Source organism: Plectropomus leopardus, chromosome 19 (assembly GCF_008729295.1).
Source record: "Plectropomus leopardus isolate mb chromosome 19, YSFRI_Pleo_2.0, whole genome shotgun sequence".
Classification (NCBI taxonomy): Eukaryota; Metazoa; Chordata; class Actinopteri; order Perciformes; family Serranidae; genus Plectropomus; species Plectropomus leopardus.
This window is the reverse complement of record NC_056481.1, coordinates 27,621,510-27,739,060: the sequence shown is the minus strand read 5'-3', so window position 1 is coordinate 27,739,060 and position 117,551 is coordinate 27,621,510. Positions and strand designations below refer to the sequence as shown.

Here is a 117,551-nt window from a genome sequence, read left to right as displayed (position 1 = left end):
GTCACAGTGGCTCTTTTCTATTCAAGTGTCCCAGTAACTCATGGCAGTGTGACTATGAGCCGGCATGAACAACGTCAGGACTCTGACTCACACAGTAACAAAACATGTAGTTCAAACCTAATTATTTTCAACATTTACACCTGTTTGTTGTCTTATTTTAAGGTGGCATAGGAAGCCATTAAGTCATGTCCAGTTTAGGACACTCAGAATTGCCCCGCTTTTTGCAGATGATGAGGTTCACTTGGCTTCATCTCACTGTGACCGTCAGCATGCTCTGGGGCAGTTTGCAGTCAAGCTCAAAGTGGTTTAGGCATCTGATAAGGGTGCTTCCTGGGCACATTACTTTGGGCATTCCCTGTAAATGTCTGGAAGGAGACTCCATAACATGCTGGAGATGGTAAATATCTCATCTGACTTGGGAATGCCTCAGGATCCCCCATTAATATATAGTCCTTATTGGCTGTTTGCTCATGTGGCTTTTGTTTCCCTTACAGTGGCATGGTGAGTGTGGTTGTTGTAAACTCCCCCTACTCCACTGTCTGTCTCTCCTCTTGTGGTAAAACCAACACATTCTCATTCCGAGGTGCAACATATTGCCACTTTGCAGTGGACTTCCATGTCTACATATTACACTCCGGGTATCCTTCTGCGTCTGTTGTTGCAACAGCAGCACATGGCAATCAACACCAGGACGTCAACAAATGCTCATGCTGGTGCTGATGGTTAGTTTTAGGGGAAGAGGGCACATGGTAAAGTTAAAAAAATCCCAACCAAAACAACACATTTAGACAGGAAAAGAACACTGGACTTCGACCTGAAAGTCAGGGTTTGTTAGATCCATCCACCGCCCCTCTCACCCACCCTTTGGGCGCCTACACGCTCCTTCAGTTACATTGTTGCTGACAGTGTTTCAACTTGAAGCCTCACTTGTCTGCATTTCAGGCTGACGTGGCAGCCTAATATCACAGCAACTGGTTCAGTCCGGCAACTGTCCTCAACTGATGCCATCCAGGAGCATATTATACAGACGCAAAAGGTGCCTTTTGACGTTGGGATCATATGCTGAAAGAACTGTCAAAGCAGCGGTTGGAGATGAAAGTTGCCTCCATGTACATTACTTGCCACCAGATCAGCCAATATTAAATTGTAGATCAATTTAACCAAATGAATTATCATGGCACTCACTTCAGTTGCCTGTTCCAACTAGGGAATATCACAGAGACAGTCAGGATAATCTATAATAAAAGTTGAATGCGTGTTGTTTATAGAGGGGGTGGCATGGAAACCCCATCAAATGCCTGTAACAATTTAATATTCCTCATCATACTTTGATTAAAATGTAACACTGAATAATACTGTACGCACAGCAGACTTATAGTTTAGTTGTGACAGATCAGTCTGGGCAATATTTACATGGATGCTTTGGTGGTGAAGTAGTTAAGTAAAAAACATTTAAATAAATTAAAAATAAACTCAACAAATTGAGAAAGAATTTAAATTACCCCTATCAACAGTAAAGCAATGACTCACAAGATACACATTACATTTTACATTATTCAAGTTGTGCCACTAGTTTTTCAGAGCATGTAACTTTTCCTTTGGCTTAGTTTTGTTTGTTTGTTTAATGTTCAATTGTTTTACAAGGCATTTTATAACTGTTTACAACTAAAATTCATCAGGTTTTTTTTTAAACTTATTCTTACTGGCACAGCAGACGAGTCAATTGTGTATGTGAGGTGTTTTTTGCAACATATTACAGTAAGTCTAGTGATTTCATTTACAAAAAAACCCCAAAACAAACTCTCCATGGACCCTGCTGCATTCTTGTTATCCATGAAAAGCGTTATCTGAGACAATGAGGGTCACAGGATGTGCTGTTTTATCACTTCCTCCCAGTCCCACTTTGTTTAGGACTGTATCACAGTGAGGGAAAAGAGAAGGAGGTGGAAAGAAACTGAAGAATTGAAGGGGTAAAGAGGAACTTACATTTGATGTGGTCTAAGTAGAGATGGAGATTTTACAAAGTCTAGAGAAATATATAAATATATATATTTTTAGTTTTTCAAGCAGTGTGAGAACTTGTTCTTTCCATATTTCTAGCAAAAAAAAATAAATGCAATGTTAACAGCCAGAGTAACCTTATTTAAAATCCTTTCATTTCTTTTAATTAGTACTTTATGACTGAATGTTGTATTTACATGTTTACTTCAAAGAGCAATATTAGCTATCACTACTAAGAAAACATTAACAGTAGACAACAAATTCGTTTAAAAAAGTAATCATTGCTTTTTTCAACCCTTAGCAGTGCCTGCAGGTGTTCATTACAGTTATAATATAGCTGACTGTCTTCATGCTAAACTCATAAAATAGCAGCGCTCTTGGCAGTGCTTTTGGTGCCAGATCACAACGCCAAAAGCCACCTTAGCATACGCATGAAATACTGCTGGGTGGCGTCAGGTGGGAACCTAACTGGAGAGAAACAGTTGCATTGTTATTATACACCGGTGGTTGGCCAGATGGCGGCAGGTTGAAACGCTGCTGGTAACAACGTAATATAAGGAATGCGAGGGCATCTTCTGGGCAGGTGAAAGGGACAGTGGATTGGTCCAACAAACCCAAGACTTTCATGTTGGAGTCTAGTATTCGCTACTGTCTGAATGTGATGGGTTTTGTTTTTTTACACCTTATCATGTACTTCTTTCCCTAATCCTAATTATCTGTGTCCGCATGTGCATTTGTTGACATCATTGTATCGTTTGCCATGTGCTGTTGTTGTCATAGTCAACATAGTATGTGCCATGTCATGCCACCATGTGCATTTATTGGCATCATTCTAGCGCCATCCTGGAGCATAAACAGCAGATGCAAAAGGATAGCTAAAGTAATATGTAGACACACAGGTCCACTGCAAAGCGGCAAACTGTGGGGACTTGGGATGAGAACGTGTTGAATATAGCCTTGATAATAAAATAAGCTGCTTGTGTATAGCTAGAGAGGTGAAACCCAGGTGATAACTAAAAATGAGTGAAAAATACTATTATCAACTCAGATCTTCTCTCAACTGGACTTTATTTTGAAAATCGCCCCAAAACTATAAAAGTGATAGGGGAAAACCATACGAAATTCCTTTTCTTTAGACTGGGCATCCATGTTTTGTGGGTGTGGGCGTAACTTACTATGACTACACCATTCATGGTGCAATCCTAAGGGTTACCCGATTGCCAGGGGCAAATAAAATGCCATGTCGGGCTAGTAAATCTACCAGCCTCATCTCTCTTCCTGCAGGTCTTTGTTATGAGTTGCACACGTGCAGCAACAATTGGGAACTTGAGAGAAAAAAGGGGCAGGTAAAGGCAAAGTTTAAGTACTGAAGTGCAAGTGAGAATTTCAATGATCCTCTAAGCAGGAGTTTAGTTGGGGTCGTGATGTGAGCAAAACTCCAACTATGTAATGCGCAGTTTGCCACAAGTTTGTTTTTCATGACAATTAACCTAACCCTTAGGGACTGTTCAGCATATTTTATGTGCTTTCCAGCACAGCTCAGTCTAAAATACACTGTGGAAACAAAACTGTTCCATTCAAGTGCAAAAAATAACACTTTTTAATTTTTAATCCTACAGCCATCAAAGCATAGAAACATGGATTGTATTATTTCTGGGTGCTAGTCTGGGCTTTTGGCTTTGAATTTGTCATTTTTACTACTTCCCACTTGATGATGTGATTTTCAAAAACATGTTAATGTATAATATTTTTGTAGCCTGATTTCAAAAAGGGCATTTTGTGTGCAGAGGTGTATGGTACGGAGGTTGTATGGAGGTTATGAGTATTGTGTATTGAACCACCCAGATCATATTTTTTAAAAAAATATGATCTGGGTGGTTCAATACAAAAAAATTTTTTTTGTATCCATGTGGTCTCTTGGGCTTTCTGTTGTTTTCCCCTCGCAGTCTCCTTTGACCACTGTCTGTGAGTGTGTCTCTGTGTGTCTTTGTGTTGGTTGAGTGGTGTGGGGGCTCCTTCTCCGCGCGCTGCAGTCAATGATGGTACCCAAAGGATTTGCCTATCAGTTAAAGCACATGTTCTCCTGTTCAAAAACAAGCTATCTGAGACCACACATTGTGTCTGCGAGGGCGTATGACTGCATTGCTTTACTGAACATTGTGTGTAAGAGTGTGTGTGTGTGTGTTTGTTTGTACATATCTCTGCCTCTCTTTCACTTCCCCATTCTAAATGATTGAGAAGCCAGTTTCACAAGTCTTTCACACAGACTTGATTAGCGTGCATATATTGTGTCTGTGCGTGTGCATGTGTGTAAGTATTTGTGTGTGTGTGTGTGTTGTAACTGTTGCCTATTGAGTTTGTGGTAAGTGTTCATATTTATTTTATGACTTTGATGACAACATAAATTGATGGCTGATAAACTGGTAGCTGGTGCATCAAAAATGCATTTCCAGTAACAGCCTCTTCTCATTCCACATGACGCGTCCCTGGACGGCATCAGTTGAGAATGTGGAGAACTGGTCAAGTTGCTATTACATGCTACCAGATGGCTGGACAGCACCTTCTGCATCAGCCTGATAGGCTGACGGGCGGCGTCACTTGAAAACACCGCTGGATGGAATGTGTTGTGTGTGCATGATATGCCACAGAGCAGCCTCAGGTTGAAACACTATCGCTAACAACATAACAGAGGGGGCACAGGAGCACCTGTAGGGTGGGTGGGAGGGGTAAATGGTAAATGGACTGTACTTGCGTGGCACTTTTCTAGTCTTCTTGACCACTCAAAGCACTTTCACACTACATGTCACATTCACCTATTCACACACACATTCATACACTGGTACAAGGTGCCACCTGCTACTCATTAACCATTCATATGCACTCACACTCCGATGACACAGCATCGGGAGCAATTTGGGTTTCAGTATCTTGCCCAAGGATCCTTCAGCATGTTGCTTGGAGGAGCTGGGGATTGAACCGAGGTTCTGATTAGAGGACGACCTGCTCTACCTCTGAGCCACAGCCTCTCCAGTGGATGGGTCCAATAAACTCTGGACACCTCCTGTCTAAATAGGATGTTTTTTACACCTCCTTCCCCTAATGCTCACTATCTGCACCAGCATGTGTGTTTGTTGATGTTCCAGCGTTGGTTGCCATGTGCTTTTCTTGTGTAAACATCGGCGTGCAGCGTAATCCCATCATGTGCTTATGTTGACATCACAGCAGCAGCATCCCAGAAGATAACAAGCAGACATAGAAGGACATCTAAAATGTAAAATGTAGACACATTTGTCCATTTCAAAGTGGCAACATGTCACGACTTAGGATGAGAATGTGTTGCCAGTTATCACATCACATACAAACCAACACCATTTAAGCTCATTTTTGGGACTAATGGGAACTTCAGAGAATGGGAATTTTTGACTGTCAGAACAATGGCATGGTACCTGAAAAGCTTCACTATGTTTGCCTTTTAACAGACCAACAACAGTCACTGACAGTGATTTCCACACGCACAGTTTGAATCTGTGCTCAAATATTCACAAAAGTGAGCTTCAAAGTTCAATCTTGACCTTTGAAACAACAGATTCATTTCATAGCTGGTCTGGGACTTTCAGTTATATCACATAATCTTTATCAGTATGATGGCAAACTCCAGCCACTGATAGAAATCCTGTGTATGATCAAAATTGACCTTATGGTGAGGAAAATTATTCAACTATTCAGTTTGTTTTTCAGATTCTTTGTCGAACCTCACAGGTGAAACAACTTTATCTGCAACTATAAATATATTTCCCACATCTGCAGATGTTTGTTTGGATAAATCTTCGTTTTATACTTTCACCAAGGGTGAAATACAGCTGGCTGTAAAATGAAGTCTGAACATGAACAAGTTGAGAATCTTTTAGTGTCAGTCTTGAGGCTACAGAAGGCAGAGGGAGACCATTATCTTTGTTTGACTTCCTCCTCTTAGTGTTTGATAAATCTCCATGGCAGGATGATCTTGACCTCTTCATTCAGAGAAAAAGAGGGGTGAAGAGTCCACAGCTCCGCAGACAGAATGACTACACTGCAAATAATCCAGAGTCTACTGGGATTCAGCCTGCAGTCTGCTGCTGCACTGAGAACATTTGGTTTGTATTTATAACCTTTATTTTCTAAACCTTAGGAAAGAAATAAGAATCTAAAAGAAGTTGTGTCACTTTGATGTCTATTCACTTTCATTTGTTTAATAGTATAACCACATTTTCTTCACTGATGGTCTCTGAGCACTTCAAGCATGAGGAAAGTTCACAAATTATACTTTGAGACATCATCCCCTAAATCTAGTACATGAATAAACAAAATGCAAACACTCTCAGTACACAGGTTTCCATTATCGATTTGTGCAAAACTTAAGTTTCATTTTTTAATTTGAAACACAATTATGAAATCAGCGTTTCAACTGAGTGATGAACTGAAGTTCTGCGACTTCTCCTCTGGTGATAACATTCCAAGAAGCATGTTGATGGATGTTCAAAACATTAGCAGCTTTATTTCTATTGCAGCCACCACACTAGCCGTAGTTATTTCCAATCCAAGGCCATGCAGGCCTGTTATAGAGCCATAATGGAAAGGCAAATCCCTTATACTGTACATGGGAGCGGCATCGTATGAGGGATTTCTGGGAGGTGATAGTCCACGATTTCACAGAGGAATTGTGGATTTAAAACTTCCGGATAATCCACTCAGCTTTTGAAGAGTTGTGCGATGCATTAACACCTCTTGTAGTTCCACCTGCATCATGAGGGAGCCAGTTCCTACCGACAAGCATATAGCTATAGCATCATGTGACCTATGAAAGCCAAAAAGTGCAGTTTTGCAAAATATGGCTTCTTATAATTGCCTGAAATATCACCTCATGCAAGTGTAAAAACTATGTTGCGATAAATGGGAGTTTTTCCAAAATTGTTGTGTTTACATTAGGCGTATTTTATATTTGCAATTTCAATATGCACAATTTGAGGGTTATTGAAAATCCGGCTAGTCTTGTGTTGTGTTGTGTTTTTGCAGTTTGTGAAGGAGAAAAAGATAAAAGAGAAAGAGAGAGAGGTGGATAAAAAAAAATGTGTGTACACATGTTAACATTCCTCCTGGTTCCTGTCCACTTAAAGGAGACAGCTGACAGCCTCTGAGAGGTTTATGTCTGCTGAGCAATTATCATGCATGTCAGTGTTATATGTGTGTGAGTGTTATGTGTGAGTGTGTCAGTGAATTTGGCTGAGTAAACTAGACACTAAGAGAGACCCTCAAAGAGCCATCGGGCTTTTTGTCCCGCTCACAAGAGCTCTTCATAGAGACAGACATCCATCCAGAACAGCTTTTTCAGAGCCAAGCCCCCTGTTCATGACTATTACCTCCACAAGCAGAAATCTAGCAGCTCCTTTCAAAGCCAGCTGTATTCAACACTGAAGCCGTTGTGTGCTATCTTTTTTTCTTTTTTCTTTTTTTAAGAAATCAGATCACTCCTAATCATATGCCTCCTAACAGGCTCCAAAAACGACAAATGTGTTTTCACATGGATGGATTTCTTAAGAGCTTATCACGAACAGGCACAGGGGCTCCAAAATGTCCATGGGTGTCTGGTCTTCACCTGCATCAAAGTCAGTTAACTTTGATAAGTGTGCGTACATATCAAGCTATGCATGAAGTCTTGTTGCAGCGTGTCATTACTCACCAGAACATTTTCCTGGTAAATCAGATAAAACTCTACAAGTTGTTTTAAATCTGTTTTGAAATCAAGTTTTATTGAAAAGGGGAATTGTGCAAATAGTATCTAACTTGGATAGAAATAACAAATTACATGATCAGTGAAACCTTTTACCTATAGTACTAATTAATGTCAGTGTACTGAAAGTAAGTGAGGAGAAAGTGCCACAGGGTTATTACAGCACAGAACTCCTGAGTGATGTTGCATAAATCACAGGGCTGCAGCTGACGATTATTTTTATTGTATATTAATCTGCTGCCCAGTTTCACCATTAACTGATTAATATTTGTATATACAATGCCAAACAGTTATGAAAAATGTTGATAATAAAATATCACATTTAAAAAGCTGGAACAAGCAAATGTTTGACATTATTTCTTGAAAAGTGACTGATTAATTAATCACTATTGATTTCAGCTCTAATAAACAGGGCTGTGTTTGACCCTGTAGTGTATACGTGTAAATTAATGTGTATCAGATGTATAATTGTGTGCAATAGGGCAAGATAATAAGATAGAGGAAAAAATAACAAGAAACATGCAGTGAGAGAAAATCATGTTAATGAAAATGTAGGAGAGACACATGAGATAATGTACATAAGGAGCACGGAGGTTATGGATTATAGATATTTCATTCATGTGTGCCTTAAAATGTGTTTTTTAATATGCTATATTTCAAAGAAAACAAAAACATGTAATTTGATTGGACAAATCCACAAAACACATGACATCACATGAGGACAGATGGAGAAAGTCAGGCCGGTGGCATCTGCATGTTCTCTGTGGGTCCCTCTGCAGGCCAGCTTCAGTTAGTGCTGCTTCACAATCAGCTGCTTCAACTGTTGTACATAAAAACATGGAAGAAAGCGACAAGCAACTAAACTTTTGCATGACCTTCCAAAATAGCAACACAGTAATAAATAATTACATGAAAATTACCTAAAAAAGAAGTTAAAAATGGGAAATAAATAAATAAAACAAAACAAAAACTAAAAAATATATTATAATAATTATAAAGGTTATGTATATAGTTTTATTAGTACTACTTATTTACGTTTCCTTAAAGTTGCTTTTGATGTTTTCCTCCCATATTTCTGAAAGAAATCAAACCTATTTCTCAGGTATAAGAGGTTCAAATGCTTGTAAAAGGTGAACTCAGCACTACAAATTGATGTCAATCCAGGTGTAAATTAATAAATAGTGTATTTTAGTTAAGGCCAGATCCCTTTAAGAGTCGGTCATCGTTGTTTGCTCCAATGGACCGTTTTTTCACAGCAATGACAGAACGTGGAGCATCTCAACAGTTCCCGGAAGTAACATTGATTGCTAGTGGTGCAGTGGAGTTACAGCAGAGAAGACCATTTGTGATGGGCTATGAAGACGTCTAAATTATCGTTTGTCATATTATCAGCATATCTTAGCTAAATTAACATGTGCATTAAAGCATGATATTGTATTATCTTCCTCTAAATTAGTAAGTTTACGAAGCAATAACAGACATGCTAACAGAGTAAGCTGACGTTACAGTACACTATCCTGTATATACTGAACACATATCATTGGCAGCTAACAGGCTGTTAATTTAAAATGTCCTACTCTTAGATAATTTCATCTAAGATCGGGGAGTTTAAGGGGAGAAAAGGCTTGTGTGATATATTTTACAGCTCAGAGTGAGTTACATGTCAGTCTGATAACAAGATAACATGGTGCTTGATAGCTCTTTTATGCATAATATGCTCTTTAATATCAATACTTATGGTACATAAGTATTGATATTACTGTAAACAGAAATGTAATTTAAGGGTGAGTGTTTTCAGCTTCGTGATTCTGTTGACTCCATTTGTCTTTATTATGTTTCAGCTCAGCTGATTTTCCATTGATGGCAAAGGGAGGGAAGCTGAAAGACCTGAATGAGATCACAGGGTAAATCATTTTTAAAAAAAATGAAAGGTACTTGGCCTATGTAATCTTGTTATTTTATTTTGGTAACTTACGATAGGAGCACTGGGTGCAGGAGGAACTATTTCGAAGCTGGTTATAAAAACACAGAGGGCTCTAGTTTAAAGCAGTTCATTAATGTATAAATCCAGTAGAAGACAATATTATGCAGCCTAATGAAGGCTCTCCTCTGGAGCGCAGATCAGACTAATTCATGCTTTCACATACAGTGGTTTACACTTTGTATTAAAATCACTCTCTTATATTAACAGTAGTGTGACGACATAGAACAATGAAATACCCTAGACCTTCTTTTTAAACAAAGGAAAAAGCTTGGACAGAGGGACAGACAAGCTGACAAAGGATCAAAGTCTGATAAATGATTAAAAAAGGATCAATATTTGTAGGCCTTTCATATGAAACACTATAGACAAATGCTGAGGTTGACACAGCAAAAGCTAATTTCCAAGCAAGTAATTTACTACGATAAGAACAAACTTAACACAGCTAACAAAGTTTCAGAACTGAAGTTGGGGAACAAACACACCTCATTTCCCAAAGTGGTTTCCCACCCAGGCCTATAAAGGTATGTCTAACCCTCTCTCCTGTCCTTTGCTCCTTCCCTCTTTCAGCAGAGGAGCTACACGGGATTAAATGAAGCCTGGAGATTCCCTGCACGAAAACAGCCCCCTCATCCTGAGTGTCAGCTCCCTGTCTTCTGCAAGCCTTTCTCTGTTTCTTATTTTTGTTAAACCATATACAAGGCTTCCCAATGGTGTGCTCTTTGTTTGGGTAAAATGTGCTGATGCAGTTTTTTAAAATGATAACCTCACATATTCTTTGTAGTTGTAATCTGTGGTGAGTGTAAGACTACTTCTGCTGGCATTACTCAACAACATTTTCCTCATCTGCGTGTCAGTCAAGAAAATGTGCATGCGTACCCCTTTTCTCTTCACACCTGGATCATCCCCATGCAGCACAGAAAAGTATGGTGGAGACTATCTGAGAGGACACCACAAAAGGACATATACCAACAGCTTGATGTGCTATTTCTGTTTCTGAGTTTATTAGATATAAGATGGATATTAATTTCATTCATTGCAGTTAGTAAGTCAGTAGAAAGACAAAGAATAAAAAAATACACATTTTTATATATATAAGCAATAAACAGCAACCTGCTCCTTTATCATGGTAAGGTAAGTCTAAAATATGTCAGCATAACCATGTATGTCATATCCACATCACTCATATTTATATTATGTAATTATACATTTTACATATGAAAGTACCATACATATACAATATGTGTGTGTGTGTATATAGATTTGATATATTTTGTATTTTAAAATATATTTTATTTTTTTGTATTTTAATCATATTTAACCCTTATTTAGCACCCAGTTGCTTCTTTTCTGTTACCTCTGACTCTTGAGCTGCTGAAATGTGAAATGTGTGAATCTCCCGAGTGTGAGATTAATCAGTCTGATCTAACCTTGGCTGTTAACATTAATTATCTTAATTATCATTAATCTTCAAATATAAGCACGTTTTACTTTAAAAAACAATATAATAATGGAACTACACACAATTGTAAATCAATGCAGTTATTGACTGCTATTTAGTGAAAATCAGAGTTTCGTCTCTTTGCCTAATATAGTCAAATGGCCCGTCAGACACTTCATGAGTCACGTGACGCCCGAGCATTTTGAACTTCCGTTGTCATTACTCTGTTTATTCTAGTGTACTAGTTCAGGCTAACAAATGTGTTTTTTAAGTTTGATTAAGATTTTTTTGTTGTTTGTGTTTGAATTGTGTTTCCATTCCTTTAGCCAACAGTTCTCTGTAAAAGTAACCCTGAAACTTGAATAAAGTGTTACGTGTTGACGCGTGATATTTTGACACAAGGTAGTACATAATTGTGCTGATATCATATGGGGGTCAAAAATGGCTGTGAACTTTTCATTGTGGCATTTTCTATCCCACAATATGATGTGTGCCAGTTTCTGTCTATGCATGGAGACTGACCCAGCCAGGCCTCAGAGACTGCAGATCATGACTAACTGTTAGAAAGGCAGCTATATTTTGAAGTCATGCAGCCCACAGTAAAGAAATATAACAGATGAACTTCAGTCGTGGTGATACTAAGAAAGGGACAGTTCTATTCATACACTATGAAACAATGCATGAAAACTACAGGCAAAAATATAAAAGAGCTTTACAGTCTTTACAGTACAGTTTACAGAACACATAATTGACTTCTGCATTACTTTGTAAAAATAATAATGTAGAAAAATATTTAGAACATATAATACCTGTGTTTACAGTGTAATTCAAAATGAAAATGCCAGCCTCTAGTACAGATGCGGGAGCAGACCACCATTCCAAACAATCTTTACATTGCTGCTTAGATCAACTCCTGAGGGAGGTATCCATCTCTTAATCTGCTGAATCCTCCACTGTGTTTACTAGCGAGCCTCCAACTGTGTCTATCTGCTGTTTGCTGCAGGGCAGGTGGTGAACACTGAATTTTTAGAGATTTTTTCTCTGAAAAAACCTTACTGCCAACAAAAACAATGCTATGAGCCTGGTAGTTGTGAACCAAAACAATAAAGTGACAGAGAGACCCTGAAACGATGAACTGAAACTCACTATAATGCTCTGTAAAGTTGAGGGGAGTGAAAGATTTATGTGATTCTCTGTAGACTTATCACTTTTACATAGAAACAATGTTTTCACTTTGTGTCATTTGATACACGGTTATCGTAAAAAATCTTTTTATTGCTTTAAATTTTTGAAACCTGGTGCAATATTGATTTTTTTCATTTTCTACTTTCAGATGCGTTTCTCAAGTATTTAAATTGTATTGTCTTTCAAAAATATAAGGAATAAAGGTAAGGAATAAATATAAGGAACAAAAAATTGCAAGAAATTAGTAGATTTAGAAAAAAATTTAAAGCCTAGGGCAAAATGTATAGGAAAAAATGTATAGAGAAAAAGAACAAGCTAGGGAGGGCAAAAATAATTTTACAATTACATATTTAAAAGAGCTAATTTTTTCATATTTTTTATTAATATCTTGCTAATTTTTGGGTTATTTCTTCTTTTGTTACTAATTACCCACTTGCCATATTTTGAAAGACATCAAGAAATCAAGGTTTTATAGGGTTAAGCCAAAGCTAACAGGGCAACATGGCTATTCTCAGATCTACTGGTGACTAACTAGTTTGCTAAGAGCACAACATTTAGCCTAAATAGGACAATTTCTATTTGTTTTTTTTAAACCATACTAAGTCTTTTATGACTGCTTCCAGCCTTTGTTTCAAAGCTACTGTAAACACAGTTTTCAATTTGGTGTGTTGACCAACTTTTGTATTTACCAAAATGTCAAACTGAGATTTAAAACATTGTTTAGTTGGCCCCTGGCCTTGTCTGAAACATCTGGACACCCTGCCTGACTTTAGCAGAGGACCGTCTCCATTCCAGGATGTCCTTCACTGGTATTTGTAAAGAGTGTAACTTACAATGGAGGTCAGCAGTTGTATAGCAGCCTGTGCTCCGGACAGACACAGGAAGCTGGCAGGAAGCTGGCAGAGCATGGACAGGAAGAGCACTTGGAGAGAAGAATAGGCTGAGGGACAGTTCATAGCAGAGCCTCACTGCTGTGATCCATATATCCTCTTTCAAATGGGACACATGCACACATAGTTATCACTTGGTCTGAATTATACATCATTGTTCTCTCCAAAATTTACTTAAAGCATTCTAATGTAGGCAATTTGTAGGCTTTTATTGGTGCTTAATTATACTCACACAGGTCTGATCCAACATGGCTGAAGAACATTATTGTAAAAGTTTGTCACATTGACACAACCACTCACAAAAATCACTATTCTACATCCCAACATGAAGGTCTAAATGTTGTATCAAAGTCCTCCAGTCCTCCAGACTGAATTCCCATCACATTCTCATCCCAAATCGTCACATGTTGCCACTTTGCAGTGGACACCCGTGTCTATTCATTACATTTAGGTATCCTTGTGCATCTCGTCTTTAGGCTCTGGGATGCCGCTACCATGATATCAACACAAGCACATAGTGGGATTATGCTACATGTGATTATGTTTAGGCAATAAGAGCACATGGCAACCAACACTGGGATGTAAATGCGCATAAATAAATATACATGCTATAAATGCACATGCTGGCATGAGTGGTTAGGATTAGGCAAAAACATTTAGGAATGGTTAGGATTAGAGGAAGAGGCACATACCATCACATTTAGATGGGAAGCAAACACTACACTCCAACATGAAAGTCCAGGGTTTGTTGAACCTATCCACCGCTCTATAGGCATCCTCGCACACTTTATATTACAATGTTACTGGCAGCATTTCATCCTGATGCTGTCCTGGCACATATCATGTAGACACAACAAGTTCTATCTGGCTGTGTTCTTTTTTTTATAACTTATTTTTTATTAACATTTTCTTTGAACAATTACAGTTAGAAGGTGTATCCTGAATAGTTCATTAGTCATTTATAGTTTTCTCAAAGTCCTTATTGTCCAGTGGTAATGGTGGTGTCCTCTTCCTGGCTTCTGTATTCAGTCCATTTTTCCCATTTTTCATTGAATTGCGTCTCCTGCAATCTCAATTTATGTGTCAATTTTTCCATAACAAATAACTCCTCCACAATGCACAGCCACTGCTCCTCGGGCGGTGGGTCCACTTTATACCATAGTCTTGTAATTGCCTTTTTGCTTGCCGATAACAATATTTTAAGTAGATACTCGTCCTCTTTTTGTACTATATCCTGTGTCAAATTTCCTAGATAAAATATCTTACATGATTTGGGTATCTCATACCCAATTATTTTTTTAAGGCCTCGCCATATTATTTCCCAATATCCTTTTATCTTTTGGCAAGACCAAAATATATGTGTGACCTACATCCATATGTGTCCACATGCTCTCCAACATGGCTGCTGGTTAGATAACAATTCCTTCCTAATTTTTGGAGTAATAAAAAATCTAGTCATATTTTTCCAGTTGAACTCTCTCCAGATCTTGGAGCTGGTGGCCGTGCACTGCGTTTTACAAATAGCAAACCATTCTTCTTCAGTTATTTGTTCCTTCAACTCTTTTTCCCATTTTTCTTTGATATACAAAGAGGAAACCTTTCTACATGTCATCAAACCTTTGTATAGAGCTGAAATCACTCTGCATTTTTTGCCCTCATAGGCTTTCTGAAAAACCTCAATAACTTCATTTGTTGTATCTGTTTTTATCTCCTTTTCATAATAATCCCTTATTTGTAAATATCGAAATCGCTCGTGTTCATCTAATCCAAATTTTTCCTTTAATCTTTCAAAACTCTGCAACTTGCCCCGTTCAGTCATTATATATATTGCCGTGATGCCTTTATTCCTCCATTTCTTAAACCCTTTATCATGAATACCGGGTATAAACCTTGAATCATCTGCGAACCAACTCAAAATCTTCGTCTCCTTTTCCAGCTTATATCTTTCAACCACTGTGTTCCATATTCCAATTGTAGTTTTAGTTATTAGATCTAAATGATTACTTAATTTGCCCAATAATCCTTTATGTGTTATTAAATTTCGTACTTCTATGTCCTTTATCCCTACTTCTAAATTTTTCCATCTTGCATTATACCCGTCCTTGCACCAGTATATTAAAGGTCTGATCTGTGCAGCGTAAAAGTATTCCTTAAGGCTTGGTAAAGCCAGACCTCCTTTATCTTTAGGGAGCTGCAGAGTTTTGTATCTAATCCTGGGTTTCTTTCCTCCCCATATAAACCTTGATATCCACTTATCCCATTCTATAAATTGTTTTTGTGGGATCATCACTGGAAGCGACTGAAACAAATACAACAGCCTTGGTAAAATATTTATCTTAATTATCTCTATCCTTGAGCTAAAATCCAAACTAGTAAGTGACCATCTCTCCAAATCTTTCCTTATTTCTTGATTTATTTTCATATAGTTTGCATCATATAGCTTATCTATTCTTTTTGTGATATTTACACCTAAATATTTTATAGAATTTTCATTCCACTTGAGCTTATATGTCTCCCTCATCTCCTGTAATGGAGAGTAATTTATTGTCAAAATCTGTGTTTTTGTGACATTAATTTTGTACCCTGAATAGCTTCTGTAATTCTCTAATAATCTCATTAATTTTGGAAAACTTTCATTAGGTTGTTTTAAGAGTACAGAAATATCCAGTTTACGCTATCGAAAGCCTTGTCTGCATCTATACTTACCAAAATTGCACTTTCTCCTTTCCTTTGTACATGTTCTATGATGTGTAAACACCTTCTTATGTTGTCTTGCATTTGCCTTTCTTTAATAAAACCAGTCTGATCCTCATCGATCAAATCCTGCATGAATTCCTCTAATGTCTTTGCTATGATGGAGGTATAAAGTTTGTAGTCTACATTTAAGACCGATATAGGTCTATAATTACAACAATATTCTTTGTTTTTCCCTTCTTTTGGGATAACGGAGATGATAGCCTCTTTCCATGAGGGAGGGATCTTGCCTGTCCTGAGAGTATAATTAAATGAGTCATACAATAATGGAATTAACTCCTGTTTAAAGGTTTTATAGAAGGAGGCCCCCAATCCATCAGCTCCCAGTGATTTCCCTGATTTGGCCCGACTAATTGCCTTTTCTATCTCTTCTACTGTTATTATTGAAGTAAACATTGCATTTTGTTTTGAGCCTATTGCTGGCAGATCTAATTTGTCTAAAAACTCCCTCAAATCCTCTTCCCCCGCAGAGGTAGGTTGTGTGTATAACTTACTGTAATATTCCTCAAATACCTTTTCTATTTCCTCTGGTTCGTATAAGATTTTATTAGTTATTGGATCTCTTATTTTATGTATATTCCTTAATCCTTGCTGTTTTTTTATTCGTCTAGCCAAGATTTTAGTGGCTTTAGATCCTCCCTCATAGTAAGTTTGTTTTATGAACCTTGCTTTCCTTTCCACCTCTTCCATCAGAATATCATCAATTTTTTTCCTCTGGCTGTGTTCTTAAGTGAAATATAATAACCCTGACTGGTTCATGCGGATGCGAAAAGTGGCTTTTGGCATTGCACTCTTACACCAAAACCAACATCAAAGTGGTTGTATTTTACACGTTCAGAATGAAAACAGGCTGGAAAAACTGAATCCTTTTGTTATTGATTGATTTTGTTGGCCTACACATAACTGCACCACGCAATCTTTTTTATTTAAAAATATACTTTTTTATTCATCTATAGCATGAGGTGTGACTTAAATAAAGTAGAGCTGGTCTTGCAAAGTCAGTTTTAACTTTGAGACTCGGTTGGTGATGAAAGTAGCTAAGCCAATAGCAAAATTAAATTGCAATAGCAGGTTTCAACCTTTAGATGGCAGTCACTATGCATATTCATACACAATATGTAGAATTTTAATACTTTGCATTGAAATGTCAATAGCTGGACCTGATTCAATCAACAACACTACTAAATACACATATATATTGGTTTTCAACTGAAAATAAGAAAACGTTTTGGGTTTTCTTTACTCTTAAACTGTAGAAAAACTTATTCTCCTACCATCTATCTGTCAACTTATATCTTAACATACATTCCTGCCTCTTGTTCCCCCACTGTATAGCATCAAACCATCTGTGTGTCTGTTCCTGAAACTCTGATACATTTCCTCTACTGCTGGTGCTGTGTGTGTGTGTGTGTGTGTGTGTGTGTGTGTGTGTGTGTGTGCGCGCGCGTGCGTGCGTGTGTTACCACTTCTTGTTTTTGGTGGAGTAATAAGGAAACTCATAGTCAGGGCTTTTGTAAGAGAGTTTATTGTCAACTACTACCTCCACACTCCTAATGGGCCAATCCATTTCAAGAAGAATAGCAGGAAACAGAAAGTGGTTGTGTAAGTTGGTCAAGGCCTGCCGCCTTACTCAAAATGTAGTTTCAGAAAATGTTGCAACCTTTCTGTGGTTCCATTTATTAATATCCACACCCCTCAAGCGGCTCACTTACACATTGACACAGTTATTCATTACACCTTAGTAATGTAGTGAATATTGGAAGAGTATGAGGAAATACAAGCCTTTGGCTAATAATAACATGCACATACACACATGCACACTGAATATATTTAAAAAATCTTCTATAAACTTAAGTGATTAAAAAAATATGTACTTTAATGTACCATATTATAGCACTTAGTACATATAGTAGTGTACTTAAATACAGGTCTGATGTACTTCACTTCTGTAGCCATTTTAATTAACTTCCACTTTGCTAGATTTCAGAGATAATATTGCAGCAATTTGCAACTTCATGGCACAGTGCACAATGGACAGTGGTGGAGAAAGTATTCAGTTCCTTTACTTAAGTTAAAGTACTAACACCACACTATAAAAAGAACCTGTAACAAGTAAAAGTCCCTCATTAAAATGTTACTTAAGTCAAAGTAAGTAAATATCATCAAGAGCATGTACTTAAAGTATTAAAAGTAAAAGTACCTAATGTAAAAACAAAAAAACTTAAATAAAAGAGAAAACAACACACCCCAAAACCACAAATGTATAATGATTTTTCAAATAAAATAAAAAAACACACACCCAAAACTCAAAATTATTTTTAAAAAGTGAAAGAAATACCCCTGAAAACTCTAAATTGTTAAAAAAGAAGAAAAAAACACACACTGAAACCCCCCAAAATAATATGATAATAATAATAATAATAAATAATAATAATAAAGAGTTATTTAAAAAAATAAACAAAGAACACTGTCCAAAACTGAAAATTTGTATCCATCGAGAAATCGAGGAAAAAGAAAACACCCAAATAAATGTTTATCAAAAAAGACAACAAATAATTTTCTGCAAAAGCTGTTTGATAAGTTATCCTTAACAAAACATCATACTTTAGAAACTCTTAAGTTTTTAATGCAGGAATCTTAATTTGTAAAGTAACTAAAGATGTCATAGAAACATAGTGAAGTAAAATAAAAAGTAAAATATTTCCCTTTTTTTGTTTTTTGTTCTTTCTCAGGTTTCACTTTTTTCTGTTAAATAAAGTTCAGCATAATTTCAGTCAGGAAAACTTTCTTTATACCCCATTCACTCCCAGTTCTCTCTCCAGCTCACTCCCACTGCTTCCTCCAATCAGCTTACTGTAGGTGTTTGCTCTCTTTGTAAACCAATCAAACTCGGCCACCATCTCTATCAGCCAAACATATTGCTACTATCAAACTTTAAATCTGTTCTCCTCTCTGCTGCTGTCAGCTGTCATTTTAGGCAGAATTGTTGCACCTTTCTCCACCCGATTCACCTCCAGTCACCTTATCCAGACCTCAGCACGAGCTCATCAAGGCCTATTCCACTACACCAGTGTTGCCAGATTGGAAATGTTAAACTAGTGTACCAGATGCTCAAAATTATCATACTTTGAGGAAAATTATTGTACGGCAGTTACAATAACGAGAACATATTGGTTAAATTCAAAACTTAAGTAAACAAGTATTTAAACAACTTTTTGACACATCTACAAATCTACCCATACCCAGTGCCTCAGAGAGAAGCTGTTTCTCAGTCCACACAGCTCAGTTGTTTTTTTTTTTCTTCCCAGCATGCTGACATAGTATATGAATGGAAAGGTTCGGGTCACAATCATGTCATCATGGCCTACACTAAATATGACTGGCTGTAAGGAGATCCTGTGAGACATGATTCGTAAACACAGATGTAGGAGCCAAGAAATTAGTTAAAATGCGACATATAAACTAAACTTGGTGCTTATTGTAAGTGTCACAATGGTCAAATTATCGTACATTACAGCAGTTTTGGAATTATTGATTGTACATCATACAGAAGGCAAAATTATCACACAAATACAATAATTTTCGTACATCTGCCAACACTGCTCTACACATTCAGATCATCAGCTCCCTCTTCCGTCTCGTCTCGTCTCGTCTCGTCACCACCAGCATCGGGACCTGGTGGTTTTAATGTTGTACTGAACTAGGGATGGTTCCCTATTCCACCCTCCAAAAAGTACTATATGTCATCAAGCTGGATGATGGATGATAGAGCTAATTATGGATGAATAGACTCCACTCCATATATATGACAACCATATTTTGCAGTTACATTGCAGATTTAGATTTTCATACAAAGCACATGATTGACCTTCTCAGGTTCTCACAAGAAAAAAGCAAGTGTGTATTATGCAAAACTATTGCTAAAAGACCAAAGACAGCAGTTGCATATGAGGAGGTTTCTAAAAACCCTGAGCATTAATCACTACCAAAGGCCACAGTTACCACGATACAACTTTATAATCCATTTATGGCCTCAAACTAAAACTTTGGCATCTGCATTTAGTTGTAGCTGCAGTCTGTCTGCAGATTTTTAGATTTTTTTTGGTCCCCCATTTAAAGTCAAGAGGAGAGCAAACCAAAGCAAGAGGATGATTATTGCTGTGTGTTTCAGGAGAGAAAAGACAAAGTTGGTGAAGTTTTTACCATGATACCAGAGGTATAAATATTGTTTATTTTTTATAAGGATTAGATTGTCATACCACCTCCTCACTCTCGAGCATTTTTATTAATTCATTTTTCTACTTGTTGCCTAAAACCAAAAATCAATATATAATATCCAGTCTGACTGCTGCCTGGGTTTTGATGTTTCAGTTGTGAAAACAGCCAACAAAGAAAGTCCTCTTGATGGTGTTTCTTCAGGTTTTATTAAACTACAACACAAGAGACTTGTGCTCCAGAAAAGGATAAGCACTCAATGAGGATCCTAGGGTCACTGATCAGCAATTGTGACTTAAAATGAATGCCAGAGAGAGGTCGGAGAGAGTCAGAGAGCAGTGAAGACTAACACATCTTTGGGGTCATCAGGTGGGAACCTCCTTTCATCAGTGTTTCACCTCGTTGGTCCCACAACACCTCCAGGAGGCTAGGCAGTGAGGAGGCTAGGCGTCCCAAAGCCACTCCCCTAGTGCCAGCCCTCACTGCTCCTGTGCAGCCCAAACAGCCCTGCCACCTTCAATAGACCCAGGCTCTGTTATGTGAGCTCCAGGTAGTGGCAGTACCACCTGGCTATCACAGATAGAAGGCTAAGTTAAACTACTACAAAGTTCTCACAGATACAAGCTAAACTACTACAAAGCTATCACAGTTACAAGGCTAAGCTACACTAAAATGTGGCAATCACAGATACAAGGCTAAGGCTGAAGGCTAAGCTACGCTAGCCATGCTAGCTAGGCTAGTTCTTGCATGGCTATCACAGCCTACAGACACATACCACAGGCTACCACAGATACAAAGCTAAGCTAAGCTAACACATGGCTATCCCCCAGGAGGCTAAACTGAGCTAACTAAGCTAGCTAGGCTGGCTATCACAGCTCAAACAGCAATACCACCTTCAATAGACCCAGGCTCTATTTATGCAGACTCCAGGTAGTGACTGTACTGATGCTACCTTCCCTAGCACATGCATCACAATTGCCAATATACTAAAACTCACATACAAGACTCAAACTAAGAGAAATAAGGGTGAATGGTAGTGATGTGTCCTTCTGTGTCGAGGCTTCGAAGCGTGTGTCGAGTAATTCATGAAGATTTCTGTGAAGCGCGTATCGAGGCTTGTATCGATGATGTATGTGGTGATGTTCGAAGCCTCGGGAGCCGACTATACCACGTGACTAATTCAGGAAATGGTTTGCGGGTTTGGCGTGCGATGCGATTCGAAATATAAGGGGCAACGAAACACAATGGACCTCCACTGTCCCCTCACATTTTGTTGACTTTAGACTTTATTGTGCGTTCGTTTGCAATCTATTCGAGCTTATTAATGAGTATATTATTGGTTTATTGGCATTATCATTTAAGCACAATTCAATTGATAGCTTCACGCACCAAAGCCATAGTGTCATTATAATCACTCTGCCTGTTTTACATTTATTGTCCACTTGATGGCACAGTAGAGCAAATGAAGCACCGTGAAGCTTCGGCCCATGAGTGAACTAACTGGATGGAAAGCTTCGGTGCTTCATGACACTTCATCTCACCATCACTAGTGAATGGATCAACAAACACACTTACTTGGATGACAGCATGGTCTCACACAGAGAGACTCAAACAGACCACTCCCACTCCTAAATACCCTCACACTTCCTGGATTTTCTCCTGAGAGGACTGATTGGTGGATCTCTCCATCTGATCTCAAGGAGTTGTCCATTCAGTGGGTCCCCCTGCTGGTCCCCAACTACCATTGTTTCTCCTAATCCAAATCCACTGACTGGATTTAACTGCCTCATCTGACACTTCCCTCACTGTCTTCCTCAAACTTTGTCCCCTTACTACCAGTTCCCCCAGGAGAGAGATAGCTGATCCAGCTACAAGTCAACTACATCCCACTTCAACTGGGCGAACTCTAGCTTTCCATCCTTTCTGCTCAGCTTCTGTCTGTAAGTCTGTGTACCTCATTTTATTCCTTTCATAGGCTTCTCCCACTGAAGCCTCCCAAGGGACTGTAAGCTCAATGAAATAAATGATCCATTGACTCAACGACCACAGCACTATGTCAGGCCTCAAATTAGTACAGACTATTTCCTGGGGGATAACAAGCTTTCCTCCTAAATCTACCTGCATTTCCCAGTCACAAGCTCCCTCCAGGTGACCACACCCCTGCCTCCTCCCTAACTTACTGCCTCTATGTTTCTCCCCCTCACGTACAAACTGGATATCTAGACTCTCCTTTTTAAAACCTCCTTAATTCACGTGTCGTCTTCCCCCCTAAATACCTGCAGCTAAGCTTCTCAACACCTGATTATGTCGCCACGTATACCGGCCCTGTGATAAACTAATTTTGCAGCTTGACAAAATATGTCTTAAAGTTGCTGTACCTGAACGCAATGGGCATGATGGGTCGCCATTTACCCAGAGCTTCAGGTTCTGGAGGGCTGGCAACACATCATATGTAGCCCCTATCAGAAATCTAATGCAGCTCTCCTCCATACTCCACAGGTCCCTCCAGCTAAGCTTCCTCCTCTCTACACTTTCCCAATTCAACCAGTGTCCCTGCTTAGCCTGAGCCACTGCCTTAGCCCCCCTTACAGTCTCCTCCTGCCTACTGCTGCACTTGGGTTCCATTTTCTCCCCTCGGAAGGATTTGGAACCACATTCATAACTATTACATCCTTACTCCCGTCTAACAACAAATCTGCCCTAACCTTGGTGCACTTAAACTCCTCTGTTGAGCTAGATACTGGCAGCTGAAGTATCCTTCTCCCCTACATTGCCACACTACTTAGACACCTGGGAGTGCCTAACCCCTTTCTAATATATGAGCTAACCACCCTTTCCATTCTCTCCACAACAGATACTGGGACTTCATCAACTGACAGTGGCCATTAACCTAGGAAATAACCCAAACTGCAAACACCACAACTTCAACTTTCCTGGGAGTCCTGACTCATCTATTTTATCCAGTCCTTCAGCGACATCTTTTCTAAATTGCACAACCTGCTCAACATCATTCAAATCCACATTGTACCACCTACTTAGGCTCTTCACTGACTTTTCCCTAATTGTTGGAATTTCCTCATCATCTATGATAAATTTCCTATCATTTAATTTCCTCTCTAGACTTACTTGGCTTGATTTTCATGCTGGCCCACTTGAGGTTCTTATTTACCTTCTCTAATAGTCTTGTTGTACAAGGCACTGCTCTAGTAACTATTGTCATGTCATCCATGTATATATGAGACAAATGTACACAAAGGGAGCAGCTGAAGTTAGTTTTGTTGGCTTCAAAGTCCGGCGAATCACAAGGTCTCTTTTTCCTGTTGCTCCCTCTTTTTCTGCTGACCATAGCAGGTGCCCTAGAATGAAACAGACACATTCTCTCGCTCTCTCTCTCTCTCTCTCTCTCTCTCACACACACACACACACTGTTCTTGAGTTTCCTTCTCTTTCAAACATGTAAAAATTTAGTCCTCATACTTTGAATCAGAGGATAGAGATGGCCAGTGACAGGGTGCATGCTGCTTTACCCGTCCCTCCCAATCAAAGTGAGGAAGAGAACAAAGAAGAAGAGAAAACTTTTGGAAATATTTTTGCTGAGTTAGAGTCTGTGGACCTGCCTCTTGGAACCACTATAAGGTAAACTCATGCAATATTTAGGAAACATTTTTTATAACTTCATCTGCTGACTACCACTGAAGATAGACTCATTACTCTGACTTTGAAATTGAGTGATTTAAAATGCTTATTGATCCTGATAAAGACATCAAGGGATACCAACAACCAAAGAAACTTCTTACATATTTATTTCATATTTGCTTAACATGTCAAAAGTATAATGTGCATTTCTAGCTATATATATATAAAATTATTAACATGGTGTGTGTGTTTCATATATATGACACAGCTGAAAGTGCTTTATATAGTGTATCATGCACAACTTGTGTAGTTGGAAAAAAAAGTTGTCTCTGTTTATTGTTTCAAATCATTCAGCAGTTTAACCCTTTAAACCCCGGATTAACATCTGACACTTTTCACAAGCATTTCAATCCCGGAAAAATGAGAAAATTTGGTTTAATTTCTTTCACGAAAACAAATTACAAAAAAACTGCAAAATGTGACAAGAAAATGACCTGGAAATTAGCTTTAAAAAATGAGAGGAGAACCATTAGAAAGTTATCAAATAACAAGGGAAAATCTAACAAAAACTATATTCATATTTATTATAACTGTATATTTAATTTTAATTTTGCACTTTTTAAGATCATTTCCTGTTTTTTTCTTCTTTTACTTTACTTTTATTTATTGTGCTTATTTCAGGCACTTGTTTTGTAACTTTTAAAAATATATATTATTATTCATTTATGTATTTTTACTTATTTAGTTTTGGGCAGTCATTTTTTGTTAAGATGCTCATTGACTTTTTTCCTTGTTTTTGAAAGAAAAACCAAGCCACTTTGCTCAAATTGCAAAGGATTAATACTTTTGAAAGGCCACAGTTACCAATATACAAGTTTTATTTATTCCATAGCCTATGTGGGCTTAAACTGAAGCAATTTAAATAGCCTAATTATTTTGTTCTTATGGAAACATTATGACCTATTTAATTATATTAAGTTACTTCCTTGGTTATTAGAAATTCTACAATTCAACAATGACAACAACAGCCATTATGGTCTGGCTACAGTGTTTTGAAGTAAACACTTTGTGTCCATGTGAACAATGTGACAGTAGTGTACAGGATATGTGGCAACACAGCTGCTGACGTTGAGTTAAGCGCAGCTGTAGAGCGCCCACCACAGGCCAGAGCGCGCACTGCCCTGCAGGCTGTCCTCCGCTGGAGCTGCAGTCACAGCTTCAACAGACACACACAACAATCATGGCGGAGAATGAAACCCTGGAGTGTATAACGGAGCACGAGCGGATTTTACAGGAAATAGAGAGTACCGACACGGCTTGTGTTGGTCCCACTCTTCGGTAAGAATATAACGCTTGTCAGACAGTCATCGCCGATCACAATGTTCATGTGTGTCGTTGCATCTCCTGCGTTATCAGACCTTTTGTTCATGAGCTAGCTTAGCAACCTTAGCCACCGGTAGGCTAACATTAGCTATTTTAGCCAACAGGCTACATGGTGTTGAAATGAAGAGTGAGCCTAGATGGCTTGTGAGCTAACAGGCCAACTCTGACCACTGTTTGACTCAGTTGACAGCAGCGCTAGTAAAAACGCGTTTGTGTGTGATTTTGGTGGTTGTGTGTGTTGATGGAGGGCTGGTGACCTGTCAGAATGTAAACATGAACTGTGGGTGTGGCTGTGAACTCCACATCTTGTTATCATTATGCAGCTGATGAGAGCTAACGGTGCTAACAATTTCCGCTAGCAGAAATTAGAACATGAACCGAACTGACACTGACAAACATGGCTGGATGAGTCATCCTGGAAACCCGGTGTTGTGGTGATTAAAGAGCTGGGTGGTGGTGAAATGGGATGTGGGGTTCTTTGGTTCACTGCGTTGGTTCTGTTCGGTAGCTACCATGCTAGCTTCCAAGGCCATAATGAATGACTTTAGTTTTACAAGCTAGTGTTTATAGAGTGATTGCTGAATGTCTCCACCTCTCACACACACCTGTCCCAGATACATGCCTGCAGGCCGTGCTTGTTTGTCTGCATACCACCTGCGAAAATATGCCCAGAAGGTAACATTATATCAATACATCAGCTTGTTTCAGTTTCACAGATTTTTTATTTTATTTTATTAAAACTGTCATTGTTTTAGCAGATAGACACAATGACAGTACCCTTTGGTTTGACATACCATACATCTCTTGGATTGTTCATTCAAAATTTGAGTTTAGAAAGACACCATCTTTTGTCTATTTGTGCTTCATTTTCAAGCCTTTTTTTCTAGTATGCGACTTGTTTTTTTCTAGGTGTTTACCTGCCTGAAGGGAAAATCCTGGTTTTATTAATAATTGTGTGCTTCCTGTATTGATGCTGTGTTCATGTGATGTCAGAAGGTTGTGGTTTCTGAGTTGGGAAGTCATTCTTCCAACTTGGTTGTGTTCATGTGCTTTGAGGTGGTAAAGTGGGAACAACATGGAAGCTACATAGGAGACTGGTGGCATTTTAATGGCCAGAGCATTTAGACAAGAGTTTAATAGCTGTTTTCACTTTATTTATATTTTTCTATCTTATTTTATGTATAATAATATATTTTATGTATTGCATGTTTTATTTTTATATGTCATCTAGGTCACTCTACTGGGACAGCAGTTAACATTAATACCATATTACACTTAACATGTGATCAAAAATAGATATTTAATATATGTGCATTGACCAAACATTGACTTTTGCCCACCATGTTTATGCATTTGTGACATCAAGCCGGCAACTGGTGTTATAAAATAACCTTATCAGTGTTAGTATACTCATTGGCATGCATCATCAAAAGTTTGCTTGCTTGCCACAGCTAAGAGATGCACATTCTAAAATGTGCAACTACTAAAGTACATGATAGCTACAAGAAACGAAATAATGTTTTTTTTTTGAAAGGCAATTGTTGACCCTGTTTTCATGCTTTCCACCGTCTCTGCTGCCCTGAATGATTATGCAAATGTCACAACTTAACAACTTGGGGATCATTGAAATTTTCCTATGTCCCACTCATGATTACGACTTTGGAGGGCCGTTCATGTGCTCGCAACTTGTATATAAGATATTTGAAAGGAGCACATGAATGCAGTATAAGTTCACTATTGAATGGACTCATTATTGGTTATACTGCATGATGTCTGCTGACAGATATCTAAGCTGATATACAGAAATCATGCTGCCTTTATGATTGATGAGTTTAACTCTCACTATACACTGACTAGAACTAATGTTGAAGTTAGAAACAGTATCTGCTCTGTTTATAGCAGTTAGGGAACTGGCAGGTTCTCTCTTCCTCTGCAGTCTGGGATGGAGACATTATGTATTTATTTGTAAATACATTTAAATGATTTTTTCCTTGTGCTTAAAGGTGAAGTATGTAAAATTTGGGGGGATTTGGTGGCATCTGGCAGTAAACTGCAGATTGCAACCAGCTTCTCCCAGCTAGAATTCCTTCAGTTTTCATTATTTTGAGTTTTTTATTGGGAGCTGAATTATCCGTAGAGGTCTCTTTCTTTCTAAAACAAACAGACCTGCTGATTTAAACTGATCAAAAACCATACAAAGCAGTTTCACTTTAAGAATCCATGTCTCTCTGTTGCACTTTGGCATGTCGCTGGTGGCTGCTAGTCCAACACATGCTTATGTGATGTCACCTTCTTTCTCCAATAACTGAAGACTCAGATGTGCAGCAGGTTTTCACCAGAAGCCAAATTATCCACAAAGGTATCTTTCTCAACAAAACAAATGCATCCGATGATTTAAACTGTTACAAACACTGAATAAAGCACTCCAGTGCTGCTCATTGCAGTTGGGCTTCTTACTACAAGGGCCTACATGAAAACGTGTGGCCGTATCTAGACCCAGTGTTTGGTTTTTCCGTTCTGGGCTACTGTAGAAACATGGTTGTGCAACATGTTTATCTCCATAAAAGAGGACCTGTTCCCCATATACATATAAATTACTTATTCTAAGCTAAGAAAACACAACAATTCTTATTTTCAGGTGATTAAACACTAAAGAAAACAGACTTGTTATATCATATTCCATTTCCATATTCCCCTAAATCCTACACACTGGTTCTTTACAATATGTATTTAGTGGCACGATGAAACTCTAGGTAGGTCTCTAAACCATCTGGCCACGCTAACACCATATTTTCAACTAATGGTGTATGATGCCTGCATACATTTACTAACTTAGTATCATTTTTCTATAAACACTAAACATCATCCTAATGTTTTTTCTTCAGCACACCTGTGATTATGAGAAATGTATTATCCATGACCTTTGTACAGTGACAGTGCAATACAGCACCCCTGCAGGGCAGCAGTCCTACGCTCACCAACAGCCCACATGTGTCAGTCTCATGTTTTGCTTAAAAGAGTCACATTGTAGTGTATTTGTTGTTTGTAGTGGAAAAAAGCCCTACATATATTGTACAGGGTCAGAGAAATTGAAAGTATGCATTCTGGTCATTGTCAAGAAATCTTAGCTCACCATGGAGCACTTTGTCCTGATTGGCTGTTGAGAGTATTTGCAGCTGAATAATCACTCGCTCTCGCAGGCAGTAAAAGATGTTGTTCCAGCATCTGTTTCAAAAGCAGTTTAGCCATCTTTGTTAACATTCACTACCAGAGCTGAGAAGTGAACTGTGCTCCCCTTCTCTCTGTTTTCATCTCCCTTCTCCAGTTCTATTAGAAAGTGTTTATTACTTACATTTTAAGCAATACAAATTGTGTAGAGCACAATATTTGGGTTATTCCAGGGCCACAGATCTCGTGAAGGGAACTGCAGCCATACCACACTAGTGGAGTTTAAACTGTGAGAATGTCACATGCCTTTTATTTATCAGTTTAAGTTACTGCCACCTCACTTATGGCAGTACTGTAGACCAGAGATACAGGAGGTCAGGGGCCAGTTGCAGCAGCCCCATACATGTTTCTAGGATTTTAAGATATTTCCAGAATTGTAGGACATATATAGGATTTTAGAATGTTTATACGACTTTAGGATGTTTCCAGGATTTTAGGACATTAGGACATAACTTACCCTGTCAGGGGATGCAGGGGATCCTCTGGAACCCGCACACTCTGGAACCTAGCATAAAAATAGAAAACAATTCCCAGAGTGAATCATTTTTTTTATTGTGAATTAGGAGAATGGTTGGGGAGCCACCCAGCACCCTATGGTGGGCCAGATTTGGCCTGCAGGCTGTAAGTTGAGTATCGCTGCTGCTGTAAACACTGAAAATTCCCCTGAAAATCAACTGGTAAACACACTGGAAGGTAGAAAAAGCATCCTGTTACCCAGAGACCACACTAGGCTGGCTGAAGCTGGCTTCCTATCCTGGCAGGAAGTAGGAAAGCAGTGACCTATTTGTCTTAACAACCACCTGCTTTCAATTATTAATAACAGGAAAGAGGAACCTCATGGCAGCATGGAGGCTGATGATAACCGCGCTGTATGAGCGTGCATGCATCCAGCGTGCAAGTGCTGTGGTGTGCTGTCAGGCCTAGTTCCTAGCTTCAGTTCCTTTAATGGTAATCACTCAGTCATTTATAAAAAACACCAAACGTTAGCCAGTGCCAGCTTTCCAATGCAAGGATTCGCTGCATTTCTCTGTCATCGTGGTATACATAGAATATCTTGGGATTTTTCGCACCGTAAATTAAAGCTATTTATTCAGTTTGTTTTTGCGTGCTATAGATTAGCCCTTAAAAACTGGAAGTGACATCACTTTGCTTGTGCTGCTTCCAGGGGCCTTCCACAAGGGTTTAAACCTTCGAACCCCTTTAACTATTTCAAAAACAGGGGGAAAAAGGGAATGAGCAACTTGGTAGGAAATGCTCCACCAATTGCAAGAAACTAGATATTGAAAATATGTTTTAAAAGCTAGGGGAAAAAGTTCAAGAGAAAAAAAAGAAAAAGGCTACAGAAACACAGTGCTTATAATTATCATAATTACATATTTAAAATTATGTTCTCATTTTTAAGTCCTTTCTTTCTTTGTGTTTTGTTTTAAGTTTTATTTTTTAAACTTATTTTCAGGTACCTTTCTCATACTTTTTAGTAAAATCTTACTAACCTTTGAGTCATTTCCTCTTTTGTTGTTAATTGCCTCCTTCTTATGTTTGAAAGAAAGCAAGCTATTTGCTCAGGCTTCAAAGGGTTGAAGAAATCTGAAAAAAATGAGCCCCCTCAAAGTCGAGGATTTGAATCATCAGTTTAACTGCGATTACCTCAAATCAACTCATCTTCAGTTGTTGCTGTTTTGTCAGTCAGTGTGCTTTGTCGACTGTTCAGCGCTCCTCATTTTCACGCTGCTCTTCAGTACAGTCAGCTGTGGATCCAGTCCCAGGGTGGGTCTGAGAGCCTGTGTAGACCTGCTATTAGCATGCATTTCAGATTCAAATTCAGAAAACTTTATTGTCTGCTGTGACAGAAAATAGTCTTAAACATGGCTCAAAATACAATATATAGTGCAAAATAAACTTGAACAATAAACATACAGCATGTGTCTCTAAAAACAGAATAAATACTAAATGAAAATAAGTTGGACAGAATAAAAATTACAATATACTACAATGTGCAAAGTGGCATAGAGCTTATGTAGATGTGTGGATCATAGTTATTTGTTTGAGATGTTTATGGAAGTGGGAATGAAGGAGTTTGTATAAGTGTTTTTCTTGGCCAAGGAGGCTTATAGCGGCAGCCTGATGGCTGGACCTATGCAGACGGTGAGTGGGATCTTTTGTTGTGTTTTGCTTTCCTTTCAGCTGCTTGGGTATACAGTACTGACAGTAGAGTCTGAGTTTTGCCAGTTATTTTCCTTGATTTCTCTTTTGATGATTCAAAACACAAGTGGAACGCTGAGACATATCGCTGTTCATATCCGTGTCTATCATGCGTCTCCAGCTGACCAGTTAGATTTTGCAACTACCCTGTGCACAGTTATAACTTTCACACTTCCTAGCTGCTCTGTAGCTGCTTGCTACTCACGTTTGCAAGTCCAAGGACAAGATATAGGAGCATTAGCACACTGTCACCAAAACAACTACACGTCCTGCAATGAAGATGTGGTCCTTGTGGGAGATGCAGTAGAATGGCGTTAGTGCTTATATTACAAAAGATGTGTGGTCAAGTGCACAGACCACCTCCGCAAGTGGTTTGAGTTATGAGATTGAAAATGTGTCTTGGTGGGCTTTTACACCTGTATTCAGCGCTATCCAGCTGTGATCAGATCACCTGGGATGCATGTTGATGCCAGGTCTAAACAGGCTGTGAGTGAGACGGAGGCAGCTGAGGGAGGACAACAGGCCGGTCAGACTCTGAGATAACATTATTATCTGCCTTCTGCTTAGAAGTAGTAAAATAAAGGTCAAAGAAACTTTTGTTTGATTTTTTTTTAGTGTTGGCAATAAATGTTGTTGTACAATTCCAATCTGCCATCAGCATAGTTAGTTAGCATTTAGCTTTAATTTCTAAGTGTTTGTGATTCGCAGCTTCTGCCAGCAGCTGGATCTGACCAAAAGAAATCCAACATCTAGCAAGGCAACATTTTCTTTTTTATGACGGTTCCGATATGAGGATATCATCAATATGTTTAATTTGTGTGACTTTAAAAGAATCCATGTGTGAAAATATAATTTCAGCTGACTTTCCTTGTATAGTAATGTGCAGAGAAAGTACTTCAAATGTTATTACAGTCAGAGGAACATTTTGATTAAGCTTTTCAGCAAACCTATTATGAAAACTTTTTGTCTTTTAAATACCGGGAATTCTTAAGTGACGTCAATACAAGACTTAAAGTAAATTATTACTGTAATGCATGTCTCTATATCATTTTGAGGGCTTCTAATAACATAACCATAGCAGCATGAATAGACACACATCAAAATCTAGATTCTGCTGGGTTGACCGGGTTTTACACACTGCAGCTATTGCTCTGTGGTGCTCTGTCTGTGCACTGTCAGTGTCCTCTTTTAGCTCTGTGACGTTATGGGTTATAAATTAGTTTTCACTGCATGACACAATAGACGTGTGGCGTGGAGTCTCACAGTCACTGGATGACACTTTGCAGCCCTACACATTTTCTGTACTAAGATACACCATTGCATTTAGAGCTGTCAATAACGTGCACAGCTTTACATTTTATTTGCACTACCATGCAGATGCAAGTGGGATTTTGAGCCCTGACTTGTCCTGGAGCTGCAGCTGAGCTGACTTCAAACTCCTCTGCAAATTATGTGAAAGTAAGGATGAACATTTGTTTAGGTGAAGCATCATCTGATTTGTTTAACAAAATATCTCCAACTTCTGGCCACTGCATAGCTCCACAGAGGCCATGTCTAATGCGCAGGGCTTGTTTGCTGTATGAGTATCAATTCGGAGTACAAAAATAAACTGGGCATCCCAAATGTGAAGATAATTAGTAAAACATTTGCAAAATAAAAAAAAGAGGGCAAGTAGGCTATTTGTGCTTATACGTAGTAAAATGATCACAATCTTTTAATTGCGTTCTTGCTGCCATAGGGCTGCACTTAACAATTATTTTTAAATGATTAATCTATTGGTTTTTTTTGATTAATAGATTTTTTATTTATCTAATTATTATTTTTTATTACTCGATTAATATTTTTTTTTACTGAAAATTAAATTTAAAACTTGTCATACACTGCTGGGGATATTTCCCAACAAAAAATAGCCCAGTCCTAACTGGTAATCTGTGACTTACAGTCAATGCAAGAGCTTGGTCCACTCAAGTAAAAGGAATGTAGTGCAATCTACATTTAACAATCCAACAGCAAAATAAATAAAACAATGTCAAATTCAAGTCAACAAAACATCTTACAGTAAAATTAGTGCAATTTGAATATTAATTATAACTAGTCCATTCTTTCTGCATCATAATAGTCCAGCCTTAACGCACGTTACGTGAATCGACGTATTCACATAATGGATTACGTCGACGCGTCGCCCCAGCCCTATACTGCAGCAGCCACAGGTTCGACTCCGGCCTGCAGCCCTTCGTTGCATGTCATCAACTTTCGCGGTATGCGGCCCACTGAATATGTGCCGCAGTGTTTCTCCCACTGGCCTCAAGGCAAGTTCCCACCCGGCCCATAGACCTTGCATTGTGATGATGTCAGAGGTTTTGAAATAAACCTTCTCTTCGGGAATGTTTTACAAATATAAATATACCATGGCTCAAAAATTCAGAATTCAGTTCAATTTCATTTATAAAGCCCATTATCACAAAACACAGTCTACCTCACAGGGCTTTACAGCATATGGCATCCCTCTGCCCTTAGACCCCACATCTTCTAAGGAAAAATCCCAAAATAAACCCTGTAGTGAGGGGAAAAAATGGTAGAAGCCTCAGGAAGAGCAACTGAGGAAGGGATCCCTTTTCCAGGTCAGACAATCTTGTTTGCAGTTGGAGGTATCCTGTCAACAGTTTAACAGACATCTCTTTTATAATGGTGGTCTATGGAGAAAATGTTCTGTGGGCCGCAAGGGATTTTTTCACTACAATACCACGAGTAGTCACTGGGAAAATTTGCTGCGAGGCTGAGCAGCTTTCCTGGAGGTTTCCTGGTTGGTCCTCAAAGAATTTGTAAACTATAAAGCAGGCCCACAGGAAAGCCACTTTCCATTTTTCCAATAGACACTCATTGTAAAAGAGTTTCTAAAGTGTCTAAAACTGTTGACAGGACACCTCCAACTGCTAATAAGGTCAATTATGAATCTCTCAACTCTGAATTTTTGAGCCATGACAGTTTTTATATTTATAAACTTTCCTAGAGAAAATGATTTAAAAATCCTTGACATTATTACATTGTGAAGTCTATAAGCCAAGTGGGAACTTGCAGGCGCATTACTGTGCATATTGAGTGGGTCAGATACCCTGAAAGTAAGTTTTGTTGGTGTATGTGCATTTTTTGGGCCAGTTGAGAGCTCTATTCTGTAGCTGAGGAATGCTTTTGATATATAGTGCGGTTATGCATTGCACCACACTTTCAGGGCGCAGATCGTACTCTGGAGCAGATGAAGCAGTAGAACAGCAGGCCAGCAGCTGCTCCTCTCATCCATCGATTTGATCTGATGAGCTCTGACTGGGTAGACTGATCAATTATCCTCCCGTGACTCAAACTTCACAAACTGCTACTGAGGAAAATAGAACCCACAAAGAGGTCAGCCTGTGTTGGACTGCTCTGCGGTCAATCCAAAAATCCTCTGCTCATGCTCCATGCTCGCTAGCACTCCACTGCTCTACTTATCAACAATGTCTATATTTTCAATAAACCTATTGTTAAATATTAACAAAAACTATGGGGGTGATCAGTTGACACAAAAGTAATTATGGTTTTAATTTGAAGGCCACATTTACCATATTCTGTGTTTGGATGGTTGTGTTAAGGGTATGTAAATAATCAGCCCAGGTGCTCCATGTACCTGTGTTTTTCGTAGATTTCCTTGTAGGTTTATCAGTAATGACCTTCAGCAATGAGTTTCAGATAAAATGTCTTTTGGCAAATGATTTCTATTTCTCTTAACTGGATTAAGTGCTTAAATCAGCACAGCTCTTGTCTGTCAACCTCCAACCACCTACACAGGAAGCTTTGGCAGTCAGATAAAGAGAAGGGGGAAGATGTTGAAAGGGAAATTATGTAGGCTGACAGAAATATCTGAACATTGATCAGGCTTTTTTTATTAGTTTAGGTTATTCAGCCAGCACGGCCGATACTTCAGCACGGCAGTTTGAGGAAACTGAGCTTTTGTCCTGTTTGCCTCAATCAACAAAGACTTTGTGAAGAAAAATGGCGTTAAATAAGATGGCTTTCAGGAAAAAAAAAGTGTTTCGTAATAAAAGCAGCTGGAATTCAATAGAAATGAACTGCAATAACCAGTGCTATTGTGAAAGTCAGTTCCTTGCAGCCGTTTGGCAGTTTTTGGCATGAGATGCAGCTTTGGAACAGTGATAATTTGGGTCTGTCACATCTAGGGCTGAGATTGTTCAAGCAAAAAAACTGCATTATTTATTCTAGTATGTTGTGACACATTTTCCCTTCAGCAAAACATTTGCAGTGCCTGCGATTTTGGATATTGCACTTGGCTATATTGCGATTTCAACAGTATTGTAGTAATCTTGCAACTCTGGGCTCTGATAACGTAATCTTCTGCCTTCTGCTTAGAAGTGGAGAATTTACAGCTAACAGCAACTTCATGCAATGCAGTTTAGTATCAGCAAAAAACACAACACAAACTGTATGTTTTCCTATAAAAAGTGATGCTCCCAAATTCATACACAAAAGTCCAGACTTTCCTCTGCAGACACATGTTTGGAAATGTGTGCAGTCTGAGTGAACTAGAGTCATTTTAAGGTACATCCTTGCCATGTTTCTTTTTCGAAACATAACCATGGTAACTTTTTTTTGCCTAAATCTTACCTCCGTACCTGTACATTAATTACATAACTGTTCATTGAGGACCTAATGTCATTCGTCGGATGCTAATTTGTATGATATCATTATAAGTGTTGCGTGCATTTACATAGAATTTAGTATGACTTATTGTACAAGAGCACGTTGAACGTGGCTTGTTAACTATAATTCACCAATGTCACTGTTACCCAGAATGTCCTACCAAGCCCTCTTCAGAAATCTAGCAGTTCAGTTAAGTGTATCTTGATAGTCAAAATGAATAAAAAGGAACCTATTGTTAAATATTTGTAACAGCTAAATCTCATTGAAGTGACAAAATTCTTGAGTTGGGTGCAGATGTAGCCACAACCAGCTATTTCAGTACTGTTAGCTCTTCTGTTCTGTCTTTATGATAGATGTGAATTCACATGATGTTTTCAAAGAGTGGACAGAGGTACTACAACTCCATACTGACTGGACTGGGTAGTGGTGTACCAGTTCACAAAATTCACAGTTCAGTTCATGGTGAGTTTCTTAGGCACTTTGGAAATGATTGCAAATGGCCTGCCTTGTCCCCGGCACCCCTGGAGTTGTGCTCCTGAAAACCGTTACAAGCACCTGTGAACGCATGTCTGATATTATCATAAAGGTGGTTAACAGGTGGGTTTAACATTTCCCATGAACAGTCCGGCAGTTAAAGACTCTGTGGGAGCAATTATGCTGATAATTTGGATAATTCAGTCTAATTTGCATTTGGATGTAAGTATCCAAAACTATAAAACTCTTATGTTATCAAAGTTCCCTCTCCACTTTATTGCTCCTCGACTTGGGTGCTTTTGGCTCACTGTGCAGAAAGATAAGAGTAGAGTTTGTTGTCACATTTATCTCCCAAATTCTGAGTTAATCACATAGTCAGCCTACCTACAAGCAGGGCTGGAGGGGATCTTTAAATTTTACATGAAATAGAATAACTAAAAATAGATTCACATTAAATATGGCTGGTTAATATAAATGCTAAGATTGGCCATTGTACCATCAGATTTTCATTTAAAAAGAAATGCTGTTATTTTTAGACAGTGTTTTTTCAACAGTGATGGGTCAGTTATCCTGAGAAACAAAGGGGGACAATACATATTTTTTGATGTTGTTGTGTTTGAAATTTTAACCACAAAAAAATAGTGTGGGCAAAACAAAGGCCTCTTATTTCATGGTGGTTAACTACTACATTTAGCCGTTAATGCTCCAGCAAATGTTTTCACTTCAGTTTTTATCATCTCATCTCACCTCTATCAAGCCATATCTGTATGCTGGGTTTGCCCAACTACATGCAGGTGTGTTTAAATAAACCACCCGCAGTGTTCAGGAGGTGTGCAATGGTCCACATAAGTCAGAGAAGTTACCCTGCGATTCCCTCCCCTATTCAACAGCTCATCATGTCAGTGCCAGTTTGAAACAGACAGCAGTGCAACTGTCACAGACATTAAAATCCTCTGTGTGGTGACTGAGGTATCATTTTACCCATCTCTGGGTCACATTTTTTTTAAATTAAGGAACATTTAAAACATTTATGTATTACAGTGTATGAACACTGAACAAAAACTATCCCAAAAGGCCACAACTACTGGTTAGAACTACAGGTACTGACAGGCTACAGAGCTGAACAGCATATACTATGAAACTGAGATTACTAAAATACAGCAAACAGTTCAAATTACATTTTTTTGGAGGAGTGGTTTAATTCATTCTACCTTGGCTATACTGAAACATACAAAGCAACCAGATTTAGAACCGAGGATGTTGTTAGATGGAAAGTCAGAGGAACCACAAAGTCTTCATGATTTCTCCTTTGGGCACCATGGTATCTGCATCAAATGTCACGGTAATCCATCAAATTATTCTCTTGAGACAGGCTTCTCCAGTCTGAACCAAAGCATTGGATCAACTTTGTCATCCCGCGAGCATGACTAAAAGTTATTGTTTTATTCAACAAAATACAGACCTTCCTTACTTTCATGGGATTAGTTTGAATGTTGCTGTGAAGTATGGTAAAATAACAAGACTTAATGAGTGGATTAAATGAGCTATGTATGACAGGTCCTTCTGCTGTTTACTCACCAGCATGTCACCAAGGCAAACACAGAATTTTAATGTGTCAAATGGAATAGCATTGTTTAGTCTTTCCTGAACTCTGATTTGTCACTCCTGATGCGGCACGAGTGTTGCAACTGTAAGGGAAGGCTGATATTGTAAAATCAGTTGTAATAGCTGAACTAAGTGTTACACAACACGTGTAGTAAAAGCCCTGTAGGTAAGCATAGTCACTCACACGTCCATAATAAATATAAAACCATTGCCAGAGTAAAGAGTAAGTGAGAAACTGCTAATTTTTCCGTACAACTATTATTATTTTTATCTGTTTATTTACAGTTTTATGAAAAAATTTGAGCTTGAAATTGTTTGGCAGTAAATGCTCCTGTTTTCTATCATATAAAATGCAGTGTTTAGGATCTCTGAATTTTGCTTGACAGGAAATGTTATAGAGTTCTAGGGGTAAATCTAACATAATTTTAAATAGAAAATTGTTATAATTCTAAATATAGTTTTGTGGATATTTCCCCAACTTTTGGGGCTACTTTGCTAATAATCCCCCCTCTTTTTTAAAACTATTTTATAGGTAATTTTCTTATCACGTTACTACTTTCTCGCAATTTGTGGCACATTTCTTACCAAGTTGCTCATTGACTTTTCTCCCCACATCTTCCAAAGAAAAAGTAGCTCAAATTTCTATTAGAAACAGTCTAATAGCTTGTGAAAGGAATCTGAATGCAGCACAAGAAATATATATGTTATACATTATATATTTTTTCCCCTTTGATGGGATAATATCTGGGATAATAAGTCATTTTAAAGTCATCACCTTTTACCTTTTTTTTAAAATTTTATTTTTTATATTTATTCTCTGGACATTTTTTGCCATGTTGTCCAAACATTAATGCCAGACATGTTGACAGAAAATAACCCTGCCCATATAAATTAAATTGTGTACTCTGAGATCATGAGTGTAGCATTGCCATCACATTGGCACTAGATGGAACTGTTACTCCAGTCACAATAAATGGCCACTGTTGGTAGTGTAGTTTGGGATCCTCATTGATCATTTCCTAACCCTTGCTATATCAGAAGCATCTCAAACTTAAAGGCTAATCTATTTGATGTTTTTGATTTCTAGTTGTGCTAATAAATCAATGTTATGGCTTTACAATCAACTGTAGTATTCTTTTTGCCCAGGATGAGTTTGCTCTATGATCTATCTACACTGAGTCATTCAAAAAACAGTCGGTTTTTGACCGAGTTCAGGTCATTGCAGCTTGTGACAAGTTACAATATATAATGACTGGGTATCATTAACAAAGTGAAATTCTCATTTTATTTTATGCATGTTGAATTAAAAAAATATATATTTAAATAGCATACTTTCAGAAGGAATGAAAATATTGACATGCATTGGGGCCATCTATTACACACTTGGGACACTTTTTTCAGTGTTACTCAATGGGGCAACATATGAAGGTAGAAGGTAGATTTATTAGTTTTTTTTTTTAAACAAATTTTAAAAAACGAAATTACATTTTTCCTTGATCTTGCTACATCTTTGCAGTTGAACCATGTTGAACGAAGTTGCAATAGGTCATTGAGATTGAGACTTGCAATGTAATATGAGATGCAGCCCTGTAGGTTGTAAATGTTTTCCTTTCTTAGGATTTTTTTAATAGCTATGTTTCAATGTTTCAAAGAAAAATGTGAAAGCAGTGTTTCAATGTGAAAAGTGTCCCTCATAGGGATCCACCCAGAATCAGCTGATTCTGCAGCTCCCCTCAGCTTTACAAAGCTTTATTGGCAGTCTGTTCGTTGTTTAGCTTTATGCTTTGTAAATTACATGCTTTGGTTCATTGTCATTGCTCTCTGTGTTTTTCACGTTTTTTTCCATTTCTCCATCTGCTGGTCAAACAGTCAATTACACCTAAAGACGTGTCAGCATATTGTGGCCCACTGACACCATTAAAAACTCATTCAGTTGATTCATTGTTGCGTTTTATGAGTGGAAACAAGCAGGTGATAACTTAATTGGCATTAGCTGTATTCAAAATCATCCCCTATCACAGATATAGAGCACTACATAGTGTGTTCACCATTTTGTAGTGGTGTTCGAAGTCTCTGCTGTTAATCTAATCCACAATATAGTGCGCTCTTAAATGCCCACAATGCACAGCAAATTTAAGGGTACATACGATGTACCCTACATATAACTCCCGTCTACCACAATGCAATGCGGTCTTGTATTTCTACGTAGTGTCCAAAATCTCTTTTGGTTATTTACTATATAGTGCACTATTTAATACACACATAGTGAATAGTGAGTGAGTGAATGAGGGGACGGTTTCAAACACAGCTATAGTCTTTTGGTGTAACAGGCATTTCTTCCTTGCTTTCAAATTGAACATAAGACATTAATAGTTCATTTTCATTTTTAAATTGTTTAACTGTGGTAATATTGTTTCAAAGCCATCTCTGAATGATCAGGATTTTGTGTTTGAAGTAAATATCTCAGCATTTCTGTAATATTTCTATGGAGAGTAGTTGTGGTTATAAGCCAGGTTGGGCTAGGTTAATGCTAACCTGCTTATACACAAATACACACATTTCACTTACTTTTACACACCAACACACAGTGACCCACAATTATTACACAGCCACAGTAGAGCTCTCTCCTTCCCTCTCACACACACTCATATGTACACACAACCATCTGTGCCTGCTGAAGCCAGGCCAAAATATGACAGATAGGTGTGTGTGTTTGTGTGTGTGTGTGTGTGTGTGTGGGGTTTGTGAGATGCTCAGTAGTGATTCATAGCCAGATTCTTTACAATAATGTGTGTGTGTGTGTGTGTGTGTGTGTGTGTGTGTGTGTGTGTGTGTGTGTTTGGTTTGTGAGATGCTCAGTAGTGATTCATAGCCAGATTCTTTACAATAATGTGCAAACAAACAACTAGCCACCGAGGCCTCCCCACTAGCACAGGAATTCTGGTTCTCAGTGTTTTTGTAGCGCTGTTGTTCAGTGTGCAGACACTGGTGGTGAATTTCAGTATGACAAGTTACACACAGCACTGCTTATCAAAAACTGGCTTTGAAAAGGTGCCTTGTAGAGTTCTTCATCATGTGTAGGCTCGTTGAAGGGCACCATCTCTGGTGCAGTATGCGAGTACTGTGTGACCTCAACCATCATAGATACTGAACAAGAAAGAATTTTTGTTCTGCTTGAGCTAATGACTACTTTACAGCTCAGGTTTGGTTTACTGCATCACTTCACAGATAGAGGAGGTGTCTGATACACCCAAAGTTATTTGGTCCACCTCTACAGCCTCGATTTAGTCTGCCAGAAAAAATGGTTTTGGATCAGGCCCAGTTGAACCAGCAGATGGCGGGAAAATTTTGTGAATGCGATTGTGGTCTGTGGGAGTGGAAGGAAAAGTTAAGCATGTCCAGAGCATCACTCATATCTCTGAGTGAGCTCCTTCATCTTTACATTAAGGAAGAATCCATAGCTAACGCCAGTGAGTATTTGCAGTCGTTTCACATTCTAGTGTGGTCATAAATATATATTCTAAAACTAAACTGTACTGTCAGATTTTTTTTTTAACGGGGAAAGTACTAGGTTTACCACTTGAAAGTCGGAGATCTAAATCATTTGTCAGAGACTCTCAGTCGACTGAGCAGGTGTTTTTTTTTCTCTGGTCAGTGTACTTCTGGGGACGTCTTGGTCGACATATAGCGACAGTGGTGCGAGGTAGCAGTGTGTTAAAATCAGCGCCGACAACATTAAAAGCCGATATTTGGATACACAAAGTTGATAGTAGTTACGTGGTGTGTGAGCCTTGTGAGTCAGTGTTTAAACACTGCAACAATACGACAAACCTACCTAACCATTTGAGCCGACACCACGCAGATGTTTTGGAACCTGTTGCTAATGCTAAAGCTGTGGATCACACACAAATGCAGGTTGACAAATCCTGCTTAAATGTTTATAACTTTTGTTAAGTTCAGCTCAGGCAAAAATGTGCACTTTTCTGTACTTAATATTTATTTTAGTTTTAATTTTTATTTAATAAAGAATAATGTAATGGTAAAATAAGTTTTGGTGTCAGTTTGTTCTAAATCAATAAAGATAATGCACGCTTTATTGAACACATATCAGAAGGTATACGAATGAATTATCTGGGTATTTCTGACATCAACACACATAACTGAATCAATATTGAAGCAACTGGATGAATATCGAATCAAATTGAAATCAAATCGAATTGTGACCCATAGAATAGAAATTGAATTGAATTGCGAGGTTCTATTGCTTGTTATACATAATAAAAAATTCTGCCACTTTGTAAATATCGTACATGTACACACACACTGCCATAAACTGACGAGCAAACATGCAAATACTAATAATAATGTGTCAGCTTTACCATTCTGTTAAGTGCATCTGTCTTGAGGAACCTCCATCAGGCTGCAGACAGACATATGCAAATCCTTTTTCATTTTAACAGTACTGACACTTTTCTCTTTTTGCTCATCTGTGCCCTTCTGTCTTACCCCTCTTCTTTTTCTTTTAACTCTGCTGTTTGTCTCTCCCAGATCTATTTATGATGACCAGCCCAACGCACACAAGCGCTTCATGGAAAAGCTGGATGCCAGGATAAGGAACCATGACCGTGAGATTGAGAAAATGTGCAATTTCCACCACCAAGGCTTCGTGGATGCCATCACAGAGCTCCTTAAAGTCCGAGCTGATGCAGAGAAGCTGATGGTAAGTGGGATCACTGTACTGGTTTCCAGGCCAGAGGAGGTCATAGCAGGACAGTTTGCAACACACGTTGGTTGCTAAATGCCAATACATAGCATTCACATGCACCCCAACCACATACCAACTAGATTGTTAAGAGAATTTAAGAGATATGCTTCACCATCATTGGGTTTGTCAGAGTGGACATCTTATAGAGACATCTGAGCTCATTTTGAAATAATCCTCTACATATAGGGCTAATCTTTGTGAAAGAATCCCTCTGTGATAATCTAAATAAATATATATAAATCTGAAAGTGTTAATCAGTTGATTACCTTCAATAAAATCACATTTTAGACACATTAAGAGAGCTTTTTACATTCTGATGCATTATTGCATTATACAGGTGTTATCATTAGTTGGAACCATGCTTTAGTGAAATTGTCATCATTACAGGCCTGTAGCCTGTGTGTGTCCTTGTGCATTCTCCCCTCACACTGTGAAGATTAAAAAGTCTGTTTATCATTGTGACTTACTTCAGTGTATTGTGCTGCAGTCCTCCAAAACATGTATAAAAGTAATATGGTGGGAAAGGACACAAGAATGATAAAATCACAAATGTACGTGTAGGCCATGTGTAGCTATAATATTTTAACTTGACACGTCGTGATAGATGAAGACCCAATCAAGAGGCAAACATGGTGTCTGCGCCATCCTTATCGCAAAGATGGTGCTGAAGGGCCGCAGCAAAGTCCCCCCTTTTATACCGCCCCATCATTTTTATACAGAACCAAACGATGGCGGCATCTTTCCGCTCCAGTGTGTATTTATAAACTACATTGCAACGTCCCCCGAGGAGGCATGACAAGCATGACATTTAACACGTGACATAGAATGTATGTGTCAGCAGCACTATCTGAACAATAACAAAGGCATAACATGTCAACCACAATCATTTACCTTATCTGTTATAGTGACAGCTGATCTCATCCTCTGCTCAGAGTAAGGAGCTCCCAAATCTCATTGTTTTCCAAGTTTTACCTCCTGTAATTAGCCACTATGCTAACAGCTGCTATTTAAGTTTCCTGTGGTAGGTTGCACACATAAATATCTTGTCAAAATGTCAAACCCACGCCGCCCATGGTCACGTCTTTTTGGTTTTACATTTTACACAGACCTTGTTTTCGGACTGTTACTACCTTTGGTCCCAGCTCAGAGGCGAGACCACTCTGTCCCCCCTTTCTGCGATTGGACGTTATATACAGAACAGCGAGGTGGTATAATGTGTGATATTTCCACCTTGAATTGGCAGTTTAAATGCAGCTATTGTTCTGTTTCCAACCGTCCAGACTACAACGCAACCCCAGAATTTTCAAACTTAAGTAAATCAGTGTCAGTGTTTCCTAAGGTCTCCTTTTTAGGGGGTCCAAAACAGCAGAGTAGTGTGGATGCTTGGCATAAATGTAGCAATAGTCACTCATTTGAGAATGAAAATGTATTAGCATGGATGTGGCCTTAGCCATTCAGGTCATTCATAGGAAACCAAAAGATCTGAATCAAAAGCAACTGGCCCTGCTGTAAATTTTTCAAAACATTTCACCTCTAATCCAAACTCAACAAAGGAAGCCTTTCTAATGAGAAGTGAAACATTTTCAAGAATGGGTTAGCTCTTCTAAATAAAGCTACTCAGGGCTTTTCTCTGTAATGGGACAAGGTAGCTAATGAGAACAGACACTGTCCCATAATGGAAAGGTCATAGGTTCTACTTCCTGGCCTGACCTATGCAACATGTTTTTTTTTTTTTTAGATAACAGTCTAGGTTAAGTTTCTAGAAATATCACTTATCTCTTTGCTCTGAAGCACTTCGGCTTTGTTGCTGTGCCCTATCTGAATGAAAAAAAGAAGCAGTGATTATGTAGTCGGTCCCCCCTTGTTTGGAAGCTTCCCTGTTGAAAGGATTGTCATCAAAAAGCCGACTGGTCAATTGGGTCATGGCTCTCAGCCGTGTGACAAGAGCCGAGAGTTCAAAAATCCCCATCCAGAATCGAGAAGTTTGTCACTGAATCTGTGAGAAAGAGCCTGTCACAAGCCATTAAACCCCATGAAAGGCCCAGTACACTGATGATGGGTTCAGGTCCTCGCTGCCTGGTTAATCTGAATTTGCCCGCCTTTGTCCTTGCCCCTTCATGGACAATGAGCTGATTACAAGGCTGAGCAGCTGCGGCGAGGGAGGTAGAGAGGGAAAAGAGAGGGCATGAAGAGGGGGAGCAGACAGAGGACGGACAGATAGACATGTGACAGGGGGTACGGCTGAGCCCAGACCAACTCATTCATACATTCTAAAAAAGTATCCAACTATGTAAGAAAACACAACAAATTCACATTTTCCCCATGAGAATGCCATGGGATAAAATGAAAATTTGGGTCTGTTGGGTGTTTTAAAAAAAAAACAAAACCTTTACATGGCAACAATGGCGGAACATTTTCGTCACCTTTAAATTAATCACACTAAGAGAAAGACTTTATACTTTCAAGATACAATATTGTTTGTGTTTTCATCATGCAGAAGTTGCCTGCAGTTTTAAATGATAAGGCTGGTTTTATTGCATGTTTCTTTTTTTTTGTTTTTTTTTTCTTTTCAATTCTACTGAGAAGACCAAGTCCAACAATGTCTGTCTCTGTCTGATTCCTACCATTGGCCTAAATCTTCACAAATAGTTCACAAATGTCATATATTATTATTAAATGTCATATTTCTCAGAAATTTCCTAAAACAGCTGGTCACTGTAGCTTTTATCAAACATTACTTACACAGGAAAAATAGTGCATTTGTTGGGGACTATTTTCAGCGGAGGATTAATCTACAATTGGAGTTCAAGCTGGTATTTACAGCTGCAGGATGTTGTATTACAGTGTATGTGTGTTCATGGTAATGAGGGAATGTTTCACCCAGTGCATCAGTGTGACTCACTTATGTGTTTTTTATAGTTTGTTTCTAGGATTTTAGAACATTTTTAGGATTTTAGGATATTTCTCAGATTTTAGGACATTTCGGATTGAAGGACATCTCTTGGATTTGTAGGATCCTTCTAGGATTTTAAAACATTTTTATGATTTTAGGACATTTCTGTGGGTTTAGAACATTTCGAGGACATTAGGATCTTTCTAGGATTTTAGAACATTTCTAGGATTTTTGGACATTTCAAGGGACTTTAGGATGTTACCAGGATTAAGGACCTTCACTGCCACTTTTTTGATAAAAAAGCTATATTTTAATGCTGTTTTATGCAGTCTGGCACCTTATGTATACTAAAAGTACAAAACAATTCTCAGTGTGAGTCACTTTATTTTTATTGTGAATAAGAAAATGGTTGGGGGGCCACCCCGCACCCCATCAGGGGCCAGATTTAGCCTGTGGCCTGTAAGTTGAGAATCACTGCTCGATGGAATAGAGCAGAGGAATAAGACATGTGCTATTTGTTACCAGTTATCAAAAAATTGTTGGAACCATGGGTAGAAGAAAGACAGAATAAAAGGAGAGATTGTAAGGCTGTACCGTTAAACTGCTGTCTGTTTGTTTTGAAAGGGTCAAGTGACAGACACTAATCGAAGACTACAAGAAGCTGGGAGGGAGGTAAGTCCACGTATGCATGAATGTGCAGACGTCAAAATGGTGCTGTGCTGGTGCTGTCAAACATTTGCCTGCTCGTTAACTGCGAAGACAGTTCTGCATTAGACATGACTGTTTTTGAACCCAGTAGTTAGCAGAGGTGACCTCTCTCATTGTTTTCTTCCATTGTGCACTCTTTCCCTCAGGTGACAGCTCAGACAGAGGAGGTCATTCGCTGTCGGATCCAGCAGAGGAACATGGCCACCACTGTGGAGAAGCTCCAGCTCTGTATACCAGGTACTGCTGCTGCTTGTGCATCAATATCATGGTCACCTCACTTCAAGTGTTACTGAGGTGTGAGTGCTGCTCACCTCAGTGAACTCAGGGTGCCTCTGGAGTACATGTATGTGTAGAATATGATGAGTTCACACCTTCTTCAAATCATGGGTGTGTTATGTGAGAAGACATAGACTAGATGAATAGACAAGTATTTAGATGGCAGTGATGCCAGTTTATCTTATTCTCAAAATCTCCTTCCTGTCTTTTCTCCTATGGCCTATATAATTCAGAGCCATTTTTTACAAAAGGAGAGGAGATACTGCAGTCCCACAGCTTCTTACTCATTTGTCTGACAGCTTACTGTTAAAGGCCACACTAGAGACAGTTTCAATAGTCCAGTCTTGCTGAGTGCTTTTTAAGTAGCTGTGATAAGCAATGTTTTTTGCCATGCAGGATTTTGTTTTTGGAACAGATGGGTGATACAGAAAGTAAAATAGTTTAGAAGTTAACAACTTCACTCCTGACTTGTTGAGGCTGTCTTGCCTAAATTCCAGACATACTCAACTGGTATCGGAGAACTCGCAGCAACAAAAGTCGCCTGCTATGTTGCCTCATGTTGCTGTGTCTTGGACAAAAAGTTGTACATGAACTCACCAAAACGATGACCAACAAGCATGTATGTTCTGTCCGTAAGAAGAGATAGAGAAGAGAAGGGCTCTCTCTGCTCTGTGATTGGCTGTGGTTAACTCTCTCTGCTTTGTGATTGGCTGTAGTTAACCCTCTCTGCTCTGTGTTTTTCTGTAGTTGCCTGTTTGATCTCTCCAGTGGCACCTACTTCCTGTTAACAAACTAATAATGAAGCGAACTTAGTGAAGCGAACTTAGTGAAGCAAACTTAGTGAAGAGAACTTAGTGTAGCAAACTTAGTGAAGCGAACTTAGTGAAGCGAACTGAGTGAAGCAAACTTAGTGAAGCAAACTTAGTGAAGCAAACTTAGTGAATCGCTCTGTTCGGAGGGTAAATAAAGTTGAATGCGAGGTGCTCAGTGCCAACAATCTGCAAACCCCCTCAACTCTTTCTTTTTACTATCTCTGATTGCTTCACAATGCCATTGCTCTCCCTATTTCCAGTCCTATGACATTTCTCACAGTTAGGTGTGCAGCCAGAATATGTGGGATTATTTCTGTCATATCTTTAGGAAAGCACTTTTTCTTTTCTTTTTTTAATGCTGATGCCTTTTACAGTCACCAACAATCAGAGTGTGAGGCCAAGTCGTTAGCTTTCCCTGCAGCCTTTAGCAGTCTCTCGTCCACTGTTTAGAGTCCATGGTAAAGTAGTATCATTCCCACACAGTCTGTTCACCTCAACATGCACTCTTAAAAGGTGTATCTAAGTTTCAACCACTGCAATATTCTGAAAGTCACCTGTAAAGAAGAGATGACATTTAGACTGCTAACTAACTTCAGACATTCCCAGGTTTCCACTCACAGACACATGGTGTTTATATTTTTGCACACTACTCAAGAAATAATACAAATGCAGAAGTAATACAAGTAATCACAGACGGCAGTTTTTAAAACTCAAGATTGGTTGATATAACCTTTCGAAGCTGAGTATGAGGCTGTTTTGTTTATTTGAACTGGTAGAGCACTTAACACCTTGGACACACTGCTTTCATGAGCAGCACGTGAGCGTCTCAGAACCTATTGCCTTCAGTGCCCATGTTAACAAGCTAGAACAGCCACACTGTCTATGAGCAGTGCTGGTCAGGCCTGACTCAGCTGCCTCTCAGCTGCGGCACATCTAGAGAAATGGAGTCTTGTCGAGTTTTCCCGCATATGATGCATGCTGTTTACAGCAAAAATAGGATTTGAAAATGGTGTTTAGATAATTATATTGATATTATACCACATTTTACTGCAGTTTCAATTTCTTTCACACACGAGGGAATACAAAAATATCTGTTCCACCTGTGTAAGTTTCAAAATAAAAGCCATCTGACAATGTTTCTGTCTATAGAATCCCTTCAGTTGTTGACACAAGGCATTTTATTTTGAAATATTTGCAGGACAGTGTTGTTGACAAGGTTGGAGCTTGCAGGATTTCATAAATGAGTGAAATATGTGCTTATAAATGTGGAAATACAGAACTCACAGCAGCAGCGTCACAGCAACACCGCTGCCACTGTGAGCACCACAAGCTTGCAAGACACAGCAGTTCAGCAGGGCTACTGTCACGTGCTGCTCATGCATGCAGTGTGTCCAAGGTGCATTATGTTTTATTTTATATACCTATGTATCTTTTTATGCCCAATGAATTTCTGACACCACAGACCCTGCTTCTGATCCTGTTTCCTTTCTTGTCTTCCTTTGCAGTGCTTGAAATGTACAGCAAACTGAAGGAGCAGCTGGAGTCCAAAAGGTATCCATCTTATAAAGCATTTTATCACTGATGTTCAACTGTGATCTTAAAAAAAACTTGGATTCCAGATTCTTAAAGAGTAAATTCACCCAGTCAAATAACCAGCTAGTGGAGACAGCATCCATGTTTTGTCCTTCATAAAACTTGATTGTAAAAAACACTTTATGTTAAAATTGGCAGGAGGAGGGGTGGTTAACATTAGCTGTTAGCTATCAGCTGTTAGCAGCTGTTACACCTGACCACAGTCAATGACGTACAATGTTCAATGTCTACTCAGTAAAAATAATTATTGAGCAAAGATAGATTATGTTGGCATGATACCTTAAAATTTAACTTGGTAGAAATGTAGTTTTTGGTGAGAAACTTAAGAAAAAAAAATGAAGATGGCCACACAGGAGTGAGTAATGTAGACACGGGATGCACCAGATTATGCTTTTTTTAAGCTTATTTCTTTTTTATGCTCTACCCAGAGAAAACTACTGAATTAAGACTTAATTGCCATCCTCTTTATCTTTCTTTTTTAATATTAAAACTAGAGCACTATTTTTTTAAAGCTCTTTTTTTCCGCCGCATATCAGCCTAATTGGCCCTGTCTACAAACAATTGCAAAGGCAAGCAGGTGCTTGCAATTTCAGACATCACTCGGGCTGCAGAAACCCACTGTCATGGGTGCAGGCAAAATTACCCTACAGACTGAGGCTGCTCAAGATAGTAAAACAGTTGAGAGCTGTTTCAGCAATTTGACAAGAAAACGAGTGTCGTTCAAAACGATCTGGACTCGATCAGAGGCTCCCTGACTACGCTTGGTGAACAGGTAGAGGAGATGCAGTAATGAATCAGTGCCAATCAGGATAACATTGAGGCGGCTGCTGAATCAGTCAGTAAACTGGACAAAGATATGGAGTCAGTGAAACAAAGAAGACACAAAAAAACAGAAGTTTGTCCGCAAACTTGAGAAATATTAGCGGCCCAAAATCTGCAGAAGGTCTCTGCGCAACAACTTTGAGATAAGTAATAAAATCAAGGTGATATGTGAATGTAGGCTTTTGTTGTAAAGCCACGGCGAAATTGCTCCTAGTATTCATTGGAGGGTGAGGGGTGGTGGGGAGGCTTTTTTTTCTTTTCAGACAGTAATGAAAGTGCTAATTGAGACCAGTCTTACTCTCCGTTGGTGGGTATTGGGAGGTGGGATTGGAGGGATGGGGCATAGTGCAAAAAGACATGGTCTATATAAGTTCAATGGAGTTGATCTCACAAATTATAATAGTTAGAAGTTATGTGTAAAGTTGCTAACCATCCCCACCTTCTTTTTTTTCTGATCCTTTTGTTTTATGTTCTTCTTCATGTTTATACCAGCTGCACTAGCATAAATTAGTTGGCTCTATGATGTCTAATACTTTGACATTTATGTCATTTAATGTAATAGGCATTAATAACCATATAAAAAGAAAAAAAAATAAATTACTTAAAGACCCAAGACTGCAGTGTTGCTTTCTTACAGGAATCTCATTTGACAGACGCAGAGCATTTAAAACTAAAAAGAGACTGGGTAGGGGAAATGTTTTTCTCTTCATATAACTCACGGTCAAGGGGGATGGCTATATCATGTCATAAACATATAACATTGAAGGTTTTCAGCCAAGAAAAGGACCCTGCTGGGAGATTCAGATTATTCTTACATGTCATATAAATGGTAAATGGTAAATGGACTGTACTTGTATAGCGCTTTTCCGATCTTTTCGACCACTTCACCCATTCACACACACACCATTAGCCGCTGCACAGACTTATGGAACATGTATCATGGGTGGGGATTATAATTTGATACTCAACCCTTAACTAGATAGAACAAATAAGAATCCCCTCCCATGAAGCACTGCAGCTAAAGTTGTCAGGGAGGGCATGCATGATATGGGATTGGTGGACGTCTGGAGAGCACTCAGTCCACTAGAAAAGGAATTTTCATTCTTTTCATCAGTACACAATAGTTATTTGAGAATAGATTTGTTTTTAATATCTAAAACAAAGCTTCACATTGTAATGTTATGTAAATACCAAAACATTGATACCCTTAAACCCAGTTGGTGGAGATTGAAACCCTATCTCCTTAACGACCCTGAATTTGTCATCTTTATTGAAAAACAAATTGATGATTTTTTGGACATCAATGCCAACTCTGTCTCTACAAGTATGATATGGGAAGCCTTGAAAGCTTTTTTGAGAGGACAGATAACATCTTCTTGCTCTCATAAACAACAAGAAAATAGATTAGTTAGAATAGTTTAAAAGCATTAGAAAAAGAACTCCACGAATTGGAAATAGAATATGCAAGAGCCAATAAAGCTGAAACTGCCCATTTGTTATGAAAAAAGAGACTTGAATATTGTAACCTATCTACTAGACTAGCAGAATCAGATATGGCAAGAACTAAATATCACTATTATGGAAAAGGGGGGGAAAGTTGTTGCTAAGCTGGCATGTAAGAGAAGAGGAACGTTTAAAAATAATAAGGTCAATTAAAACTGAGGAAGGTGACAAGCCTGAGGAATTAAATCAATGCTTTTAAAGGTTTTTATCACAAGTTATACAGAAAGTTAATTCATATAATTGAATCCCCTAAACTGGCAAAAGATCCAACATTTGTCATATCTATGGATGCACAAAAAGCATTCGATAGTATTGAATGGGAATATCTTTTTTACATGTTGAAACATATGAACTTTGGTGAGATATTTATATTAAAATCATGTATCGCTCCTCCAAAGCTCAGGTTCTGACAAATGGAGTCTTGTCAAAACCCTTCCAGCTAGGAAGAGGGATAAGGCAGGACTGTCCCCTTTCTCCTCTTTTATTTGCCTTAGTTATTGAGCCCTTGGCTGTGGCAATTCAATCTAATACAGAGATATGTGGTGTAAAGACAGGAATAAAAGAAAATAAACTCTCCTTTAATGCTGATGACTTATTAATTTATGTTACCCAACCTGGAAAATCCGTGCCTCATTTGCTTACAGTATTAGAGAAATATAGCATAATATCAGGCTACAAACTAAATTACTAGAAGATTGAAGTAATGCCCTTGAACCATAGTGCCACTTGCAACATGAACCCACTGGCATCTCACTTTAAATGGACAGTAGTACGCAATGACTTGAATAAAATATATTAAAACAATTATTGCCCATTCGAGAAAAAATTAAAGCAGATTTTTACAATTGGAAAGATTTACATGTCTCTCTAATTGACAGAGTTAATATTGTAAAGATGTGTGTTCTACCTAAAGTTATTTATTTATTCCAGTCTATCCCACTTAACTGTTCACCAAGTTTTTTTTATCTCACTTAATAAAATTATTACAAGCTTTCTATGGTCTCTACCTGATTAACCTACCTGATTTTAAGCTATATTATTTGGCTTGCCAATCTTGTAATATCTGGTGTTGGCTTAACAGCGAGGAAGTGTCTTGCACCCCACCCCATTATATGTAATTCCTTTCACTGAAACTACAAAAACCCTTAAAGCTGTGACCACAAACCAGGTCATATGTCACACATTCAGGTGCCGGAAAGAATCCATCAAACTTATAGGTGCCCAGGATATTTTGCTGAAGAGCACCCCTCTTTGGAACAACCCCCTTATACCTAAAAACATCAGAGACAGAATCATTGATAACTGGAAGATTAAGGGAATTAAAGTGATTAAAGATCTGTGTAACCACAATTTGTTTGCATTTGACATTCTGCCCTCTAATTTTTTATAAATATTTACAAATTAGAAATTGGTTTAAAAAGAAAAGCCCTATCTTCCCCTACATTGTAGAGACACTGATAGAAAAAATGTTAAATACAGCCAAATCACCAACAGGTCTTGTATCTAAGATGTATGCACTCCTAAACAATGATCTGAAAGACAACAGGATGGGACAGAGCTGTTATTTTATTGCACCCCTGAAAAAATTATGTATCATGTAAGAGGGCAACAATGACATTTTCAGAAAGTCTGGGGTCGTGTTGTAGATTATATCCCCAGAATGGGGGGTGAACTAGAGCAGCTTATGTAATATAATTGTAGCCGGTATTTGCTGTATGTTTCTTTTCTCTCCCCCCTTTTTTTTGTTTGTTTGTTGTTGTTCTTGATGTTGTTTTGAGACTCTTGAGTGAGTTCTTAGAAAAATCGTATGTGCTGTTTTCACATGTCTGCTCTTTAAAAATGAATTGTTGTTTGTGGAAATGAATCAAAATAAAATAGTTTAAAAAATGTGAATAATTAAAATGAAAATAACCAATGTTGCAACTGTATATTTTTGTCACCATTGCATAAAAAAATATTAAACTAAGAAAATAAAGTGATGTTGTTACAGCAATATAAAAAGCATTTTACAGAAAGAATTATGATATAAATAGTAGGGAGGCACGATAATATTGGCATATCATTGGTATTGGACGATATTGGCTAATACTAAAAGTGCTTCTGAATATATTTTTTATCATTATTTGAAAATAAGTTATATTAAATTTTGTTTCATAGATGTGTACAACTGAATTTGTGCTCATTCAGAGGAAGTGTAATGAACGACTGAATGGCTTTGAAACAATTCAGTTATGTTTTTATAATTAAATATCTCTGTTTCCCTGGAATGGGGAAGGGGGAAAGAATATTAACAAAAAAAACAACAACAAGAAAACACTGGTATCACCAAAATTGTTATTTTAAACATCGGTACCTGCATTGGCCCAGAAGTTTACAATTAGTGCATCCCTACTTCATACAAATATGTGTTGCCAGCATGCAAGAGGTAGATCCCAGGAGATCCAACAATGAAAACTGACAATGAAAAACCACAGCCTCACAAACAGAATATACAAATTTAAATGAACATGACCCAACAAAACAAAATCTTCCAGTATATAAGCATCGATGTGTACATCTATTGACAGAATTATGTCCGACTCCTCCGTGGCAGGTGAAGATATGCCCCTTTTCAGCTGGTTGCCACTGGACCTTCTTCTGGTTGACCTATTATATCACATATAAAACTAGTTAGCAAGTGGCAAACGGGTTGCATGTGGAACGGTGACAACATGGCTACATTTCTGGCAGAATACATTTCATCCCTACTCCACACTTTACTTGGTATCTTCATTTTGTGTTTTCTTCCCTTCTTCTCCTTTTGTTTTTCCTGACTCACTTCTGCAAATTTATACTATTTGACCTTTGGGTCAAAGCCCAGCGCGGGAACCATGGAGCATGAGCAGAATGCCTAGTCCAGTTCAGGTCCGGTTGAGGCATATACATGAACCACATTATCAAGGTGCATTAGTCTGAACAAGAAAAAATTGACAATTTAAGTCTGACTAACATGTTTTACATTGTATTTTAAAAGTCCAGTTTTAGTTGGACTAACGCAATAATTCAGCTTTTTCAAACATCATGTAAATGTGTTGAGTTAGGCTGGCTATAGTCAGAGGTTAAACTTTGAACCACAGTAGGCAGTAAAAGAGTGCTTTTGAAGCCTGGTATTGAGTTATTTTTATGGAAATGGAAATGCTACTAAATCAGTGTGCAAACCTACATACTTCTGTTGTCCATTCTAAAGGTTTTTTTTTTTAACTAGACAGAGAAATTTGGTAATTAATCATCCTGCTAAACCAATCTGCAGAATTACCCAGTATTCATGCTACAGGTTTCCAAGGCTGTGTGAGTTTGATTGAACTTCATTTTACCCCATGGACTTCATGTTTGGTCATATTTACATGCCTGTCTGTAGAAAGAGGGGAGGGGGGTTCACTTTGGACAGGAAAATAATGACCCTTTCTTGTTCATTACTGTGTACCAAAGGAAGAGGCCATTCACTGGCAGGACAATTGACCCTCAGTGTGCCCTTGTTCACAACAAGGCCCCCTCACTGCTGCTCTGTCACGGCCCACAGCCAATCCAAGGCAATTAGACCATGCCGGCCACCTTGTGGGATTTGTGTGTGTGGAGTGGATGTGAATCACTAATGACATAGCCTATACATTTTCAATACATTGAAATGCGTTTGTATGCCGCAAATGCACATCCTCCTCTGTACTGTACGTGCCGATGCCCAGGTCACATTCTGTTCAGTGTCCTGCCACTTGCAGTCTTTGTGTCCTCCGTCCTGGTGCTCTGCACTCTGACAAACCTTTTCACTGTACAGTTTATGAGGCTGTCTTCTGTTCATGTGTATACAACACATTTTACACTCACTGACCGACCAATTAGATCCCTTCACAGCCTGCCTATCAGCCTAATGATGGGAGCTCAGCACACTGACCCAAGGCTGAACCCTGGTGATGTGTGCACACTGTGAAAGACCATAATATCTTTAGAACACAGGTAATAGGCATTGAGAATAACATTGCACTTCATTGCATGCAGTGTACTACACATGCAGCTCTATGATTACCTGGTTGGCCTTTACAGTGTAAGCAGCTTGTACCATCAGAAGGGGATGTTAAGGAGACCACAAGGCTTGGGCAGTATGTAATATTTCATAACGCCATGAAATCTCACCAGGGTATATAGCATATGATATTATAGGTGTGCAGCATTAACCCCTGATGTCGAGTGCCCTACTTACTTTCACCTTTTCAGACTAAACAAAGAATTACAACTGTATTCCTTTGTCTTGGTCACACATGACTGAGGAGGCTTAATTGCCTTGTTAACTCATCAAAGAACACACAATAAAACTCACCCAAACTGTCTCGGTCACTCTTGCTAGTAATCCAGTTTAGTAAGTCCACTGTTCAAACAATCACTGGCCCCGGTTTGGTCCACATACATCCTTAATTCACTAAGTAAGATGTTAAAAGCATGTTGTTATTCCCCTCAGTCTCTCTAACTGCTGGCTGCCAGTTGTTTACAGTCCTATAACTTCTCACTCCACTGCTAGTTGTCACTGTGTCTTCAGCTCGGCTGCCTGTTCCACCAGTAGAGACCACAGACTGAGCTCTGGTGGCGTGTGCTGTGCACTACATACAGTGAGTTTGATAGAAAGAGGAGCAGCTGTATTTATGATGGTATTGAAGAAAAAAACTTCTGGATTTCTAAATACCCTGGTATACTGTAATACCATGATACAGCCAAAGCCTAGAAACCACACTGTCCCACCATATTTGAGTACACTGCACACAATTTAAATGCGGTAGTGTTTAATCCACAAGGTGGATTAAAGACTAATACATTTAAAGAATTAAAGGACAAAAAAAAATTGTTGGGAGGTCATTTATATTTTTATACTTAAACTTTTTATCTCAAAAATGCTGTGGTCAGCTTTATTAAGGATTAGGCACAAACCCTCCTTGGTTATGGTTATTAAGAAAAAAACTCATATTTTAAAAAACACACTCTACCAGGTGAACATCCAGCAGCTCACCTGGTAGAGCGGACTCTCTGTGTACACAGGCTTAGTCCTTGCTGCAGGTTCGACTTCAGCCCGAGTCCTCTGTCTCTCCTCCTTTCACGCCATAGCTGTCCTGCCCAGTAAAGACATGAAAGCCAAAAAATAGTAATAATGATAATGAAAAAAACAGAACTGAAGCTGTACTTTTTGTCTTTGCAGATACTATGCTGCGTTGAAAACCATGGAGCAGCTGGAGAAGGTCTTCATTCCCAGGTAGGATTATGCCATCAAAGTGCTTGAAAAACATTGCACAAAAAATCAAGTCATTCTCATTTTATTTATAAAGCTTGATATCACAAATAATAATTTGTCTCAGAGGGCTTTATAGCATATGACATCGCCCTGTCTTATGACTGTCACAGGGGATAAGGAAAAACTACCCCCCAAAAAAACCTTTAACAGGGGAAAAATGGTAAAAACCTCGGGAAGAGCCACTTAGGGGGGATCCCTTTTCCAAGATGGACAGATATACCGAAAAGACAGAGAGAGAGAGAGAGAGAGAGAGAGAGAGAGAGAGAGAGAGAGAGACACAGAGAGAGCACAGCAAAGACAATAATAACAATAATGACACTAACAACAGCTAATAAATGTAGTTAATAATAGTATGTATGTTCACATGCCTGCATTAAAATATTTGTATGTGACTGTGAGTAAAGATAATATTTATCCTCTGTAGGTTGAAAATGCAAACCTGCAAACAACAGTATTAATATATAAAAATATCCCATTGACTATTTACAGTTAAGGCAATAACCCATGTTCCAATGTTCATGTCAATCTCTCAAACCACATCTACAGCATAATCCACTTCATTGTTTTTTGCACAACCCCTCCCCTCTAATAAATAACAAACTGTCCCTAAGTTAAATTTAAATATTCAGTTCAAATCCTGTTCTGAATTCATTATTTTTACTATAATTTATATTTTAAAAAGCTGCTATATAGTTACAAAAAAGAACTGATAAGGATTATTGATGGTTGTTTCAGAGAGTGTATGATCTCAAAGTCGTGGAAAACCATGGAAATTTATCTGTAAAAATGTGTATCAATCCTGTAGGCATACTTCCAATAAAGATGTTTTGAAGTTTCAATTATAGTGATAAAACATTTGTTTAACAAAAACTAATCATTTTGTTTTCATTTATTTAAGGGTCATTCAGACTGATAATAATAATAATTCTGTAATACTGTGAAATCGTGATATTTTCTGAGACAGTTAACGTACCATGAAAATCTCCGTTGCAACCCTAGATAAGATTTGTAGACTTTTTCAAGTGGACAGAAGTGGACAGGTTGTGCTGTGTCTCCTGCAGGGTAAGCCAGTACAGGTTCTGTCAGATCATGGCTGAAAACCTGCCCAGACTAAGAGAGGAGATCAAAGATATTTCCATGTCGGACCTCAAAGACTTCCTGGAAAGCATCAGAAAGCACTCTGACAAAGTTGGAGAGACCGCCATGAGACAGGTATGAGAATTTGTGTTATTAACAATTCTCACAAGGCATGAATCAGCTGATTGATCCGTGTGTTTTGTATGTCCCTCCAGGCACAGCAACACAGAACCTTTAACAGTGCAGTAGCCAAGCAGGCCAGTATGGGTCACTACACCAAGCCTGTGTACTCCCTTAATGGACGGACTCACACCCACAGTCACAACGGCCTGATGATGGACGACGACACAGGAGATGAGGAGGAAGCAGATGAAGAGGTGAGGATATTTTGTGTAATGGGGAGTGACAGAAAGTGATCATACAGATATAAATTGCATTTATCTTTTAATTATCTGTTTCCAATGTGATGGCTGCTTAGTGTTGATAGAAAATGTAGGTGGAGTGAGTTTCTCTGTCATATAAATGTCATAGCTTTCTCAGAATTTAGTCTATTTATTGTATATGAGTATTTGAGTCCTGATGAACTGGAGAGTCATATGCAGTGAGTTGTGAAATTATGCAGTTAGTTGCATAAATAATGTTGCATCAAGAGCTTCCTTTTCATTATAAAGCAGCTCCGTAAGACCATTTTAAAAGCACTGCATTCACTTTCCGTGAAGTATATTTTCATAGTTTTCTACTCTTTTGTTAGTGTTTGCTGTATTCAGCACTGCAGTATGAATATAGAGAAATATTCCCCAGTTTCCCCATCTGTGTCTGACAGGTTCTTACAGCTCAGGACCTGGTGGACTTCTCACCTGTCTACAGATGTTTACACATTTACACTGTGCTGGTAGGTGTCCCTCTGTCTCGCACATGTGCACACTCATCCTCAAATAGGATCACAGCAATGATGTTGAGTCAAGTCAATTTTATTTTAAAGCCCATTATCACAAATCACACGTTGTCTCAGAGGGCTTTACAGTATGCGACATCCCTCTGTCCTTAGACTCTCACATTGACTAAGGAACCCCCCCCCCCAAGAAACCCTATAACGGGAAAAAAATTGTAGAAACCTCAGGAAGAGCAACTGAGGAGGGATTCCGCTTCCAGGACAGACAGATGTGCAATGGATGTCGTAAAAAAACAATTAAATACAGTAGAAGACGAAATTACATATAAGACAGAGAGAGAGGGAGAGAGGGGGGAAGATGCACAGCAATAATGGTAACAATAACATATCATATAACAATAGTGATAGACATAAAATTAATAAATGCTATTTATGAGAGCATGATGCTACATGCAAATATTGTAAGTGGCTTTAACAGTCCCATGTGTATATTAATAGTGGAGGCATGACCTATAATAATGGCAGTAGAGGTTGGCGTTGAGCAGGATCACGGCATCAGTGCAACCAAGGCCCACGACACCGGCGCAGCATCAGACATGACCACAGCAACAGCACAGCCATGACCACGATTCAAGCTGAGCTGGAGGTAAAGCATCAGTGCAGCTGCACCACGAGCACGGCCAAAGGCAGGATCACAGCATCAGCACAGCTATCACAGGCGCAGCACTAGAACTCCAGAATTCAACATGATGAATAAATTACCTCCTCACACCTATTATCGGTCTTAACCAAGTGATGTCACACTCGCATTAGCCACAGTGCATTATGGATTGATCTCCATTAAGGAGGGTCACAAGCTGTAAACAACTCAACATGGAGCATTGACTAAATCTAAATTAACTTCCAAAGTTAACACTGGCTCTAACATACAACGAGTCTATTAAGAGAGGACACTCAGTTAATAAATAAAAGATTGGAGCTGTGAGAAAATATAACTGCATCGCACTTTGTTTAGCAAACTTTAGGCAATCATGTTTATATGATTATATGAAAATAGTACAGCAAGTCTACAGTGTAGTATCACATTCTCAGGTATTCTTACTCACTGCAGTATTCATGACATTAAAAATCTTGTAGATTATCTCTGAATAACAAAATGAAGTTTGTTAACCAAATGAGAAGCTTGAGAGTTTACTTCTAAGATTAGATGTACTTTAATTGATCCCTCGAAGGAGAAAATCAAATTCATGACAAAAAGCAGCAGCACAATGGTAAACATTATACTCATAGAAAAACAAGAATAATACAAAATAAAGATAAAATAACAAGAGAACAAAGTACAAAACGTGCATGACAAATGATATAAAAAAGGCAGCCCGAATGCTTGTTGTGTGAAAAATGATTAGATCATTTTCACATCTTTCTAACTCCTATGATGTGAACATGAGGGGATTTCTTTTTCATAATAGCGTAATACACATAAATCTTTTAGAGGGTAGAAGGTAGATTTATCTGTCATTTTTTAAACCCAGTTTAAAAAACGAAATTACTTTTGTCCTTGATGCTGCTACATCTTTGGAGTTAAAGGGTGAGTTGATTCAAATCAGCTGCTACTTTGGCAATTCCATCCGGTTCTTTGGGCACGTTGCTGCTGATGGCATCATTCAGTGCCATCAGCAGTGCATTTTTTGAATTTGCATCAGAGTCTTGTGTCCAAATGGCTTTCACAAGGTCAGTCCATCCAGTGCAACAGCTTGATCTGGGATGTTAGGGGTTAACCATGTCTCTGTGAAGATGTGCGCAGAGCAGTCTCTGATCTCCTGTTGCTGAGTGAGCCTTTTATGCATATATTTGTTATAAGTAAATCAAATCAGACAAAACAAACAAACAAACCATAATCATGGTTTTAAGGTTGATATGCTGAGCACAACTTCACTTGATTACAGTCAAGTGAGCGTATCTTTGCTGTGACACCTTGCTGCCACAGTCCTGCAGTCAAAATGTAAACAGATCCTGCAACCAGCCAATAGTGAAATGTCCATGGGCTTTGAGAGATTTATAGTTTTTGAACTGTTCAGACGTATAAGCAGTGATAACATAAACAAGGTAGCTGATTGATTTGGAGGCAGCAATGTGGCGCCGCAGCTCAGTCTTTTGCTGTTAGGTCTTATGGATCTGTGTTATTGATTGTCAACAATTTAGCCAAATAACGATCCCTGGCATCCTTGTTAAGTTTGTCTCAATACGGTATCTTCTCATTCCTATTGTGCTTCTCCAGTCTGGTAATTAAGTTAAAATTATTGAACTTTCCAAACGTACTACAACTTCACCAAACTGCTTCTCCCGATCCTTCTGTCGTTTACATTCACGTTACAGCCAAAAATGGCGCCTGGGGGCGTGTTAGCCAGTACACACAAGCAGGACTATGCTCTGTGGTGCCAGTACACTCTGTGATGACGACTTCATCAATCTATACTGTATTTTCCTTTTTCTACAAAAAAACATGAGTGACCTTTTCAGATTGGGCATTACGGACATTTGCATTTTCAAATGTAGATTGTTTAGTGAGTGTTTCTCTTTCACTGTCTCCTCCATAATGTACCTATTTGGCTCAAAATCCATAGTTCTCTAAATTCCTCTAAAACAAGATTCCATTCCATATTATTATTTATACTATAAATAAAAGATAATATGGCTTGTATGAACAAAACACATTCTGATCTTTTTGTCATTGTGAGTAACTTGTGGAGAGGTTATTGAAGTCATATTTCTCTGTGTCTGCAGGGTGACCGAGAAACATTTGAGAGCTACTACAGGAAACAAAGGAAAAAACAGGCCCGGCTAGTGCTGCAGCCACAGGCCAACATGGTGAGCAACACACAGACAGCCTCAGATAGCTTTAGAGCCTATGGTTAATATAGTAGCACTATCATGAAACACAAATGTATTGCATTTTTACGAAATTCAAAAAACCTTTGTTAAATTTGTATTCCATACCAGGAATTCACATTCCTGACTTAAACTCTGTTCAGTTGGGCAAAATGTTTTAGATGAAGCAGATCCAAAGACGTGGCAAAGTTGAAAGCCAGTTAAGTGAATAAACATATAAGGCAGCAATACAGAGACCCTTCCAGTTACTGACTGGTGTAATGTTTGCAATTCACTAAAGGAAAAATACAGAATAAAAAGTTAAAGCTCTTAATTCCATATTTGACTTAAAGCAAATTTGTGCAAGAATTTCTGTTTTTGACATATGATGCCCCTACAGTTTCAAAGTGGTATGCCATCAATAGCTGCATTTACACTGCTTGTTCAAGGCAGAAATATCAAGCCATTATACCGCCTGGCCGTTCTTGCAGAAAGGGGGCACAGAGCGGTCTCACCTTTGAGTAGAAAATAGAGGTAGTAACAGCCTGGAAACGAGGTCTGTGTGAAACGTAAGCCAGAAAGATGTGACCATGGGCCGCATGAGTGTGTCATTTTGACTACGTGTTTATGCATGCAACCCACCACAGGAGATTTAAAAAGCAGCCACTAGCACAGTAGCTGTTCTGTGTGAAAATGCAGGGGTGGTTTAAAAAGTGGGCTTTGTTGCAGCCCTGCAGTGCCATCTCTGTGTAAAAGTGGCTAGTGTAAATATGGACCTTCAGTTAGCGGCTGTAGCAACTTGAATTCATCCAGCATAAACACCAGTGCTGCAGTCATATCCTGAACAGGCCCAACTCCCTGACCCGTAGGTTAGACCCAGCGACAGAGGTCAAAGTGGGCAGGTAATCTGTCGTGGTGCTTCATTTTGTGCCTGCTGAATTTGAGTTGCTACAACCACTAACTGTCCATCTCCGCAGCTTTTGCTTGCTCTCTTCCTAGCAAACGAGTCTCCTAGCGGTGGGGAGTGAGGCTGAGAGACCACAGGATGTGCTGGCTAGCTAATTATTTCATTTCTTGTCAAAAACAGAAGCAGCTTTTACACAGAGATCACACTACAGGGCCATGAAATATGATTTAAACAATTATAAATAGTAAAAAAATTACATTTATACATGGTAGTCAGCGTTGTTGTGATAATCCGCCACAAATACAGCAATGTGTGGTTAACACTGGACATTTGCATCTATGATGAACACTCTGCTGCACAATCCAGATCATTTTTGTTCAGGGAGTGCAGTCAGCTACAGTATGAGCTCAATGATAGCCCCAACAGCTTGACAGACCACAAAGGGGCGGGCTTAGAAAAGGGTCAGTTCTTGTATTACTTGTTGCCATTTGCCAAACAGGTTTTTTCATCAAAGTTTTGGATTATAGAATTTCACTAAACCCACCAACTATGCAAAACAACACTTGCTCACAGATGCAATACCATGTGATAACCACCACAATAGTAATCTATGTGAGGTATTTAATGCATTCCTGTTCTGTGTGCAAACTTGCTGTCTTTTTGTGTCTCCAGCATGAGACAGTCGAAGGGTACAGAAGATACTTCAATCAAATTGTAGGGTAAGATGTTCCTCACTTTTTCACTTCATTGTTAGAGCACAAAATCTCTTTTAGCCTTACATCCTGCTGACCTTTGAATCTTGCTTCATTAGTGTGCCAGTCAGCTCTGTCTTCAGTGTGAACATAAATAAAAGTTTTGAGATGTGTGTTTTCTGTATGTGTCAGGTTCTTCGTTGTGGAGGACCATATCCTCCACGCAACCCGGGGGCTGGTGACCAGAGCTTTCACCGATGAACTGTGGAACATGGCCCTGTCCAAGATTATCGCTGTGCTTCGCACACACTCTGTAGGCCCTCAAACAGACACACACACACATACACACACACGCATGAGCACACATGCATGGACACACAGACACACACACAAACAGCGGGGAGTAGACTGTGAATGAGAAGGAGTGTTTAGAGTTAATAGAGATAATAGAGCCTGCTGTGGATCTTTTTATCCTGGAAGAAACTTCATTCACTGGCCGATACACGCACGCAAGCACACACACACACACACACACACACACACGCAAACCACTGTGGAGGTCGGTGAACCCACAAACACATTAATGATGTCACCCTCAAGAGAAAAGGTCAAAACACACATACGCATGCTGCCAAAGAGGAGGTCATTGGGGCCTTAATGAGAGACAGATTGCAACAATAACAGCAGATTAAGAAGGCATATTCCTGACCGCTGGGCTCCACTCAGTTGTTAATTAGCCCGAGGATTATGCTAACAGGCCAGAGAATGGGCCACACAGCATGAGGTGAGAAGACTAACAAAGGCCCCGGTCTCCCCCTGGCCTGCAGCCCCTCTGCTGGGCCGTGGCACAGGCAGCTCCACACTGCCAGGGTCCTGCCCTTACAGTCACTGCATGGTCAGCCCACAGGGAGAGAACCTTTTTCCTAAAACCAGTCAGTCCATGAGCCGGTCCACTGTCAATGCAGTGTAAAAATGTTCAAAATGAGTTTGGACACAAACTGTCCTAAGATATGAGAAACAGTTCCGCCACTGCTGTGATGTGCTGCTGTGTAGTGCAACCTCCAGCTGTTTGTTGCTGTGTGTGTGTGTGTGTGTGTGTGTGTGTGTGTGTGTGTGTGTGTGTGTGTGTGCGCATGTCTGTGTCTGTGTCTGTGTCTGTGTGTGTGTGTGTGTGTGTGTGTGTGTGTGTGTGTGTGTGTGTGTGTGTGTGTGAGAGAGAGAGAGAGAAAGAGACCCGCTTCCCAGCTGTTTCGCGTTCGCTGCTCTCTAGCTGAGAGTCTACTAGCTTGACATGCTTTGAGCGTTCAGTGTCGTGTGCTCTCTACAGTGATAGTGCTGTCAGATGTCTGCCGCTGTGCTGCTTACGCAGCACTGCTCACTTCTGAGTCACTCCTCGTGCTCTGACTACTGCTTGTGTGTGTGTGTGTGTGTGTGTGTGTGTGCGTGTCTGTGTCTGTGTCTGTGTGTGTGTGTGTGTGTGTGTGAGAGAGAGAGAGAGAGAAAGAGACAGAGAGAGTAAACAAACAGGCAGGCGGCCGCTGCGTCACGTCTAATCTCAGGCTGTGTTCATTTACTGTTGATTTACACACTCCTGAGTTTGGCAGGATCCTTGGGGTTTAGGGACTCAACTGTGCTGCTTTCAGGGTCATAAATCACTCTACCGGGTGACCAGTGGCTCAGTTGGTAGAACGGGCGCCCCATTAAAGAGGCTACGTCTTGACACAGCGATTCCAATACAGTCTCTGGCTTTTGTTCGATACATATTGCCGGCAAAAACATTGAGCATTTCTGACATGTCTATAGCACCTTTAGCATATGTACTATATTACTTAATAGTGCTGTCATACTGTACCACATAACCTGTTGAAACTTAAAACTTTTTTGGAAACAGAAAAGGAATTGTCGAATATTCATATTAAAAAGCCAAAACTGATTCGACTGACATAATTCTGAGTCTGGCACAGCCCTAATGTTAAATCAGATGCAGTGTCATTTCCTTGTTTGGATATTTTTTATTAAAAAAAGAAAAAGAAATGACTCCAATACCAACTAGAGTTGTGCAGGAATGAGACCAAAAATGCAGAAATGAGTTCGCATTTTTGTTTTCCTTGTTCCCTCCTCAAGAAGTCAGTGTGTTTTTGGTCAACTGCCTAAGAAAATCAAGCAAGACCGCAAGAGTCAAGCTAGGGAAATTCGTTCTATGACATAAAATACATCATTTCATACCCCACACATGTATTTTAAGCTTTTACGTGTCTTGAAAAAAGGTGGTTACAAGTACCCACATGAGACTACCGAACTGAAAATGGCTTCACAGTCTTGTTGTGGTGGCAATAATGAAGTTATGTGTCACGTTGTGTAGTTCATTTGTATTTTGATGTTAGTTTTTTGTTTATGGTGATTGCATTGATGCTCCAAAAATAAAAAAAATGGTGTTCATTTGTGAAGATTATCTATCTGAACAAGTATCATAAACGTTTGTTTGCCACTGAGCTTATTTTCTGCAATAATCCAAAATCCAATGGAAAAATCCCATAGGCTTTTTGACGAGGGAACCAGGGCTATGTTAACTTCCAGGCCAACCTATGAAAAAAAGTCTTTCCTGCAGCACTCTATTGTGTCAGTTAACAGTATGTTTCACTTATACAAGAGAAAAAAAAAAACAGGACCAGCTCATGTGCGGCAAACTCAATTCCCTTACCAGGGTCCTGTAAAACTCAAAACAAAAAGAAGACAAGGACAAAGCTACTAGGTCACATTGACGACCGCCTCCCATGCAGCTTTTTCTCGTGTAATAATGTAGCTTACTCATGATGTGCACATTCTTGGCTGTGAAAATAACACTAGATTAATGCCATAGGCAGGCATGCTAATATTAGCTGTATATATTTTTAAACATTCATTGTACACAGTGCTTTACAAATCTCATTAACATTTCTTCATAAATGATTATCCCATTGTAGTGGGACTTCTGCTTTTGGGTCTTGTTTGCTGATCCTGATGTTTGTCTTTCCCAGTCATACTGTGATGACCCAGACCTGGTCCTGGAGCTGAAGAACCTCATAGTAATCTTTGCTGACACACTACAGGTTGGTTCAAATCTCTACTTCACTTAAACACCTTGTGACTCTGAAGTGTGCAGAACTAACAGTAGCAAACACACCTGATGTTGTGTGTTCATGTGTCTGTGTGTGTGTGTGTGTGTGTGTGTGTGTGTGTGTGTGTGTGTGTGTGTGTGTGTGTGTGTGTGTGTGTGTGTGTGTGTGTGTCTCCAGGGTTATGGTTTCCCCGTGAACCGGCTGTTTGACCTGCTGTTTGAGGTCAGAGACCAGTACAATGAGACTCTGCTGAAGAAGTGGGCCCTGGTTTTCAGGTGGGCTCTGTTGATGTGTGTGACTTATAAGGTGCATGGAGAAGAGAAAGCATTCTTAAAGGACCAAAACTCCAGTGTTGGCACATTTTACGTACTTCTTATCCTTCATCTTTGATCATTTTGGCTGTGTTCATGCATATAGCATACATTTTGGCAAGATTGTGTATTTTTGTTCAATCTTGGAATTTCCAGCTCAGCTCCTATAATAAGTCTAAAAAACACTGTGGAAACTAAATTGTTACATTCATACTGTTAAGTGCAAAAAATGCTCCACTGAAACCCATTCACCCATGTCAACTCCACTTTTTGATCCCATAGCCATCGAAGCATAAAAACATGCATTGTATTATTTATGAGTGTCATTCTGGGCTTTTGCCTTGGAAAGGCACCTGTTATGTATTTTTTTACCCTATTTGGCATATGGAAAAATTACATGCTTTTTTTATTAGGTGCACTGTCACAATCAATGTTGCTGCTAATCACTAACATACTCCAGGCTGTGATAATGAAAAAAAAAGATGATGATGATGATGATGATGATGATAATAATAATAATAATAATAATAATAATTGTAATAATAATCTACTACTACTACTCATTAATTATATTGAAAATAATTCATTTTTTGTGTGTCTGTGGGAGGGGGGTTTATCCAAAAACATAGTGGTGTCATGACAACAACATGGCATTCAAAGGGTTAAAATTCTGAAAATTAATAAATATTTGATATTTATGATAAGGACTGAGTTTGGTTTCAAAATTAACTCAATAAAAGTAGAAAATCATATTATTGTATTATAATATTTCAAAGCTTGATTTTGAAAAGCACATTTTGTGCGCAGAGCAATATGAGTGTGTGTGATATTAAAGTGGGCCCTCAAGGTTAAAAGACCAAAACTCCAGCAGCACCTGCAGTATTATGATCAATTTTGTTAAGATATACTTTAAGCGCAGAATGACCATTAGATGGTGAATTACTTACTGCATGTTACCTTGATTTCCTTTGTTTACCTTGACAGCTTTGTTTTTTGTTTTTTTTTACATGCTTCTACGGTGAACAAGAATCCAAAAAAGCAAACACTGTTTAAAATCTGTTTACAAACTCTCACACAATTCTTGTAGTAAAGGTCTCTCATTTATCAAGCTTTTCGCTTAGTGCTTCCCAAACATGTATTTTCACTTAAAACGAAAACATGATCATGAAGCTCCATTTCAGCAAAGTTCAAACGCAAACACGTGCCCAGGCATGTTACTCAGCCATGCCTGAGACTGTTTATGCTGACGTGTTTTAATTGGTAATGTTTTAGTGAAAATTCATGTTTGGGAAGTTGTGATTATACAACTTGATAAATGAGACCCGGTTTAGACTGCAGGAGTTCAGTGAGAGTTTGTAAGTTCATGTTTCAATATAGTTTTGCTGTTGTTAAAGGCTAACTTCAATTCATTAAGTTTTTTTTGCCTCTTTTGGATTCTCCGTTCACCGTGGAGGCATGCGAGAAAACAAAACGTTCTTCAGGAATTCAAGGAAATACATGGCAAGTTGTTTTTACAAATGGTCATTTTATAGATTAATGCCAGCCACATGTTGGGACTCATCACATTTTCCTGGAACTTTGGTGCAACATTTTGGTGCATTTTTGGATGAAATTTGATTAAACAATTAAACAAACTATACTTATTTAGATCATTTGTGTATTAGAGCGGGGAATTCTCAAAGCTCTAATGCCCAAAATTGTAAGTGTGCACAGATACTAAATTGATTTTTTTTTCCACAGGGAGATCTTTGAATTGGACAACTACAGTCCCATCCCAGTGGAGACAGAGGAGGAGTATAAACTGGTAGTCAGCCGCTTTCCCTTCCACGATGCTGAGATAGAGAAGGTAACCAGTTCAAGTGCTAAAAACTCAAAAAGCTATACATTCAAAGCAAGAATTAGTAGATGCTAGATAGTTCAATCTCATTAGATATTCACAAAGCAACTATAAGGGAAGTGACTGTCATGAAAAAAGACAGTCCTATATGACATATACAGTATGTTTCCCAATAATGAGTCACGAACCAATCACACCCTCTTACCCTCCTTTAACTTCCACAACATTTCTATCCATAGAACCATAGCCATGAAAGCAAAAAAAGAAAATAAATTATAACCCATTGGATAATGAGTCATTTATCATTGTTTTTTTTGTGTATGTGTGTGTGTGCATGTGTGTAAGCAGCAGGACTTCCCCAAGAAGCTGCCGATGTCCCAGTCTGTCCCTCAGATCTACACACAGGTCAAAGAGTTCATATACGCCAGCCTCAAGTTCTCTGAGTCACTACACCGGAGGTTGGCATCAGGGAAAAATCCCTATATGTTCACTCTCTTGATTATATGTTCACTCTCACATTATATGTTCGCTCTCGGAGGGGCTCATCCATGAAATGATAGTAAACATAAATCACCTTGGTACTAAAAATCTACACCAGATTCATGAATGCCTCGAGAAACTCTGATTTGATTGTAGGCACGTGTGTATGTTAATGAATGCCAATCAATCGTAGATTGAGGGCGCTCTTCTGCTAGTCAGCAATTAGCAGGCATCCCCGCCCATGCAGAGCTAGCAAGCATAATATAGGAAGGTGATTATTATTATGGATTATGTATAGGTGCATCCTGTACACCTGCGAACATGCTGCAAACAAAGACAGAGAGAGAGAGAGAGAGAAGGAAAGAACAGTGTTTCCGACACTGAGATTGAAGTAATTTGGAAATGGAATTGAGAATTTTTAAAAAAAATTTCTCCTGTTAGTAGTGGTCAGACAAGTTTGGGCTGAGCTGTAAATTCTCACTACTGTCTCGGGCTTGAAACACTTCAGGGTCTTGCTAATTTTATGATTTTTATTTTTATTTTCTTTTATGAAACTGCTGTGAACTGTGTCGCGCTTAAATGGCACTTTTGCAGGAATTTTAATTGACTGAATTAAGAAGCAAAGAGAGATAAAGAGGAGGGAGAAAAAGGGTAAGTGATGGAACAATGGAGTTTGGGGAGAACCAAGGGAGAGAGTGCGCATGCAAGAGATGGACGAAAGAGAAAAGAAAGGAGGGCTGCAAGGTTATGTGTGTAACATGCAGTGGAGTGTGTGATCATAACCTGTGCTCTGCATCGACATGGATCACATGTGTACTAGATGCTATGAAGGGCGCAACCCACTGCTGAACCTGTCATGCACGAGATGACAGACTAACAGATAGAAGAGAAGAAGAAGTGGGGTGAGGAAACACGCCAGCCCTTAGCTTGTAATACATGTCTTAATATCAAAAAAGATTTATTTTATAATATATCAGATGTAATATAATATGGGCCTGTTTTTACAGAACAAATTTTGGGCCAAAAATTGAACATAACAGAGTAAAATATTAATTAAAAATTCTGATATTGTCAAGTAATATTTATATGATTCCTTATTTACATAAGGTCTACGAGCAGTCAGAAGCAGGTGTAGATTTGTTAGTGCCTAACTAACATATTGATGTTTTTTGGAAATCATGAAAATTTCCTTCTGTGAAACAGTTAACACACACATTCGCTCTGCTAACATTTTATGCATGAGACTCAATGTGAGTAGGTGGACACAAGAATACCTCTACAGTTCTAAACTTCCTCAACTTATTGTCTCTTAAACTTTGTGTATCCAGTTCAACAGAGATTGACGACATGTTGCGAAAATCAACCAACCTGCTGCTGACAAGAACACTCAGCAGCTGTCTGCAGAACCTCATCAAGAAACCTCACATAGGTCTGACTGAGGTAGCAACAACACTTCTTTCACAAATCGCACGCACATCATCTAGAACAAGAAAGTAGTCACTTAGTCTGATGATATAACCTTCTTTGTGTAGCTGGTGCAGATCATAATTAACACCACCCACCTGGAGCAGGCCTGCAGGTATCTGGAGGAGTTCATAACAAACATCACCAATGTCTCCCCCGAAACAGTACATACCACGAGACTCTACGGCTTGTCCACATTCAAGGTAAATGTGATAAATGTGTCATTGTTTTGTCTTTGTGTTAACACAGTTTGTAGAATGAGATCTTGTTTCTGATCCTTAATGTTTCAAAAATCAATCAAAGTTGCCCAAAGGGTGCTACATTACATATTATTTCCTCTGTCAATATAGACTTGCAGTTTTGTCACCTCCCATTGAAAGCACCAGATTATTGCACACTAACTTTGCTTAATAAAAGCAGCATAATGAGAGAGAGAGTAAACATTGATCATTGATTGGCTCAGTTCTGATCAAGTGCTTTTTCCCAAAAATGGCTGTAGTACAAAGTGTATAAACTCTTATTATGTATGTTTTATTTTCAGACACACACACACACACACACACACACACACAATGTAAAATTAAATGAATCACAATGATAGACTTAGATCATGTAAACACAGATACTAATTGTTTATTAAAGGGAAACTCCAGGCAGCATTGGTTGGTGCTGAAGACAAGTTTGATAATTAAAAAGATCTTGAGGTGCGATGTTATAAAGTAGTAGTTCCTCATCTCTGCTGCAGGCTATGTACCACCGCCACCCAAATCTGAAAATCATGTTTTAGCAGCAGGTAAACAGTCTGTGTGGAGAGCAAACTAGGTGAAACACACTGGCTGGACTGCAACATCAGAGCCTATCACAGATCCTTTGATGGTGATTTAGCTTTATATTTCTGCGTGCCAGCCATAGCCAAGGCTGGAGGCATAATGTTTTTGGGCCGTCCGAGTGTTCGAGCGTATGTACATATGGCCAGCAGGCCCATACATGTGAATGTGATATCTCAAGGAAACCTCAAGGGGATTTCTTCAAATTTAGCACAAACATCTACTTGGACTCAAAGATGAACTGATTACACCTTGAGGGAATTTCTCCAAATTTGGCATGAATGATCAAGTGGACTTAAGGACGATCTGATTAGATTCTGGTGGTCAAAGGTCAAGGTCATGCTGAACTTGCATTCATCTCATTCTTGTTAAAGCAATATCTTTCATTCATTTGGACTCAACAATGAGCTTCTTCGAATTTAGTGTTCAAAGGTCAAGGTCAGTGTGTTCTTTCATCCATCTCATTCTCATGCATGCAATATCTAAGGATGGCCTTGAAGGAGTTTCCTCAAAGTTGGGACAAATGGCGTATTTAATTTAAAGTATCTACAGTAACATGCAGATATTTGTTGTTTGGGATTAGCTGTAATGACCGGGTCACAGCAGAGGAAGTCTTGGCCCAGGTATCCACTTGCTATACCGGATCTCTCAAAATGCTGTCCGTTGGCCTCAGAGGCTTCATGTTGTCAGACCAATGGTCTGACAAATGGCTAACTATAGCATAAGAGCTGGTGAAGCAGTTTACAGGTTTGCTGTTACACTAATCCTAAATATCTATATTTAAAACTGTATTTAGTCTAATGAAGTCTTGACAAATTGTCATATAAAATCTCTTTTCCAGGATGCTCGTCACGCTGCTGAGGGAGAGATTTATACCAAACTCAACCAGAAGATCGATGAGTTCATCCAGCTAGCAGACTATGAATGGGGCATGGCTGAGTCGGACGGTCGGGCCTCAGGATATCTCATGGACCTGATCAACTTCCTGCGTTCCACCTTCCAGGTCTTCACACATCTCCCGGTGAGTCCCATCCACCATCCACTAATCTGTGAGCCATTGAACCCACTGCCCCCCACTGTGGGACTTTCACTTTTTGGTTTTTAGACCCATTTTATCTGCTTTTTGGTTGTGCGTGTCATTTTGTTATTGTGTTTTGTTGATATTAGGGATGTGATCATTTATTTTTCCCCTAAACTCCCAACTGTTGACTTTTGTTTTGCTACGTCACATCTCTCTTAATATCTGTGCACTGTCAGAGAGTGAATTGTTCCACATTTTCTATTTCAAGTTAAACTGTGTTGCATCAGCGATCCGTCCATATGCATGGTGACGGTGCTGTTACTGACTCATGGACTGCTTTTGCACAGACTGACATTATCTTCAACAAGACACATTTGGTGATGTCAGAGTGTGTTTTGGCTCAGACAGCTGACAGCTACAGCTTGTTCAGTTCCACTCTCAGTGGGCCACTTGCCTGCTTTTCTCTCCAGCATGTCTTGAATGAGATCTTGCATTTGTTGTTTTGTTTTTCAAGAATGCTCCTTGTCTCCCCATCTCCACCCTCCTGTAATGAACAGCACCTAACTAATTTCTTTTTCTGGCAGTTTTATTCCTTGATTAATTTGACTTGTCAAGCATGCTAGATATCTCTCGTTGAATTTACCTCCTCCTGTCCATTTATTGTTGCCACATTTCTTTTCCTGTCCTTTCCCTCTTTCCCTCCCCCTCTTCCATTTTTGGTTGGTTTGGGGGTGTCTACTCAGAATAACAACAATGACCATGCGTCGATGTCGGTGAGTATCCCTGCCTGGCTGTTCCAACACCATGCTGCCGTTCTACAGGCAGAGGGGAGATGAAAAGCATGCTTATGTTTGACTGTAGAAGCTCCACTACCCCAGCCTTGTTGGTTCTTCTGACACCTGTTGTGACCATTACTAAGGACATTGAAGAACAGTGTTTACATTAGCGTTTTAGCAATAAAGCCTCTCATCCATGGGACTTGAGAGAGGACCAAGCAGTAGCCACTGCAGCATAAAGCCTAAGCCAGATAGGAAGATCCTCTAATGCCTGCTAGATACTGGCCAAGAGAACGTATTCATTTGTTTCAAGTCAGTTCAGTCTTTATTTTTGCCTCACTAAGACACGGGTTCAGTGGCTAATATTACTCCTTAACTTATAAGTCTTGCTTACATGGTTGTAGGTTTGGGTTCAGAGGAGAGGGGAGGCATGAATTCAGAACAAAAGGGATACATAGAGTTTGTGTAGGTGCTATGAAATATTTTTTACAAGTCAGGCAGTAGGGTTGGGCTGGTATGAAATTTTCAAAACTAGTTTGATATTAATCCAAACACTAGACCAGACCAGTTTACCAAATTTTACCAGGTGCCCCACATGATTCAGCACTCAGTCATGAGAGGAACGTAATAACACAGTGTCTCAACAGAAAGTGAGTGTGTAACTATCACATAGCATTACATAACACCGCAGATGTCTGTCCACACTGAATCCATTAAATATGCTCCTCTGTCACTTCATGTAAACAAACCACGCAGCTATCAGCTGTGCGTTCAATATCAGACTGGACACTTAAAAGATGGGTGAGTAACCTACTTGCTATCTTACTACGGTATGTTTGTAATGCCACTTTTTAAATCAGAAAACAGTCATTTTATACTGTGATACTTACTGTAAATTACATAAAGTAAAGCAAACAGCAAGTAACATTAGCCTAGCTTGTTTCTAGCGATGGTCATTTAACTCAGCAGAAACTTTCAGCTGTCCAGCGATCTCCCTCCAGCCAGCTGACACTGTGTTTAGGTTATTATTGTAGAAAAAGCTTTCATACAAGTAATTCCTCATTCAAATTCATGAACCAGCCGGTCCTCATCCACCGAAGCTCTTTCAGATATAAGTAGGAGCATAGCGTCCAACGAAAATTAATCTCAAAACGATTCCTGTAGCCAGTAAGGACAGCTCTCTCATCTGCTTCAAATCCAAAATGTTGCCATATTGGTGCAGTTTTATTCTTTTTAATAGACTAACTCTGCTATCTATGGGGTATGAGAATGTATTGCGTAGGGCTAAGGAATCTTACATAAGGGATTATGGGTAATCTGGTCCCTTTGAGAAGAAGTAAGCGTCTTTGCTTTCATACAATGTCATGGTGTAGATTTTTCCCCTAAATAGAATAAACACTGGGCCAAGTGAAAGCAACACATCATTAATTGCTTTGAGAAAGTGCTCAGCCCTCATGTCGGTTTATACGGAGAAACACAAGTTCACAAGCACAACGCTTTGAAATGTCACCCTTGCTGTCAAGGCAAAAGATGCAGTTTTAATACGAAAACATATCAGTGTGGATGTAGCCTAAAGTGCAAGGGCGAGTATTCTTAGGACAATTTTTCAAAAAGTTTAGTTTTTTGGTGTCAAAAACACTGACTTAGTGTGGATCCAAGGCCAAAATTGAGTTTTAAAATTCATTACAAATTGTGTGAGCGGAAACTTGAGTGGGCATGCATGAAATAAAGCCTTTCTCTGTGGCACATGTGAGTGTGAATGGTGCCTAAGCTCACTACGAGTCTATGCAGAGTAAGCATTTACGTTTTGTGATTGAAAAAACTTGCAGTCAGTAGGCTGAGATGTTATACCAGCTTAGAGTAAAGGACAGCCCTTAAAACTGCCACACCATGTATCACTGCTTTCTGCCAGTCAACTGTCAGCATGAAGGATGTTAAAAGGGATGCTGTGGAGCTCAAACAAGGGAAAGCCAGAGATAATTCATTTGTTTCTGGAAGCTAAATGCTCACATTCCTCATGTCAAACCTCTGTGGCCATACCAGGATTCAAAGAACAACTTTATAAGATGCCATCAGTGATTTCTGTTTTTCACTCACATATCTGTAATGACAGGAATCAATGTGAGACTACTGGCAGTGCATTGTCCTTGACATTGGGGTCACCACATCATCCCTTTGTTTAACAATTTTTGCATGAGTATCTTTGAGAGTTGATTGTGTGGAGCTGCTGTTCTGTTCACCACAAACACTAACTGGTATTTTTAGATTCATTCAAAGTTATTGTTAGCGTTTCAAACACTTGAGTGGAGGTATAACTTATTACATTCCCACTTGTTTCACTGTGGATTATAAGTTAAAAGGTAGCTGCTCACAAAAGGAGCAGAAGCAAGGGCACCTCAAGTGGTAGAAATGCTCACAATTCTTACTTTCTTTGGAGTTGTAAACATGATGCTGTGAAGGTATGCGGAGTGATACATAGGTCTAATTGTTGAATTAGCTTTTGTTGTGCCTTACCTGCATGTCTTGGGCTATATGTTTTATGTGTGATGTCTTGCAAACAACACAGGTTGGGAAATTATTAGCTCTATTAATGGGCTCATACCTTTCAGTGACAGATTGGATGACCCATTAATAATTTGACTACATGGTAATGATGTGTTTTAGCAGATTTCTGTTGTAAGGTGACCTCTTAAAAGTAAAAACAATCCACTACAGTTAAGAATTGGTTTTTTTTTGTTTGTTTGTTTTTGTTTTTATGTGTAGATACTAGGGATGCACCAATTTTAAAATTCTGGGCTGATACTGATGTGGTTTCACTCCCAATTTCATCAAATATTAACACTTAGTCATTGTCCCTCGCGGTCAGATACGGACGCACTGAGGCACCACAGAGGCATTTTTTGACACTCCGAGCGCATTCTGTAGAATAAAGGGCATGTTAAGTCATTTTTATTATAAAGCCTAATATCACAGAGAACAATTTGCCTCAGAGGACTTTACAGCATAGGGAAAAACCCCCAAAACCCCTGGTAGAAACCTCAGAAAGAGTGACTGAGGAGGGATCCCTCCTCCTGGACAGACAGGCGTGCAATAGATATCCACTAGACAAGAGAGCAGAAAGGCTCCGAAGAAGAAGCTGAGTTAGTTATAAGCAGTAATAAGACATGAATGATAGCAAATGAAGAGAGAGAAAGAGAGAGGATTGCAGTGTATTACAGGAAGTCCCCCAGTAGACAAGGCCTATATCAGCCTCACTAAGGGCTGGTCCAAGGCAAGCCTGAGCCAACCCTACCTAAAACAAGAAAGCAACATTAATTAGCCCTCCCCACCCCCAACCCACAACCCCCACCCCCACATTTTCATCCCTGGGATGACGGGGCCCCATTAGTTTGGTAACTGATGTATGACACAGTAGAACAATATCAGCCACTGCCATGGCAGAATGTCATCTTATTTGCAAGTGGCCATTTACAAGGTCAATATCAGCCAGTACCCATGTTCAGCTGAGAAATCGATGCATTCCTAGTAGATACCACAAGGGGGAAGTGATGGAATATATTTTGGGCTTTGGGGTCCAAGAAATTAAATTAAGCAGAAGTAAAAATTCTTTTCTTCATTCTTTTTCTTTATCTTATTAGATGCATCACCCCTTTTTTATTCAACAAGTGCACACATGCAGGGTTCTTGCTTTCAGGATAAAGTCATAATGGCATTCATCAACAGCTTTTGTACCACCAACAGCCACATGCTCTGTCAAAGTGTTTTTCTCTCAGTTTTATGTGTACTGTCTTGCTTCTGTGTCAGTAATTCATTTTCATTGTGCCTGGTTGTTGCCATTGCAATTTGTATCGACATCATGCAGGATATCGATAAAAATCAATGCTTTAAAAGCTTCATGCACCTTTCTGTCTGCACTGATGTATACATTAGGATACATGGTGCAGAGAAGGTAGACTGTGTATGCTGTGAGTGTTGCCTTGCCAGTCTAAAGTCATGCGCTGCACTTGCTGAGGCCAAAAGGTCTCTCAGAACGTGTGCAGCAGCGACTCCCGTTTTGTTTTGTTTTGTTCGTGGTTCAAAACAGACTCGTCTTGTTGGCAATCAGCCGTTCACTTTGCGTGTGAATGCCACAGTCTCAGACAATCTTCTCCTGAAAGTCAAGTGGTCTTTTCCCAAAAAGACGTCCTCATTCTCTGTCCTTCTCATTCCCCTTCTAATCTTTGCTATGCCTTTTCATCTTTCCCTCCTCTTTTGCATCCTCTGTCACCTTCCTTCTCCTCCCTCTGTTCCCCTGTCCCTCTCTCTGCAGGGTAAAGTGGCACAGACAGCGTGTATGTCAGCGTGCAAGCATCTGTCTACATCACTGATGCAGATGCTGCTGGACACAGAGCTCAAACAGATCAGTATGGGGGCCATTCAGCAATTCAACTTAGATGTCATTCAGTGTGAATGTAAGTATAAATAAATGAAATGTTGTCATTTCCACATAAAGCTCATCATTCATCATTGTGAACGTGAGCAGAAGCTTAAATCAAATCTTTCGTCAGGTCTCAGCTCTTGAATGCAAGGACGGGCGGTGCAGCAGAGGAAATCTGGCTGAGTTGGAGACTTATTATTAGACCATATTCTGACTGCCATCCAAGTATTTGCAGCCACATATCAATCACTTAAGAATGTGTAACCCCCACACTGACGCACTTTCTGTAGCTGCTTTTACACAGAAATTGTGCTTTTGGTCCGCAACAAAGTCAAGTCAAGTCAAGTCGGTTTTATTTATATAGCCCATTATCACAAAACATGGTTTGCCTCAGAGGGCTTTACAGTGTACGACATCCCTCTGCCCTTAGACCCTCACATCACCCAAGGAAAAACTCCCCAAAAAGAACCCCTGTAACGGGGAAAACAAAGGGGAAGAAACCTCAGGAAGAGCGGTAGAGGATAGTGAGGGATCCCTCTTCCAGGACGGACAGACGAGCAATAGATGTCGTAAATAGCAAATGAAATACAATCATGGCAAAAAAGGAAAGAGAAAGAGAGAGGGGGAGAGAGGGGGAGAGAGGCACAGCAATAATAGAAACAGATGCATGTCATATTACAATAATGGTAGGTGTGAAATTAGTAATTGCTCTCTATGATGATGTTGAGAGAGATGATAACAGTCTCATGCATATGTTGAAAGGGAGTTGTCCAAAGGCAAGATCACAGCATCGGCGCAACCAGGACCAGACCACGATCAGGGCGAGCGGGGGGCATAGAATCAGTACAGCCACAGCACGAGCACAGCCAAAGGCAGGATCACAGCATCAGCACAGCTATCACCACGGTCAGGCACAGTCAAGGTTACGGCCAGGATCCAGGGAAACTAGGAAACAAGGGAGCAGGAACGCTCCCGAGAGGCAACAGGATTAGCGTAGTGCAGTTCAACAGACCCAGGCTCTGTAATCGCGAGCCCCAGGTAGTGAGAGTACCACATGGCTATTACAGAGCTAAGCTAAGCTTGCACATGGCAATGCAGTTAACAGACATGCATGATTTCTGATGGCGGCATTGAGAGAAGGAAAGGAGCTCAGCGTAAGTCCCAGCTTTATACTGCCCCTAAATGTTTACATAGAACTAAGGCTGGGTAAAAAAAATCGATTCATCAGTGCTTTGCAGTATGATTTTGCCAATACAATATCAAGTCATAAAATCCTGAAATCGATTATTTACATTGGAATGATGCCCTGCTCCCGTGGGGGCAGTGTGAGTGCCGCTGGAGTGTGATTGACGTTGTTCAGAGGCCCCGCTTGACCCCAAAACAACGTCTGTTGTTTATTCATTAAACTTTCCATTATCGTTATATACAGAACAGCAAGGCGGCATGACGGCGTGATATTTTCCCGCCTTGAACAGGCAGCGTAAATGCGGCTTCTCACAGCTGGCAGTGTCCAGGCTCTATAATTTGGTAGCCCACATGGACTGAAATTTATCAGTGACTTTAAAAAAATAACATGCTTTGTTTTTGTCATTTACAGAATGCTGAAAAGTATTAAACCACATATTTTTATATAAGTAGAAAGGGACCTAGTGGTACACTTATGCTAACCTAAAGTATACTTGATTTGATACTCCTGAGAAGTAGTCATAAATTAAATTGACCATTCATCTGTCTTGAAAAGGGTTGTTTTTCCTTGTAAAATATAGTAAACATATCAGATTATTGTGATGGGCCAACAGGAAATGTTATCACATTTTTTCCCCTTTGCTGTCCTTTTAAGTCTTCTAGTTGGACCAACCGGGGTATTCAGACACCAACATTATCAGCCCCTCCATCTTGTCATGCTTCTAACTATATGTGGCAGAGCAAAATCTGCACAAATTAACCAGGGCAGCAACCACTTAATACTCCTACCACTGTGTTTGAAACTCCTTCCCCGCTGCTGTCTTCCCCTCATGGAAATGACTGGAGGCAGCCAGTTAGCGCATTGTGATATAAAAGCAGTTTTAGAAGTTGATCCAGAGCCATAGCTTATGACACTAGCTTAGTGGTGTGTACTGTATTCTGTTAATGTATTTGATTGTGGTATCTTTGTTTCCTTTCAGTGTTTGCCAGTTCAGAGCCGGTCCCTGGATTTCAAGGAGACACACTCCAGCTGGCCTTCATTGACCTACGACAGGTAAATTAGCACGGAAGACAAAATTAAGTAATGACATGTTTGTGTACGCAGATTTAGCCTCAGACTTACTGTGCCAATTTCTGGCTTATCCTTGTTGTGTCATTTATATGCTGAATTTCTATGTTTTTATGTTCTTATATCATGTCTTTTTTGTAGAATATTATGACAATCACGGTGCAAATGGTTGCAGTGTAGAGTTGGGCCGGTGTGAAAATTTTTCAGCCAGTTTGATATTAAACCAAACAGCAGACGGGGTTGCATTACCGAATTGTTCTAAGTGTCCCACATGACTCAGCAGTAAATCCTGAAACATAACGATACCATGTCCCAACAGAAAGTCTATTACTGTCATGTAGCATAGAGTAAAACTGGAGCTCTCTGTCCACAGTGAATGCATTAAATATGCTCCTCTGTCACTTCATGTAAACAAACCTCGCTGCTGGCAAAGACTGGGAGTTGCCAAAGTTAGAAATGTTCATATCCTATATGTATAGGCTTTGAAGATCAAATTGGGAGTAATAGCAGGTTTCCTGTGTTTTGAAATCAAGCCCAGCTCAACTGAGTATTCTGAGTATTTCAGATTTAAAAGCTTTCCCTCTGTAGACACACAAAAAAACATAACTGGTTTAAGTCAAATGCTTAAACTAGCAAATAACTATGATTTTTTTTTATAGGGTGGAAAACTTGAATCTGTTTCCAGCATTTTCACTTCACTTTTACTTCTCAGCACTCCTCTCACAACCAACAATATTGTGTTTCACTGGCCGTTTCTTTTCCATACTCATGTTTATGTGTAACCTTTTCAACTTTCACCTGTCCCATAGTTTACCTGCTCAAGAAAATTCCTCTTTCCAGCACACACCACAAACCCCCTGCCTCTCCTTTTGTTGTCAGCAGCAGTGGTATGTGAAGTGTTGCTGGATCTCATTAACTCGTGTCTGTGGTGACCTGTTAATCTGAGCCTGAGGTAGAGGCTTGGCTCTGCATACAGTCCAGGTCACAGCAGTATACTGACAACATTTGTTAAAAACATTGCAAGAAGACTCAACGCAAGATTTTCACAGTTGCATAGGATCTCTGAACCAAAGTAAACTCGCCTCCCACAGTCAAACCTGTTAATTAGTTTTGAATCATAATTCAAGATATGTAATTAGAGTTAGGATAAGGGAAAAAAGGCCGAAAGGTGAAGGAGTCTCCATGCATCAGCCTATTTAAAGCTGAAACTGGTGCCTCACTGGTTCACAGACAGAACAGGACAACTAAAGCATGATTTGGAAAAATGAGATCTAGCATTTAAAAGGTACAGCAACTAACTTTTCTACAGAAAATGTAATCATCAAAGTAAGAAGAGGCAATGGTGGTACAGATATTTAAAATGCCTCTGCAGTCTCTTTGTAACACATTGTTTACGATGCCCCCTCCCCTAGGGAAAAAGGAAATCTTTTGCTCTTCTCTTATTCTAGACATGCTTAATGTTGAGACATTAGTTTTTAACACCTTATTAAAAGCTCTCAGTATATATTTGCACTCTGCATTCTTGTCTTACTAGATCTGCGTCTTAGGGTGGTGGGTGAAATTCTGTAGTGTCTCGAGTCAGTAGGTTTACATACACAGGTTAGTGGAGCTACGGTTTTAGCTCGATTAAGCCATTTAATTGGACTACTGTCCTTGTCCCAGTATACAAGCACTGGGGGAGAATCCATTTATTGACAGAGGTATGTCCAGGGTAGGTGAAGATGCGCCCCTTTCAGCTAGTTTTTGTTGGACCTTCTTCCAGTTGACCTATTGCATCACAGACAGAAGAAGTTAGCGAGCAGCAAATGCTGTTGCATGTCGAACAGTTAGGATATGGATAACTCCTCTATGCTGTACATTTCATATGTACTCTACCACCTTAGACTTAGTATGATTTCAGCCAGACTAACATGTTTACATGTATTTTTAAAGTTTTAGTTAGTTAACACAATAATTCGATCTTTATGTAAGTATACTGCTGTATTTTTTGTGTTTACTGGGTCCAGGGCCAAAGCCAGGAGTTTGGAAGTACTGAGGTCATGTGTTGAAGTCTCTAAATTGATGTAACATGTTTTAATTATTTGGATTTTTCAGCCCAGCACTGCAGTCTAAACCAGGATTTCCCACACGTTCATTGATTTGTTGTGGCCCAGCACAGTTAAAACATCTGCCGACATGTATTAATTACATATTTTTTGGAGCTGGGCCACTCATTGGGAGCGCTTTTGTGATATATATATACATGCATACACACTGTTTGGTTTGTGATTGCACCATACTCTTAGAGCACAGAGCAGACTCTGGGCACAAACAGAGCAGCAGATTGTCAGATGCAGAGAAAGTGAAACTTAGTTGTTTATTGTGCTGGGTCTAAATGTCCGCAGCAGCTGCTTCTCCGATCATCTTTGACTGGATCAATTCTTATTATTGTTTATTAATTATTTGAGTTATTTTAAGCTCTACAATAAATTAATAAACACAGGGTTTAATGGATAGGTTTAATTGATTTGTACCAAAATTATAGAGGTCTTTGCTGGAAACAATTTTAAGAGAAAATTGTTGAAAAATGACTGATCTGAAGGAAAAAACACTGAAATAACTACAAATAGTTTTGTTTGTTTTTTTAAGTGTAGAATTTAAATGCTACATTGTGTTCCTAAGACCCCAAAGTTTCCAGAAAAGAATACAAAGGAGCTGACCTCAGGGTTCTCAGTTGTAGCTACAGCCCAACCTGGGCCTGTTTTTAAGTTTCCTGAGATGCAGCTCGTTAGACAAGATGCATCCAGGCTGCCTTTTCTACAGGCTGCTAGTTGACATGTTAATCCTAGCCTTAGGTAAAGGGTTTGGGAGGCATCCACAGGCTAAGGTTACACGGTGGTCACCCTTTTACTTTCCCTTTATCTTATGGCTCCGGATTTCGTAGCTATAACTGCTTTTCAGATCGTTATCCTCTTACCATTTAGAGTTATTGAAAGTCAAACATTTAGGGCAACTGATGTCATATCAGCAACAAACTAGGATGAAAAAACCTGGTGAAAAAGTTGGCGCCCTTTTCTTTGCACCAATATCAAAAGTATTAGCATCTTTCTGCTCCAGAGATGGTCTAGTTTTATGTAAGGACCCTCTTTATATGGATTTAATACTTCTTTAAGGACGTCATACCTTTGTGTAAAATGCTTTATATATGTAAATGTTGGGGCTTTTTCCCTATTTTGGTGAGGAATTGCAGAAATGTCTCCAGGTACTGGAGACATGGCCAGAGAAACAAATGTTACTGCTCACGCATAAAGCCGCCCTCAATCACTCAACACAGAGTCATCACCCATCATACAGGCTGTTTAAGGTGTAAACATGGAGTAAGATGCAGCGTAAAAATGTTCTCATCAGACCGAGAGTTTACCTTTTCTCACCTCTGGACCATCAGTCAAGTCCTTTTATACCAAACAATACAAGGCAATGACACAATAGCATCAAACAGGAGACATCTGAAGTGAAGCTTCACGAGTGCATGAAAAGAAGGAAAGCAAAGAGGGATTTCTAGAGTTACAGAACACCCTGACTTATGATTTCAATGTAAAGGCGAAACCAAGGAGTTTCACGAAAAACCATGAACTAATGTCACAGGTATGGTGATATATCGGACACCATCCTTTTGGCAACTCTCTTTCTCTTTTCCTTCTTCTCCTTCGCTTTCTGTTAATCACAATCATTCGCCTCAGCCTAACCCTGGACATTAGCTGGATGCAGCTTCATCACTTCTTGGTTACAGTTTAAATGTTTACTGAGAATGTTTCAGAAGTGAAGCAGCGTGTTCTTCAGAGGATCTATTTCCAATATTGTTTAGACCTATTTTTAGTGTTCTTTGTGTTTTGCAGCATACTGAAAACACATTTGAAGCTCATTTTAAAGTTGATGTGTTGATAGATACTTTGTGGCTGTTCTTCACTCATTTTAATGACTGTGTGCAGAACACTGTATTATTGTAGTGTGTATTAGTAGTGGCGTTCCTTCTTCTGCTTCCCAGACTTCAGATAAGAGAAACGTGAGCACTGATTAAGACACTTTGGTCATGCATGCTGCAGACACTCGTAGGACGTTTACATGATGTTAGAAAAAGTCAAATAATTGTGTTCGTCCGACTAAAACTGGACTTTTAAAATACTTATAAACATGTTTATCCACCTGAAATCATACAGTCCAATTTCCCAAAGTCGGACTAAGTCAAGTCAAATCAATTTTATTTATAAAGCCCATTATCACAAAATATGGTTTGCCTCAGAGGGCTTTACAGCATACGAAATCCCTCTGCCTTTAGACCCTCACATTACCTCAGGAAAAACTCTTGAAAAAGAACCCCTGTAACGGGGGGGAAAAAGTAATAAAACCTCAGGAAGAGCGGCAGAGGATGATAAGGGGTCCCTCTTCCAGGACGGACAGACATGAAATAAATGTCGTAAATAAAAATTGAATTACAGTACTCTTTCATGTATACACCTCAACTGGACCTGAACTGGCCTAGACGGCCCTATCCCAGCTGTCATTGGGCGAGAGGAGGGGTACGCCCTGGACAGGTCGCCAGACTATCGCAGGGCCGACACATATAGACAGACAACCAGTCACACTCACATGCACACCTATGGCAATTTGGAGTCACCAATTAACCTGACACGCATGTCTTTTGGTTTGGTTTTTATATAAATACAAAATATAAAGTATTTTCTAAAACAGTGTCAGTCTTCATTTCATATGTACCAAGACAAATGAGAAACTTTTGTGGAATTCTTATTTCCAAAAGGGTCAAATGCCAGAAAAATCTCAGCACGGTGATTGGTGTTCTGGACCAAATTTGCCGAATTTGGCACAAACATTCAACGTAATGACTCCCAGTAGATCTTTTCCAGGACTTGTACACACACACACACACACACACACACACACACACACACACACACACACACACACACACACACACACACACACACACAGACAGGGCTTATGTCCTTCTTTCTCTTCAATGCCAAAAGCTGAATATTTCCCAGATGTGTTTACTATTTCACTCTGATGATAACATGACTCAGCTCCCGGGGCAGAATCCCACCAGATCACACAGATTGCTGTCTTCACTGCATTTAGGGTCATCTGTCAGATGTATGTGACAGAGTGGAGTGGTGTGAAGGATATTCTCCTTGGGGATGGGTGCACTGATGTGTTTCCATATATACATATATATATATATATATATGATATATATATATATATATTACGATGTCCAAAATCTAAGACCATATCTAGTCTTATGTCACAATATCAATATAACCCTTTTAAACCTGGATCAATGTTTGTTGTCTTGTGCTGTGCTCAGATGTTTTTTACAAGCCCCTAAACCATTAATAACTTGAGCAAATTGATTTAATTTCTTTCAAAAACATGGGGGAAAGTTAGTGAGAAACTTTTCCAAAAATGTCCTACAAATTGCAAGAAATTATTCGATTTTTATTTTTTATTTTTATGCAAGGGAAAAAAATTCTAGGGAAATGTCTGGGGAAAAGTAAAAAATCTAGGAAAAAAACTATGTTTGTGTGTGTTTGTGTGTGTGTGTGTGTGTGTGTATATATATTGTTTTTTTATTTTAATTTTAAAAATTAGAACCTAAGAAATTAGTAAAAATGAACAAGAAAATGCTTTGAAAATTAGTATTTTTAAGGTGGGAAATTTGTTAAAAAAAAAAGGAAAAATGTCAAGAAAATTATATACATTTTATTGTATTTACATATTTAAAATTATCTTACAGAAAAAGTAGAAAAAGAAGTCGTTTTTTTTCTTTTTCTATCTGGTAATCTCCTTGTAACTTCTTACTAATTTCTTGCTAAATTTTGGGCCATGTCTTGTTAAGTTGCTCTTTGCCTTCTCGCATTTTTTCGCAAGAAATCAAACCAATTCACGGAGGTTTTAAAGGGGTAACATGAATACATTGCCCTGCCCTATGAGATCCTGTTATTAGTGTGAAGAGTTGAGTGAGTGTCAGAGAAAGATGGCTGCTGGTGACTCATCATTTAGCTCCAGGTGAGAAGAATGGCATTGTTGAAGAAACCCTGTGTGTGTCGGAGTCTCTCAGTCAGCTGAATAATGCTATTATCACTAAGCTGTTCTTTCACTGCTCTTTCAGCATGACCCAAACACCCAGCTGTTTCACCCTCCGCCATTAGCATATACTGTGTGTGGGTGGGGTAGGAGCGGGGGGGTCATCTCCATCAGGTTAACCAGGGGTCGTGGGGGGGTCATTTGAAATGTTCCTGTTCACACTTAACACTCATCATGTTAAGAACCTCCTCCCTCCTCCGTTCTCTCTGCAGCTCTCACTCTCCTGTCTTCTCTCTGCGAGTGACGCGGTGACTCAGGATACTTAAGTGTTTACTGTCATGACAGAATCTGAACCTGCTGCTGCCCTGGCTTTTCCTCAGCACTCACTACGCTTGGTTTTGATGCAAAAGATACATGTTGGCAGGTTTCTGCTAAAACTACAGGCTCAGGGGAAGTGCAACATTGTTTCAGGACAACTGTAAGCTTTCAGGAGATGGTGAGGGTGACCTCTGTCCTTTCAGCCATCAGTTCTGTTTTTTTTTTTTTCAAACTAAGAAACTGTAGAATGTAAGTTTAAACAGTGGCTGTAACAAGTGAAATCAGTACAATCACACCATTTCTCCTGTATGTACAGGTTAATCTGTAAACATTAATTTACCCAGCCCTCTCAGCTGCTACCAGCTTCAAGCGTCCTCTGTTCCACTCTGAGGTTCCTGAGTTATGTTGAATATATCTTTGAGTGTTGTATATCTGTGTTTTATAGCTCCTGGATCTGTTCATGGTGTGGGACTGGTCTACTTACCTGGCAGACTATGGGCAACCAACCTCCAAATACCTGAGAGTGAACCCAGCCACTGCTCTGGCTCTGCTGGAGAAGTGAGTATATCTGAGAATTACACACTGCTGGGGAAAAAGTACACAATACTTCAACTTCACTTTCTTAAGGCCAAGTAGCACTGACAGTTTACATTTGTGCTGGGGTAAAGTTTAGAATGCTGCAGTACTGATAAAGTAGTGATACTCAAAAATAAAATAAAATAAAATGATTCACACTGGGAATTTGTTTGTACTTTTAGTATACATACTCAAGGTGCCAGAGTGCATAAAACAGCATCAAAATAGGGCTTGTCCTAATATCCTAGAAAAGTCCTAAAGTCCTACAAATGTCCTAAAATCCCAGAAAAGTCCTAAAATCCTAGAAAAGTCCTAAAATGCTACAAATGTCCCAGAATCCTAGATAATTCCTAAAATCTTACAAATGTCCCAAAATCCTAAAAACATCCTAAAATCCTTGAAACGTCCTAAAATCCTACAAACATCCAAAAATCTTAGAAACCCCCTAAAATCCTACAATTGTCTTGGAATCCTAGAAACTTTCTAAAATACTAGAAACGTTCGAAAGTCCTACAAATGTCATAAAGTCCTAGAAATGTCCCAAAATCCTAAAAACATCCTAAAATCATTGAAACGTCCTAAAATCCTACAAACATCCGAAAATCTTAGAAACTCCCTAAAATCCTACAATTGTCTTGAAATCCTAGAAACTTTCTAAAATACTAGAAACGTTCGAAAGTCCTACAAATGTCCTGAAATCCTACAAATGTTCTAAAAATCTTAGAAACGTCCTGAAATCCTGGAAGCATGTATTGGGCTGCTGTGACTGGCCCCTGGCCCCTGAAGGACCACCAAAACCAAGTAACATAAGCATTAGTGCTAGGATGCTTGACTTAACCATAGTAAAGTTTCCATCCAAATATAATGCAGGTTTTTAATTTCATTTTTTTCCTCTTTATTTTAGCATTTCTGATTTTTTTTAATGCACTAATTGAAAATGCAACCAAAAACAGGTGGATAGAATTGCACTGAGTAATACTGAAGAAGCTTTACTCAGACATTTGTAAGAATGTTCCAGCGTGTGGTTGTGTACATTTCATACAAACTCTATGCTTTAGGCATCATTCACTTCGGACACTAATAGGGAAAGATTTGGTGACCGGTTCCAAGATTGCTTTTCCTACACATAATTCATGACAACCCTCGATATAAATCAGCTACTTCGTCTGGTCTCCTCCTCTTTGTGTTTTGGTTTCAATCTTACAATTCTGTTCCTCTAAATCGTCTCTCTGCTGTTTCTTCTGCTGCTGCTGTTCAGAGTCTACAGAGGGTAGGTGCAGCTTCCACACTGCTTCTATTTGGTCTTCTCCATGCATGCTCTGATAATCTAAAAATGGGTCTACCTCCTCTGTAGTACAGAGCTTGTCTCCTAATATATATAAGATTTTTGTTATTGGATACATGAACATAAAGTTTATTCACATCAAACATCTTGCAACATTTTGCTGATTCCGACGACTTGCAGTCCTTCTATGTCTGTAATGTTACTTTTTAAGTCAGAAAACACATGTTTTGTATTGTGATATTTACTGTAAATTACATTCAGTATAGCCAACAGCAAGTAATGTTAGCCTAGCTTGTTTTTAGCGATGCTCATTTACCTCTGCAGAAACTTTCAGCTTCTCGACGATCTCCTTCCAGCCAGCTGACACTGTGTTTAGGTTTTGGTAGTAAAGGAAGGAAGGTATTAATGATTTCTCATTTCAACTTGATGAATCAGCTGGTCCTCATCCACTGCTGCGTTTTCAAAGCGAGCAACAGGAATAAATGGTAACACAGTGTTTGAGGAAAGTTTGTCTTACAGCAGCGCCTGCAGCCTGAAAGGACTGCTGTGTCTTTGGCTACTTTTAAAATGATCAGAACATGACATATGATATATTTACCCAACTCTTTTGTCAAGATATCCTGTAGTCCGTTTGTTCTGATTTCATACCATAAATGAACCCAGCCTGTTTGGAACTTAGAGCCTCCTTTTCAGGCGGTGTCAGTTTGGGTGTTTAGTCCACAGCAGGGTTTGATTGACAGCTTTCACACTAGTCTTAACACAGCAAACTAAAGTCACCACCGTTTGTTTTAATCCAGTTACACAGGTTACATGTGAAAGCATCCTAACTGCTTGTCTGTAAAAAAAAAAAAGTCTTCCATCTCCACCAGCTGAGAAAGCGTTAATTTGTCCAACCAATACAAAGTGAACTCTGGAAAAATCAGTGTCTCATGTCACTGATGGAGAAGCAGGAAGTGACTAATGAAACCTAAATATTAACTCATGATAACAGTAAGCGAGCACACTGCTAAGACAGTACATTTTTCTGACTTGTCTCTTGGACAATCTCTGTCTCTGTCTCTGTCTCTGTCTCTGTCTGTCTGTCTGTCTGTCTGTCTGTCTGTTTGTTTTTTTCTGTCTGTCCAGGATGAAGGACACCAGTAAGAAGAACAACATCTTCTCCCAGTTCAGGAAGAACGACAGAGACAAACAGAAACTGATAGAGACTGTGGTCAAACAGCTGAGGAGCCTGGTCAACGGCATGTCCTCCTAAACACAGATATACACAGACACACAGACATGCGTGTCACAAAGTCATGTAAAGAATGAAACATGCATGCAGTCACATGCACACACTGAACTGCCAAGACACCCACAGAGGACGCAGATTATCACACATGTAATGAAGCGGTAAACAAACAACATGACAGACACCCAGAAGAACCACAAAGGAAACTCACACACACACACACACACACACACACACACACACACACACACACACACACGGGCCTCACATGAAGGCACAGCAATACACTCACTAAACAAGGCATGCAGGGAACAGACTCCAACACACACATACAGTCATATCCTCTCTACTGTTATACCTGACTCAATACTCAGTGTAATTAACACACACACACACACACACACACACACACACACACACACACACACACATACTAAACAGTTTACTGGACTCTTCACAGGAATGAACAGTGAAATGTTTGTAAAGTATTTTTAATGGCTCTGATAAGACAGACTATGTTTTTTTAAATTAGTGTTTGCAGCTGCAGAGAGAGACTGCAGGAGAGGAAGAGACACTCACAAGGAACTGGGACAATGAGGTCAAAGGTCAACACTTTTTGCATCACAAGTAAAATGAAACTCTGCAACCTACCCATAACACCCTTCTCTGCTTCAGCTAGCGGAGATATTTAAAGGTGTCTTCAAAGCGAATTATAATTCCAGCCTGAACAGTCCCTATGTCATATCATTAACCCTATGAAACCTGGATTGACATCACTTTTCTTGTGCTGCATTTAGACACCTCTAACGAGTTTCTCAACCTTTTAACGGTGAGCAAATTGGTACAATTTCTTTTAAAAACATTGGGGAAAAAGGCAATGAGAAACTTGACAAGAAATGTCCCACACTTTGCAATAAATTTGTAGATAGAGATAACAGAGGGAAAACAAAATTTCAGAGAAATATAGTTAAAATTATAATAATTCAATAGTTTAATTTAGCTCAGAGAAATAATGGAGTCTTTAAGGTGTTTGTTTGTCTCTGCCTGTCCCTTTTTTACTGTCCCCTTTTCTTTGGGGGGTTTTCTTGTTTTTGGGGGGGGGGGGTTTGCAATTTTCAGATAATTTCTTGCTAATTTTTGCCTTCTTCCCATGTTATTTAAAAAATCAAGACAATTTGCCTATGTTACAAAGGGGGCATTAATGGATTTGGCTTGTGCCACATTTTGATGTTCAGGTTGTCTGGTTTTAGCTTGATCCATGGAACCAGAGCAAATTATGTTAAACTACACGTATTTTAAATCTCACATTTCACTTCAACAGAAAGTAGACAGACAACCAAGAACAACGATCAGCTCATTGTCCCAGTCCTTGACCTGCTGTTACTGTGTTTGTGTGTGTGCAGAAACAAAGTGATGCTGAGCTCATGGATGGATGGAGGCAGAGATAAATGGATGATGATGTCTTGACAGACTGATGTTCATGTTTTGTTGAACTCCTGGTGGCTTTGCTTGCTGTCCGTTCTCTTTTCTGCCTCACATTGAACATTGAAACCCCCCCGAGTCAGATCCTCACAGTGACTCAGCATGTGGGCAGAGAGTAGGAATGTGGGTGAGTGTTTGACACCCAGATTGTATTTGGAATCTTCACATGTTCTCTATACACAAGAATGAGGGTGTAATTCTGAAAAGTGGCTTTTTAAATGATTTGGTCCACATGCAGGCTGGACAACATAACACAACACTTTGCCAAATAATGCAGTCTGTTACAAAAACACACAGATTGATGCAGAACAAGGCCAGGTGATGACAGCTTGTTTCTACTGAATGCTTTTAGCTTGTACAAGGAGCTGGTTTGGGTTTGGGTGTCATAGTGACCACTACATGAAGCAGTCCCTATGGAGGGTCTGCATTTGATGTAGCCATACAAGGAATTTACCACAATCACAGGGAACTGGCATCTGGTATTAACATGCAGTCAGTGTCTGGATATCTTTAAAACCTGAGTAAATTGGAAATGATTTCTTTAAAAAAATAACATGGGAACAAGGCAATGAGCACAGAAAGACTAAACGACCCAAAAAATGATCAAGAAATTAGTAAAAATGATGAAGAAAATTGCCTGGAAAGTAGTTTTAAAAAATAAAAGAAAGAAAGAAAAGAAAAAAATTTTTAAAGAGTTGAAAAAAAGTGCTTTGAAAATTATATAATTTAAAATATTTAATTATGAAAAGGATAAATATAGATTGTTTCCCTTTCTTGTTTTCTTAGACATTTTCCCTAGACATTTTTCCCCAGCTTTTAAATAATATTTTTTTAAATCTAATAATTTCTTGCAATTTGTGAAACATTTCATACCTAGTTGCTTATTGCCTTTTTTCCCATGTTTCTGAAATAAGTCGTACCCACTTGCTCATTCTTCAACGGTTTAAATACCTGTAAAAGCCATCTGAAAGCAGCACAAGTAAAAAAGAGTGGACTGTCTATGATTCGTAACATTGGCAGTTTGATCCCTGGCTTTAGTGTGTGAATGTGTGTGAATGGTAACTGAGTAGCCTCAGACACCAGTGTGTGAATGTGTGTAAATGGGTGAATGTGATATGTGGTGTGAAAGGGCTTTGAGTGGTCAGATGACAAGACAAGCACTTTACAAGTGCAGGTCCATTTAATAGTGCCAGCATGCTTCTCCACTCGCTCTGATGACCTTATTAAACTCAAAATTTTCTTTTTTGTCTTTGCAGCAACACATTTATCACTTTTTCATGTCCATGTACAGCTCTGTGATCAGATGTCTTTTTCCAGATCTAGATCACATGTTAATACCAGCTGAAGATGGAGTCTTTCCATTGAGGCCTCAACAGTAGACTTGGCGTTATCCAATACTTAATAACTTCCTGAAATTTCAATGGCGTATACTGTATATGACAGTATAAATGTGTTGCGCTAACCCTCCACCCCCCGACATCCAGTGCCCTCCAAATGTTATGAAAAGTAACATTCTCATGCCAGTTTTCCTTATTAAACAGAAAAAACAACTGTACTTGGTCACAGAACACTGACGAGGCTTAATTGCCTCGTTTACTTATTATTAAACACACTTCATTCATATTCTACAGAAAACATAATAAAACTTAACTAAAAACTGCCAGTAATATAGTAAGTAAGTCCACTGCTACACCCCAATTTCTTAGTTTTGAGATCAATAAAGTATATCTATCTATCTATCTTACTGTTTCAACAATCACCAGCTCTGGTTTGGTTGAAATAAATCTATAATTTACCAAGTTAGATGTAAAAAACATGTTGTGGTTCCCCACTGTCTCTCTCTGCCTGCTGGCTGCCGGCTGTTTACAGTCCTGTAACTTCTCCCGCCACCTTTCAGCTCAGCTGCCTGCTCCACTAGTAGAGACCGCAGGCTTAGCTCTGGTGGTGTGTGCTGTGCACTACATACAATGAGCTTGATTGAAAGAGGAGCATCTGTTTTCATGGTGGTATTGAAAAAATACCTTCTGGATTCCTAAATACCCCGGTATACTGTAATACTGTGATTCTGTCCAAGCCTACTCCACAGACCAACTGGCACATCGTTGTTAAATCTGACTAACTTTACTTGTACAAGACTTTTACAGATAAGTTTGTTTTCCTCCCGGTATCACAGCTGTACTCAGTCCTAACATCTACAGCAGTTTGGCCCCTCAGTGGTGGTGAGGATAGTCAATGGCATCATGTGAGAGGTGACATCAGTACATGCCATCTTCCTCCCGCTGTACTTCCTGTCAGTTGTAGGGTTAAGGACACTATTTACGTGATATTAACTGCAGTTTTGTCTTACACTCTTACACACACCCACTCAAACTACTTGATTTATGCTTACACAAAAACAAGGCCCATGTGGGAAATTGTTATGTTATTAGTGATTATATATACATATATTTAACAGTAACTAAATACTTTCTTTTTGTTCCTCAGGGTGAAATGGAGCTTTAGAATCTCATAACCCACATATATTCAAAAAGCACAGCAATAATAACTTGGTTGCTTCACAGCCTTACCGGCAGGTGGAGGCTTATCTAAAACCTGCTCATGATTCCTGATGACAAACATTTTGTAACGAGACTGTTTCTATTCTGTTTATGTTTTGGGTCTGTGCTCCACTTTCAGCAGGCATTTTTGCACTGAAACTGATTGAAGTTTGTTCCTTTTAGATTCATTTTTTTGCCTTTTTTAAAATTTGCTTGTAAATGCCAATGTATATACTGCATATTTTGTAAAGAAAATATTACAGCAGTACATCTGCTACGAATAGAATTGGAGGTGGACGCTGTGATATGCACCTCCAAAAACATCTAAATATGTAATTACTAAGAGTTTGAATTTGCATTTGTTGCTAATTTGGTGAACAGTTGAGTACAGTGTGAGGAGCTCAGTGATTTTTGTTGGTACCCTCTCTCCACTCATTTGCATGGTTCAGATGTGGAAAAGTCTATATCGTGTTCTAGCGTAGACCCTGTAGAACATTTCAAAGCACTGCTCCGAAAGGTTTCAACTAATTGCTCATCGATGCCATCCAAAATAAAGGACAGTTCAGTGTTTTCAGATTTAGGTCAAGAGTTTCTGTCCACACACATCTGTTTAGGGTTCATCTCCTTACTGTGAACTGGTTCTTCTAGTATAGAGGTGTGTACAAGGACGAGCATTCATGTCCCATTTTACCAGAAAAAATTCTCAAATAAAAGCCGACTTTCAAATGCTGACCAAGTCTCAAATAATAGCTGGTACAGCCCTAACACAAAGGCTGTTGAAAATGTTCATTTCCACATTATGAGCTCCATCAGTAGAGCAACATGTCAGACGCATCACTCTGCTGCTCTTACTTTCTCTTTTTGCCATAAGAAGTTTGCATTTACTTTTTTTCTAGTTCTCTTGTCATTTTTTGTATTGCAACTAAGCTGCTGTCAGGGCATCTTAAGAGTCCTAAGTTCCACATTTAAAGCCATATGTCCTTTGAGTGGCTAGATAGCGATACACCTTCCCCTTGTTCTTGAGACCCCGATACGTCATCGGTAGTTGTTGATGCATGAACAGGCACAGTGAGTGCTGCCGAATATCGTGAATATGCCATCTTCTTCTGTGGTGATTTCCCTTGTATAGACTGTATGCATCATTTTGCTTTTGTGAGGGTGTGGCAATTCATTTACAACTACTAAATGATCAAACAGGTCATCAAATAAAACAAGAACACTGTTTCATTACCAGACCACGAGCAATGTTGTAATCTGGGACTGTCATGCACAAATTGGGAATAATAATCTAATGTTAGCTACCTAGTTTATTAGCTACTGAGACATCAACATGTTCTCATTCCAAGTCGTCACATGTTGCTGCCGTGAAGTGGACTTCACATCTACGTACATGTTACATGTTAGATATCCTTCTGCATCCGCTGTTTACATTCCAAGATGCTACTACCATGATGTCAACACAAGCACATGGTGGGATTATACTGCATGTGGTTATGTTTAGGCATAACAAGCACATGGCAACCAACGCTGGGACAATAACAAACGCACATGCTGGTACGAATGGCTAGGATTGCAGGAAGGAGGTACATGGTAGGGTGTAGAAAAAAACATTCAGACAAGAAGCAAACACCAGACTTCCGCATGAAAGTCTGGGAATTGATAAATCACCCGCCCTATAGGCACCCTCATACTCCTTATGTTGGGTTGTTACCGGCAGCCTTACAACGTGACTCCATCCTGTGGTGTTTCATGCAGATCTGACCATCCGGCCGTGTTCTCAAGTGACGCTGCCTTTGTGCGCATCATGTGGATATCATGGCCATCTGGCCATCCACTGGCATATGATTTACTGCAACTGGTTCTATCTGGCCACGTTCTTAGCTGACACAATCCCGCACTGTTCCAAATGCACATGAAAGGTGCCTTTTGGAGTCGCGATCTTAAACCCCTCCCCAAGATGCAAACATGCAAAACTGAGGGTTAAGGACAAAGTTTGTATTAGGATTGGGCCGTTAAATGTGAAAGTCCTCAGCAGACAGTGTTAGGTTTTATTGAAAGCAACGTAACGTAGTACAGAGAGCAGCAGAATGATGAATACGGCGTGACTCCTGTGTTGGAGTCAGAAGGGACATGAGTTGATATCAGCAGCAAATGAAAACAGAAGATGATCATAAAGAGGGAGGCATCAGATTCGTATACAGCCCAGCCCTGTCTCCAAGAAATTCACTTCACTTTTCTTTTCTACTCTTCTTTCTACTTTTCTTTACAAAGTGCAGGACTGTGGCAACAGAGATGAGTTCATCCTGAGGCAACACAAGCACTTTGCCAAAGATTAAGATCAGGATTCTTGTTAAGCTATAAAAATCGCTAATTGATGCTGTAGTTACTACCATAATATATTGAAACGCAAGATTTGATATTTTGGCAGAAAATAAATTGAATATGTTGTTAATGAACATTTTACTGATATACCCCCTTCACCCAGGTGTGGTGTTCCCTTCGATGCTGATCGTTGCCAGATACGATAAATATCCATGACTACTGCAGAGTCATGTGACCCAAGTGTAAATGCCGATTGTACACTTTTCCATTGCATTGAAAAGCCAAATGTTTGTGTGTTTTTTGTGTTGTAGGAATGAAGCAACACATTCAGTATCAACATTTGACCACTAATCAGATATGATCAGATATTAATTAACACTCATCCATTAACATTTCCTCATTGTTTGAGTGGAAAAGGGAATCCGGGCAATATAAATGTTTCAGTATCTTCAAAATGTATTTGCTGTTGCATATAAAAAGTCATTTCTGGGAAACAGGGTTATCAGTTATACTAAGAAAACAAAGGAAGTGAAAACAAGGGCCTGACTTTTATGTATCTTCGTTAATACAATGTTTCACATAATCTTGTGCGAGACTTGAATGTAGTGGATTCAAATCCACATCTAATATAAAACTCAATAACAAAATGAATCAATCTGTGGTCTTATGATTTGGCAGTGTTTCAACTGTGTCCTGCTATAATGGCACAAATTAAGATTTTAAAAAATGAAGGTTTTACATTACTGCTTGTATGCCAATAATTATGTCAAATGAATAAAAAAATGTGAGATAGTTTTTCTTGCCTTCCACAGAAGTGGAGAGAGGGTACATTTTGATATCCAAAGGAATCCTTGCTTTACCTTTGTCATTGTTCTCAGTAAGAAGCCCTGACTGAGATGTTGTTTTCCTTAATTGGTTGTTTTTATTTTATGTGCTGTAATAAAAGTTTATTCAACAGTAATGTCTGCCTTTATTGTTACAGTTTTTCTCAGTTGCCCAGATGCAGTTCTTGGAACAGCTCCCCATTTTCTTAAATCTTCACACACAATTTTAAAAAAGTCACACCTCATGGTACAATCATCTAACTTCTGGATCTAATTCGATATCAGTAACATAGAATATGTGACTGTTTGTTACACACTGGAGTGGCTCCATTAAATATTTAAATATTAAATATTTCCAATAAAGAAATAATTGGGAACTTTGACAACACTGACTATTCATATAACCCTTTCAGGAATAACCTGGGAAAGACTTTACAGACATATCTCCACAGACGCCCATCATTGGTGGAAATGTTGATGCTGTCAATTAATTGGAATTGGGAATATTTAGCTCATAGAGCGAACTGATCCTTTGTTTAATGTCAGCTGTCAAACAGGTGTTTTACTTTCATGGACAGCAATGCAGAGCGCAACCTTAATCAACACTCCTCCACTCAGCTGTCTCTGTATTCAAAAACACAGTATGAGAGTGCTAATTTATGATATTGTTTCATTTCAACTCAGTTTGAGAATGTTGTGTTTCACCATCAACTATAGTGCACATTGTTTCTCCACCCTGCTTAGTGGAGAGAGGAGAGCAGTGCAGCGTTTACTTCAACCTCACTTACCGCTGCAAGTACGTGAGCTCCTCAAGCAAAAAGCCAACATGGCTTATGTAGTAATGAGGCGTAATCCACCCAAAAGAAGTGAGAATGACTGAAATAAACACCCAAGGGAAGACTTTTAATTTAGGTAACACAGGTTCAGGCTGCACTGAAGCAGCACTAACACTGGAGAATACTCGTAAAGGGACAGGAACTTCCCCAAGGCAGGCCAAAAAGATTAAAGGGAGTGTTTGTCATTTTATTCTTAATTTTGTGAACTAATTAAATTATAAAATAGCTTGCAGAGCTATTCATTTATTCATACTGTATTGCCAAGCATATGCTATACACTGGATTGATTTTACTAGCTTTAAAGAAGCCTTTAAAGTGTGCACTGTGAAACTATCATCTAGGAATATAAAAGTATTGGATTGGGACTCGGCATTGGCAGATACTCAATAGCTATACTCAGCCATCAGGGATTGACTTTCCCTCTGACAGATTATTGTAATCATCAGATTCACCAGGACAATGTCCTGCTCAGCTGTGACGAGTCTCTGTCTACCTCCAACAAATAGAGCTTCTCAGTTACTGACCTTTGGTCATCCATCACCTTGATAAAAATGACATTGGAGATTTAGTCTATTTGCACCACAACATTATGTATCACATTAACAAAAAGGAAATGTCCTTTTTTACCTTTTAAATGTACGTACAAAGAATGCAACTGACTTAGCTTCGGTTGGGTTCCACTGGCTGTCCAGCTTCATAGTCCTCCCATTTACGAGCACATAATGAACCAGGGTGGCACGAAGTTACAGTAATCAGATTACTAGTATTTGTAGTTGTGTTCCTTCTCCTCTGTGTTGGGATCCATTGTTCCAGAGCACATGGACATTCCTGGAGGCCCCTTTTATTGATCTGTGCAGTTCTGATTGGTGTGTTAACAGTTGGTGCTTATGTGGAATTGATGTGGCATTCGAGTTTAGGTTGTGATGACTTCAGTTCATTAAATTTAGAGCCTGTGTTTGCTGAATGAATACACAGTGGAATGGCAGAATGCTGGGAGTGCTTTTTTGTTGGAACACTGGGATAATGTCCCCCTCAGCACCCTGCCACTGCTTTTCTGCTGAAGAAAAACTCTGTGGACATAGGTCTTTACTCTCTGATACCACTGCTAACAACACACTGTCTATCCATGAGCTGTAAGCTACAGCCAAGTTTATGTACTTCTCTCTCCCTTCACGTTTTTCTAAAGGCTGGTGTCAGCAAAGAGCAACCCAGCAGCCAGGACCGGGATTACTAAAGATCATCCACCAAGCAGTCTTGAACAAACTTTCAATAACTTCACTGCTTACCACATAGCTTGCCTGTGTTCCAGCGGCAGTACTTTTCACAAGATTTGTGGGGGCTGATTGTTGGGCAGAGAAGGCTTATTGAACTGTTCTACCTCACATTTGCACTGTTCATCAGTGAAGTATTGTATTAAATGTAAGATATTTAAAGTAAAAGTACTATGACGGACAGCAAATTATTGAAATATAATGCATGCTTTTCATGTCATGTTCAGGGTCGCTTCACAAAATTCTTTTGAGGCCTGCCACTGGCCTGCAGGCTGCACTTTGAGTACCAATACTTTAAAGCGACTGAGAGAAACGAAGGTGCCTCATCATCAGCTGAAGCACCCGTCACAATGTAGATATGGGTGTTCTTGCCCTCCCTCTCCCTCTCACAAACACACACACAGACAGAAGCGTCACTTGTTCTGTGAAGGTTTTCTGTCATCTTGTATCTCACCCTCGCAGCCTCGCTGTAGCACACGCTAACTGGGAAACAGCAAGTGAACTTTGGCCTGGGTCAACGTTTGAATGCGAGGATCCCTGTCGCCGCAGATGTAATGAGGCGAGAGACATTTGGAGAGCTCTATTATCACTGGACAGCAGCCACCCTGCCAACACACACACACACACACACAGAGAGAGAGAGAAATGTGATTGTTTTTTCCCCAGAGGGTAAAGTGTTACCACAGTCTCAGCTCTACTGTCTTCTTACATTCTGCCACTGCTCTTCTCTAACATGGTCACCTCTCAAACGCTCCCTCTGCCTCTCTTCATCTACGAGGTGGACGTGGGTTTATCTCTCAACACACATCAAACACAGCAATCTTCAATGATGTTATTTAACAGGTGTCTCAGGGTGGAAATTCATCCTTAAATGGCCATATAAATGCTCAGAGTAATGACTGTTTGGTCCACTTCTAAGGGTCAGTTTACACAGCAATGGTTCTTGCAGGAAATGTTGTACTTTTGTGGTGGTTTGGCCTTTCATTCACACTACATTTTGGACATATTTTATGTTGCAGAACAAAAATTAATATTGTTAGTTTAAATATCTTTAGCCTGTGTAACCACAGACCTTATTTAAGGTATTTTACCGAAAAGCCATTCAAAAAACGCATAGACTTTGAGATGAGGCAACCGGAAGTGCAAATAGGCTAACGGACTACTGCGTTTAAGGACTCACTACTTCACTACTCTATTATGACAAGAAATTACTAAGTGATTATGACTTGGGCTGTCAAATGATTCATTTTTGAAGTTGTGATCAGTTGCTGAACTTGGATAGTTAATCACGATCAATGGCATGTTTTTATTGCATGTTTACAATACCATTATTCTGCATTTCAAAACAGTTTTTAAGTCCAAACTGACAAGCTGAACCAGATCATAGCAGATTGTCTTGTTTGGAGTTCCATTTTTGGAAGCTGTCTCTGATTCATACAGCTCCTGTAAGTGTGAAACTAATTTTTGGTTTGTATTTTGCTTGTTTCTTGTTACTCATGTTCTGTTTCCTGTTTTATTTTGTAGTATTGCTCCTCTTGTGTCATGGCTGGTTTTACTTCCTGTCTGTGTGTGTTTTCCCGCCTTAGGGTTTGCCCGGTTAATTTTGCCTGTCCCTTATTAGATGTACAGTCCTCATCTGTTCTCACTTTCATTTTCATTTCACATGCATTTGTCACCTCTAGGCTGGATTACTGTAACTCCCTATTATTTGGTTGCCCCAACAAATCTCTTAGGTCTCTCCAACTGGTGCAGAACGCTGCTGCTCGTGTTTTAATGGGAAGCAAGACAAGGGACCATATTTCTCCTGTTTTAGCTTCGTTGCACTGGCTCCCTGTGAAATCCAGGATTGAATTTAAAATCCTCCTCTTTACTTACAAATCTCTCTCTAAATTGTCAGGCTCCGTCCTATCTGTCACAGCTCATAGTTCCTTACCAACCCTCAAGATCACTGCGCTCTGAAAATGCAGGGTTACTTGTGGTTCCCAAAGTTTCCAAATGCAGGATAAGAACCAGGGCCTTCAGCTACCACGCTCCTTTCCCTTATGGAACCATCTTCCAGTTTTGGTCAAGGAGGCAGACACCATTTCCACGTTTAAGGGTAGACTTAAGACCTTCCTCTTTGATAAAGTTTATAATTAGGGCTGGCTCAGGTTGCCTGGACCAGCCCATAGTTAGGCTGACATAGGTTTATCCTGCCTGGGGACTTTCCACTGATACACTGAGCTCCTTTTCCTTCTCTCAATGCCGCCATCGGAAAATCATGCATGTCTGTTAACTGCATTGCCATTTGGAAGCTTAACTTAGCCTCAGTAGTTTAGCTTAGCCTTACATCTGTGATAACCATGTGGTACTCTCACTACCTGGGGCTCCCGATTATAGAGCCTGGGTCTGTTGAATTGCACTACACTAATCCTGTTGCCTCTCCGGAGAATTCCTGCTCCCTTGTTTCCTAGTTTTCCTGGATCCTTGCCGTAACCTTGACTGTGCCTGACCATGGTGATAGCTGTGCTGATGCTGCGACCCTGCCTTTGGTTGTGCTTGTGCTGTGGCTGTACTGATACTGTCTCCCCGCTCGCCCTGATTGTGGTCTGGTCCTGGTTGCGCCGATGTTGTGATCTTGCCTTTGGACACCTCCCTATCGATATACGCATGAGACTGTTATCATCACCTTCGCCATCATCATAGAGTGCAATAAATAATTTCACACCTATCGTTATTGTAATATGACATGCATCTGTTTCCACTATTGCTGTGCCTCTCCTCCCCTCTCTCTTTCTCTCTCCTCCTTTTTGCCATGATTGTATTTCATTTGTTTATTTACGACATCTATTGCTCGTCTGTCCGTCCTGGAAGAGGGATCCCTCATCATCCTCGACCACTCTTCCTGAGGTTTCTTCCTTTTTTTTTCCCGTTACAGGGGTTCTTTTTCGGGAGTTTTTCCTTGGGTGATGTGAGGGTCTAAGGGCAGAGGGATGTTGTACACTGTAAACTGCCCTATGAGGCAAACCATGTTTTGTGATAATGGGCTCTATAAATAAAATTGACTTGACTTGACTTGACTTGACTTCCGTTATGGTTTTGCTGTGTCCTTAGTCCTCCCTGTCTCTGTTTCCCTCCTATCACACCTGTATTTTATCAGTCTCATCTGCAGTCAGTTTTTCAGCAGTGGTGTAGTTAACTGCTTTGACTGAGTTTCTTCCACGGTTCTGTGGAGATTATCTGTTGGCTTTGGCAATGAGCTTACCTGCTGACATCAGTCTGATTAGCTACACCTGTGTGCTTAGCTCATTGATGGGAGCAAAATTGTTTATGGGCCCCAAATAAGCAGAAATGTTGAAATACATTCGGCAAAAATAACACATTTATACTGCATGCAAAAACTGCAGGGGATTAAAATAAAGTGGGTGTGTCTGTAAAGGGGAGACTCATGGGTACCCTCAGAACCAATTTTCATTTAGATACCTTGAAGTCAAAGTTCAAGGGACCCCTGTGAAATGGCCATGCCATTTTCCTTGCTTAAATTTAGCCTAACTTTGGAGCATTATTCGGCCTCTTTTCCGAGAAGCCAGCATGACATGGCTGGTCCCGCTGGACTCCTCCGGTCTTCTAGTTTCATGATACCATCGCTCAGCCTGGGACAGCCTCTGAAAGACAGGATTGTCGTCTGTGATCACCCGTAAGTAATACAATTTTAAAAAATGAAAGAGTTATGCATGTACTAATATTGCATCATGAATAATGTGTTAATGTTGACAGCCCTAATTATTTAGTATTTCAAAAAGCTTGTGAGGCAGTAGAAATTTAGGTTCCCAATGATGCTTCACAGCCCACACAGGGTTTGCAGTGTGATCTTCCGTCTTGCTCTATATTTGCAAGAAAACTATGTGATCTACTATGCCCAGGTAGAAGTACCTACTATTTTAATATATAATATAATTATAAAAATACATCTTTTAGGCCACATTTACTAATGACCTTACTGCCACTGATGTAAAGGTTAGAAAAGGGTTTGGGTTTTTTTTTGGGGGGGGGGGTGGAGGGGAGTATGGGTACTTCATTTAGTTTCAGTTCAGTTTTGATATCTGTCAACTTTCACTTTTACTCCGCTAAATAAAATATATACTTTTGCTCCAATATATTTCCCCATTAGTTACTACAAAATCAGCAAGGAAGGGAGGAAGGAAGGAAGGGGCGGACAGATGAATGACAGAAAGGGAGGAAAGTAAAAACTGGATATTGTTCTTTAAATCCTATAAATTGTAAAAAAAAAATAAAAAAAAAATTAAAAAAAAAGACCTGATTTTTTTTCTTGTGTAATGTGCGCTCCAATTCTAAGATGATGTTTGTTATGAAGGATTAAACTTCATAATCCTCCTGCTTTTTTATTAACTGTATTTACTTGTACTTCTATCTCTAAAACATTTAAGTAATACAATTACCATTGGCACTTAAGTACAATAAACATTAGGTATTAGGTAGACTTTTACTCAAGTAATACTCTAGGTGACTTTAACTTTTACCAAAGTCATTTTCTGGTGAGAAATCTGTACTTTTACTCAAGTGAGGCTTTCAGGTACTTCAGATCTCTGCTTACTGAAACTGCACCTGAGTAAAAAAGTACAGCACGTCATCACGATGACACACTCTGTCACACATTATACAAGCTTGGAACTCATTCTGTGAATTACTGCACATTCTTGCTGTGAGTAACTGTGTTTGGGGTGAACCCAGCAGACATTACCTTCCTGTGTCAAAGCATTAGGAAAAAGGGGGGGGGGTCCTTCCTGCAGGTCAACAGGAGTGACGATTATTTTAGAGCAGGGATCAAACACTTTAACAAGGCAGTAAACAGCTTTTACATTCACTTAAACAATACAGCAGGCAGACAGAGGAGGAAGAGGAGGAGACCAGGGACATACTGACATGCTCTGACCTACACATGCACTAGTGTTACACTGACAGTCTTTTATCTTCTCCAAGATAATGAACCCTGTTCCTTCCTCCCATCTGTAGGATGGTATGAGACTGACAGATCAATATAACAATAAAAGGACTAATATTTCACTGCTCATTTCATATACCTTGATGCAGGTACATCCAGTGGAGGGATGCAGTTATTTCCTGTAGGAGTAAGTCTCATCCACACCAGGATGAATTCTCTCTTCAAATCTCAATTAAATATTCAATTTGTAAAACTTTTGAAAAGTATTGGATCATAGATTTAGGCTACAGGTATGCTTATGATGAATGTAAGGAGGTCTGACAAAGAGCTCATTCTGTCCCTATACATATTTTATTAAAACTACAGCTGAAAATGTTACTCTGGTGTTTGTGGACTCAGCAAGGGATGGTCTGACCCAGTGATCCTCATATATGGCCTACAGGCCAAAGCTGGCCGCTGAAATGAAAAAACCCTTAAAAAAAAAAGAAATGACCCTAAATCCTAGAAAGGTGCTAAAATCTGAGAAATTAACCAAAATCCTAGAAATGTCCTAAAATCCTATAAACATCATAAAATCTGAGAAATGTCCCTAAATTCCTGGAAATGTTCTAAATTCCTATAGAAACATCCCCAAATCCTACAAATAACCTAAAATCCTAGAAACACACTAAAATATGAGAAATGTCCTAAAATTCTTGAAATGTGTTAATATTCTAGAAATGACCTAAAATCCTAGAATCTTGCATCTAGTATCTCTTGTCTAATCTTAATTATTTGGCTCTCTTATGTGGCTAGTTATTTGGATTCATTTTCTAACCTCTCCCATGAAAACATTCAGAGTTTGTAGAGTTTCTGCAGTGAGAGACAGAGACACACACAGAGAGAAAATTATGTCAGCAGAAAAACAGTGAGTGACCTCGTGCTGAACCAGTAGCCTGACACTCCTGCTGACCTCCTCCCGCTGGGAATGCACCTCAGATTTGCACCTCAAACTACAAATCCCAGAAGTCAGCAGAGCAGTTTCCATAAAGTGTGCTGTAAATCAAAAGCAGACTTACTCACCTAACTGAAGGATTCTTCAGCAGGAGAAGCCGTAACAGTGAGATTAGGAACGAGCTGCGGCAATTGCAACATTTCCTACATTTTTCATGACTCACACATTAACGGTCCAGTGGGTAGAATTTAGAGGGATGTTTTGGCAGAGTTGGAAAATAATATAAAAGTGTGTTTTCTTTAGTGTATAATTATCTGAACATAAGAATTGTGTTCTTACCTTAGAATGGGCCGGTTGTATAAACAAAGGGAGCGGGTCCTCGTTTATGGAGATCGTCACGTTCATTGCCATGTTTCTGCAGTAGCCCAGAAAGGACAAACCCAACACTGGCTCCAGATGTTGCCACTGGTGTTTTCACATTGGCCACTGTAATTAAGAGTCCATCTGTGACGAGCAGCATCAGAAAAACACAGATTTTTTTAAAAGTTAAAACTACTTCATTCAGTGTCTTAACCCAACGGCTCCATTTGTTTTGTAGAGGCTTGTTGGAGACGACATACTTGCCCATCACATTTGTCATATTGTGTGCTCACCTTTTTCCTCTGATAACTTAATGTGTGCTCATCTTTGTTTCTGATCCAGGTTGGAATGGATGACACCACAGCAGCTTTCAGAGGGCTGAGGTTTGAAATCTCTGAGACTTCTGAAGAGGTTGAGATGGCTGTATCTCAACCCATAACTGTCTGTTCTCCACTGGAAGGACACCTGTCACATTTTCTCCACTAGACGGTTTTCTCCACTGGAATAAACTCAAATATACTTTGCCCCAAAGGAGACTTCATCCTGTTTTCTCCTTCAGAAGGGCACCCTATACGGAGCACTTTATCATATTCTCTCCATAGGAAGGACACCCTAGAGAGCATTTCGTCACATTTTCTCCACTGGAATGACACTCTAGAGGGCACTTCATTGCATTTCACCACTAAGACACCCTAGAGAGCATTCCATTACATTCTCTCCACTGGAAGGACACTGTAGCGGGAGCTTCATCACATTTTCTTCACTGGAAAAGCTACCTACACATTTTCTTCACTGAAGGGGTGCCCTAGAGAGCACTTCATCACATTTTCTCCACTAAAAGGACACACTGGAGGGCACTTCATCACATTTTCTCTCCTGGAATGACATTCTAGAGGGCAGTTCATTACATTTCACCACTAAGACACATTAGAGAACATTCCATTATATTCTTTCCACTGGAAGCACACTGTAGAGGGAGCTTCATCACATTTTCACTGGAAAAGCTACCTACACATTTTCAACACTGAAGAGGCACCCTAGAGAGCACTTTATCATGTTTTTTTCCATTGTAAGGGCACCCTTTAGTTATGTTTTAATGTTTTGAGGGAAAAAATTAAACTAAAACTTAAAGAACCTTGTGTGGAAGATCCTAGCCCTAAGGGCACTTTGTCTATACTGACATGGCACCCAAGAGGTCACTTTATCACTTTCTCTTTACTGGTAGGGCACCTCAGAGTGAATTTTATCATGTTTTATCTACCAAAAAGCCCCCCCCCCCCCCACCCAGCATCTAGAGTCAATGCTGTAAACTTGTTCAACTCATGTTTTACTAAAGTTGGTTAAAAGTCAAAGTTTCTTTCTCCCTATCTCTGTCTTTACGCTCTTTCTCCCTTACTCTCTAGTAATCTATTGTCTCCCTCTCTTTATCTCTCTCTCTCTCTCTCTCTCTCTCTGTTTGATAGACAGTGAACTTGGTTGAGCGTGAGAGTTCACTGAGATGTCAGGGTTACAAGCAGGTCAGCCAGCATGCAAGCTGGGGGAGGAGAGATACAAACACGTGTGCACGCGCCGCTGCACTTGTACTGAATGCACGCTCTCTGCAGGTGTGTGTGTGTGTGTGTGTGTGTGTGTGTGTGTGTGTGTTTTGTATGAGTACTGATAACAGGAAACACATTAACAGATCTCTGAGTGGATTCATCATCAGTATATCAGCTGTAATAGTTCTGAAACTGACACCTTGCCTGAACTTTCATCATCTCAGCAGAGTAAGTAAAGTAACAACATACATTTACACAGGTTCTATATTTAATTACAGTTTACGAGAGAGTATTTATTTCTGCATATTCTGTCTATATTGTCACTTCACTACAATTCAGAGGAACTACAATTTGCACAATAATAACCCACAGCTGTGCTAAATTCTGGGCAGACTAATGTTTAGATTATAAAATACATGGTAATCTCATTTGATTTTTTGCTGTGAACTATAGGCATACCCAGTATTGTTATTTTTTTCAGACATCCACCGGGATGCTGCTTCACTTTAATTCAGCTATTTCAGAATGAGTACTTCTACTTTTCATATGTTACAATTATTCGTGTATCCATAACAACATCTGTGAATAAACACTTAATTTTAAAGATGTTTTGCCATCCTGGCATTTCTATGTGTTTGGAAGTGATCAGTCTATTAATTACAAACTGTTAGATTATATGATATGTGCAAAGGTGATATTTTGTCCTGTTGCTATTGCATAGAGTGAAAAGTTTCATCCTAGGGCTGTGATACTCAAAGCCCGTGGGCCACATCTGGCCCCAAATAGGGTGCCAGGTGGACCCCCAGTCATTTTCTAATTCACACAATGAATAATGTGTTTCACACTGGGAATGTCTTACAAACATTACAAGTCCTACAAACATCCTAAACTCCCAGAAATGTCCTAAAACCTGAAAAATGTCCTAAAATTCTACAAACGTCCTAAAATTCTACAAACGTCCTAAAATCCTAGAAACATCCAACAATCCCATTAGAAACATCTTAAAATCTTTTTAAAATCTTTCTTTTTTCACTCCCAAATTTCCTTGAAAAATTCAAAAACCAAGATGTCCTAAAATCCTAGAAATCTCTTAAAATCCTACAAATGTCCTAAAATCCTAAAAACATCCTAAAATCAAAAAATTCCTTAAGTCCTAGAAATGTGTATGGGGCTGTTGTGACTGGCCCCTGGCCTCTTATCATTTTGCAAAAGTGCCCCCCAAGCAAATCATGTTGAGTGTCACTGCTCTCGGGAGAATGAATGTGCTCATTTAGTTGGCACATTGCCAGTTAGATTATATTATTTCCAGTCTTAACGAAGTTTTTGACCTGACAATGAAGCAGGATACAGACAGTATATTTGAACCAAAGTGTTATGGACTTAGTGAAAACACAACCAAGATACTTTCAGCTGCAATTAAAGTGTACGATTACATCACACAGTGTACACGGCTGCAAATAAAGTGTACTGTTACCTGTACTGTACATGTGACAGTAGTGAAGGTGTAGGTTTCTGCTGATCCTGGAGGGAGACTCCAGCAGGTGATCAGCAGCTTTATTGTGAGTTTATGGAGCAGCAAGGTGAGGTGTAGACCTCGGAATTACTCTCCACACTTGAACCTCCCTTCACCCAGCCACCCCCTCCTCCTCTTCCTCCTCCTCCTCCTCCTTCTCCTCCTCCTCTCTGCTTTATCACACCTGAACAGCAGAATCCTGTTTCACACTTTCACATTGTGATGAGAAAAACTCACCAGCTACAACATGAGCGGCTGGAAACCCATTCACCCTGAACATGCATCACCCACTGCTGTCTGTCTGAGCACAGATAAACAAGGATTAGTACATTAGTATTGTGGCTTCAGTTTTGTTTACACCTATATTGTTAAGCCAAAACATTTCTGTCATGGAATCTTTATTTTATCACTAGACCTTTACTGTTACCATCAGGTTAGAGTTGTCAAAGCTCTTATCTTTAAGGTCCCTAACACTAAAACTGTTTATAAAATAGTAGAATTTCTAGGATTTTAGAATGTTTTCACGGATTTTAGCACATTTTGAGGATTTTAAGACATTCCCCAGATTTTAGAAAATTTCTAGGATTTTAGTACATTTTGGACATTTCTATGATTTTAGACATTTTGTGGATTTTAGGATGTTTCTAGAGTTTTAGGACATTTTGCAGATTTTAGGACATTTCTAGGATCTTAGGACATAGGATTTTGAGACATTTTCAGCATTTCAGGATGTTTTAGGATTTTAGGATGTTTCTTAGTTTTTAGAGAGTTTCTAGTATTTTATGACATTTCTCAGATTTTAGAATTTTTCAGGATTTTAGGACATTAGGGTCTTAGCTAGAACCTCTGTGGGGGTTGTGGGAGATCCTCCACTGGCATTTTTTTTAAAATAAAAAAGCCTGACTTTGATACTGTTTATGCACTCTGGTTTATGTATACATTAAGTACAAGTACAATTCCAAGTGTGAATCACTTTGTTTTTATTGTGAATAAGAAAATGATTGGGGGACCACCTGGCACCCTTATGGAGGCCAGATTTGGCCTGCGGGCCACAAGTTAGTATCACTGGCCTCAGTGTAGTTGTTAAAACCCCCAGTAAAAAAAATAAAATGAACTGACATGTCTGCAGTGTGGACAGCCCTGCTTGTAATTAGCAAAAAAGTCCAAATAATAGTCATGTAATTTTACATGCAAGCTTTGCTAGATGAGATTACATATCCAGGCTTTTGTGTGACTGTAATGGTGATAGTTGCCGTGCCTTCCACCGGGGTGAACCTCAGGGCGCCCTCCTTTCCAAACGTACACAGTCAGCCAGAACAGGCAGATCCGTCCATGTAATGTGTCGCTGTAAAAGCTGCAGCCAAACTGTCTCCGTGTGACTGAGCGATGGGCCCTGCCACACACACATAAACACGCGGCCTGTCGTTATGGCAGCTCGTAAAAAAACAAGAGGCCAAATGCGGAGTGAGGATGTGGCGGCTCGGCAGATGAGCGCCTTCTCTGCTCGGTGTTTACTTTTCATGCGGCGTAGCCCGGGGATAACCTTGCGTGCGTGCGTGCGCGTCCCTCCGCCTGTCTCTACTGACCCAAGTTTGAACCCGCTGAGAGAGATATCATTTTTATAGCACACACACACGCGCGCGCGGCAGAACAGAGTGCGCAGGTCAAAGTCTTCCAGTAGATTAGGAAGAGTTCAATCTGAAAGCAGCTTGATAGAGAGCGGGAGTCACGCAGAGGGCAGCGCAGAGAGGCGTTAATCATCATTTCATCACTCATAGTCAGATGCTGCCTCATTGTTCTACTGACACAACATGAAGGCGACACAGACGGATCAGGCTGCCGGTTTAAATAACTACAGAAACATGGTGAAATCTGTGGGCAGCCACATTACATGGCTACAAGAGTTGCAACGCTTCTAAATGAATTTAAAGGGATAGTTCGGAATTTTTGAAGTGGGTTTTTTTTTGTGGTGTTTATCCATAGACGGTATATTAGATACACTAGATGTCAGTTGGCAAGCCCCCATTTTGGAGGAGCAGGCAGGAGTTTGACAAAGACCTGCTCAGGAGCATTTTTAAAAATTGAGGACATTAAAGGCTTAGACCTCTATACAAAAAAATATTTTTTTGGTGAAGAAAACAGACAAGTTTAAAGGCATGTTTTCTTTTTATAAAAAATCTGGCGATTTTTATATTTTTATAAACGTTTGGCTTTTTTTTCTTTTAAATTATTGTGTAATTTTGGCAATTTTTTTTAACCCATGGGTTTGGAAGCCATGTTTTATTTAAAAATCACCCAAAATTTTAAAAGAAACAAAAATCAGCAAAAGGTTTTAAAGAAAAAAAATCACCAATAATTTTTTTAAAGAAAATTGCCAGATTTTTTTAGAATCACAAAAAATCATGAATCTGAACTAACTCCTTAATGTTGAAGTCCCACAATAACACAAAGGAACTAACTAATCGTGCAGCAGCAGACCAGCAGATCCTGTGTTCAGAGACGGTAAATCTATATGTTTCTCAATGGAGTCTGGCTTTGAAAAGAGCGACATAATGAGCTCAATTTTCTCGTTAAAATCACCGCATGATATTAAGGCGAAGCGGTGAAAATACTCTCAGTATAGTAAACACTTACATTTAAATAGATTATTTCAGGTGGGACTTTATTTTAGATGGCTAAAATTCAGTTTGCTGCTGACCCCTTCAGTACATTGCTTAGCCTTCCTGTCTGACTCCAGCCTGCTTCTTCAAACTGGGGGACTGACATTGACTCTATGAAATATTCAGTCTGTGAAGCAGCCCATACAACCCAACTTCAGAAAATCTGAACTATCCCTTTCAGTTTAAGAAAATGAAAAGCAACGTTGAATGGTACCAGTGAGAGCTGGGGGGGAGGTTAAGACATTCTTCAACCTATAGCCTCTTTTCCATTTAGCCGAAACATCTGAAAATGTGCTGCTTTAAAGATCTCGGCTGCTGAAAGGAGAGCGCTCTGCAGGTATCATTATTGATCCCACAAGCGGGGCTTAGGCCACGGTAATGAGTGTGTAAACTAGCCGCCGTGTTGCCAACAAAGGCGTCTTGGGACGCGCCTCCATTGTCTCGGAGGGAATCATCACCTTTTCTCAGTAAAATCCGCCGCGGATTGTCCGCGTGCAACAGGAGGTAGGGATTAAGGATGCGGCCCCTGGAACAAATGGCGAGGCAAGTCAGTCAGTACAGGCCGGAGGCGGGGCCAAGCGACACCCACAATTAAAGATGAACTTTGAGTGAACTAATTTATCTGAGGGAGGAGAAGGTGAGCTGCTGCACGCAGTCCTGACACCCTATAAAAGCGCCGGCTGAGCAGACTGCGGGCTCCACAGCTGACAGAGCTTCACCTGCAACGTACTGCTCCTTCACTGCGCCATGGCTCTCCACACGCTGCTGGCCACTTTCCTGTGCACCATCGTGCTGCCCATCCTGCTGTTCCTAGTGGCGCTGAAGCTGTGGGAGGTTTACATGATCCGAGGCAGAGACCCGAGCTGCCCCAGCCCGCTGCCCCCCGGGTCCATGGGCTTACCTTTCATTGGAGAGACGCTGCAGCTCATCCTGCAGGTAAACGCACTCACTGACCTCCACACAGGGGCTGTTTAGGGCTTTTATCTGTTGTCAAATTGATGAACAAGTTGGATTGATTGCATGTCTGCGCGTATTTAATTAGTAAATATGCAAATTTAATTAATAAAATGCACCAATATGACACGCCTTTATTCATATTATATATATATATATATATATATATTGTGTGTGTGTGTGTGTATTTATCATCGTGATATTATTTCTCAGTTCTAAACTTTTTAATATTTTTTTTTTCGTGTTTAGGTTTTGTATTTATGTGTTCTTATGTGTTCTTTGTTTATTTGGTTTGCATGTGCGTGTTTGCAGAGGAGAAAGTTCCTGCGGATGAAGCGGCAGAGGTACGGTTACATCTACCGCACACACCTCTTCGGGAATCCCACGGTGCGCGTGACCGGGGCGGATAACGTCCGGCAGATTCTGCTGGGGGAGCACAGGCTCGTGTCAGTGCAGTGGCCCGCTTCTGTGCGCACCATCCTGGGCTCGGATACACTGTCCAATGTGCACGGAGCGCAACACAAGAGCAAGAAGAAGGTGAGTTACGATTGAAAGGCTCCTTGTTTTACTTCGAGTGGCTGTGAAACCTCAGTGTAATGCAGCAAACTGAGGCTGCTACTGCGTTATTATTTCCTCTGTGCAGTCTGAAACTACCAGCAACTTTTCAAGTAATACATTTGATCCCGAAACTACTGTCGGTTTAAATAAAAAAAATGCTGACGGATTAGGTTTGATTTTCAGTAATTAGGGAGCAAATATCCTGGATATTTTCTTACCCTTGCTTGATGCTGTTTATTTTAGATCAGGGATGCACAGCACAAACATTATGGTTGTAACTGCCTAACCCCTCACTTTCCTTGTACTTGTAAGTATTTAAACTTAACTTAAAAAAGTTAAAAACTTCAAACCTGAGCACACTGCATTTGAAAACATGATGAAAAGGCAACAAGCAACTTTGTGAGGAATGTTCCACAAATTGCAGAAATTAGTAGATTTTGAAAGTATTTTTTTAAAAAGCTAGGGAAAACGTCTAAGGCAAAAAAATGCTAGGAAAAAAAACTATATTTATAATTATCATAATTACGTTTGTAAAGTAAATATTTTTTAAAGCTCATTTTCAAGTCTTGTTTTCATTCATTTTCATTCACTTTTTTCTTGTATTTGTTTTTCTTGGGTAATTTTCTTGCTAATTTTTTAAAACTAATTTCTTGATCATTTTGAGGTAATGTCTTCCTCTTTCTTTCTCCCACATTTTTGAAACAAATCAATTTGGTTATATTTAGAAAATATTTTTTTTATAAAACCTAGGGAAAAATGTCAAGTCAGTTTTCAAGTCAGTTTTATTTATAGAGCCCATTATCACAAAACATGGTTTGCCTCAGAGGGCTTTACAGTGTACGACATTCCTCTGCCCTTAGACCCTCACATCAGCCAAGGAAAAACTGTATAGGTAAAAGGAGAAATAGGCTAGGTAGAAATTATTTAAAAAATCAGAATTGCATATTTTTAATTATTTAAGCACTTCCTTTTTCTATTTATTTATGACTAATTTGTATTACCAAAAGTTTTGGGTCATTTCTTCTTCTTTTGCACCTCATTGCATTCTTCTCGTGTTTTTAAATGAAATCAAGTCAATTTACCCAGGTGTCAAAGGTTAATTTTATTAAATATTTCATAGTTTAATTAGTATTGTGTCTGATAATTGATCGCTTGAAAAATAGGTCGCAATATTAATTTGTGATGAAGGGATCCTAAAAAACACATTTTCTAAACAAAACTGGAAAAAAATGTGTTTGTGCAGCGAGACCATTTCCACCCAATAGAAATCAGCTAGATTTTGTAGAAGTTAGTGTCTGCATTTAAATACAGTACAGTACAATATAAATGCAGGTTACTGCACTAGAGTTGGGAAAGCTCTCACTTGATTTTAGGAAACTCCCAATGATTAGATTTGCATTTGACAGACAGGCCAACACTTGATCGAAGAAAAACTATAAGAGCTGAATTATGGTAAAATTTCTTCATGAGGAGATGCTGCATTGCAGATGCTACAAAAAGTAAGAAGCTTAGGAAAATAAAACTCCTGTCCTCCTCCAGGCCATCATGCGGGCTTTCTCCTCTGAGGCTCTGGAGCTCTACGTCCCCGTCATCCAGGAGGAGGTGCAGGCTGCAGTGAAAGAATGGCTGGCCAAAGACTCATGCGTGCTGGTCTACCCAGAAATGAAGCGGCTGATGTTCCGCATCGCCATGAGGATCCTGCTGGGCTTTGAGCCAGAGCAGATCAAGACAGACGAGCAGCAGCTTGTGGAAGCTTTCGAAGAAATGATCAAGAATCTATTCTCTCTACCCATCGACGTGCCTTTCAGCGGACTCTACAGGGTAAGGGACAAACCCATAAAAATCATGTGTTGTGGTTATGGATAGTTTCACTGACTAATTCATGCACAGTTGGAGGGCATTATCAGTGATTTTGCATGACATCTTAGCCAACCGTATTTAAAAATATGCTGACATGTCAACAATCAAAAAGGACATTTTTCACTGTGGAGGATTACCTAACGCAAACAAGGATACTGTAATACTGTGATAAAGCCCAAGCCTACTGACTACCTGTAATGTAAATGGATTTTAGTAAAAGGCATAAATGTTCGAAATGGTTGATATGTAGATGTATTTGATTTTGCCATTTCAGTTATGCCCTTACTCAATGTCCTAATACTGGTGCAAAATCAATAACAAGATGTGAAAAGATAGATGGATGTATTTGGATATACAGCAACAAGTGAATGCAAGTACCAGTCTAATTCATCCTCTGACATTGTTTTTCTCCTCTGCCCTTATCCTCTCATCTTTACCCTCTTGTCCTCTGTCCATCCCTCCTTCTCCTGCCACCTACCTGTCCTCCAGGGTCTGAAGGCGAGAAACTTTATCCATTCCAAGATAGAAGAGAACATCAAGAAAAAGGTGCAGGAGTCAGACAAGGAGTCCAAACACAGAGACGCTCTGCAGCAGCTCATAGACAGCAGCAAAAAGAATGGGGAGCCGTTCAGCATGCAGGTAGAGACCTGATCACGTTACATCTCCTTTGTCCAACAACGCATATGAAAAAAACCCCAAACAGAAGTGATTTCTATGGTTTTAAGGCCATTGTTTTGGCTAGAGCCTGAACAAATTCTTTGTGTCTACATGCATATTTGCAGGCCATCAAGGAGTCTGCCACAGAGCTGTTGTTTGGGGGACATGAAACCACAGCCAGCACAGCCACCTCTCTGGTCATGTTCCTGGGCCTAAACCCTGAGGTTGTGGATAGACTGAGGCAGGAACTGATGGACAAGGTAATTCAACAGTAAAACTTTCTATACATTGTTCTAACACCTTTAATAGTTACTGCTGATATTTAGCTTTTCGGCTGCATTAACAGACAGTGTGATGTCATTTTGAATTCATCTCATTCATGTGAGAATTTTATCTCATGGTCTTTACTAGCAAATTAAGTTATTGTCATAGTCACGCATGCGATGATATGTGAGCTATCTCTATGACAACTGAGACCAAAAGTAAAAGTCAATAAGAGGACTTTACATATCGTTAAGCATATTGTTAATCTAAGGGAAAAGTGGGTGCCAATATCTGCTGTAATATAGGTATTATATTAAATTACACAATGGGGTTGGTAGGCCCAATGCTTGCCATATAGGTAAGAATCCAATGTGATCTGACAGAAATATGTGAAATGACCAAAATCTCTAAAACACAGCATTACGTGGTGGTGTCACTGTGTTGGTTAGGTAAGAAGAAAAAGATAATAGTTTACACTAAAATAACTGTTTTTGTATGGGACAAGTGCATAAAGTGATGTAAGTCAATAACGTAGGGAAGTTTGTAAAGTAAAGTAAAAGTAGGTAAGGTGATGCAAGCACATAAAGTGACAGGAGTACGTAAAAGTCATGTAACTACGTAACGTGACGTAACTACTTAATGTGATGTAACTACTTAACATGATTGTATGACATTATGACATAAAGGACAAATGGATGTAAAGTTAAAATAACTCAACGGTGACTTTGTTTTACATTCGACAATTTGTTTGTTTGACCTGTCCACCATGTCTACCTCCTTGCACTGACAACGACCCCCCCCCCCCCCCCCCCCCCCCCCATATATAGGGTCGTAGCATTAACCATCCCCTATTGCATGATGTAGATGAACCAAAGAATAAATGAGTCCACCATGACAAAGGCTCCTAATTGACTTTCCATTGCTATTGTTTCCCTAGCCCGCCAGGGCTAGGGAGGTTGTTGTCATTTCAGTATTTCTGTAAGATCAGGTTGTAGTAATCCACACTGAAGCTTTCTTAGAAAAGCTTATTAGTTTCAGACATGTTTAAACCCTGATCAGGAGCCAGAGCTGTGTCAAATGAACAACTAGCACTATCCCGTTTCTCACCAACTATTAATACACTTTGGTTAATACTGTCCTCAACTTCTCCTCATATGCACATTTGTTTGTGTCTTCAGGAGGAGCAGGGGATGGACCTCCACAATCTGAACATTGAGTCCTTGGAGCAGTTGAAATACACTGGCTGTGTCATTAAAGAGACTCTGAGGATCAACCCTCCTGTTCCTGGAGGCTTCAGAGTGGCCCTTAAGACCTTTGAACTCAATGTAAGTTAACACAGATCCTTTAACTAAAACTCTAAATGGCATATTAAAGAGCCACAGCTGAAAACTTTTATTTAGCTACCTGCTTACTGATAATTTCCCCTCACAATTCCAGGGTTACCAGATTCCCAAAGGCTGGAATGTCATCTATAGCATCTGTGACACCCACGATGTGGCAGAGATCTTCCCCAACAAGGAAGACTTCCAGCCGGAGCGCTTCATGACCAAACCTTCGGCCGACTCCTCCAGGTTCCAGTACATCCCGTTTGGAGGGGGCTCCAGGATGTGTGTGGGGAAAGAGTTTGCCAAGGTGCTCCTGAAGATCTTTCTGGTGGAAGTAGTCACAAAGTGTCACTGGACTCTTTTAAACGGGCCACCCACCATGAAAACAGGACCGACAGTCTATCCTGTGGACAATCTGCCAACCAAGTTTACCAGCTATGAACAAAATTAATCTGAGATGATGGGTCATGATTTCTAAAAGCAGTGTAGAGTAATTATATGTCAAAAGTATCAGATTATCTGTGTTTTACCTCCAAATCCACAGGGAAACTACTGTAAAATACAAATAGTTTGGGAGTGTTGGAATTATTCGATGCTTTAAAGAATGCAATCAAAGGCCGCATTTACATGTAATCTTTTGGACTCATGTCAGTATTATTTTTTTGACTTGACATTGATTGTACATATTGTAGATGACTTTAAGAACGTATTTTACATTTTATATTATGTTAATACATCGGATTTGTATATGTTTTGTTTGAACAAACTAAACGCGAGGCACTACACACAGACGTGGAAAACTTTAATCAGCTCAGAGGTGTATCTATAGGATTATGTACATATGTTATGTAGAGTCTGTTTATATAACTTTTGTATCTTACACAAACTTATTTAAGTGATTTATGTTATATTGTATGGGCTTTTTATTTAATAAAACTGTTTTGCGGGGAATTTTGTTTTTTATCTAACTTTCCATTTATATTAAAGAGTAAAACTGTAATGTATAAAAAGAACATGGTAACTTTTGAATAATACATTTATCTCCCCTTTTTGTGAGAGTAAGTGGAAAATATTGATATTTTAATGTCTGTATATTAGGTTGGGCGCTGAAAAGATAATTCTTAGGGCCTAGGTCTGACAGGAGCCATAAAAAATAAATCAACAGTAAGACATTTTTTCAATAAAAATCATCATTAACCCTTTGAAACCTGAGCAATTTGGCTTGATTTCTGTCAAAAACATAGGAAGAAGGCAATAAGCAAGGAAAGGAAAAATGACCCAAAATGAGTACAAATTTGTAAAAGAAAATTACCTAATAATTTTTTTTTTTAAAAAAAGAAAGAAAAAGAGAGAAAAAAAAGTAAATGATGTGGAAAAAGAGCATACAATTATAATTCTGTACCATAATTTTAAATATGCTATGAGATTAGATTCATTTAAATATAATTTTCCCTATTTTTTTTTCCCTGTATGTTTTTCCCTAGTTTTTAAAATAATTTCCTAAATCTACTAATTTCTTGCAGTTAATGGAACCTATCTTACCAAGTTGCTCATTGTCTTTTTCTCCATGTTTTTGAAAGAAATCACACCAATTTGCTCAGATTTCAAAGGCTTAATTAAATTAAGTAAACATCAAGGGATAAAGCCATGTTCCACACACCTGATATTCATGTAAGGTGCTAACAGACCGCTAGCAGAGCACAGATGGAGTGCTAACAGAGCGCTAACGGAGTGCTAACAGAGCAGTGAGGAGGGTCCTTAGAGCTGAGCCTAAAGCGAAAGCCTCCACAAGAAGAGTCTGGCAACCCAAAAACCAACAGGACAGGAGAGAGAAAAAAGAGGGTATCAGTATATCACCCACTTCTTCACAAAGGAAGGCTGGTCATTGTGAGTGATGGAAACTTACCTGTTTAGTCCTCAGTGATTGGTTAATCTATCGATTATTTTTTTTGATTAATTTATTAATCTATTGATTATTTTTTTAATTGATCTAACTATTATTTTTTTGTTACTCAATAAATATAACAATGAGTTTACTGAAAATAACATTTTAAAACTTGTCATACACTGCAGGGCGTTATTCTCCAACAAACAAATAGCTCAGTCTGTGTTTTATAGTCTGATATAAAGTCCCTCCAAACTAAAATTAATGCAAGAGGTTGTTCCAC

General features: G+C 39.3%; 2 protein-coding genes across 10 annotated transcripts; both read left to right on the top strand.

The window, feature by feature from the left end:
* Window positions 1–23,684: 23,684 nt before the first annotated feature.
* exoc6 (exocyst complex component 6) lies at window positions 23,685–88,799 on the top strand. Of its 9 annotated transcripts, none has more exons than XM_042507555.1 (25): window positions 23,685–23,870; window positions 42,003–42,174; window positions 45,737–45,784; window positions 45,967–46,057; window positions 48,414–48,459; window positions 56,045–56,098; window positions 57,199–57,349; window positions 57,430–57,591; window positions 58,038–58,106; window positions 60,891–60,974; window positions 62,554–62,600; window positions 62,766–62,886; window positions 65,591–65,662; window positions 65,849–65,946; window positions 67,723–67,828; window positions 68,168–68,277; window positions 69,628–69,739; window positions 69,832–69,966; window positions 71,432–71,611; window positions 72,355–72,384; window positions 76,697–76,838; window positions 78,970–79,043; window positions 85,903–86,015; window positions 87,292–87,303; window positions 88,444–88,799. In XM_042507555.1, exons 1-25 carry the CDS (start codon window positions 23,731–23,733, stop codon window positions 88,568–88,570), a joined length of 2,496 nt encoding a protein of 831 aa, XP_042363489.1. In that variant the 5' UTR covers window positions 23,685–23,730; the 3' UTR covers window positions 88,571–88,799. The 9 variants fall into 9 exon arrangements, with proteins under 9 accessions (XP_042363489.1, XP_042363496.1, XP_042363491.1 ...); XM_042507559.1 differs by lacking the exon at window positions 23,685–23,870 and adding an exon at window positions 25,088–25,208; XM_042507557.1 differs by lacking the exon at window positions 72,355–72,384 and having other exon boundaries at window positions 23,686–23,870.
* Window positions 88,800–110,491: 21,692 nt separating this feature from the next.
* On the top strand, window positions 110,492–116,324 carry LOC121958908 (cytochrome P450 26A1). The gene is made up of 7 exons (XM_042508085.1): window positions 110,492–110,701; window positions 111,032–111,256; window positions 112,817–113,098; window positions 113,627–113,776; window positions 113,920–114,054; window positions 115,237–115,383; window positions 115,496–116,324. The coding sequence occupies exons 1-7, from the start codon at window positions 110,513–110,515 to the stop codon at window positions 115,832–115,834; spliced, it is 1,467 nt and encodes a 488-aa protein (XP_042364019.1). The 5' UTR covers window positions 110,492–110,512; the 3' UTR covers window positions 115,835–116,324.
* Window positions 116,325–117,551: the final 1,227 nt, after the last annotated feature.

Excerpts from the sequence above, each read along its gene's own strand:
- exoc6 (XM_042507555.1), top strand. The coding sequence starts at position 23,731 with ATGGCCAGTGACAGGGTGCATGCTGCTTTACCCGTCCCTCCCAATCAA. Across the intron at positions 62,887-65,590 it reads CTGTGCTTCGCACACACTCT|TCATACTGTGATGACCCAGA; the intron begins GTAGGCCCTCAA and ends TGTCTTTCCCAG. Across the intron at positions 69,967-71,431 it reads ACGGCTTGTCCACATTCAAG|GATGCTCGTCACGCTGCTGA; the intron begins GTAAATGTGATA and ends TCTCTTTTCCAG.
- LOC121958908 (XM_042508085.1), top strand. The coding sequence starts at position 110,513 with ATGGCTCTCCACACGCTGCTGGCCACTTTCCTGTGCACCATCGTGCTG. Across the intron at positions 110,702-111,031 it reads CGCTGCAGCTCATCCTGCAG|AGGAGAAAGTTCCTGCGGAT; the intron begins GTAAACGCACTC and ends GCGTGTTTGCAG. Across the intron at positions 113,099-113,626 it reads CTTTCAGCGGACTCTACAGG|GGTCTGAAGGCGAGAAACTT; the intron begins GTAAGGGACAAA and ends CCTGTCCTCCAG.